Source organism: Gouania willdenowi, chromosome 14 (assembly GCF_900634775.1).
Source record: "Gouania willdenowi chromosome 14, fGouWil2.1, whole genome shotgun sequence".
Taxonomy (NCBI): domain Eukaryota; kingdom Metazoa; phylum Chordata; class Actinopteri; order Blenniiformes; family Gobiesocidae; genus Gouania; species Gouania willdenowi.
This window is the reverse complement of record NC_041057.1, coordinates 25,066,723-25,210,901: the sequence shown is the minus strand read 5'-3', so window position 1 is coordinate 25,210,901 and position 144,179 is coordinate 25,066,723. Positions and strand designations below refer to the sequence as shown.

At 40.3% G+C, this 144,179-nt stretch overlaps 3 protein-coding genes across 5 annotated transcripts; all 3 read right to left on the bottom strand.

The window, feature by feature from the left end:
* Nucleotides 1-6,996: 6,996 nt before the first annotated feature.
* Nucleotides 6,997-27,106, bottom strand: LOC114475314 (myb/SANT-like DNA-binding domain-containing protein 4). 2 transcript variants are annotated; one of them, XM_028466003.1, is made up of 5 exons: nt 27,001-27,106; nt 25,221-25,398; nt 24,710-25,075; nt 10,267-10,320; nt 6,997-8,791 (listed from the first exon to the last, which is right to left on the bottom strand). In XM_028466003.1, the coding sequence occupies exons 2-5, from the start codon at nt 25,345-25,347 to the stop codon at nt 8,379-8,381; spliced, it is 960 nt and encodes a 319-aa protein (XP_028321804.1). In that variant the 5' UTR covers nt 25,348-25,398; nt 27,001-27,106; the 3' UTR covers nt 6,997-8,378. The 2 variants fall into 2 exon arrangements, with proteins under 2 accessions (XP_028321804.1, XP_028321805.1); XM_028466004.1 differs by lacking the exon at nt 10,267-10,320.
* Nucleotides 27,107-27,767: 661 nt separating this feature from the next.
* Nucleotides 27,768-43,647, bottom strand: capns1a (calpain, small subunit 1 a). The gene is made up of 11 exons (XM_028466006.1): nt 43,546-43,647; nt 39,309-39,364; nt 39,194-39,230; nt 39,026-39,118; nt 38,848-38,905; nt 38,660-38,724; nt 31,104-31,172; nt 29,719-29,797; nt 29,343-29,459; nt 29,223-29,281; nt 27,768-29,137 (listed from the first exon to the last, which is right to left on the bottom strand). The coding sequence occupies exons 2-11, from the start codon at nt 39,353-39,355 to the stop codon at nt 29,111-29,113; spliced, it is 651 nt and encodes a 216-aa protein (XP_028321807.1). The 5' UTR covers nt 39,356-39,364; nt 43,546-43,647; the 3' UTR covers nt 27,768-29,110.
* A 43,795-nt stretch (nt 43,648-87,442) lies between these two features.
* nova1 (NOVA alternative splicing regulator 1) lies at nt 87,443-142,319 on the bottom strand. Of its 2 annotated transcripts, none has more exons than XM_028466231.1 (4): nt 142,027-142,319; nt 120,363-120,506; nt 94,893-95,059; nt 87,443-94,648 (listed from the first exon to the last, which is right to left on the bottom strand). In XM_028466231.1, the coding sequence occupies exons 1-4, from the start codon at nt 142,196-142,198 to the stop codon at nt 93,629-93,631; spliced, it is 1,503 nt and encodes a 500-aa protein (XP_028322032.1). In that variant the 5' UTR covers nt 142,199-142,319; the 3' UTR covers nt 87,443-93,628. The 2 variants fall into 2 exon arrangements, with proteins under 2 accessions (XP_028322032.1, XP_028322034.1); XM_028466233.1 differs by lacking the exon at nt 142,027-142,319 and adding an exon at nt 123,253-123,628.
* Nucleotides 142,320-144,179: the final 1,860 nt, after the last annotated feature.

Sequence of the window (144,179 nt, the reverse complement as noted above, 5' to 3'; positions counted from 1 at the left end):
ACTTCAAGAATGACTGATTCTGCAACCTCCGCCAGTATAAAGAAGGATTTGCCGAAAGACTTCGTCTGATTGAGGGGTCAATTCCTTCTCCCTTTGGAGACGACGAAAAGAGCACTTCAGTATGCTGTAAATAACACTAAAGTGTGATGATAAGACGTCCCTGTCATTGTTTTGTTAGCATTAGTAGTTGCACCGTCTTCATATGTTAGCGCTGTGTGCTTGTTTTAGATCCTTGATGATATGGCCTACGTGGTTTAATTTAAGTCTAAAGTTTTCATTAGTTATTTCATTTTGCCGTTTTTGTCTCAAATGCATTTCGTGACGTTAGCTTGGCGCTAGCGTTAGCTCGGTGCTTGTGTTAACTCACTTGTTAACATCCATATGAAGACGTTGTTCTGCAGGTCCATGTTCATTTTCATCTCGCCTCGCCGGGTCCGACTCTGGCTCGAACATGTAAGGCTGGATGGACAAGTCTTCTGTTGTTGACATTTTGTAAATAACGTGTGAATAAACATTTTCTGCGCAGCTACATAATCGTATCTCTTCTATCAAACTACAAAAATGGCCGAATTGGGTGGAGTTGAACCGAGTGTCACCTCTGCAACCTGGAGAAGGGGCGGGGTATGAAGTGTTTCATTTGCATTTAAAGAGACCGCACCAAAACGAGTTGCTCTCAGAAGCACATCAGAAAAGGGGTCTGTGGAGCTATAATAATGAGGAATTCAGAAAGAATGGAAGGATTTAAGTGCATGAAATGTCTCCTTTAAGCAGACCGGAGAATGCGTGCAACAAACTCAATTGTATTAATTGTTGAGGTGGACACACGCAGTAGAGTGTAATTTGGTGATGCAGTGAACATTACAAATGGTAGAAAAGCAGATTGCGTTGCGTTGCCTCGTCAGACTGTGACAGGTGAAAAATAAACGATCACACATAAAAGCGGAGGAGAAAACGTGGATCACTCTCCATAGGAAGAACTTCTGTTCAACAGGTGGAGGAAAGAGCACCGAAGCTCAGCCTAACAAAAAGCTGGAGGATCAGTGGGGATTGGGGATCCCCTCTGTGTAACGGAGGTGGGGGACACACACAGATGCATTATATATGCGCCAAAAACATGGGATTAAACTCAGCAGCAGCTCGTCTTCCTCCAACTCTTCTTCCCTCCCACAGCACCTCGTCCTCAGGGGGGTACTGCCTATAGATCTCGCTGGTCTCTGTAGATCCTCTCCCGTCCCGCCAGTACACCTCGTCCTCCAGCAGTGCCAAATACGCCATTGTGCGTCTTTACGCATTAGAGTGTGTTCCTTTTTATAACAGCTACAGGTGTTGCAGCCAATTGATCGGCAGTTTTGCACAATGATCATGTGTTTTTGATTACAGTTATTACCATTATTAATATAAAAATGCATTTGTAGGCGCGCGCACGTCGCTCACTCCCTGCGGGCGTCAGTATATTTTTTTCCACCTCCGTCTTTGCAAATGCATCCTTTAAATAATGTGTTTTGAAATCTTCAATGTGTTTGATTATTTCACACAATTTCTATTAACTTCACAGAGCTGTCTTTAAATTAATCCTTCTCCTGTTGGTGTCGGAGTTTCCAGTTTCTCATGATTTTGTGGGTATGGCAGGGTTAGTGCCGTAGAGGTGCGCACATTATCTCGCCAGTTTTTTTTAAATTTTTTTTAAATCCCCAGATCAGTGTAACTGCGATGAAGGCGAGCAGCGACTGACTTAAGTAACTGCGGTCAAGCCAGCCATGGTTCGCGTTTGCCTGGTCAGTGTAAAACACAGGGGTATGGCGCTTGGATAGTGCCACTGCTAACCTACCGCAGGAAACTGTCGTGTGAAAGATAAACTAAACTAGATTAGTTTATCTATATAATGGTTTATATTAAACAGTAAAAACGCTAATGTAGTTATTTTTGCTTTTCATGTGCTTTTTATTTTTTTTTAGAAAATAAATTCATTATAAATGAGGGAATAAATTCATTATATACAATAACACTAATGGAATGACCCATTTGCACAAACTTGTTAATGTGTAAATGCTATTACTGATTCAGATTCTAGTGTTGATGTATTCAATTTAATTTGTGTTTGTAAGGAACCTGTTTACACTAAGTTGGGATTAGTTTTATTTATAAGATTGAAGCAACATAGAGCAAATAAATGTACGATTTGTCATCCGATTAGTCGATAAATCATTTCAATAATCAAAAACTAATCGACTATTAAAATAGTCGTTAGTTGCGGCCCTAATAAAGGCATATGAATATGAGGTATTTGATGTTTATTAAGTTAAAGTATTTTATTCTTTAATGATTTAGTTTTTTGTGCATTCCGGTCAGACTGACTTTTTTGTGTTAATCTTTACTGTCCTAGTTATTTATATCTGATTGGTGTCTTAACTTGCGTATATGTCACCCTAATTTAAAACTGGATTTCAAATTGTACCTTTGTTCTTCATGGTATAATGAAAATAAATTATTAGGTAAGTATCAGGTGTTATTTAAATAAGTAACAAAAACACACTAAACAACAAAATGTAATTCTGTTGCCTTTTTTTTTTTTTTATTCAACAATTGTAATCCATTTCCCATTCACATCCCCTTGTCGGTCAGGCTACATGTCTTTGATAATAAAGAATGTAAACGCCTCCAGGAGTACTCTCTCCACATCATTCAGCTCAGAACTTGTAGCCTCCACCAGTTACTGAGTCCTCCATGATTGGACTGATCAATAGAAACACTAAATCCTTATTGCATCTTCATTTAGACACAAATACCCTGAGCATCGACTGCTAACCGCGTCAGCGCAACTAATTTAAAAAAAAACAAAAAAAAAAACAAAAGCTCACCTGAAAATAGGCTCGGTAATATAAACAATAATAAAATGAATACATTTATCCTATTGAAAAAGGCGGCTGCTAAAAAGGTAACGCAATCCCTGCATTTTCATTACTGTTGATTTTATATATCCGAAACAGATGCCCGAGCAACCTCAGCTGGCTCCTTTAGACGTGAAGGAGCAGCAACTCTACTCCGAGCGCCTCCCGAGTGACTGAGCTTCTCACCTTATCTCGAAGGGTGCGCCCAGCCACCCTGCGAAGGAAACTCATTTCGGCCGCCTGTATCCGCGATCTTGTCCTTTCGGTCATTACCCACATCTCATGACCATAGGTAAGGGTAGGAACGTAGATCGATCGGTAAATTGAGAGCTTTGCCCCCCGACTCAGCTCCCTCTTCACCACAACAGTCCGATACAGCGACCGCATCACTGCTGATGATGCACCGATCCGTCTATCGATCTCACGCTCCAATCGACCCTCACTCGTGAACAAGACCCTGAGATACTTGAACTCCTCCACTTGAGGCAAGGACCACCGACCCAGAGAGGGGAAGCCACTTTTTTCCTCTGGAGAACCATGGCCTCAGATTTGGAGGTGCTGATCCTTACCCTGGCTGCTTCACACTCGGCTGCAAACCGCCCCAGTGCATGCTGAAGGTCCTGATTTAATGAAGTCAACAGAACATCATCTGCAAACACCTGAGATGAGATCCTGAGGTTCCCAAATCGGACTTCCTCCGGTCCCTGGCTGCACCTAGAAATTCTGTCCATAAAAGTAATGAACAGAACAGGTGACAATGGGCAGCCCTGGCAGAGACCAACATGCACTGGGAACAGGTCTGATTTACTGCCAGCAATGCAAACCAGACACCTGCTGCGGTCATACAGGGAACGGACCGGGGTTCGGGGCCCTTAGCAAAGGGCCCCGGACCCCATACTCCCGGAGCACGGTCGAACGCCTTTTCCAGATCCACAAAGCACACGTGGACTGGTTGAGCGAACTCCCACAAACCCTTGAGCACCCGATGAAGGTGTCAGAGCAAAATTGTTAGTTATGTTTATTAACATATTTACTCATAGACCTTATTCTTTTTAAGGCTTTAAGTTGAGACTTTTCATTTCTGCTGTCTCATGTTTTCTGCTCTTTTCTTGAGGTCAGCTTCCCAAAACACATCTTATCCCTCAGACACAGAGGCATGACACACTCACATGCCTACACACACTCACATAGTCACACATACACACCCAATACACATCCATTCATACACACAAACACCATACACGCACACACCTCCAACACTCACGACAATCAGGAGATACCAGAGAACTGGTTGTTTTGACCTAAAGAAGAAACTGTCTCTTTTCACCCTCTTCTTTCACCTCCACCCTGTCCTCTTTATCTCCTGTGGGGAGGAGGGAGGGGGACTGAGGGGGAATATACGTGATGAGTTAGAACTGTGCCACTCTGTCATCGGATGTCGGAGGTCACTAATTTTGTCCATCTTTGTACTCCTTTTTATTTAGTTTTATAATAAACCTTTTTTATAAAATCATCAATGCCTCGCCTGGACTCCATCATTCAACCAGAGCAATAAATCATGTCTCCAAATGAGGTCAACCGCAAATTTGCCGTGACAAAGGGTATAGAGCTGGTCCAGTGTGCCGCGACAGGGACAAAAACCGCATTGTTCCTCCTGAATCTGAGGTTCGACAATCGGCCGGATCCACCACCAGCACGAGAGGGACCACCACCCCGGTCTGCCAATCCAGAGGCACTGTTCCCCCACTGCCACGCGATGTTGCAGAGACGTGTCAACCAACACAGTCCTACAACATCCAAAGATTTAAAGTACTCAGGACGAATCTCATCCACACCTGGAGCCTTGCCCCCGAGGAGCTTTCCAACCACCTCGGTAACTTCAGCCCGGGTGATGGGCGAGTCTGCCTCTGGGTCCCCAGCCTCTGCTTCCTCATCGGAAAACAAAGTACTCCTCCCACAGCCTGACAACATCCCCAGTTGAGGTCAGCAGCTCCCCCCTGCACTGTAAACAGTGTTGGTGAAGCACTGCTTCCCCCTCCTGAGGCGCCGGACGGTTTGCCAGAATCTCGCAGAGGCAAAAACTTGGCAGCACACTTGGCCTGCCGGTACCTCTCGGCTGCCTCCGGAGTCCTACCAGCCAACAAGGCCAGGTAGGCCTCCTTCTTCAGCTTGACGGCATCCCTTACTTCCGGGCGCCACCACCGGGTTCGGGGATTGCCGGCGCGACAGGCACCAGAGACTTTACGGCCACAGCTGCGAACGGCCGCATCGACAATGGAGGAGGAAAACATGGTTCACTCAGACTCCATGTCTCCCACCTCCCTCGGGATCTGGGAGAAGCTCATCCGGAGGTGGGAGTTGAAGACCCCACTGACAGAGGGATTCACCAGACGTTCCCAACAGACCCATACAATACGTTTGGGCCTGCCAGGTCTGACCGGCTTCCTCCCCTGCGAGCGGATCCAGCTCAGCACCAGGTGGTGATCGGTTGACAGCTCAGCCCCTCTCTTCACCCGAGTGTCCGAGACACGCGGCCGGAGATCAGATGATACAACTACAAAGTTGATCATCGACCTCCGGCCTAGAGTGTCCTGGTGTCCCAGTCGGGACACCATCTCGTACTCTTCCCAGGGAAGGCAACCCGAAGGCGTATGGACGCGATCTTCTCGTTCGCTGGGGTGAACTCCAACAAGTGGCGGTTGAGCTGGGGGGCAATAAGCAAGCCCACCCCAGCAAGCCCTCTCCCCACGGGCAACGCCCAGCTTCTCTCCAGGAGTTGGGATCCAGAGCCCAAGCTGTGCGTGGAGGTGAGCTCGACTATATCTAGCCGGTACCTCTCAACCTCCCGCACAAGCTCAGGCTCCTTTCCCCCCCAGTGAGGTGACGTTCCAAGTCCCAAAAGCCAGAAGTTGTGGACGCGGACCGGGCCGTCGAGGCACCCCCCCCTCGACCGCCACCCAGTCCTCTCTGCACCAAACCTCTACAGATCCCTCTGCGGGTGGTGGGTCCACAGGAGGGCGGGCCCACGTCGTTCTTTCGGGCTAAGCCCGACCGGGCCCCGTGGGCAAAGGCCCGACCATCAAGCACTCGCATTCGAGCCCCAGCCCCAGGCCTGGCTCCAGGGTGCGGCCCCGGCTGCGCTATACCGGGCGACGTCACGGTCCTTGTTCTTACTCTGTCCATAAAGGGTCTTCTGAACTGCGCTTAGTCTGACCCGTCACCTAGGACTTGTTTGCCATGGGAGACCCTACCAGGGGCATAATGCCCCAGACAACATAGCTCCTTGGATCATTCGGGCACTCAAACAACCCCACCACATTAAGGTGGCAGTTCACGGGGTTTGTAACTACAACAATCATTAAACAATGGAACTATTGAGTGGATAAGATCCGCAATACGTGAACATTGGTAAACTTGGACATGGACTTTTAAATTTTGCAATTTTGAAAGCACGATACGGTTTAGACACTCTGTTGAAGACTGACCGTATAAAGAGGTTTGTGTGAGTAGCTTGTACCAGTGAGGCATTTGATATCAGGAGTGTTGCTGGCTTATTAATCTTTTTACACAGTGCAGGTCCACTGTTTTTCAATCTTTTTACCCAAGGTACATCTTTTCATCGAAAAAAAAAAATCCCAAGGCTCATCACTAATTAGAAATGTAAATAAAAAATAAACAGTCATGTTAGTGCGCTTAACAAAATATAGTTCATAGTAAGAAAAAAAGAACCCAACAGGAAGAAGTTTTAAATTTTTAACAAAGTGTCTTGAATAGGAATCAAATAAACAAAAACAGAACAAATATTTTATGATATTTAATATTTTTTCTTTCAAATAAAGTGTGATTAATTATCTGCAGTCATTCTTATAAATGTTTTAAATAGAAATCAAATAACAATAACAACAAAATCTATTGTGATTTTTCACATTTATTTATTAAATAAAAAAGTGCAATGAACAATATGCAGTAATTATTATCAAAGTGTCTTGAATACAATTCAAACATTCTAACACTCCTGATATCAGAGTTTTCATTATACCATGAAGAACACAGCATAATAAGGACATTAGGATACTGTTAGAATTATTCATGGTTTCTTTTTGTGTGTGATACTATAATTATATATCTTTTCAATATCTATTATTTAACCATCATAAAATATATTCAGGTCAAGCTGCCATATTCAGGATAAAGGAACATCTGATTTCAAATTAATCTTGATCTAACAACACTTGATGTCAAGGATTTGCTTGGAAATTGCCAAATACATTGTTCTCGTATGAGTTATATCTTTATTTTTTAATTCCGCAACTCCTTTGTCCTTGAACTCCTCCAAGACTATTTTTGCAGCACTAATGATAGATATGTCATCTCATAGGGGCAATGTCAAGGATGTGCAATCAACATTTTTTGGTGGCACAATGTCAAGGTTAAGGTTGTGCCAAGTGTCAAAAACGAACATTTTCCATATCTCTACAAATATTTATCACCTACCAGTAATAAGATAGGTCAAGGTTCATGACTTCACGAAAAAAAAGATACAGAAAAAGATTGAGATACAGTGCTCAGACCGCTACATTTCCTTTCAATGAGTGACCCTGACCTTTGCTCAAGGTCATATTTAAGATCAATAAATATGTCTTCTGTGTGACTGGCACCATTTAGCAAGCCATATTAGGAAAAACCGCTATAACTCTCATATACAAAGTACAAACAGCCTCATATTTGAGACACATGATGAATGTCCAGCCCGAAACAAGAATCAATGTGAAATTTACCCATCTTTGCGTTCTCAGATGGCGCCACTTTTAGTGGCAAACAGCTCTAGCGGAACGACAAATCAGCTTCAAATTTCACACAATGACATGTTCATCCATCAATAATCCATCAATCGCACACCTACCTTTGGTACTCTGTTCAAGATCACAAAACCTTCTCAGGGTGGAAAGTGAGGAATTTCAGAAAACTTTCAAACCGTTTATTTTCAAGTGTTTGCAATGTTTAAAAAACACAATCATACAATCACAAATTGCTCATTAACAGGAATAAAATGAAACCAGCACAGCCCTCCGACATAAGAACCATATAATGGTCAAGTTGCAGCCATCATTCACTAATACAGTAAATGTGGCTGTCAGGACAATGATGAAAGGATGAGGGACTAAATGAAGTATGAGATTATGTAGATTTGGAGATTTTATTATTCAAAAGTATTTTTCTGCATGTTAATAATTAACCGCACAGTTTTATAACATGGAGTTAAGAAGTGGTAAGAATCTCTTTCTCAGTCATAAGGAAGTCCAGATAAGATTCATAGCTAGCTTTGGCCATTATTTCACTTAGCATCAATGTAATCACACAAATAGCAACAATATTTCTACAGTTTCAAATACAACCACAAAAACAGTGACAGGGGAAGGAAGTCCAATGTATAGACTAGTTCCTGCCCCTGAAGGCCATGTTGGAAATCAGTGTGAATAAAAACCACTGTTATACCGGTGGCCGGCCGTTGAGTTTGTCATGCATCAGTGCAATGGCTCCTCCTGTGAAGTCCCTGAGAACTTGCACTGTTTCCCGCTGCAGCTGCAGTGACTCACGCACAAACTCCTGCTGGGTCTCTACCAGTTGCTGCACGGACTCAGACAGGAGCTCGAGGGAGCGTGACACCGTCTCCAGCAGCATGTTGGTGGTGTGCTGCTCCTGCACACTCAGTGATGCATTCTGCAGTAGACAGTCTCTTGTATTGCCTTCTGATCCCAGTGGTTTGACAGGTGGCCAAAGTTGTTCTTGTTTCTGGACACCGTTGTTGACTTGGCGATCCTCAGATAGTTTTACTGTCTGTGCCCTGGGAAGCATGTCCTCCCTTTGGTCGTCATCTGATTCTCCAAAGGCAGGTTCAGTGTCTGCAGACAGAAAAAGCTTAGGTGCCATTTACACAAGAATGTTTTCTAGTGAAAACACAAAAGTTTTGTTGCTATCCGTTTACACGGCAACAGTGTTTTGGTGCTCGAAAATGAAACTGTTGAAAAACGAACTCCAGAGTGAAAATTTTTGAAAACGCTTCCGTCTCCGTCTCCATGTAAACAGGGAACCGACACTTTGTCACGGGGATGCGCAATGGTACATTGATAAATTATGCATATGCATAAATGACTTCTTGACTGGAGCTGTATGCCGTCATATGTACTGACTTGTCTGTGTTGTAGCAGTAAACCGCTATGTAGCGACACATGAAGCTGCTTGTCATGTTTATAGTTGTATGCAGAAAAAGGGACTAGTAAATAAAGCTGAGTTATTAAAGAAACTCAGCTCAGATCATTCTATATGTGAAAGCCGTGCACAGATTTGAATAGTGTCTGGCAGCAATTGGTTCAAGCTTAAAGAGTAACTAAACCCCTGCTTTGATTATGGGCGTTACTCCTGAAGCAGTAAGACACGCACACTCACAGTGCACATTGACATCTGTGATCAACCACTACAATCACACATACACAATCCCCACAAGAAGCTGCACCCATGCACAAAACACTACAGACGCTATCACTAATCGCCGCTTACACACACAGAAAGACACACACGCGACAATAACTACACGCATGTTCGTGCACACAGAAATAAACGGGAATACACACGTATTGATAATGTGTCTGTACATACACACATAGGTTGATGAACCCTCTGTAGCACATAATCAGCTCTTTATAAAAGCACAGAGTCAAAAACATCACCGCAGATCAGCATGAAGCTGCTCAGCTGCTCCGCGAGCATTGTCAAACTTTGATTGGAGGAAACCCTCCTCCCAGTTGATGACGTGCGAGAATCCAAAGTATCCGTCTCAGCTAATAGCAAAATTCAATAGTAATTGCTGGTGTTCAACCCTCAGGGGCCAGTAACTCTGACATTTTGCAACTAAATACGCAAATTTAAAATACTTTTACTTACATTTTTAAAATTAGACTGGGATCAATCAACAGCACTAATTAATACCCAAATATGTATTCAACAAAAAAAGTGGGTTTGGGGTTTAGTTACTCTTTAAAGAGGCGATTTGCTTTATTCGGGTTTGGGTCGTATTCTGACTGCCACGGGCCGGGTCGGGTCTAACTTTGAAGGTTTGATTAAAGCTCTGTTCATACTTGTGTTTGGTGGAAGTGTTTTGGTTCATTGCAAAACCACACCACCATCTATTGGCCTGTCGTGTATATTACATCTTTTTTTATGTTTCCCGTGGTCTCATGTAAACAGAGGTCATTATGAAAAAGTTGCCGTGTGAATGCGGAACTTTTTGGAAAGAAAAACGGAAACAAAAGCAAAATTTGGGAAATTGTAAACAGGGCCTCAGTCATAGGAATAAAATGTATGTTAAATTGCAGCTCACCTTCTGTTGGTGGGACTTCATACTGCACATCAAAGCTGGGCTGAGCCGAGTCTCCTGCAACATTTACAGTCAAACACACTCAGTTCACCTCTTCATGTATTACATCAGCCATTAACATCAATGATCAGCCCAATTAGTGAAGAATGTAAAAACCACAGGATTTGTACATTGGTTTTGTTTGATGAGAGCGACTTCAAACGAGAAACCAACCTATTGTTTCAATGTAGCATTAGAATACAAACTCTAAATTAGGGGTTAACGCGGTAATCAGTATAAATGATAAAAAAAAATAGGCCTACGGTATAAATTTGGACTCCACAGACCTATCGCTCCAACTCTTGTTGATAACGTCAATGTATCGACCCAAGTGTGACAATGGCTTCAAGCACAGAGACCACATAGCTCCAGGGGAAGCTGGTAAAATATCACTAAGTTGGACTTGGTTCATATTTTAAAAGTCAGATAGTGAGCAGAAAAATGTCATTTGCAAGATGTGTCGAGTGTTGTTTTGTTCTACCATCTAAAAACAAAACATGTCATATATGTACATATATGACATGAGTCGAGTGCACTCGACTCGTTTGCACTCGACTCCAAACGCAGAGAATTTGTTTAATTTGACTCCCTGTCAGCAGCCCAGTCAGTTATAGGTTTATAAATTATTATTTAATCAATGTATACAGAAGTGGGGTGAAGTTAAATATTGTCTTTCATAATGTGCATTGTTCAAATGTCAGAGCTATGTATATATATATATATATATATATATATATATATATATATTTGGATTGACAATACAAAACCATTTTGATACCCGGGCTGTTTGAGTGGGTGCGTCTATAAACGCGGACTCCACACTACAGTTGATCACAAGCGACTTTCTTTTGCCATTTACATACTCTTGTTATTGCTTTCAGCCAAAAAACTGCACATTACAGTAAAACACATGGCTATTTAAGCAGTTATTGTGATTGTGAGTCAGAAAAACACTGTTTCATGAGGTGTATGCGCCGGGCAGCAACAGAATCTTCAACAGCAAAAGCAGCTGTGTCAGTTGCTTCAAACACTTACTGGAGCTGCTACTTTGCTTTCTTGTCATCATCTCATGTAGAGATTACAGGAATAGTCCATTCAAGGACTTCGCTGTTTTGTCCAACCGATGCGTTGCATTGTGTCACAAACACAGTGTTGCTAAATACGTGGTTCGTGTTTGGGTTGTTTTTGTTGGAATGGGCGAGTTCTAAAATGTGATTAGGCTGTGAATTGTCAATCTGATCAGGCAACACTGATTCCCGACTTTACTTGACGGTGGACACTCAAGTTACCTCTACGCTGCTGTACGTGAGCTGTATCATTCAGTTTCGTTTCACCAAAAGGGGCACTACTTTTTCTTTTACTCAATATGTTCAACGTTAATAAAAGGTATCCAAGCAAAAAGTTCTCCACGCAGTTATCCTGCAGTTAATGAGAAAAGTGTAATTTATTGGCGCACTATATTGACTGTGCATTGAGACAAATACACTGTTGAGCTCGATTTTCAACCTATCAGCATCGAAAATGTTAGTAGGTCACAGCCAAAATCAAGGCAATATCACTACGCACATGTAAACATGGAGGAGAAGCTTCACCTGATAGCGGCGATTAAGCTCGATTAACACTCATTAAGTGCATTCTTCATGTCGGAAAAGATGGTGGGGAAGGTCCGCAGCCCTTCACCGAAGTCCGATGGGAAAAAAATCAAGCAGTGTGCGAAAGAATGGCTCAAAACGTCGGACACTACGGAGCTAGCTATTGCTAATCAACATGTTGGACAAACCGGTCTCTGATGTCCCAACAAATTACGGGTTTCACCCGGCCTGTTATCGGCGTTTTATAAACAAAAACAATTGACTTGTGCACTAAAGTGTCAAGATAAAACAGAAGGGACCGGACTGTTTCCGGTTGAATGAACAAGATGGCTGCTTATTTTCGGTGTTCCTGACGGAATAAGAAAATCGCCCTAAAACATAGAAAATACCTATAACAACAAATTAAAGCAGACATGACACGAAGTAGGGCTAATAAGAAGACAGATGGAGGTGCTCAAAACGCAGGGGGGCATTCATCAACTGAAGAGGAATGCCCCCCCTCTAACACAAGCTAGCGGGGGGCAGAAGCAGGCCCAGGTAGCTTGCCAGTACCTGGGCCTAGCATTGACGATGGGCCTGACGACACCACACTGCAGAGTATTCTGAAGGAAATAAAAAATTTCAGGCAAGATAATAACCAACAACTCGCAGAGATCAAACAGGAACTACAGAGAACAAACGACAGACTGGAGGAGGCTGAAGAAAGGATTGGAGAGGCGGAGACGGCAATGCAGGTCTTGGCTAGGCTAACGAAGAGGCTGATTGATCGTCAGGACGGCCTGGAAGCTAAACTAACCGATCACGAAGGACGAGGCCGCTGGGACAACCTACGGATTCACGGAATACCTGAGAAGGAGACAAATGTTCTTTCCTCGAGAAAATGTTAAAAGAAACACTGGACATTTCGGAGAACATGGTGATAAAGATTGAGCGAGCACAAAGGATCCATGTGGCTAACACGGAGAAGTCGCGAGCAAAACCCCGGAACATTATTGCTAAATTTGAAAGCTATAGGGTAAAGGAAGAAGTCATCCGAAGTGCCTGGCAGAAGAAAGCGGTTTATTACAACAACAACCGCTTCTTTGTTGACCATGATTATCCAGTTGTGATCCTCAAGAAACGCTTTGACTATACCGAGGCAAAGAAGGTATTGAGGGAGCGGAAAATCAAATTCCAAGCGCCTTATCCAGCTAAACTACGAGTTTACTATGAAGACGGCATCCAGCTGTACCACACTGCAACGGAGGGGACGAAAGACATGGTGTCGAGGGGTATCCCAGTAACCATCACCCCAGCCCCAGTCGACAGAGATTACCAAGAACTACAACTCCTCCTGGCGTGGCAGAGGGCTGGATCCCCGAATAGAGCACCAAACGAGGATAGGATTCAACAATGGGATGGGACATCAACACAAAAAAAATTCAAAGAACAACTGCAGGAATTCAGACGACCCACACACACAACCAAGTAAACTCTTGATTTTGTCTTGTATTTAACATGTGTGACTCCAGGTATGTACCCTGAATTTATTCTAGACATTGTGTTTTTTTCCTGGAACCAAAACTCTTTTTTTAAGTTTAGTTATTTTATAACGGGTTAGTTAAGACGGCAAAAGATCTGTCTGTTTTTGAGTTAAAAACAGACAGAATGCATGAAAAAATGCATGAGAAGTCTGGACGCAGAAGCAGGCATGTCACTTCATGATATGCATCCATCTATCAAGACACCTCTCCTGATGAAGAGGGTTTTGCCTCCTGATAAGTGCCTTTACATTACAGGCACTAAGAAGGCTCGATTAGATCGAGCTTCACTGTTGGAAACAAAATACACTGAAGAAAGTGTGAAGTTATTTTCGAGTTCTAAGTTCATGTTATACTTGTTTTTAGTTTTGTTCTTGATGTTCAAACATTTTTCTGGGATGTATAAGGTTTTAAAGAGTCGATCACAAGACAGGGAAAAGGCAGTTTTGGATAATAAATCATTATGACGGACAACCAAAATGTCAAGGTTATATCATATAATATAAATGATGTTAATAACCCAATAAAAAGAAACATAATTCTGAGTAACTTAAAAAAAGAAAAAGTACATATTGCACTGTCACAGGAAACTCACCTTAACATGAAAAATTAGGAAGGATAGGTTTCTCAAAAGTCTATTCCTCAGCATATAAAAAGGGCCGTAGAAGGTGATTAGCTACTCTGATTTCTCAAAGACTTCAGTTTGGGAAAATCAGGGAGGTTAAAGATAAAGAAGGAAGATTTTTTACTAATCTCAGGGAAGATAGAGGGCACTGAAGTATCAATACTTAATGTATATATCCCACCAGGCAGTGATATTACCTTTTACAGGAAAATATTTGACCTGATGTCACAGGCAACCGGCATCTTAATATGTGGGGGAGATTGGAACATAATGATAAATCCAAGGCTCGACTCATCCAAGGGGTTTATACAGACTTCACTTCACAAAAAATTAAAGATTCTCATAACAAAGAGACACGCATCCAACAGAACGGGATTATACACACTATTCACACCCTCACAATGTGTACTCGAGACTAGATTATATTTTATACACAAGATGGATCGTCATAGAGTACTTCATTGTGAACATGGTAATATTGACTTAGATCATGCTCCTGTTCTGCTAACAATTCGAATAAGCAATAATATAGGCAACACTTTATGGAGACTGAACACAAGTATTCCTAATGACATACAGTTTAAAAAATACATTAACAAAGAAATAGGATATTTTGTAAAAGAGAATTACAATGGAGAGGTTGCCTCAGAAATCGTCAGGGACGCTTCAAAGGCGGTCTTGAGAGGAAAAATAATTGCGTACTGTGCAAATAAAAAAAGGGAAAGACAGCAGACACTAAAAAAAACTAATTAAAGAACTGGAGGTGCTTTAAACAAAACACAAAAAAGGCTCAAACCCAGATGTCACTCTTCAATTGAAGGAGATCAGGAAAGAGATCAATATCCTGTATACACAGGAGATCCAAAAAAAACATGATTTATACAAGACAGAGATATTATGAGACTGGCCCAAAATTTGTAAAATTATTAACTAGAAAATTACAAAAAGCTGGTGGCACCATTTATAAAATTCAGGGCCTAACTACAAAAAATATAGTATACAAAAGAGAGGATATACAAACAGCCTTCCAAACATATTACAACTGTCTATATACTCAACCACAACTAGAGGGAGAACAAAATATCATAAATTTTCTTACTTCTCTCAACCTGCCCACCCTGACGGAGGAAGAAAATAAAACACTAACAGAGGACATTACTGGAGAAGAATTAAACAAAGCAATTTCCCAGCTAAAAGCAAATAAATCACCAGGATCAGGCGGATTCTCAGCCGAATGGCATAAAATCTTCCGTACCGAATTAAAATCAATTCTTGTTCTCTTATTTAACAATGCGCTAAAAGAAGGAAGGATACCCCCGACGTGGAAAGAAGCCACAATATCCATTATACCCAAAGAAGGCAAGGATAAATTAGAATGTGGATCCTTCAGGCCAATTTCGGTTCTTAATATTGATTATAAACTGTATCCAGTTTATAATCCATCCTTGAAAAAGAGTAGAAAAAAATTCTCCCTCATCTCATACATATGAACCAGAATGGCTTCATCTCTCAAAGACAAACACATGACAATATCAGACGCACTTTACACATATTAAACCATATCCAAGAAAAACAATTACAAGTTCTTATAGTCAGCCTAGATGCAGAGAAGGCGTTTGATTCGGTAAGCTGGGAATTTCTGTACAGAGTTCTTGAGAAATTCAGATTCCATAACACATTTATTAAGGTAATAGGTTCACTGTATAATAACCCCAATGCCAGGATTAAAATTAATGGACACCTATCAAAAATCATCAAATTAGAACGGGGTACAAGACAAGGTTGTGGACTGTCACCACTCCTTTTTGCGCTTTTTCATTGAGCCTTTGGCCCAGTGGATCAGACAAAAAGACAACATTAAGGAATAGGCATAAACAATGATGACCAGAAGGTGGCGCTGTACGCAGATGACGTTTTAGTTTATTTAACTGAACCCTCTAAATCTCTTCCAGAACTACTTAAAATATTGCAAAAGTTTGGTAACTACTCTGGTTATAAGCTAAATGTTCAAAAGACACAAATTTTACAACTTAACTGTATCCCACCAAAGGAACTTGAAGATGAATATAATTTAAAGAGGGATCAAGAATCAATAAAATATCTAGGGATATTATTGCCAAAGGAATTATCCACAATTCAAAATATTAACTTTGACCAATCTTAAACAATCTAAAAAATGACATATCGAGGTGGAACTGGAATCCTTTTATGAGTTTTACTCAAAGAATAGAATCGATCCAAATTTCAAACACAATCAGTTAAATGCTAGATTTAAAAATTGGGTACATAAAGGGATCACAACATTCTACTCATTAACAACAAAAGGACAATTAAAGGACTTTCAGAGCCTTAAAAAAAGTTTTCCCTTGAACAACAAGATTTTTACAGGTATCTACAGGTACGTAATTACTTTGAAAAATGTAAAACCAAATATCCCCTAGACCTGGAGGATCCAATACTTAAAGAGGTGCTGAGGGCCCATACAGGTGACTTTAATAAAGGTATTGTTTCTCGGCTGTATAAGGGTTTTCAATCAAACAAAACAATCACAACTGAGTACGTAAAGGTTAAATGGGAAAAAGAAGGAGCTGGTGAAATAACAACAGAAGAATGGCATAGTTATTGTGAATCAACGTGGAAAATCACTAACATATGTGGCGGGAGTTTGCATGGAAATGTTTGATGAGATTTTTTATCACACTCAAGTTAAAAACACACCATACAGGGAAAACTGTGAAATGCTGGCGTTGTTCAGGGGATCAAGAAGCAAACCATTGCCACATGTTCTGGGAGTGTTCAGTGTTGAAGACATTTTGGGGTGATCTACATAAGATAATGGAAGAAATATTTAACACAAAGCTGCCCAATCACTTTAAAACTTTTTTCTTGGGAAGAGATGATTGCATCCTGGGAAATCAGAATAAACAATTATTTAGATTAATGGTAACAGCAGCAAAGAAAAATATCATGAGGAGATGGACAAACCCTGAACCCCTCACAATGAGTGAATGGATAGACACAGTGAACGAAATACATCAAATGGAAAAAATTACTTATTCACTTAACTTACAAACGGACAAATTTACAAAGATGTGAACGAAATGGGTCTTCTTTATGGATAAGATGACAAATACTGAGAATAGGACTGACAGACAAAAAACATAGGTTGCCCCTGTCACTGGGATAGGAAACAATGAGCCTGCCTGTAGCATCCAATGTGCAACATCTCAAAAGTATCACAATGTTTCCCTAGAAAGGTGTAGAACTGTGTATATTTGAATTCTAATTTTGTTGCTACTATAGTTTTTTTTCTTTTTATACTTCCCTGTTTTTTTTTTTTTTAAAAAAAAAAAAAAAAAAAGAGTATTGAGATCTTGTATTTAAAATGGATCAATCCTCTTGTGATTGTTTTACAACTAAGATGTACATTAACAAATATACATGTGAAATGTCTGTATATAGTAACGCACTGTGATACTCTGAAAATAAATAAAATTAAAAAAATTAAAAAACAGAAGGGTTGAAAAGACTTGTAACCCCTGTTGAAGGTTCTGAATCGGTTTTGCCAGCACGTTCTGAGTAAAAGCAGGTAGGTTTACTCACTTTTATTTATTTATTCCGAAAATGCAAATAGTACAAGGCTTCCTGATTGCTTTTTAACAAATTATTAGCATAACATAATATAGAAATGAAGATTGTGAGGAAGCAAAATTATAATGAAGCACAGAAAAAAAAGAATTAATGACATTCGAAAAGGACCCTTTGGTCTATATATATATATATATATATATATATATATATACACACACACATTCACATTTTCTACCATGCTACATCAATCAATAAACAATAATCACCAATAATAATTAATGACCATTATCATTTATACCCGCTAAATAACCTGTTTTTGTACATTTTCTTGAACTGGTTGATATTTTTACTTTGATTGACTTCCTCACTTAGATTGTTCCACAGCTTGACACCAGAAATAAATATACAGAAACCTTTCAAGGTTGAATTGAATGTTATGTAAGCTAATAGATTATCAGTTGGGTTTATAATTTATTCTTCATATCTTTAATGTAGGACTTCTTCGTGAGGAAGCTCAAATGAAATCAGATGAGAGAATTCTGACAAGGGCTGAACGAATAATTGCATTTGCAATATTATCGTGATATCATAAAACGCAATTTTCTAATTGCAAAAACTGCAATTTTATTAATTTTTTTCTTGTACTGTCTTGTTAAGTTCAGAGTATTTAAGAAGTGCAGTCTACATGTTTACATGTTTCATGAAATGTAAAGTTAGATATGTTGAAGAGGTAAAGCCACAGATTTGTTTGCTTTATTGTTGTAATCTGTGCTTTAAAATGTATATTTTATATTTATTTAACGTTTACATAAATCTGAAATGGTTTATTATGAAACAGATTGATTTATTGCCTGTGTTCATTGGAAAATACATGACAAGAGGCTCTTGAAAAAATAATTGCATATTAAATCGCAATCACAATATTAGGAAAAAAAAAATCGCAATTAGATTTTTTCCCAAAATCGTTCAGCCTTAATTCTGACACAAATTCGTGGGCCTGCACTGACCTATGTAAATGTGTTCATTGTGACTAGATTTACTAATGACTGAGTTTTTTGTCCCCCACAGTACATTACATGGACATCATGAACAGCTTTATCTGGACATAATGCACCGTGGAGGAAGCTGCACGTCTTACCATATGGGTTATAGCAGAGGCTGCACCCATTTTAGCTTTTTAATTATTATGATAAACCTAAGGTTGTATATTTATTTTTTTGCCCTGGCATGTTCACTGTTAAGTTGAAGTTTTGAAAAAAAATTTTGAATAAAATCTTGAAGAATAACTGACAATTGCTTGCTCATTTTAAGAGGTCTTTCGACACACTATTGATTTACAAACACAAAGTGTAATTTATCCGATTAAATGGAAAAAAAAAAAAGACGAAATACTCGATTACAAAAATAATGGATATCTGCCGCACAAAACTTGAGTGTCTCAAAGTGTTTCTCCAGACTGAACTTCATGCTGATGCGTTGCTTTTTCCCAATTTATTCATTCAAATATATGAAAAAACAATAGTTATCAATCTAAACATTTCACAACAAACCCAAATGTCCCATGATGTCCCACCTTCAAACACAACCTCATTTGTCCATCCATGAACAAACTACTCCCACTTTTCTATAGCTATACATACTTCCTATGGGCACTGTACTAGTTGTGACAATGTTAGATTAATGTGAATCTGATAGTGAGGACAGTGATATATTTAGTGATGTGTATATGATAATAAATGTAATATATGACATATATATTTAATATGAATAATTCAAAATTAAATCTTGTTTTCAATACTCACTCCTGTGAATATGTACATGTAATGCAGTTATTGCTTGTGTATGCAAATTGACAATTCACCATTAAATGTGTTCTTTTGACACATTATATTTTGGCTATATTCTATGTTATTCCGATATTTCCTCAAATATTACCGTTGAATTGGAATAACATGATGAAAAGTAATTGTGATGTTATTGCTACAATAGAAGTTTTCTTGATAATTTTATCATGTTTACTATTGCTAGATAGCAACTTCAGGTATATCTCACATTTCAAACTGGTTTATTTTGTACTTTAAGTGGTTATTCGGCCTTTTTGGGTTTATTTGATGAACAGGTTTGAAAGTGCAAAATTCTTTTTTTTTCAAAATGGGCACCTTTAGTTTTTCTCAGAAACTGCAAGGTTGTGTGCGGAGAACTTTTTCCTGAGGAATCTCTATATTTCTGATTAAAAATATAAAAAAATTAGGTAGTGTCCCCCGGGATGGAAAGAAACCCTATTTCTAGGCCTCTTTTAGGCTACTGACAGCGGCCTATTCATGTGATCAAAAAAATGGCAAAAGTAGATTTTTCACAATATGTCCCCTTTAATACCTCATTGCCACTTTAAGCTGCCATTAGCAGCAACACATACTAAATTATATTTTTCAGTTAAATTTATGGATCACAAACATACATAACACAATTCAGATAAATTTAGGAGGAATGAAACTTGAAAGAAAAACTTAAAGCAAAGTCAGGTTTACCTTTAGTTAGGGGTGTCATAACTTTTTTAACAGAGGACAAAATATGATATAGACAGATGGTAGGAACATATAGATGGTAGTGATTGTAAGATGCTATCAACTAGAGTTGAGCCGGATACTCGGCTGAAACAAGCATCCGGCAAGGATAAAGCACTTTTGCCGAGCCCGAGTACTATACGAGTAATACGAGTCAATATCTGTGCTCGAATTGAATGAAAATCCTCATTGGATAGCTGACTGTGTCTGTGTTCTGTGTCAGTCACAGTGCTCCTCCCCTACACACATACAGATGTGTTGCTGATTGTGTCACGCAGCAGCTCTGCTCTGCGTGCTCACTCATTCCTCTCCCTCAGCAGGGCTCTACACCAACCAGTGGTGGCACTTTCAGTTGGTCGCACCAGCACAGAATATAGTCGCACCCTTTTTTTAAACGGGGGGTTTACAGCATAGCCATGCATGCTGATGAATAGTTGACTTAACTGGCGTACCGTAGTTTTGTATGAAGTAGAGATTGACAATGACTTGAGATATTTACAAAATGTTTTCAGATTTTAGAGACAATATTAAGTTTTTCTGGAACAAGCAGTGGCTAAAATAACAGGTCATTTCTTTTATATAATTTTAAAAGAAGTCGGAACAAAAAAAATTAAATAACAGCAAAGCACATGTATTCTGTTGGTTTTTTTTATTTTGCAGAAAGGCTGTACTTGAATTACCTTAACCATAGCATAACTTAGCACCTGCATTGCTTCACCCCATATAATTCAATTCAGAGGGTCCAGCTGTTATAGTGGGGTCTCCTAACCCTCTTCCCCTGGTCAGGGGCCTGTAACCTTTACTCTACAAGGAACCATTTTGCCTCATCTCACCTGGATTAAAGTCCTCCTGGAGCCAAAAAAAACACCTTCTCAATGAAGACGATACAGTATATTAAATTATATACAGTTAAAATTATAAAGAATAATGTTTGATTTATATTGATCATGTAAATGGAAACTTAAAAACAGTTTAAGATAAAATAAAATAAATTAACATCAAAAAATAAAACAGTATCTCGCTTCTTCAAATTCTTACACATCTCAGTTTACATGAACACAATGTTATATATATATATAAGATTTTTTTTATTTAATGTATTTGAAAAACTACAAAAAGTAACTTGAATTTGATAACACATGATCATGTGGTCAACACATGCTAATTGCTCATTTCTTGCCACACATAAAGCATGCATATTTAACTGGCACATTGACCATTAAATGAATCTGTTCCCACACAATTGAAATCTCTATTTTCTTCCAGAATAGTGTTTTTGTTGGTTTAATTATCTTACCAGGGATTTAAAACTTAAGGTTAGCCACAGGTGCAGGAAAGTTGATGATCTGTAGATGTTGCAGCAGGTGAAGTAGGAAGGTGCTGAGTCATTGGACAACGTGATTTATTTTTAGGTTAACAAATTGTTATATCTTGATTTTATTTGTCATTGATCATTAATAGGTTCTGTAAAAAAAATAACTATTTCAATAGTTTTTTAAAGCTATAGGGACTCGGAGCCATTGCAAAAGAGTCAAAGGGCCACATTAGGCCCCAGAACAGCAGGTTGCAGACCCCTGCTCTGAGAGAACCACAGCTGAACATCTGGCCAGGCATCATAGTCCATCAGTTCTGGTCCCTCCATGCTGATTCTGATGAGCGTGTACGCTCTATCGCACGTTTTTCCTTTTTACAGCTGCCCTCAATGTGTGCTCGCACTGAAGGGCTCGTTATGTCTGGCTACGTTCACGGACCGAAGTGCACTCTGTGGGACGTGACGGAGCACTCAGCCGCTCCGTCCAAAATAAGGTCACCCATACACTCTTGCACGGATGCGCACACACTGAAAATATACTCGCATATGCAACCATTTTGGTCGTAGTCTCGAGCCCTGCTCAGTCACTCAGCTTTGCTGGGTTTTTTTTGTTAATGTTTAGGGTTTCATCAGCTTCAAGTTTGTTTTTTGGGTTATACTTAAACCAGTAGAGTTCTGGTAAACGTGGGTTCGTTCAGACATGGTGCTTGGTAGAGCGCGTTGTGTCTATGCCTGTCCGTGACTTTTTTTATTTCTTTTTTTTAACCGCCAGCTGGCACTAACCATTTTTTTTTACTTCACCGAGGGGCGGATTCACTAAGATCTGAAATAAAGGGTGGTATTTCAGTTGCTTCCCTAAATCCTATAGTGATGCAGTGGGGTAGTGCAAAACAAGATATCAAGTGACAAACACGCTATGCAGGGACAGACTGTGAGCAGTGCAGGGAACATGTTCAAAAGGTAGAAGTCTCACTCCTGCCAACATATTTCTTGTATTATCTGTGGCAAGTGTGCTTAACATACTGTATATTAAGTAAAGAGCCCACCTCCAACGCTGATAATGATCGAGACCATATTTGAGACTTACGTGTCTCAACTATGAACCCAGTGGATCTGGGTTCGATCTATCCCATGATAAACTTGTTTATTAAAAAATAGTTAACATTAATAAAAATGACCCCTTTTGGGCTGTTTCTGTTCCAATTTTACACCTTTCCGACTAAGGGCCATGGGTTCACTATTTTCGATTACTTATGACCAGAACTCCTCAAGTGTGGGGAAAGACCTGTGTTTTGTGACGTGAAACGGAATGTAGCCATTCAAGAAGTGAGCTGACCGAGAAACATGTAATGCTGCGTTCAAGGCAACTTTAAGTTTCTGATCTCTGAGATAAGCGGCAGCACATCAAAATATCTCAGACATGGTTGACTAGTACATTAAAATTAGGGCTACATATATGCCTGGGCCAATAATCGATACATCAATCAACCGGACGGTAAATGAAAATGAACTCGGTAAGTTTGCCGGACTCAATATATTGCCATATGCATGCGTATTTGGCGGCGCGCCTGTCAGCTGCAGAGGCTAGTGTTAGCAACAAATATTAAACAGCAGATAACTCAGTCAATTTTAATTTATCAGCGGTGAGATCGTAAGCAGAAGCGGGGATGCCGAGCGGGGCTAGCAACCAAGCTAAGTTTAAGTATGTTGTTTTCCTCGTATTTTGCCTCCAAATTGGCTGGATGACAAGGGGGTTCACCCTCAGCACCTGAGCATGTTTGTTCCATAGCAGAATTAACAGAGTAAACTAGAAACTATTTCGTTCTGTATGGTTTAAGACGGAACAGAATGAAACGGGGAGGCTGGGCCGCTAGCATTTTTGTTTACAAAAGTTCTAACTGGATTGGCAGTGTAACCTGTTAAAGAATGTACAACTATATACCTCTGTGTCTCAATGTTTAATATTAGTGCTATTTTGTTTTTTTGAGAGAGACTTGACTTGTTTAAAATTTAAAAGTTATTCAAATTCCAATTACAATGGTAAAAAGTACTATTGAGGAATACAAGTTGATTGCATTTGAAAAGGTGTACTTGCATTAATATGATATGTTATCATTTCATTAGTGGTTAATTTGGTCTTAAACAATGTCGACAATAATATTGTTTATTGGCACTAATTTGTGCTACAAAATATCATACAGCAAAATCTGTTATCGGCTAATCGGCTATCGGGAATCAAGGTCCAAGGGTTTGGAGGAAGACGGGTGTGAAACAGAACCCAAGCTGCTTGAGGTCCAGTACGAAATATCCACAGTCGGTTATGATTTGGGGTGCAATGTTCTGTTCTATTTTTACTTTCATCGGAAAAGAGGACCTTGGACCACTGGCTAACAATCCAGTCCTCCTTCTCCTCTTTTTTTCTGCTAAAACTGAAAAGTAAATGGTGATTTCTTCACAGTATTCTAATTTTTTACAATCCTGTTTTTGTGGGTTTTATGAGCTGGAAGCTTAAATTATGTAAAAATAAACAAATAAATACTTGAAATCGTTTAAATTGTGTGCCCTAAATCTATAACCTATGAAGGTTTAACTTTTTGAACGGAATTATGGAAATTTTAAAACAACTTTTTCATGATATTCTAATGTTTTGGAAAGGGTGTGTATATATATTTTACCAGGATCTTGGATCAGCGGTTGTACAGAGCCGTTCTGTGTGTGGTGCGCCGTGTTGAGATTATCTTAGCACACCACACACAGTACAATCAAAACTGAGTTTCTTTATCTTCTGAGTGTGTTATGTAACAGATAAAGCACCGCTTCAGATTTAGAAAATCCTTAAGGTAACTCTACTTTAATCATACACAGGGGAATCTGATTTGAATGATTAATTGAGAAAATCAATGAGCTGAGTGTTTGCTAGGACTATGATTTTTTTAAATAAATCACAGTTAGGATTTTATATATTAAATCACCCTTTCACATTACTCAGTGTTATTACTTTGGTATGTCAGAGATTGGTTGTTTAAAGACAGCAGTGTTTGTTTATGCTCAGTGGGGCTGAGTGATAAAACATTTACTATATAAATTGCTTTTTAAGAAAAATTCTGTTGATAATGTTCTCAGGCTTTCAAACTATTCTGATCAACACTGTAAGTGACCCTCTGACTGTGGTTTTCTTCAGATATTCAAAATTTGTAACGCACCATTAGGAGATCCTTGCATTTCCATCATATCCAGCTCCACTTCTTCCTCCTCTTGCACATCTTCATCATCCCCTACAGGACCAAAGTCTGCTGTGGGCTGGTCCTCCTCTTCCATGTCCAGGATCTGCATCACTATTTTCTCTGTTTGACTAAGACCTCTGGAAAGACGAGCCCTAAGTCTTTTGTTAGCTGGCTTCCCATAACGCAAGGCAGCCACTTTCCTTTTGGTGTCACACTTTAGGTCCGACCATTTCTTGATGACCTCCATGACCTCACGTTGGCACTCACCAATTTCATTCACACGAGCAGTGATCGTTGCCCATGTCTGCTTCTTGATGTCGGTTGCCACACCACGGTTGTATTTCCCTTTAATACAGAAAACCCATTACCTTAAATATCAAAACCCCCTCCGAATGAAAATTATTTGACAAGCATAGCCTAAGGGATTAGTATGCATACATTCCAAGCTCAAGGAAACACTCACTGTAAAACAAAGTATACTGTCACTTACCTACAACCACCTTACGGTGTCTCCTGACTTCGTCCAAGAGGATGTGGACTTCACTGAAAGTAAACCGGGCCTTGCGCTTCCTGAACTGGGTGAAACTGTCGGGGGTGTAGTACACTGGTGACGACATCCTCCACTTTTTTTTAAAGTTCTGTGCTCTTTATTTCAATTTTCCAGCACTCTTTGGGACAAAAACATAAATAAATACATTTTATGATTGTTTTTTTTATCATTTATTCTAGTACCACTAAAAGCTTCAGTCACTAAACAGTCCAGTGTTAATTTTGTTTGACGAAACATTTTCAGCATGGATTTCGTCGACTACATTTTTCTTAAGTCACAAAAACTAGACTATGACTAATTAAGTGAAGGAAAACTATATAAACATATTGATATTTTTTTTATGAACTAATGATACGGAACTATGATTATGTCACATGGGACGAAATACTATAGGACCTCATGTGATCTTACGCATTGATCACATCAACTATCTGTGTATTTGCAAACATTAAATACTATTCCATATTAGGTTGTCAATGATATTTGAATCTTTCTTTAAAAATGCATAAACTTATTTTTTGTGCTGTATATTTTAGTCAACTATAGGCTATCTGTAACTGATTTGGTCAACTAAAACAATAATGTTATTCAGTTAACAAAAACTAGACCCCTAATATATTCCTAATGATTTTTGACTAAAACCAAGTTTCATTTAGTCAAAAGACTCGGACTAAAACAAAATCTGCTGGAAAAAAAAACAATAACACTGCTGTACACCACCACGGAGTTACTTTAGGAATTATAATCTTCACTTTAATCCTAACATTTAGCAAAAAGTAACCCTTGAATCAAACCAAACCCTCCAGCAGACCATATTTGGCCCAAGGACCGCATGTTTGACACTCGGCATGGGTACCATATCAAGACTTAAGATATATAAAAAAATTCTATTTTGGCTATATAGAAAATTACAATATTGTCTACAATGATATAATTTTATTTTATAGCTTATTTCGTATTACAACACAAATTTTAAGAGCTTTCGCAACTTCTTAGAACAGCATGAAAAGCAGAGTTTGATGAATTTCTGAGTGTGTCTTAACCAAGACCTACCCCTAAACAAGCCACACTACAGAACTCACTCACACATGCTGTCCAATAAAGGCGAAAAAGCCCAAAGTGGCACATATTGTGCAGCTGTTTGTTAAATGGGCCTGTGGGGTATTTTTGCATCATCAAATTTAACCCAGAATCGTCTTTTTGGTAAGACTTATTTTTGTTTTTGAATTAATGTCGTATATCGCCATTTTGAGAAATAAATATCGAGATATGAGTTTTTGTCCTCCTCCTTTGTGTACGTGAGTCAAGTGAAGGCATGAGTTGAGCTGCAAATGAGCACCTTAATAGTGACTGATTGCACGTTGGGCTGTAGTCACTATGACTATGTAAGCACACTGCATTTACAAAATAAGACACACTTGCGATGGTCCGATTAGCTAGTTCCATTTAGAGGCCATCACAGTCAAACATCGGGTATCTCGAATTGTAACCCTAATAATTAATCAGTCTCTCTTATTTAATGTTCATGTTAGCTTCTCTTCTCCGAGTAGCATTTCACTACACCCACTCAACTAGCTCTGCAGCAACACATCCTTTAGCTAACGCCGCGCTTTGCTAGCCTACAGCTAATACGGCACTTAGAGCATTACAAATACCTCCAAAAGGTTTATTTTTTTTTTTTTTATATCTGTGAAATAAGATGATGGAATGATGTACGTACCCCCTGGTGAGTAAAGTAAGGTTTTTGCTCACAAAGATGACCATAAAGTTCCCTAACGTCGGGATGCACGTATCAAGTTAGCCACTGTAACACTATTATTATGGATACTACATCCGGTCAAAGATCACGAGAAAATGAATGCTGATGTACTGTATAAGAGCCTGCACAGTAGCACTATCCACATTTTAAGTATTGTATTTCGATAATTTACAACAGTAGATTTGATTAACATGAGCCTAGTTTCCTGCGTCAATGTGCTGATACATTGGTTGGTTGATAAACTGCTTTTACTTGGGAAGGATAAAGCCTATTCTGATGTTTTCCAACTTGACTAAAACTGACAATATGTAGAAAAATAGACATTAAAAACAAGCTGATACACCAGTGTATACACCTGTCTGGATATGTTTTTGTTTAAATGATATCTCCGTTGTCACTTAACATAGTTTAGTATAAACTTTTGTTGGTGTAGCATAATAAAGATACAATAAAGGCAAAAACAGTCTTTTTTGGCCTATACAGATACAATTGTACATATAAATCAACTTTGCATACATGTAAAAGCTCAGTCATAGCAATAAAAAACAGCCAGGTAAACAAAAAGGGAAAAATAAATACAATTGTGAGAAAATATTTAATGAGCAATGCAGGGTTTTAAAACATATCATTGTATTAATTCACTAATATATAAAGAACATACTGTAATTTCATTGTTGTTGGTGTGGGTGGGTGTGGTATGGGTGAAACATATATATATATATTAAAAGTCTGTCATAATTCAATCTATTTATTTCCAAATATGGCACAGCTTTATTTGACCACACATTTCAGTAACAGGTGTGACAGTGATTTTACCTAAAAATAATCTGTAATATTGGCAACATCATTACTGATTACATGCATTACTTGAAACATACAAATCACAGGTTTCGCTAAAAGGCATTTTAAATGTGACAACTTCATTGGTTAGTGCCAAGACATACGATGCTACCTTGAAACCCAATTTCAATAGCACAATTTTAGCCTAAAGTCTTTGTATGCATGTGCATTAAAAATAATCTGTATCTAGAAAACCTAGGTTAAGGAATTGGCAGATGTGAGTAAGCCTTTATTTGTGGCAGTAAAAAGCATCTGAAGCAGTGAAGCATTTACATTATCAATGCAACTGACAAGAAAAACCCAGTATAATCAACATGCTGTGCTCTGTGTTGAGTATCCAAATTACAACACACAAATACATACATTTATTTCCTTTTATGTCAGTACCCAGTAGTCCTAATGTATCACAGTTGTTTTTATTAACATAAAATAATCTCCAGATATTTTGTATGCTTTCTTTTAGGATGACTAATAAAACAGATCATAAACTACTCAAAATATCCCTCAAAACCGTTCTTATTTATTTCTGACTTGGAGAGGGATGATGATAGGTACAACAGGGAACTATGGGTGGTCATCCTACCTCAAACACACCCAGCATGAATTAAGCTTCACTTTGTTGCCCTTTAGTATTAAAAAACAAACAAACAAAAACAAAAAAGCCTGACTAACACAAGATCAAGTGGATCTCTGACTCATATTTAGGCAGAGATACATTTTGAGTGTTGTCCAAACAATGCTGAAATAGTTGCATTTAGAAGCACGGATAGGTTATTTTTAAATCAACTTTATCATGCCAGATTGAAAATTACGTCTGTCAAAAATATTGGTTCCAAACAGAAGCAAGACTTATCTTTACATGTGGCTGAGGTCATTTCTGTAAAAGTATGAGACCAAAACCAAACAAGTACATACTTAACATGCCAACAGTTTTAGATCCTTGAATTTCTGGAATTAGGAATTTGTCCAGATTGAAAGTTGTTTTGCTTTTTATTTTTCAGCTATTGGTACAATTCTGCGGTCAAATATTTTACTCTTTTTTCATATTTTGTCTTGTAACCCTTGAAGAGAAGTAAAGACTCCTACAACACTGAGTTGATTGACTTTAAAATCAGCACACACAAACAATTTTATTTTCACATGACGGACGTTGGGATACTGAGTATATATTTTGTACTATATAAAGGAACAAAGTGGTTCTGTATATGAGCATGTGAAACACCACCTGGACTTAAGAATACATGGTCAACTGGAGCCACTGCAAAAACAGGAAAAAAGAGAAAGTTACTTTTAGATCTTCAAGCCAAATAGACAAACTGTTGTAATAACTATTTCTTCTTTACCTCCTGGACATTGATTTTGATGGTCCCACTGTTATTCTTGTCCAAGGTTTTGAAGGCACCTGAATTATGACACACATTAGTTGTAAATTGAGTAATCCAGACTTGAGTTACGAAACTTACGGCACATGGCATCCAGCCTCACTAGACAGCCAATGTAGTTGTCAAAATCCATGTTTCCATTCTCATCACTGTATCTGCGAATGATCATCTCAAAGAGTTGGTCATTGAGAGGGAAACCTAAAAGGAGAAATGGTTTTAAAATCAAACTTTCTCTGCAATCACACAATAACCAGGTGTGCACTATAGACAGCAGTGGTTAATAAATAGATAAAACTAAAGCCCTGAAAGTCTCCACAGATCATATTACAATAAAAACAATATTGCAAAAAGATTCTATAGTTGAAAGGATCAATGGAGTTTGAGTCGTGACTGTTTTTACAATACCAAATGAAGCCTTTTGCTACATCTTAAATAAGTAGGATTAAAAAATTGTCACCTGCAGCTCTGAATGCATTTGGCAGCTCATCAGCACCAATAACCCCAGACCCATCAGCATCATAGGACTTGTAGACTCCCTAAACAGAAACAGACCCAAGAAATGTAAGCTTTAAACTATGCATCTCAAAACAAAAATAGTTGAAAGTTGGTGGAAGCACAAAACTGAATGTGATCCTTGGATCAGGAATGAAAACATACATTTTATGTTTGTATTTGGTAGATTGTTACTTTGTTGTGGCAATGCATCTTGGCAATAAATCTTATACTGTTGGAGACAATCTTAATGCAGAAATATCAAAATGAGATTCTGCAACAAGTGGCAATCGCATTGTAATGTCATCAAAGTCTGACATCGAGCTCTATCCTCCAAGATGACATGGCTCATGGAAAGTATGGAATGGCCTATCTATAGTCCTGACCTCAACCCCATTGGACAATTATTAAGCGTGTTGTTCATGCCAGAGAGACCAACACAACCATCCCACAGTCGTGTGTGACCAGCATAAGGAGGAGGCTCCAGGCTGTTGTGACTGTGTATGGTTTTTTCACACGCTTTTGAGGCTTCGGTTTGTTTGATTGCAAATTTGTCTCTTTCAATATTGTGTAGTGTAATTGAAATGTCCAAATTAGGACTCAGATTCAGTATTACAGTTTCAAAGATGTTAATAATTGTTATTTGGAAGTAAAAAAAATCGATACATAATTGTCAATTATAAAATTGCGATTAATCGATTATTGATTTTTTTCACCACCCCTAGATTAAAAGGGAAGAAATTACTTTACGATATACAATTTTTTTTCCAAAAAGCATTGTTACAGCAAAGAAATAATCGACTAAACACACATTCCTTTACTTTTTGTGCTTAGTTTATGTAATAACCTAAAATAAACCGAAGGACCTAATACAGGTGTTGAAAATCTTTTTTTCTGAGGAAGAAATTATCTGTTCCATGGAACACCCTATTCAACAATTGGTTGCCTTATGCAAACATCATGCATTGAACAATTTTGTCTACTTCCACAAACAGCAAACTGTATATGTTCAAACTAGCATGGAAAAGCACCAATACTACATGTTTAACAGTCTCCTCAGCCACATTACCCCAATTGTTTTTTCTTGATTCTCGTAAATCTACGTAACAGAAATGAGTACAGTGAATAAAACAGATGGGTCTTTTCAAAACATTTGTATTTTCCAATCCCAAGATGATCTTGAATATTTGTCATATATATAATATATTGTTACACTACAAGGGAAAGCTCCTTAGCTACAGCTAAACAAAAAATGATTTGGCTTCTCCTACTGGTTTAAAAATCAAAGAAATAAATCAACAAAACATACCACATACAGACTCCAGAATGTAAATGAAAAGTTACACTTGCCTGCCACTTCTTAACATTGTTCCACAGATATTTAAATTCATGGAAGCCAAGCTTCCCAGTGCTGTCGCTCTGAAATAGAGTTAAGGACGAGCCCAAGGTGTTTTAATGAGAGAAGTAGCAGTATGAAAGGACACTCCAAATAGTGTAAATCTAGGGTGCAGTGAGGTTACCTTGTTGCTGTTCTTTTATTAAAAACAGCAACTGTATTTTCCAGAATATAGAACGCACCGCTGTAATGGCGACTTTTCAAGAATTTTCTAATTATTCAGAAAAAAATCTACGTAACGGCCGCACTGTATTGGCTGATGAGGGTGCTCTTATCAGAACAAGCAGGTAGGCAAGCTTCAACTCCCGTTCGGATTAACATGTTTTCTGATGAGTTTTACTTGGGTGAGTTTCCACCTACAGATGAAGTCACCTTCTCATTGCTCTACGTCTGCATATCAGTCCATTTACAGCTTCTTATGGTCAGTTTTTATGATAAGATTGCTCCTCCTGAAAAAACCTAATTGTGGTGATTTGGCCATTTTATACCATTTATTATTTCCTAATATTACAAACTGGCTGATTTTTACTGTATCCAAGCTGCTGTTCTGAAGCTCCACTGTCTCTAAATACATTTCTACAGACTGGAAAAGCAGGACAGTGAGAAAACTTTCCACCTTAGAAAAGACATTATCACACTGACACATCAGTAGAGTCTCCGATTTTCCATTACAGAATTTCCCACATTTTTTTACGATACACACGTTACACTTTTCCATTTCATCATCTTTCCCTATTTACAGTGGATGGCTTGACTGGAGGGATGGGCAATATTGACAAAAAATGTTATCCCGATAATTTCTAGTATTTATCACAATAACTATAAAAATCATGATAAATAAAAAAATTAATTCACAACTTAGTGTAAACAGGTTCCTTACAAACACAAATAGATCTGAATACATCAACACTAGACACATTTAAAAAGGCAACAATAATTGCTGACTCAAACAGCTCATGAGCTGATATTTTATGGGATATATTTGTGCATGTGGATTACTATTAGTGTTATTGTATGTAATTCATTTATTTCCTCATTTGAAATAAAATTATTTTTTTTAAAAAAAGCACAAATAAATTTAATAGTGTTTTTACTGCTGATGAAATATAATTAAAAAATATTGCGTTTCACAAATGAATGAATAGTGACATTAGTTATTGACATTTATTTCACACAACGTGTGACATGTTTAGCTTTTATCCTTCCATACAAGTGTTAAATCTGACCATAAACAAATTGGTGGCTCTTTGTGGTTTGATGACAGTAAGACATGTTCTTTTTACTTGGTCTATTATTCCTTATATGGAGTGGTTAGCGTTAGCACTTCGCTCAGTCTGTGTGTCGGTGGGTTAGCTTAGCATGGTTAGCTTTAGTTGAGTTTCCAGTTCATAATCGTCGCTCCAGGTTCATCTCTGTCCCCGTGTTTATGGAACTTTGGGTGGATCTGATGGAGGAACTTGAATCGGTTCCCTTTGTTGGATGGTTAACCAAGTAGAGGTCCGTGTTGTATCGCAGCACAGTAGCTTCAGGTAGCCGTGACGAACACCTCACACACACAGACAGACGGCGGTGTGTGGTGGCGGCGCACACCGTGCAAAGCTTCTGTAAACAACGCTCTGCTCCAGAGAATAATAACAAACGGGCAGTTTTGGCCCGTGGAACAAGGTTTTTTTTGGGCATTCTTGGCCCTCGCTAATTTCAGACATGGGAATTTATCGTTTATATCGAGGGATGACATATTCTTACTGGTGAGAATGTTTTTGACGATAAATCAAACGATAAAATATCGCACATTCCTTCTTGACTGGCTACCAAACATGCTGAATAGGGTAAAGGGTACCTGTAGTGGAAATGTATATAGCAAAAAAATGTGTTTAATGTATTACCGATTAACAAAATATGTGCACCCTCTTATTAAAAAAAAACAAAAAAAAAAAAAACATTAAAATGACTTTTTAGAACAATTTCATACATTAGGGCATAAACTATGAAGAGCTGCCATTCTGGTCAAGATATCTGTTGCTTTAAATAAATGGCACATTGTGGGAAGTAGAGGCATAACATCTACAGCATGTTGGATGTGCAAAAATATGGCTAGCAACTGCAATAAAAGCTGCGCGAAAGAATATCTGTTCGAGTTATTGCTGAAGAGAGGACGGAGACAGGGCTTGATCACATCCACACCTGATCTGCATTGGTATATCCTTCACAAAACCTCATTGGATATGGTTTTCATTGACAAGAAGATGCGCCACTACCGCTAAGGACCAGCACCTGGCGGCGCCATAACAAATGGGCAAGTTCTCCTGACAGAGTTTATCTTTTAGCCACAAGGAAATAAGAACAAACAATATGGAGGGAATGCAGTTAGTGACATGACAGCCGCCCACAGTATCCCCTGTATGCAGAAATGTAGCAGTGCTCTGGACAGTATGTTTACAAGCTGCATTGAAGAACTTTGTTATGAAGGAATTCTGTCGGGACCATGTCTGGTTTTAGACGTAACGTCCATTAGCCTAGCCCTCAGATCCCTCTCATAGCAGCTCGGTTTAAAATTTGTCCGTAAAGAAACGTTTTTAACATGTATCCCGTACCAATATTAATGAAGTCAACTCTGGCTGACTGATTTAGTGTTATTTGGCTTAGGGAGGCAAAATAAATGTTTCTGCTGGGTTTTTCTCTTGTCATATAGCAACAATTGGCTTTACACTCCATTGTTCAGAAATGTTACCCAGCGCTGGGCGATGATTGTGAATGTAGGGACCTATAAAATCAGTTTTATTTGTTTGAAATTCCGTTTTATTTTTCCCAAATTCCGTGTTTTCCACTTTAATTTTTTTAATTCCGTTTTTTTATAAATATATTTATAACTCCTGTGAGGAAACAAAATACATACTAATAAATAAAAATAAAAAACTCAAACAATATATAATAATTAAACAAAAATGTAATTAAAAGGTAGATATAAGTTTTAGTGACATGGACTATTCGGATTGCTCCTTTTTAATTATTTATGTCAAATAAAGATGTGAGAACAGCATTAATGTCACCCAATTTCGTCTAAGGGATCAATGGTTTACTGAATCTGAGAAGGTTTAATAATTAAGTTAATTTAAATTAACCTATCTTGTGTAGCTCTGATGAGATGTTGTTCAAATTTAACAATAACGTTGCTCCAACGGACTTTTATTTTGTAAATCAGAAATTCCCACTGAAACGGTTGTATTTGAGGTAGCTTGCTGACTGTGAATGTGTACCTACGAGGCACGGACAAAAGGCTGAATGAATGAATGGTAAATGGACTTGATTTTATATAGCGCTTTATCACCACACTGAAGCAGTCTCAAAGCTCTTTACATATCAGCTCATTCACCCAATCACTCTCACATTCACACACCAGTGGGACAGGACTGCCATGCAAGGTGCTAGTCGACCACTGGGAGCAACTTAGGGTTCATGTCTTGCCCAAGGACACTTCGACACATAGTCAGGTACTGGGATCGAACCCCCAACCTCTTGATCAGAAGACGACCCACTACCACCTGAGCCACGGTCACCCACGGAATGAAAAGAACTAAACTGAGTTATTCTTAGTGAGCCAGACACAACAGTTTGAACACTGATTAAAGCTGTTACATTTTCAGAGCACCGCTGCACTACAAACAAACAAAGCTTTAAGGTGGGAGGGCAGAACACCTAAACAGCGGTCCCAGGAAACATTTCCCCATAAAAAAAATGTTCCTTGCCCCACGGTGACCGTCTTCATTGGTCGATTCCGTGATTCCTGCCGCAATTCCGTTAACGCGGATTTTATAGGGCCTTATGAGTGCTCTTGTCTGCTAAACTTTACCTGGCTAACCCTAATTTAATGTACACCATCTTTTGATAGAGCTCGTAAATAAAATTCACTACAGATACCCTTGAAAGATACGGGCTTGTAACTGGAGGGTCGCAAGTTCAAATTCAACCATCATTGGTGATGTTGGAATTTGAGGGCCATCACTGTGGAACGTCGAGTAAGTCCCAAAACCCTAACTTCTCCCCAGGCACTACACTGTGGCTGCCCACTGCTTATGAATTTAACATTTTATATGCTTCAGATGACAATCAGGATAAATACGCAAGATTTACCATGCTAGACCCTCAGCCATCTATCTATAAAAGCTAAAAAGGTCTATGTGTGTGTGTGTGCTTGTGTACGTGCGTGTGGAACGAATATCTCCCCGACGCGGTGCCTGTTCCATTTGAAACTTTGTTTTGTCCAAATCCCCCGATCTGTTATTTTGGAGTCATTTGGTCATTTCAAAATGTTTATTTTAATTTTATTTCACTTCTGGACGGCCCAGAAATAAAACCTATTCAGCTTTTGACCTCAGTGTGTGAGGGGGAGCTAGCGGAACATCTGTATATATTTCACTACACAGCTCACTTCCGGTGCGTGCCAGATCTCCTGTGGACTTCTCTTTTGAGGAAACATACTTTTTTACTGTGCCTTATTTGGTGATGACGTTTCAAAACGTTTATTTTCATGTTAGTTTGACCGTTCGCTATTTAGACTGGACAGACCTCACCCGGAAATTATTGACGGGAAATGGCTGCTGTGTTCTCCGCAGTGCGTGTGTGAGAGAACCAACGAAGGAGATTAGAGTCCCAGGTATAGAGACTCACACACACACGTCTATCAGGTGCGCTTCACTATCGATCACCATCTACGTGACATGCGTGCAGGTATGTAAGTGTGAGTGTATAACGAACCACCATTTAATCAGGTTACATTCTGTGTCACCCCACCTGTCCATAGCATGGTAGTGACGGTAGTGTTACGCTCTGAGTCAGATCTAAGTGTTTACATGTTACATAGATGGTGCTACATAGTGAAGGTCACCTGATTACTGCAGCTTCACTCACACCACACCTGCCACTACACCAAACTACTTAAAATAGATAAGTTTAGTGAAAGTTAGGCCGGCAAGTACACGTGTATGGACTAGTGCGCATAAATTCAGAAACACACACACACGACAACAAAAGTATGAAAATGACTCAAAATACACAAAACTAAGTATTTATACAAATAATACACAAACGACAACAGAAATGCAAAAAACTACACTAAAAAAGATACAAAATGACTCCAGAATCACACTACAAATGCAACAAAAAACAATGATACAAAAAATGCACAAATGACGTAAAACATAAAACTAAACATTATTTATACAGGAAGTACACAAAACAACAGAAATGCACAAAATAATACAAAATGACTCCAAAAAACATATTACAGAAAAATACACCAAACGACAACAAAAACATGAAAATTACTCAAAATACACTAAACTAAATACTTAAACAAAAAATACACTAAAATGACAACAGAAGTGCACAAAACTACACTAAAAAAGACACAAAAATACACAAAATGACTCCATAATCACACTACAATGGCAACAAAAAACAATAATTATACAAAAAATGCACATAAAGACCACAGAAAGATACAAAAATACACATAATGACCAAAAAACATACATTACAAAAAAATACACCAAATAAAAAAATAAATAGACTAGAACTGCAAGCAGTTATGAAAGGGGGCCAAGCCTTCCCGCGCGACTCGGCCCCCAGGTTCCGCGGAGCCCGTGGAAGTACGTCACAAAGGATGACGGACTTGTGGCGAGCGTCAGGACATAGGCCAACGTGCCATTTGCTGTGAACAGGTGGATATGAAGTTTTGGAAAATGTGATTTAAAGTGTGAAAGTTACAGGCCAAAATGCATTTGTACCCATTATAGCGCCACCTAGTGGTGCACTTTTTTGGTATGGGTGATCTGTGTGCTCTTCTATAGTTACCCTGTAAATTTCACAGCCCTCAACATAATACTTCAGCTGAAATAAAGGTTTGTTTATTTATATGTTATATAGTAATAAGCCACGTCCACTTTGACCAATCGCGATTAACTTCAAGATATGGTCCCAGGAGCGTCCCAAGGTCATACACACCTGGTTTGGTAAAAATCGGTCTTGCCATTTATGAGATATACATTTCCCATATTTGCAACGCCCCCTGGTGGCGTAAATTATTCAAATTTTGCTTATACCCTTACAGTCACATGCCAGCCAAGGATCTCAGATTTGGTGTTGTTAGCATTTATTTTGACCGAGATATGCAACAGTTATGCATTTTTATAGCTAGCGAGAAAAATGTACTCAGTAATTATTCACACATACTTTGAGTCAACAAAAATATTTTATCAACTTTAGATCAGGTCCAACTGAAGAACCTACGTGCCAAGTTTCATGCTGATTAGACAAAACCCCAAAGACGAATTTGAAAAAGTATCTTTTTGATATGTTGTGACTTACAAAAAGCAATGTGCTGTGGGAGTGGGCGTGGCCTATGTCAGATGACGCAACTCTATGTAAGCCCAGGTGATTCAGTGCTATTCAAGGAATCTGTGGATATGAAGGTTTTAAATTTGCAACAAACGGTGTGGGAGTTATTGGCCAAAACGCGTTGACCTTTGTTATAGCGCCACCTGCTGGCGGACATATGTGAATTTTTGTGTCCAAGGTACGCGGGGTGGTCTGGACCCAACCCCCAAAGGGCACCGCCCTACCTTGCACGGTTTAGCCTGCAGCACCACTTTTACCGGGGAAACATAAATATAATAAAAATCCTTACGATTACAATTGAGTTCCTAGCACCGCTGGTTCTAGGAACGGTTTCCTGGCCCCACGGGCTTGGCCCCCTAAAAAACAATTAAACCAGGGAAATTGCACACGCTATTTTACTTTGCACCTGCAAATGTACCCCTTTATAATGCTGTTAAGTATGTTATTATTATGTCCATAATTGACAACTCTACTTAAGCTCCCACTATATGAATACATACTTCTGACGGGCACTGTACTAGTCTATTTAATGTAAAAAATAACGTGGAAATGCGTGATGTTTACGAAACCTTATTTGTGAAATCTTTAATTACTGGCCAATCACCCTCACATTTGCACCAAACCCCCGGGCAGCCGTGATATTGTAGATGCTTCTGCCATAACATATCACCAGGTAAAATGACCACCAGCAACCATAACTGTCTTTGTACCAGTGCCTTTTCAGATTTAAAGGAGTCATAATAGTCTGAACTGTTTCTTTATCACATCACATTAAAAACCCACTTGTGAGATGAATCACATGATGATGTGATAACTAATCCATCAGTTACAAGTCGTGAGAGATTTTGAATGGGATTGTCAGCTAAATTTGACATACTTGTCTGTTTGTTACACTTTCTAGACATTTAATCACCAGTTTTCTAGGGAATAATAACATGTAAATGCGTGATATTGTCCAAAAAAATACATGTGCGGCATTACCGTGTCAATTTAAAAAGTCAGATAGATTTTTCTGTTTAAAGGCGTGATTTCTGATTTTTTTTTTTTGTCCATGAGCCACAATTATGGAATATTGGAGGCCCTACATAAGTCCTATGAATGATGGAAAGGATACATCCATGACTGCTACCATGCTTCTGCAAGATTCAATGCTGAAACCATCTGTTTTTAGGTCTCCATCTGAAAAACATAAACAGAAAATACCTTTTTAAATTAAAGGATAATATTTAAAAAATACAGAGACATTAGAAAAGTAGGAGTGACTCGTGGGAGATTTAAACATGATGAAGAAATATATCATACGCTTCGAAATGATTCTGTTCAGAATATTCATCAGCTCAGCTGGGCTCACCTCCATGTCCTAAATTGAAAATGTATTTGGAAAAGGAATAAGCTGCACGGAGCTGTGTGATGTAACATTATGTGGAAAAAACATTTATCATCATTAAAATATATTAAAAAATGACAAAAAAGTCCTCACATCTCCAGCAAGCTGCTGGAAAACTCTGCGGAACTGTCGTTCCTCATCGCTCTCATGCTGCTCTGCATAAACAGCTGGCCTGCGTGGTGGAGGCTGTAAACCAGAGACACCAAGGAAGAGTCAAATGATCTTAATTGTTCAAAATAGCACTACAAGACTGGTACTCACCGGTTCAGAAGGGACAAACTGGGCTGGATCAATGTTGCTACAAAAGAGAAAAGGAACATTAATATTAAAGTACTAATCATGTTTCTTCTCACTTACATAAGTGCTTGATTCTTACCTGACAACATCAATGATACCACCAAGTAACTTTTTAGCCAAAAACATTTTTCTTAACTGCGGAAGCAAAAACACACCATGAGTTAAATGAGACACCAGCGTATCAAATATGATTAACAGAGATTCAATTAAGACTGGCATTTGAAAAAATATAATTGATATGTCAATAGCTCATATCTTTCAAAAACAAAAAAAGAACAATTATTAATGAAAACACATGATCTTTTTATACCATCTCACCGTGATCAGGACACACCTTGAGATCAGAGGAATCAGTAGAAATAAAAGAGAGACTTTAGTTACATAAACTCTCCAGTGTTTTCCAAGTGACTGATCTTATAAAAAGCCAGTCTATTCACTTTGCTTATTGACTGAAAGATAGGTTTTTTATAAAAACCCAATGTGGCTGTTTTCCCACAAGGTAAAGTCACTGAATCACAAGTCGTTGTGTATATTGTATAACTCACTGATTGTTCCGTATCTGACTTTTTGTATTGAAGTGTGGGGCACTGCCTGTAAATCATACACAAATCCAATTTTACTTTTAAAGAGAGAAAGTAATTATAACTTTCAAGGAATAGAGATATTTGAAAAATCCAAATTGAAAACAGCACTTGAGAAAAGAAAGGTGCATTTCAGTTCAGGGGGTCAGATTATGCAACATCAAATTATCAAGATCACTTAGGTGCATGACGTGCAATTGCGATGCGCGCCGCATACTGGTAAGGTGGGCTGACTGGGGCCCCCCAGGGGCCTGATCTTCACAATATTTAACGACAATGACACGGTGGAGATTAAACTGGGGCACTCTGGAGGGCTTGGCCAGCGTTCCGGGGTGCCGCTACCGCCAGTGCTGCCTCTGGACTGGTTCCTTCTGGCCTGGGGTCCGGCCTCTGCTGACTCTGGGCCTGGCCCCTGGCGGGCACCCACTCACTGCCTGTCCGGAGCGGTGCTGGTCGCATCCTGAGCGTGGACCTCTGCTCCTTCGCCGGACCCTCCCCTAGGCAGTTGGGTATTGGTGGGGGTGGCAGGGAGTATGATGGCGGGGTGCCTCAGTATGGGGGTTTGGGGGTTTGAGGCGGTAGCAGGGTGCGTTGGGGGGGGGGGGTTCAGGGTTCTTTGGCTCCTGTTGTTGCTGCCGGAGTGGTTACACTTTTGGGGCGGAGTCGGTGCCTGGGTTCACAGAATTGGCTCTTGTCCAAACATCGGTCATGGTTTCACTGGCATGCATTGGGCTATAGCATCAGATCGTATTGGGCTTGACCTTAGATACGTTGATCCCAAATATATCGGTTTTAAGTATAACCACACACTTCTTCCCTCTGTTCACGGCCACATCATTATACTTAAAGAGTAACTAAACCCCAAAACCACTTTTTTCTGCTGAATACATATTTGTTTAGGTATGAAGTTGTGCTGTTGATTGAGCCTATTCAAACTTTTAAAATTTTAGTAAAAGTATTTGAATTTTGTGTTTTTATTTTAATATGTCAGAGTGACTATCCTCTATGGGTTGAATGCCAGCTATTACAATTGAATTTTGCTATTAGCTGAGACAGATTATTGTGACCATCGAGCATCAACAACTTTCCTCTCTTATAAAAGCTGAAAGGAGGGAGGAGGGCTTCCTCCAATCACACAATGTTTTCTGAGCAGCTTGCTCCATGCTCAACTGCGGTGATGTTTGTGACTGCTCATAAAGAGCAGATTCTGTGCTAATCAGATGGTTCATGAATCTATGTGTGTATGTACAGACACCATGTGTGTATTTCCATCTGTATCTGCGTGAATGTACATCGCGTGTGCATATGTGTGTGTGTGTGTGTGTGTGTGTGTAAGCAGTGTTTCAGCAATACATTTATTTATTTAATTGCAATAATAAAACACACAATTACAATTGAATTTTGCTATTAGCTGAGACAGATTATTGTGACCATCGTTAAATACATTGTTGGTTTACAAAAGTTTTGAATGAACAAGCAAATTTGTTTTGCATTTGTAACTGCCAGCAGATCTGCACTTACTGCAGACAATGTGAACAAGTTTTTTTTTTTCTGACCAAAAATATGAAGGTCTAAACCAGTAAACCAAGGGCTACATGCTGGAACTGTGCTGTACTTTTTGTTGGTTAAAAGCTGTTAACAAGCTGTGAGGAGCTTACTTTTATAATATTTAATGTATTTTTTGCTTGAGAATATTATTACCAGGCAGCACTTTACAACAATATTGCATTTCTTTTTAACTTTATCTTCATACTTGGTATAATGTTACATACATTGTTGGTTTACTAAAGTTTCGAATAAACAACAAGCATTTTGTTCCATACTGTACCGAAAATGAATCGAACCATGACCTCAAAACCGAGGTACGTATCGTATATACACACACATACATACATACACTCATACACATACATATTCTCTACCTCTCATCACCATGCCACATCAATTAATAAATAATAATCTTTAATAACCATTATCAATTATACCCGCTAAATAACATGTTTTTGTATATTTTCTTGAACTGATTGATATTTGGACTTTGCTTGAGTTCTTCACTTAGATTGTTCCTAAGCTTGACACCAGAAATAGATATACAGTAACCCTTGAAGGTCGAATTGAATGTTATGCACGCTAATATATTGCCAGCTGGGTTTATATTTTATTCTACATATCTCTAAAGTAGGACTTCTTCGTGAGGCAGCTCAAATTAAATCAGATGAGAGCATTCTGACACACATTTGTGTACATCTGCAATGACCTATGTAAATGTGTTAATTGAAACGAGATTTACTTATGAGTGCAGGTTTTTTTTGTCCCTCACAATACAGCCCTAAAAAATCAGTTTTATTTTTTTCCAAATTCCATTTTTGTTTTTTCCAAGTTCTGTGTTTGACTTAAATTTTTTCACATTCCGTTTTTTTAGAAAAAGTAATTATTATTATTTTTTTTTTTTTCAGAAAACAGTTTTTCCTCACTCCTGTGAGGAAAAAATACTAATACAAAAAAAAAAAAAAAAAAACAATTAAACAAAAATGTATGTCAAAAATAATGTAAGACACAATTAAATGGTAGATTTAAATAGTGACGTGGATTATTCCGACTGCTCCTTTTTAATTATTTATGTCATAAAAACGTATGAGAACAGCATTAATGTCACAGTCACCCAATTTCCCCCCAGGGATCAATGGTTTGCTGAATCTGAGCAGGTAAAATTTTGATAAACCTAATTTAAATTAACCTAATTTAATTGATCTTGATGACATCATTCCAGACCATAATAATTACACAAAAATAGATTTACACAAGGATACATCAGTTGTTTCACCACTAGGGGCCAGAATATTTTACAGTATCATTAAACTACGATGTTCAAGACTCTACAATCCCTGGTATCGACGGTCTCGTCCACAACAACACGCAACTTTTTCTCTTAAATTAAATAAATTAGGTAGTGCCCCCACTAGGTGGAACAAAACCCTATTTCTAGGGCTCTTTTAGGCTACCGACAGCGGCCTAATGTGTTTAAGAATGTGAAATGTATTATGCTGAAGAGATATGAGACAGAAATCGGTACTCACACACACCTTTCTTATAGGTTGTTTACGAGCAAAACATAACATTGATAATGCAAATATTAAGATTATATCAATATCACTATAACCGTAAACTCCCAGTGTTTGTCATGTTTCCGAATTAATAGCAACATCCAATAAAATTGATGCAACATAGTTACTTTAAGCAGTAGCACACCCATCAGGCCATAAAACTATTTCATCAAGCCAGTTGTTGCGATGGACGGAGTTAGATTTGTAACCCTTGGGCGGCAGGGGCCAGTTTGGGATCCTCCAAACTGTGTACTATGCTTCACAAATTGTGCCAATGAGTTAAATAAGTCATGTTAATAGTACTATGTATGAGATGCAGCTGCAGTGAGTTAGCACAGCGAGACACTCCAAGGTTGGGATAGTCAGTCAACCGTAGCAGCTGCAGTGACTCAACACAAATAACAAGCAGCAAACAGGCCGACATCACGGAGCCATAAAAATCATGTTTGTACCGTCGAAGCTGCTAACTAACTTTAGCATTAGCGCCCTCATCGTTCAAGCTAACCGTTTCAATTCAAATACAAAATGCTCTGAAATAAATGTCCACCAACGGCTTTAGTTTATAGACCATTGGTAAAGGTGAATTTATTTGTATTCTTAAAGTCGGTTTTAAAAGGAGTTTACTTCTTACCGTAAAGAGGCGTCTATCCCTAAGTAGAATTTGGGAGGAGGGTATTTGGCCCAGCTGAGTGCACGCCTTGTGTGACGCTGCTGCGCCTCTTCCTGTCAACACGCTCTTTCAGTCACTAGTGACTGGGGCGGACGGATCACTTCTTTCCGGTTCAGATCACTGGTTGAGACCTACCACAAGAGACCGGCTAAATAAATATTAAAAGTCGACAATGGCTTTTTTCTACACACGATGTCTTCAAGAGCTACCAAAAATGACTATGTCCGATGTTCATCGCAGATGCAGCACGACAAAGGATACAGGTTTTAAGCTATATGCATCATCTTACATATGCGAATACGAGGGTAGGATATATGTTTATTTGCTGACATTAGCTCTGCAAATTGTATGTAATAAATACTTAAAAGTAGTGAGAAGTGTTAATTTTGTATGTCTGTATGGAAAGGCGATTGAGCATATATTAGATATCTTTGATATCAAAGCTCAGCTTCCTATACTAGCGAGGTCTTTGACGTTTTTAATTGTTAGTCTATTATGACTAGAAAATCAATATTCAACCATGCTCCTTTTTTACTAGTATTGTTTCTAAAAATGTAATTATAATTGTTATCATAGCAGAATTATAATGGAAATTATTGTTATTGTAAAAACAACTGTATTAATTATCAAAGATGTGTGAAATAAAATATTGAGTTTTCATTGGAATCCAACTGACATTTTCTTACACCCGGACACAGCCTACAGCTGAAGCATTTTCATCTTTTTTTAACAACATCCACAGTGAGACAGACAGATTGTTATGCATAATTTCACATTCAGAAGTACAGTTGCAGGGGTTCTGTGTGCTTTTTATACTTTTTGCACGACGGCAGACATCACGCACTACCATCTGCTAATCAAAGTTACTAGTAGTACTAGTAAGAGCCAAAAATGCCCAGGAGTAGGACAAGTAAGAGCCAAAATCGCCACAAGTAGTACGAGTACTTTAGAAATTAGCAGCATATATGCAAAGCACCATCTAGTGGGCATTTACAAGTAGTACATTTTTTAACCTGAACTTAACATAATAAAATCAGTATTAGGAGTATTAGAACCATCTTAAAGAAAAATAAATCTAAAATTTCGAGACACATAAAAAAAAGAGCGAAACATATAAATCTACGAGAATAAAGTCATACATACTTAAGTATAACAAGATGCTCCACGTTTGTCATTTTGGGCGGCTGCTGCTCTTCTGAAGTAGACTAAAATAACCACATTCATCTCTTAAAGGTATGACTTTATTATCCTAAATTACAAGTTTAAATGAAGAGTTGAATACAATGTTGGTTGGATTTTTTTCTCTTTAACGTGGCTCACTCCTGATTTGTCATACATTTAATTTGGAATGCATTTTTTTCTTAGTTTACCGTATATCGAAAAATTCTGCATCAAGTTCCAGTTATTTTAAAATGCATAGTTTTATTGGTTTAACCATTTTTTCATTTGTAAGAACTGTATGAATGTGAAGTATCGTAACAATGGCACCTTTATCACTCTTCTGACCTAAAGACCTAAAAAACTTTTTTTTTTTAAATGCAGTCATGATGGGATTAAAAAAAGGAAATTATGAGAACAGTCTATGTTATTTTAAGTTTTTTTATAAATTTTATATATGAATTTTTCATGCTTTAGTCTCCGTGGAAAGTAAGGAAGAAGCAGGTGCTTTACAGCACTTGCTCCTTACAAAGGGTACATTTTTTGGGAGGTGGAAGCCTATACAGAGAGCCAACAGGAAGGTTTAGAAAAAGCTCCGACCCCACCCACTCATTAGCATGTACTTTAACAAGTGTTTCGAGTAAAAAATGTTGCTTTCACTAGTAGTACTAGTAAAATTTAAAACTGTACTAGTTAACTAGTAATGCCAACAAGAGCCCTACATGTGCAAATAGTGACATTTTGGGTCTTACTAGATAACTAGTCAACCAATTTGAGCCTCACTAGTTCACTAGTGAGACTAAAATGACATTAACTAGTGTTGGTTGCCTTTTTGCTCTCAATAGTTAACTAGTGAACATTTAAAGCCTCACTTGTAAACAAGTAAAATGTGTAACTGCATCACTAGTGATACTGGTGGACATGTGGGTCTTACTAGTTAACTAGTAAACATTTTGAGACTCACTAGTAAGGTTGAAAATAGTCAAACTAGTTTAATTAGTAGACAACTCGGCTCTAACTAGTAAATACAAAATACATGTTACTAGTTAACTAGTGGATATTTAGCACCTTACTAGTTAACATGTAGGGATTTTTCCTCACTACTAATTTACTAGTACATTTAATGTGTTCTACTAGTAAACTAGTGCAGTCAAAGACCTCACTAGTATAGTAAACTGAGCTTTGATAACAAAGATATCTAATATGTGCTCAATCGGCTTTCCATATGTCTGTAAATAGCTAACTACAAGCAGCTATGGCTGACAGAATTAGATAGAAAACGTGTTTGTGCAAGCTTCGCTAACACTAACTATCTCATTACAGCATATTGAAAACGTCCTCACTCTTTATTTATTTCTTGCTATGACATATACACAATCACACTGTTACTTTTTTTCACCAATATCAAACAAAGACAGACTGACTGGTGTCGTCAGCATCAGGGCAGGCTAATACAGGTCCATGATGAGTGAAAAGTGAAAAGCCTCACAGTCTGAAAGTACTGTTAGGAATGGGTTGGGTGTTCTGCGGAAGTTCTCATCTCATCCAGTTCAGAGACTGAGTTGATAGTGTTTATCAAGCCTCTGAGAGTAAGAAAACAGTGGACCACCACAAATATTATACTTCTGCTACTTTAAATTGACACATTTCCTTCTTGGTTGCTTTGCAAATAACAGGCTGCATCTATTTAGATATATTTCTGCAAGTTAAACAACATACCTTTGGATATGACACTGAGAAAAAACATAGCAATCATATTCTTAGATGCTTGGTATACTATGCATGTACAGTTGTAGGGCTGGGCGATATGGACCAAAACTCATATCTCAATGTATTTTCTCAAAATGGCGATATACGATATTAATCTCGATGTTTTTAACTCCATAAAGTTTGACCAGAAAGACAATTCTGGGTTAATTTTTTTTGGCTTTTTCACCTATAACTGACAGCACGTGTGAGTGAATTCTGTAGTGTGAACAGCTTGTCATGCTTTTCTGAGAAGTAACAAAAGCAGCGACTCCTAAAACTAGTCTTTTAATGCAAAATAAGCTACAAAATATAGATCTCAGAAATGTGGAAAAATTGTAAAGGATTCTGTTTGACTGTACTTTATGAATAATATAAATTACTTGTATGATGTGATTTGTACTGTGGGATTGTATAAATCAAAACAAACTAAAAAATATATAAATATTAGGGCCGGGACAACGTGTCGACGCAATCACTGACGTCGACGTAAAAAATACGTAGATGCAAAATATGCGCGCCAATGCGTTGTCCGACCAAAACAAAGATGGCGGCGCTGGTGAAGGCGCGCACTCGTTCGTCGTAGGTAGCTGTTCCCCTTAACCCTCGTCCTTTATCCCGGGTGTGACCGGATGGCAGCGCGTCAACAGGACAAGGACGAAACATCCGCCGTGACATCAGCGGCAGCAGCAGCAGCAACACACACACACACACACAATTCTTAAGGTGAAAGGAAAGTGTATTTTTTATTGGAAGAGCACTTTCTGTATTAGCATTTGGAATTTTGAGTTTAAGAAAAATGTGAGTGGCAGTGTTTTACTTTAAGATGCTGTTATTTTCATGAGAATGAAGAATTAAAATTTGCATTTTTTTTTCAGTAAGCTAGGCCTATGTTTTCAACATAAATCTTAAAGGAGACATATGCTTTTAAATCCTTCCTTTTTACATATAAATCATACAGTTGTGGTCTATATAAAGCGAAACTGCAATGCTTGGGTCTGAATTTCTCATTATTATAGCCCCTTTTCTACCCCTTTTCTTTTTTTTTCTTTTTTCTTTTTGTCTGCACATGCTGTCAAAGGTAAACACTACAAGAAGTGCAATCTTTTTTAGACAGCAATGCATTTTATTTAATTTTTTTTGTTATTGCAATTAAATAAATTGCATTATTTTATTGCATAAGTGTGACCATCACCAGCCCTCCCTAAGGAAGGATAAGAAACACTTTATTAAAGGGAGAATATAAAAAGAGAGGGCAGTGTTACACCTTGATGAGGGGGTGGGGGGAGGTGGAGGGGGAAGAGAGCAGGGAGGAGCGATTCAAGGTAGAGAAATGGAAGGGTGGGGAGGAGTTGATTACTGTAAAGTGAGAGTGAGATGTGAAGTTGTAGGCGTGAGGCTTAACTATAATGGTGGTGGCTGTTGGCAGAGGGAAGGAGTGAGTGGTAATACCTGAAGGTATTTGGGATCAACGTGTCTAAAGTTAAGCCTACAAGTTTTATCCCACAGTCCAAGGCATGCTAGTGCATCGTAGACCGATGTATGTGCAAGATACTGCCACTGTAAACCCAAGTGCTGCCCCGGACTCGAGGACGCAGCCAGATTAGCAGAAAGAGCGAGGGCCAGGGAGCCGAGGCAACCCCCCCACGGCCGAGCAGCCCCCCAGACGCCCCCAAGACACCAAGCCGAGAGGCAGCCACCGCCCCCCACATACACACCCGAGAAAGCACCTAGAAGCCGAGGAGCCGGCGCACTCCGCCACCGCCGCCGCCCCCAACCCCCAAGGCTAAAGTCCTCTCGCTGCCCCACCCACCCCCAAGGGCCCAGCCTGACCGCCACACCGGCATGCGGCGTGCGCAAACCAGAGGCGGTACTTTGGGTACCAACCAAGCAGGGACCACCCCATGCTGCACCCACTGGTTTGCAGGAGCGCGGCCCGCACCACCCACCCGGAAAGACCCCCGCCAGGACCGGCCAAGCCAGCCGGCCAAGCCCGCCGGTCCCCAAGAGCACCCCCCCGGGACTGGGAACCCCCAAGGGCGAGACCCCGGGCGAAGCCCCCCCCCACAGTCAAGCAGGACCGCACAGCCCCAGACGACGCAAGGACAGTAGCCCAGGCCCCGCCGCCCACCGGACAGCGCAAGCCACATGGCAATGCCATCCACCAGCGCGCGAGCGACCGGCGGCCGCCACCGCAGGAGGGAGGCATTCCAATGGCACCCACCATTGGGTGCCATTGGCAGTCCCCAACTAAGGGCACCCCGGACCCACCCACCGATCCGCAGACAGCAGGACAGACCTACCAGGCAGCCGACGGCAACCGCAACCACCGGAACAGCTAGCGCCGTCCCCCAGCAAACAGCATCATCTCGAAGCGCCAAGCAACCCTGCCCGAACCCCCTGCTACAGACGCCAGCACCCCCCAGCACGCCCACCCCCTACACCGGCGAGGCAGGCCGTCCCGGGCCCGCACACACCGAGGACAGCCCCCAAGGCGACCAGGAGACGAGACAAGGACCAAGCCACACCCATAGGGAAGAGGCACCCCCACTCCCCGCCGGGTTGACACCGCCCGGAGAGACCCCGCAAAGATAGCCCCCAGCAGCACCCCCACACCCCCCGAGACCCACCGCTCCACCATGCCCGACCGCACCATCCTGATGTATTTGCATTCTACACGGTGGCCCAGCCATCAACAGAGGGATCAGGACCCCACCCGACAGGCCCAATAATGTGATACTACCCACCTTCCTGTTATGGAAGACTTCCCTATCCCCTGTGTGAATGTGTGTGTTTAGTGAATGTATGAGGTGCAATATATGTGTATGTGGTGCAAATAGATCCGGAGGGTGGAAGTGGTAGTCGCACCCTCCGGGTGGTGGTGTGTTGAGATGCGATTAAAATTGGAGTGATTGGTAAGGCAATTTGAGGTGGGGATGCCGCCCCCACGCCACTACTCAGTAGCACAGGCGGCGGTACCCTCCACCCTCAACCCCACAAGGGTTGGGTATGGGTGTGTGGTGCACCAATGAGTGAGCCAGACCAGCTGGGAGTGAAGTGAGGTGTTCATTTTAGGAGGCCTGTCTGGTGCAAGCCCGGCCCTTCCACATGGCGGGCCACCGGAGAGGGTAGATGGCGCAGATGGGCACGCGGCACAGCGGACCCCAGGGACGCGCCGAGCAGCACAGCCGGAGACCCACCCCGCGGCACGGCGGCACCACCCCCAAACGCGGCCAGGCACCAACCACACCCCCCCAGCAGTCCATGGGGCGACCCCCGCCGCACGCCAGCCCGAGGCGCCCCCCCCCCCGCCGCAACAGGGAGCAGCCGGGCAGGAGAGAAGCCCGCGCCTACATCAGGGCCAGCACGGGCCCGCATGGCACCACGATGCAACGCCCTCTACAGGGAGGCGGCCCCGGCCCCCCCCGGCAAGAGAGGACGCCATCAGCCGCCCAAGCAGGACCATCCCGCCCCCCAACGCCCAACCCAGCAGGAGAGCAGGCGCCAGAGCAAAGGAAAAGGAGGAGGGGAGAATGGGACAGGGGGACAGAGAGCAAGGGGAAAGAGCCGCAGAAAAACACGCAGGCCCCCAGCCCCACGGGCCTCCCAGACGTGTACGGAGGGGGCAGGAGAGCAAAATCAAACAGCCCAGGGTCCGGAGGACATCCAGAAGGAGGCACCCAGACACCCAGGCAACCCACCCCAGCCACCCAGGCCACCCCTCAAGCCCAGGGAGATCCAGGTCTACAGTTTGATTCGTGTGTTAGTAAAGAGTGGTGGTGCTAGTAGTTCGCTTGCAGGCTAGATCATTAGGCTAAGAAATCGAGATTAAATGCAATTAAAAAAGGAGTCCAGCGCTCCTAAAAGCAGGTCGTTTTATTTTTTCTGAGAGCTGACATCTTTTCCATGGAAATATATTCTATGAGGAGATTTTGCCATTGGTTTATGTTTAAGGATTTTTTATCTTTCCAATTCACTAATATTGTTTTCTTTTGCTATGGTGAGTGTTGCGAGGATGGATTGTGATTGGTTTACTGGAAGATCAAGCTTCGTCAGGTCTCCTATCAGACATAGATCTGGAGAGAGAGGAATCCTGCAGTCCAAAATGGAGGACAGTTTTTTAGTAATTCGAGATCAAAACTGTTGAACTGGGGAACAGAGCCATAATACATGTAAAAAAGGATCAATAGTGCACTGAGAGCATATGTCTGTTGGGGAGAAGCCCATTTTATACATTTTCTGTTGGGTAATGTGAGATCTGTGGAGGACTTTGTATTGAATTAGCTGAAGATTTGTGTTTTTTGTCATCTTAAAAGTATTACAACAAATTTCTGTCCATAAATCGGTGTTCATGGTGATTGAAAGTTCAGCCTCCCATTTAGCGATTGGTAAGTGATTACAGTTAGTGTTTGAGAGTGCTCTGTATATTTTTGAGAGTTTTTTTTTATTTTGTTGCTATTTTCTTCATATATATAGCCAGTTCTGGAAGTTGTAAGGTAATTGGATCTACAGAAGTGTTTTTCTTGATTGTTTCTGTTACTTGTAAGTACTGTAAAAAAAATACTTTAATTCATATTGAATGTTTGGGTTAGATTGTTATATGTCATGAGCTTGTTATTTTCAAAGAGGTCTTGGAGATGAGTGATTCCACTTTCTTCCCATGTCTTCAGATAGAGCAGTGTTTTTTTAATTCTAAAGTCGGGGTTGTGCCAGATTGGAGACAACATGCTAGTTTTTAATTGAATATTCGTAATGTCCAAAGCTTTCCACCACGCAGTCAGGGTGGAGGCAATCAGTGGGTTTTTAAAACAGTTGTGACATTTGAGGGTCGTAGTGATAAAAGGGAGATCAGAGTTTAATATGTTTGCAGTCTCGCTGTTCTATTTCTAGCCAGGTGTTGAAGTATTCTCTTGGTTTTAGCCATTCTGTTAAGTATAATATTTGGTTTGCTAAGTAATAATGCATGAAGTTAGGGGCTTCTAAACCACCCCCGCTTTTATTTTTTTGGAGGGTTGAAAGACTTATTTTAGGTTTTTTATTCCTCGCATAGAATTTTGTAATTGCAGAATCTAATCTTTGGAACCATTGCGTTGGTGGTTTCAGCGGGATCATAGAGAACAGATAGTTTATTTTAGGAAAGATTTTCATTTTAACTGAAGCTATTCTGCCAAGGAGTCAGATGAGGAGATTGTTCCATCTTCGCAGATCAACTGGGACTTTATCCAACAGCGGATCCAGGTTCAGTTTAATTAATTCATTTAAGTTTGGTGATATATTTAAGCCGAGATATTTCATTGTATTAGTGGGGGAGGGGTATTGTGGGTTTTGGCTTACTGGGTTCCATGAATTTTTTGTTAAAGGGAGGATTGATGATTTTGACCAGTTAATGGAATAGTCTGATAGTTTAGAGAAGCTGTTTATTAGTTTAAATACTTCTTCTAATGAGGATTGGGGTTCTTCCAAATAGAGTAATATATCATCCGCATAAAGATTTATTTTGTGTTCTGAGATGGATGAGTGGATTCCTTTAATAACAGAGTTTTGACGTACAGCTGCTGCGAGAGGTTCAACGAATATTGCAAAAAGCAAAGGTGACAGTGGGCAACCTTGTCTGGTTCCCCTCTGCAGTGTGAAGCTTTGGGATGTTATTTTGTTTGTGGTTACTGAGGCCTTAGGTTTAGTGTACAGGGTGGAGATCCATTGTATGAATGATTCTCCAAAGCCAAATTTGCCAAGGACAGCAAGGAGGAATGACCAGTTGACTCTATCGAATGCTTTTTCTGCGTCGAGTGACAAGATTATTGTTTTCTTTTTAGAGTTCTGTGCCATGTTGATCAAATTAAACAGTCTTCTAATATTGTCTGTGGAGTGTCTATTTTTAATCAATCCTGTCTGGTCTTGGTATATAATTGATTGTACTACTTTCTCTAACCTGGAAGTGAGTACTTTGGAAATTACTTTTAGGTCTGTGTTAATAAGTGAAATGGGACGGAAGCTTGAGGGGTTTTTGTCTGGTTTTTTTTATTTTATTCACTTTTTATTTTATTTTAATTATTTTTAAATATTATTTATATTTTTTCTAATTTTATTTTATTTGTATTATATATATATGAATACATATACATACACACACATACACATATTTATTTTGCCTTTAAAATAGTGCTATCTTAACTTCACCACAAGTGGAGAATTATCCTTTCAATATTGATTTACCTGTTTTTTTTTTGATTGTGTGTGTTTTTTTTTTGTTTATTTGGTTTTTTAGTAGAGCCACGGGGTGATGTTTGAATCCCTAAATAGTTGACCATCTATGTAAAGCTTGTCTACGACCAGTTTTGAATTTTTGCTTCTCTGTCGGTTTTCTTTAAAAATAGGATATAGCGTTTTTTGACGTTCATTTATTTCTCGAGGGAATTGATCATTCATGCCAAATTGCGTGCCTTTAAGTTCTCAACCTTTACTTTTAACCTGGATTTTCTGTTGAAAGTGCTCAAATTTGGCAATGATAGGGCGTGGGTGATTACCTCTACGTGGTCCGAGACGATGGACACGGTGAAAGGTGATGGTTTTCACGGTTTCTGCCGGGATTTTTAGCACCGACGAGATGAAGTTTTTCAGCAGAACCTCTGGGTTGTCGTTGGGGGTTTCTGGAATACCTGAGAATATTACGTTGTCTCGCATACTGCGAGATTGGATATCCTGGACTGTCTCTTTAAGAAAGTTTGTTTTCATTTTTCAGCTCTTTTACCTCCGAGGTCACCGCAGATAAAGCCAAATGGATATCTTGATTGACTTTTTGTAAGTCCTGAATTTGTTTGATAGAAGAGATACGATTGTCTAGTGGTGCAGAAACTGTTTATTCACACGTTATTTACAAAATGTTAACAACGGAAGACTTGTCCATCCAGCCTTACATGTTCGAGCCAGAGTCGGACCCGGCGGAGCGAGATGAAAATGAAGATGAACCTGCAGAACCCTAACAAGTGAGCTAACACAAGCACCGAGCTAACGCTAGCGCCAAGCTAACGTCACGAAATGCATTTTAATACAGTCTTTTCGGAGACAAAAACGGCAAAATGAAATGACTAATGAAAACTTTAGACTTTAATTAAATCACGTAGGCCATATCATCAAAGATCTAAAACGAGCACACAGCGCTAACATATGAAGACGGTGCAACTGCTAATGCTAACAAAACAATGACAGGGACATCTTATCATCACACTTTTTAGCGTTATTTACAGCTTACCGAAGTGCTCTGTTCGTCGTCTCCAAAGATAGAAGGAATGGACCCCTCAATCAGACGAAGTCTTTCGGCAAGTCCTTCGGTAAGCTGTAAATAACGCTAGCTCATTTTCATCTCGCTCCGCCGGGTCAGACTCTGGCTCAAACATGTAAGGCTGGATGGACAAGTATTCCGTTGTTGACATTGTGTAAATAACGTGTGAATAAACGTTTTCTGTGCCACTACATAGCCATATCTCTTCTATCAAACTACAAAAATGGCCGAGCAGGGTGGTGTTGAGCCGAGTGTCACCTGAAGAGGGGGCGGGGTATGGAGTGTCTCATTTGCATTTAAAGAGACCGCACCAAAACGAGTTGCTCTCAGAAGCATATCAGAAAAGGGGTAGAAAAGGGGCCTGGGGAGCTATAATAATGAGGAATTCAGACCCAAGCATTGCAGTTCCGCTTTATATAGACCACAACTGTATGATTTATATGTAAAAAGGAAGGATTTAAAACCATGATATGTCCCCTTTAATTAAGAACTTAACACAACGCATTGAGAAGAGTACAGACCGCTACAATGGTGCCGTGACCCGGATCATCCAGCAGGGGGCGCCAGGATGGACGTGGGACAGTCAAAGCTTCATCTGTGTTATCCATTCCCTTGGTTTTGTGAGTCAGAGAGTGTCTTATAGCCTGATTTTTTTTTTCTTCTAGTTGGATTTTCTGTGTGTTTAGTATGATGGCCTGTTTGTGCCACAGATAAAAATAAATAAATAAATTTTTTTTTAAAAATAAATAAGAAAAAAGAATATATATAATATTGTTAAAAAAAAAAAAAAAAAAAAAAAAAGTGACAGACCTTCATATATGATTTAAAGATTTTACTTTAAAAAAAAAAAAAAAGAAAAGAAAATGGATGAACACAATGTTTCAGGTTTTGGAAGAGGATCAAAACTTTGGTTTAGTCAGACCCCCAAGTGGGTGGACTTGGTGAGAACAAACATGTTACATCTACTCCTTATGGTCTCCCTGGGGAAGTTAATGCTTCTGCTGTAGGGATGTAACGATTAATCGTAAGGCAGTTAAAAATCGATTCATAGGTATCACGGTTGATATCGATTTTCTGAAAATTGAATCGCAGTACTTTTTTTTGCTATCCACAAGTGTAGGCGGCGGGCGGAGTCTGCTAATACTGTCTTTCTGGCCACCTTCTACTTCATTACCCCTTTAGCACCAAAAGAATATCTGTAATATTACTTGAATATCTGTAAAAGTCACGTTTTTCTATTAGCTCTGTCTGCTTGCATAGCTTCTCTTCTTCACTGCAAGATATCTGCATGCCAACCGACCACTGTGTTACCAGCGCCCTCTGCTGGTCCAAACAAATGTGACGTAAATCAGTGCAATCACGGTTTTTTTTTTTTAAAGTCCAATTGTTAAGGCACAAAATACATTTTCAGTTGCACTTTTAAAAGAAAAAGAACTATTATGCAGTTTTGCATTGTTTATTATAGAACCAGAATTTAAATTAATAGGCTTTATTATCATTTGTATTATTCCTTTATTTATTTCATTCAAGATTTATTTTTAGTTAAATTGCATTGTTTTGAATAGTTTATCAAGGAATTCTTTTGACAATGAAAAATAAAAGGAAAATAATACAAGTAAAATAATACAGTATTTTCAATAAAAAATTTGTCTACAGTCCCATTTTGTAAAATAAATCGTGAGAGAATCGTATTGTGAACCCCTGTATCGTGAATTGAATCGTATCGGGAGTTGAGTGAATCGTTACATCCCTATTCTGCTGTCACAGATGTTGATGTTGATGGGGAACCTGCAATTGTAGGTCCAGATATTCATGTTCTTAGTGATTTAGTGAAACAGATTGGGACCAGTATAAGCGAAAACATTGTTTCATGTCTTAAATCCATTCCAGTTAGTGATGCTAACATGTCTCAGTCCACTAAAGCTGACTTATCTAAAGTTAACTTGACAGTTACTCATGACAGCTTTGAGCCACATCCTTTCAGAGGAGAAACTACTGATAGGATTTCAGTTGTGGAGTGGGAGGAGTCTATGAGGCTTTATCTGAGTAGACGGGGCATGGAGCTGCGTTACCAGGTGGATGAGGTTTTGAGTAAGTTACGGGGAAGAGCACATGACGTAGTGACCAATGGACTCCGTAGCCAACCTTCTTTAGATTTACAGTCTGGTCCTCAACCTGTGTTTGACATATTGAGTCAACATTTTAGTGACTCTGTGACCTCCTTTATGCCTATGGCTGACTTCTATGACACAAAACCCAAACCCAGTGAGACTGCTTTTGACTATTGGATTCGACTCAATAAAGCCATTGACGTTGCTGTGGATGGATTGAAGAAACAGGGAAAGCCTCTCGACAACCCTTCCCGTGAAGTGACGGTCGTGTTTATAATCCACTGCCCTGACACTGAGCTGTCATTGATCTTTAGCGGCAAGCCGTTGGAGGAGTGGACTGCCACTGATGTCCAAGTGCGGATAGATGAGCACCACAGAAAAAGGCGTCTTCAGCAGCGTCAGTCTTTACACATGGCTGGGAAGCTGCAGGACAACCAAGCTGTTTTGCAGTGCCGTGTCCAAACTGCTGAGGGGGGCCCGGCCCCTCAAGAGGTGAAAACCAGTCAAACCTCGCAGTCTGAAGGACAGTCGCTTGAGCGTGTTATCACTCTTCTTGAGCAGTTGCTGCAGCGAGATGTTTCTCAACGTTCTAGGCTGCCGAGGCCAGGTAGTGCTGTTCGTAACAGGTCTCGGGGTCCCTGTTCTATTTGTGGGGGCGACAACCATGATACCACTTCCCACTGCAGAAGAGAACGTCTTTGTTTCCGCTGCTACAGTGCTGGACATCAGGCTGTATCCTGCCATGTTACTCCTCCTGTGGACTCACCTGCTGCTCAACCTGGCGGCTCCAACCAGCAGGGAAACTGATCGGCCCACATGAGCAGGGGAGTAGTGTAGGGCCATGTGACATTTCCCCACAAGATATTAATGATGTTGATTTTGAGTCAGTGTACTCACAGTTCTGTTCCCAAGCAAGTGATAATTTTACTGTGATTATGCAAAATACACAAAGACTTTCTGCAACTGATAACCTTTTTCACACTGACGTGTTGATCCAAGACATCATGAAACTTCGAGCTATGCTGGATAGTGGCTCAATGGCCTGTTCTTTGAGTTCTCGGTTGCTCCCTGTTTTAAAGCAAAATAACATTGTCTCCCCTGACTCAATTTCCCCCACTTCAGTTGTTCTTATTGGATGTGGAGGTTCAAGAACAAGCCCTGTTGGTGTGTGTGAACTAAAGATGAGCGTGTTTGGGTGTTCCTTCTCAGTGCCAACGCTCATTGTGGAAGGCCAAAGTGATGATCTCATTCTCGGCAGCAACGTGATGAAGCACCTCATTCGGACATTGAAGTACTCTAAAGACTCCAAGGAGACAACGCCACTCTTGGAGCAGGTGCCCATGAATGAACAGAGTAGGCTGCAGCTGTTGAGCGCTGTGGAGACATGGAGAGGAGATGATTGTCCTGAAAAAGTGGGTACTGTTAAACTCACAAAAGCAGTAACCCTAGAACCCATGACAGAACATTTAGTTTGGGGTCGCCTACCAGCTCATGTGTCTCTCTCCATCGGTAGCACAGTGGTAGTGGAGCCAAGTGAGTCACGTACAGTGCCGCGCTCAGTGATGGTGGGTCGAGTTGTAACACCACTGTGGGGCAACGGATGGGTTCCAGTGAGAGTTATTAACCCTTCTCATGAACCACTGACTTTGTGACGTAATTGTAAGATTGCTGACGTTTCCCCCTGTCTGGCACTGGAAGACTTTGTCACTGACTACCTCTATGTACCTGACTCACCTGATGAAGTACAATGTACTGTGACCAAGACGGCTGACAGGTCTGACATGGCTAGTGAGAAGAGCTTGACAGTCGACTCGGACTTTACTGCTCGACCAGCCTTTAGCCCCGCTCTCTCTGACTTGGGACTACATGACATTGACATCGACGCAACTCATCTGTCACCTTTCTGGAAGGCAAAGCTGGTTGATCTGCTGGCTAGGTATGAATTCATCTTCTCTCGCCACAGGCTGGACTGTGGTATAGCCAAAGACGTTGTCCATCGCATCCGACTGAGTGACAGTAAACCCTTCAGACTTCCCTATCGCCGACTGTCGCCATCTAACTACGAGAAGCTGAGGGTGGCCTTGACTGAGATGGAGGAACGTGAGATCATCAGGAAGTCTACGAGTGAATATGCATCACCGCTTGTCCTCGTCTGGAAAAAGAATGGTGACCTGCGGCTCTGCACTGACTTTCGGTGGCTTAATGCACACACAGTTCGGGACGCACACCCCTTGCCTCACCAAGCTGACGCCCTGGCTGCTCTGGGGAGGAATGCGTTCTTCTATACCATGGACCTGACCTCTGGTTATTACAATGTTGAGGTTCACGAGGATGATAAAAAGTTCACTGCTTTCACTTCTCCATTTGGGCTTTATGAATACAATCGATTGCCACAAGGACTTTGCAACAGCCCGGCCACGTTCATGAGAATGATGATGGCTATCTTTGGCGATCAAAACTTCCTGAGTCTTCTGTGTTACCTCGACGACATCCTTGTGTTTGCCCCCGATGAACAGTTAGCACTGCAGAGACTGGAGATGGTGTTTGAGAGGTTAAAAGCACACAATCTGAAGCTGGCACCAAAAAAGTGCCACTTCATGAAGTCTTCAGTGAAGTTTCAGGGGCATATTGTGACAAAGGAAGGCATTTTTACAGATCCGGAGAAGGTCAGAGCTATTGCTGACTTGCAGGAGAAGGATCTAATGATAGATGGTTCTGACATCCCATCCCCCACTAAGATCAGATTCTTCCTTGGAATGGTGGGATTCTATCAGCAATTTTTTGAAGGATATTCTGGTATAAGCAAGCCCTTGTTCGCGCTGACATCTGGGATGAAAAGGCAGCGTCGTGCCAGAAATAAAAAGAACCAGCCTACTTCCAGAGGACTGTCATCTGCGGATTGGTCCCCTGCATGCAGTAATGCTTTCACGCAGCTTAAACTAGCTCTGATAAACACAGTCCCACTTGCTCATCCCAACTTCAGTAAGCCATTCCTCCTTTCAGTTGATGCTTCCTCCAACGGACTCGGTGCAGTGCTGTCTCAGCTGGCTGATGGTGATGAAGCTGCGAGACCCATTGCATTTTCTAGCAAGTCCCTGAATTACGCCCAGTCCCGCTACCCAGCTCATAGGCTTGAATTCCTCGCACTTAAGTGGGCTGTGTGCGACAAGTTCAGCCACTGGTTGAGGGGCCATAAGTTCACAGTATGGACTGACAATAACCAGCTCACTTACATCCTTAGTAAGCCCAAACTGGATGCTTGTGAGCAGAGGTGGGTGTCAAAACTGGCACCATTTGACTTTGACATCAAATATATTCCTGGTCCTAAAAATGTGGTGGCCGACGCCCTTAGCCGTGAGCTGTTTGTGCATCCCAGCGTTCTCCACCGACTCATGACAGTCCCGTATGGTGCACTTTTGGAGGAGGCAAATGCTTTGGAGATCAACTGTGTGCAAGATGCTTTTCGGTTGTCTTGTGATCCTCTCAGCCGCCTACAGCAACAACCATTGACTTTGGCCATCAACAGTGCGGCAGCAGTGTCCCAGCATCCCCCCATGTCTTCTAAAGCTGTATCAGCTGTGTTGGAGTACTCAAGAGAGGAAAGCTGGTTTCCCCCCCATGCATTTTGCTTGCCGCAGCTGACTCAATCACTTCTACCATCTGAGCTGTTGAATTTCCGGCCCTTACCAAAAGACAAACTGGCATCGATGCAGCGTGCTGATCTATATCTGGGCCGGGTGATCAACTTCGTGGAAGTCGGAGACAACCCTCGAGACGTGAGCGTACTCATGAGCTGGCTAAAGCTTTGCAACTTCTCAGACATTGGAAGCAACTTACCATCAAAGCAGGTGTCCTTTACTGTACGTCGAAAGATGTTGTGACAAAGAGAAAGACGTACCGATATGTTGTGCCCAATTGTCTTGTGGATAAGGTGTTGGAAGGTATCCATGATGAGGCAGGTCACCAAGGGCAGAAGAGGACAATCTACTTGGCAAGACAATGGTTCTACTGGATTGGGATGGAGAAAGACATAAAGGATTATGTGCAGCACTGTCATCGTTGCCTGGTCAGTAAGTCTCCTGAACCTGAGGCGAGGCCGCCATTCAAGAGTGTAAAGACTTCTAGACCTCTTGAGCTGGTTTGCATTGATTTTTGGTCAGCTGAAGACTCATCCAACAAGTCTCACAATGTTCTCGTTGTGACTGATCATTTCACTAAGCTCGCTGTGTTTATGGCTTTCCTGAACGAGTGCACTCGGATCAAGGTGCAAACTTTGAAAGCAACTTGATTGCTGAGATGCTCAAGGTCGCTGGTGTAGAGAAATCTCACACTACGCCCTACCATCCAATGGGAAATGGAGCAGTTGAGAGGTTCAATCGTACTCTTGGTAACATGATCAGAGCCCTTCCGCCAAGAGTTAAACAGAAATGGCCCCAGCTCCTGCGTTCACTCGCGTTCTCGTACAATGCAACTGTCCATGAAACTACAGGCTTTGCTCCCTTTCTCCTGATGTTTGGCAGAGTCCCTAGGATGCCTGTTGACCTCATGTTTCAATCGGTTCTGATGGACGAAGAAGTGGTGGATTATGATGTCTATGTGCTAAGTCTCAAGCATGACTTGGCGGAGGCTATCAGGTTTGCTCAGATTTCCACCAAGAAGCAACAAGAGAGGTGGACTGAGCTTTACAACCGGAAGGTGAAGGACGCACCTGTGGAGGTTGGGGACAGAGTCTTATTGGCTAACAAAGGAGAACGAGGTCTGAGGAAACTGGCCGATCGCTGGGAGAGTCATCTGTACAATGTTGTGGGAAAGCAGAAAAACTCTCACACCTTCAAACTCATGAGCAGCGTGACAGGCCAAGAAAAAGTGGTGCACCGGAATCTCATCATGCCTGTGGATTTGTTACCCATTCCAGAGAATGTGGAGGACGATGGATCCCTTCTTAGTGACCTGACAGATGAGGCCGTGGAGGGGTCTCTGTTGACGACTAGACATGATTGTTCAATTGTCCTTTCTGTCTGTGTACCTGAGGACAGAACTGCTTTTTGGGTTTCTCAGCATCCACCCTCATCCGGGGATCAGTCGACTACCATGGACGATGTGAATGGACAAGACTGGGACCGACCGGACACATCTGGGGAGGTTGACTTGGACAATCACGATGAGTGTGGATTTGACTGTCAGGATGGGACTAGACATAGTGATGTCTTTCAGCCTGACACTTGTACTCCTACTGTTGACGCTGACTGTGCGGTTGATTTATCTGACTCTGTACTTGCTGACTTTCCTCTTCCTGTTGACTTGTTGCCTTCTGATGCTGGTTGTGTTGTTGCATCGGAGGCGGGACCCGACTGTTCTTGTGACAATCTTCAGAGGATGAGGACTAGGTATGGGAGGATTGTTAAGCTTGTTGTCAGACTTATTGAGAACATGCATCAAAGAGTTCAGGTACCTGAGAGTTCTTGGAGGTTGCTGTTGTATGTGTTGGCTCTCCATGTGTATATGTTGCCGTTTTCTCATGTGTAGTTTTTGATGTTCTTTGATTTTTGTTGATGATTTGACACTTGTTTTTTTTTTCTCTCTCTCTTTTTTCCCCATCTGTGATAGAAGGTTACTTAAGTGTGAGTTTTGGTGTGAGTCCGTATGGGTGGTGAAAATTGTGTGCTGTTTTGGTGGCATGATTCTGAGTGATTTTACATGTATTTGGGCATGTTTTCTTTCCTATGGATGCGGAAGGCTTTGCAACCCTTCCTCATTCTAATTCCTCTGGAATAGTTTTTTAGCTGGAGTACTTATTATCTGTCATACTAACGGTACTGTACACTAAATTGTTTGTATCTTTCTGCTTTTGATGTGTTGTTGCTGCCTGGTATACATGTGACATGGTTTTGTAGTTATGTCTTTGTTTTTCATTTTGATAGGCAAGTGGAGTTCAGTAGGGGGGAGTGTAACGGAGTTAAAAATTTATAATTCCACTTGCCATCAATATGCACACATTGCATTGAATCAAGTTTATCTCTGCGTCATTGAATGCCTCACCCCTGTGAACGTGGGACGTGCACCCGGAAGGCAGCTGTAGTTCTGACCACGCTGTCTTCTGGTGAGTCGCACAGGCCTTGAGCTCCGGTTTTATTTTTATTAATTACGTTAAACTTATAATTAACGGGTGATTTTTGTTGATTTTTATATTTTCAGTGTAAGGTGTGTGTGTGTGTTTATGCAGAAGCAAGGACTGACTGTTGTGATTTCATGCCAGGTACGGTTTGTTCAATTTATGTACATGCTTATATTAATAGCTGTAGTTCTGACCACGCTGTCTTCTGTGTAAGATGTGTGTGTGTGTTTATGCAGAAGCAAGGACTGACTGTTGTAATTTCATGCCAGGATTTCGCCAATAAAAGCTGTGTTGGCCAAAAGTGACGTGGTCTTAATTAAGAACTTAACACAACGCATTGAGAAGAGTACAGACCGCTACACATGCGCTTTATTTCAATACATGAATAAATGCAATAATAAAAAACCGTATAAAGAAATATGTTTTATAATTTATTCTATGCAGTTTTTTATTATTACATGTATTGTTTGTAAAAATAAAAAAAATCTTATAATTTATTTCATGCAAACACAATACATGAAATATATTTCATGTATTGTGAATAATAAAAAACTGCATAAAATAAATTATAAAACATGTTTTTTTTTTTGTACAAACACAATACATAAAACTGCATAGAATAACTAAAATAACGCCATCCTGTGGCTGACCTGCGAACTACCAATCCTAAGACCCTGTGCCAACGTGCTGTTGTATTGAATTGAATGTTGCTTTGGTAGGTTTTTGTTGAAATGTTTGCTAAGGAGTTTTTTTCATTATCCCAAACTCCACCCCTCTCTACAAGTTTTGCCTTTTTTACCTTTTCTTCTTACCCATTGCGCCATATTTGTCATCTAAGAAACGGAGCGCCACCCTGCAGCTGGCTGCTCCACAGTTCTCCAGTTCCTGTTCCCCCATGTTATATGTGATTGTCTTTTCATGTTTCTTGGTCGGGATGTAACTAAAATGGAACTACCTCTCGGGGATTAATAAAGAATAATTATGAAGGTAGATATGTTGTAAATCCACACACGTGAAATAAATTTTATGTCACAAATGATGGGGAAAAAAATTATAGACTAATATTTATACATAAAATTACAGCTGCAAACTTGTAATCCAACATTTAACAACATGTTTTTTTAATTACTTGCGTGAATGATCGTTTACAACCACAACTCTCCGGTTACAACTTCTTGAATCTGCCACTACATATGCACAAACTACTTTTCTCGTGTGACTTTAAGCTGTTTGAGTTTTGCAACACATTTTGCAAGACGCCTGTAGCAAAACTTATTCGTGCTCGTAGAAATGGCCCCTCCCCTCTCCGCTCCTCCTTCTGTGGTATTGACCAATCAGAAACTAGGGTTTGGAGACAGAGCGCTGTCTTTTTAGCGTAGCAGCCAGTGACCGAATCAAAGTCCTTTTTCTTCACTGTAAAGGCAGCATGCTGAAATTTGCCTCCACAGATTGTTTGAAAAAGGTTGATTGAGTCATTTCTGAACAAAAAAGAGTCATGGAGAGTGATTCTCCTTGTTTAAATTTAGGTAAACGCTAGTGGAGATAAGAATCGAGAGCTTACAGCTGATGCAGTGGCCAAGCGGTGACTGTATTTTACAAAAACTACAATCTGTATATAAAACAATGAACATGTATGTGAACTGTCTCATAAAATGAGCCCAACAGTTCCCGCTTAACGTTAGTGTCTGTGAAGCTACACCCATTTCTGGTGAAGCTACAAACGTGGAGGGAGGGGCTGAGCAGCCTCCGTCAGCTTCACCTGCTCAGAGTGTTTAGTATGAACAACATCTCATCAGTGCTACAGAAGATCTGTGGGAACAAGTTTTGTGTTGTTGTGGATGAGACTGATTCTTCTAATATTCTGGCCCCTTGTGATGAAATAAGTAATGCATTTTGTGTCTATATTTGTCTGATCATCTGGAATAATATCATCAGGATAATTTAAATTAGGTTAGGTTAGATATGTAGGTCTAAGTCTGCAGTGTTATATTTTGCATTAATACAGTAGATGATTTGATTTGGAGGTATTCCAGGTATTGATTGCTCCTGATGCCACACTCCTGGACCAGGTGGGAAAAAGAAACTAGTTCATTATCTAAAAAGATATGTTTCAGATGTGTGATGCCTTTGTTTGACCATGTGCGGAAGTGAAGTGTTTTTTTATTGCTTAGAAAGGGTTGATCCAGATGGGTGTGAGTTTGCATGGTGCTGCAGTGGAGTCAGTGATTTTGTGGAATTCCCACCAGGCTGCCAGATTGGTATTGTTTTAAAACATGGGTGGTGTTTAATTGATTGGCTGATAAATGGTAAATCTGTGATTCAAATATTGCCACATTCTATTTGTTCAATGTCTAACCATAATATATACGTCCTGCCAATTAAAGAGAGTGGTAAATTCATCCAACGGAGAAGAGTGTCTGTTATTGTTTTGAGTAATGGGGAGTAGTTGAGGGTGAACAACTCTGACAGCCTGGGGGAAACATGAACACCTAAATATGTGATATAACCAGTGCATAAAGGAATGGGTGGAGTGTGGGTTGCCACATCCCAGCTTTCTTCGTGGAGTGGGAGGATTGCAGATTTGTGCCAGTTTATGGAGTAGTTAGAAATGTTTTAGTGTGTTCCTATTGTTTTAATTGTTTCTTGTAGTGATAAGTGTGGTTTCCGTAAAAAAAAAAAGTATGTTGTCGGCATATAAACTGATTTTATGATGGTGGTTTGGTGTTTTTATTCCATGGATATTTATGTTTTGTCGGATGGCAAAGGTTCTATGAAAATGGTAAATAGTGAGGGAGAGAGTGGGCATCCTTGCCTAGTCCACCTGTGCAGTGTGAATGATTGTGACGTTCGTCCATTTGTGGTAACAGTGGCTGAAGAATATTAAACCAATTAATAAATGATTCCCTAAAGCCAAACTTCTGCATTGTGGAAATGAGAAAAGACCAGTTAACTTTATCGGCATCCAGGGTGACGATAATAGATGTATTTTGTTGCTGTGATGAATGTTCCATTAGGTTAAAGAGTCTGCGAGTGTTGGTGGATTAGTGTCTGCCTTTTATGAAGCCGGTCTGATCAGGATGGATTATGTGTTGAATTATTTTTTCTATTCTATGTGCTAATGTTTTTGTTATTATTTTTTAGGTCTACATTGGACTGGATGGGAGTGATGGGTCTTTGTTGTTTTGTTTATTTAAATTATTACTCAGCAGGGAAGCCATCGGGTCCTGTTGATTTATGGTTGGGCATGAGATGCAGAGCAGTGGAGAGTTCTTCATGTGTTATTGAGGTTTCTAGTGTGGATATATGGTCTTCATTGAGTTTGGGTAGATTAATGTTATTTAAAAATTAAACGGTGTCTTCTTGTTTTGCATAGAATTCTTTTAAAATCTTATTTATTTCTTCAGGTGAGTTTGTTGGTTTCTCTGCTGAGTTTTGGATAGTGGAAATTGTATTTTTTTCTTTGTTTAGTTTTATTTGGTTTGCCAAGTATTTTCCAGATTTGTTATTATGATGGAAGTTTTCTTGTCTGAGTCTGTGTATCTGGAATTGTTTTTTTTATTTCGTATTTCATTTTGTTTAAATCTGTATTTTCTAAGTTCACTGTGGAATTTTTCTGTTTTGTTGTTTGTAATAATGTCCTCTAAATCTTTGATTTTTTTGTTCCAATTTTGTTTCTTCTTATTGTTCTTTCTTTTTTTTGTGTACAGAAAATGAAATGATTATGCCCCGAAGTACTGCTTTACCGGATTCCCATAGAATGGATGGAGATGACTCTGTGGAATCATTTGTTTCTAGGAAGGATGCCCACTAATGTAATGAGATCATTAAATTCTGTATCAGTTAAAAGGGATGTATTAAAGCACCATCTGGTGTTAGATCTGTGTGGTGTGGTTTTATTTAAAGTGAATTTTACAGGGGCGTGATCACTGATGATGATGGGGTGGATTTTTGTGTCTGAAATATTTGAAATAATTGAATTGCTGGTGAGAAATAAATCAATGCATGAGAATGGCTGGTGAACGGGTGAAAAAATTAATATTGTTTTGTAGATGGATGTTGAAGCCGCCAACTATCACCAAGTCCCAGATCATTCATGAATTGTTCAATTGATTCAGATGACTGCCAGTGCCGTATTTTTGTGTTATTACTTCTGTCCATGGATGGGTCGATGACTGTATTAAAATCTCCTCCTATGATGATTGGACAGTTAGTTATTAGAGATTGATGAGAAGAAGTTATGGAAAAAAAGATGCATCGTCAGTGTTTGGGCCATATATGTTACCAATAGTGATGGGTTTATTGTTGATTGATATATTAATTACTATAAAACGTCCTTCAGGGTCTGTAACTGTAAGATTATGAGTAAATGAAAGATTACTATGATCAGAATAGAGACCCCTCCCTGTCTGCTATTGTAGTTAAATGAGAAAGCGTGTGAATTGTGATGTTTTTAGTTTATTTTGCTCTGAGCTAGTGAGATGAGTTTCTTGTAATAAGCATATATCTGGTTGTAATTTGGATAGGTGATTAATAATTTTTTATTCATTTCGCCTGAGAGCCAATTCCCCTTATGTTCCATGTTAGGAATTTTAACTTTGTTTTAACGAAGGAGGATCAAATATGAAACGTGTTATTCTGTGTTGTGTGTGAGTGTAAGTATGCATGTATGAAATTTGAATGTGTGTGTGTGTGTGTGGCATCTTTTACATATATGAAACAGCTTCTGCTGTAGGTTTAACCTTAAAAAAAACACAAATGCAAAAACATAACACGTATATTGTAACAAAGAACACAAGTTACAGCACAAAAGAGGTGTGGGTAAAAAAAACAAAAAAAAAACATTTAACAAATTTTGTGGGGAGTCTGATTAGGGAGGCAATACTGCAATACTGTTTATTATAATTTATGGATGAATAAGTAACAACAGTCAGTGTTCATTTGATAGTGTGAGGAAGCATGGGGTTTAGAAGAGCCAAGGGGTTTTGTCCTTATCTCTGTATAATTGTCCATTTATGTAGAGTTTATCAATGGAGATGACAGCCTTTTTTTCCTTGTTGAATCATGAGTTTGCGGATGGGGTGACGTTTACGTCAGAGCAAGATGTCTTTGGGAAATTGATTGTTTAGTTTAGTTGTTTCTGTTGAAAATGTTCGAATTTTGCAACAATCGGGCGTGGGTGGTTGTTGGTGGAGTTTTTCTGACCCATACGGTGAACACGGTGGAATGTGATGTTTTTGACGGTGTCTGGAGGGAGTTTGAGTTGGACAGTCATGAAGTCCTTCACAGTTTTTGGGGATGTTCTGGAATGTCGGTGTTACAGTTTAAGTGGCGACCATTTAACTGACGACTGACTTCCGGTAGCGTGGCTTGTTGCCACAGCAATGGCAGATGTGTTCAAAAAGGACCAGGGTGCATAGCTGCCCGCGTTGATGCCGGGTAGCTGTTATTTACGTTGTACAACTGTTGTGTTGTACAAGCGTTGTAAGTGTTAATATGTGATTGTGTTTGCAGCTCTGTGTGCGAACGCGTTACATGTAGAAAACCGGACTTCTCGGTGCAAAGTCGACTCACCACGGCTGTTGTAAACAGGAAGTTACGCGTCTTGCACTTTTTCATCCCTATGTGTTTTTACAAAATCTACAGTCTATAATATGATGAAACAATAAAACAATGAACACGTATATGCTCTGTGTCCTACAAATAAATAAACAGTTGAATTGCTTCCACTGGGGATCGATCCTTCGTCAATGAGAAAAAAATCAAATCTTTATGTTTACTGCATTGACCGCTCAGCCATTGATCAGTTTGCAAGACATAGTTCTAATCTTTACATACCGTTTTTATTGGAGGTCGCAGGGGAATTGCACTATTTCCATGTTAACTTGTGACCGCGTTTACCTGAATTTACACAAAGAGAAGATATCTCCATCATTGTTTTTGTTCACAAATCACTCTAAGAATATTTTTCAAACAATCTGTGGAGCCAAACTTCAGCGCGGGGCCTTCACAGTCCAGAACTATGACTTTGTTTCGGTTCAGATTAACTGGCGACCTACTTCCGAACATAAACATTATATACATATACTGTATAATGTCTATGCTTCCGAAGGTCGCAACATACCACAGGTTACATCTGGGTCACAGGTATTGTATAGAAAATAATAACATAAAAGGCTGTTTACTGTCACTGTGGAGTGAATAACACGTACATCTCACTAAACATGATTATGAGATGTGATAATAAAGTACATAATTACGTGAAATAATGTTTTTAACAAAAATAAGGATTTGATACACACACATTACAGTAGTAAAACATGAAGTAGTATAAATAATAATAATACAGATATTTACTACAATCAAAGATGTCTGGTTACAGTGATGAATTGTAGTGATGAGACCACCACTGAGCACACATTTAAACACGTTAACTTGTGTCATGTCATGGTGAGATACCGACATTAAGGCTTGGCAAGATTTTAATATTGTTTTTGTTATCGTTTTATTTTTACTAGCTGGACTACTCGTTGTTCCATTTGTCTCTAAAAGTAGTATAGGAGGAAGAGCTTTCAGTTATCAGGCCCCACTTCTCTGGAACCATCTACCAACCACGGTTCGGGGAGCAGACACCCTCTCTACCTTTAAGGTTAGGCTCAAAACATTCCTCTTTGGTAAAGCTTTTAGTTAGGAACCAGCTCATAGCTCATAATTAAGATGCAATAGGCATAGACTGCCGGGGGGGTCTGGCATGCTCGGTTGGAGAGAGGTTGGAGAGGGCGTTAAGAGAGAGGTCATTTAGGCTAGAGAGGGACCGGAGAGGGTCCCATTCCTCCCTCTAACACTCCCTCTATGTCTGCTTCTTCCCTTGTGTGTTTGCTCCTGTACTCCTTCTGGCTTTTGTCTTGCAGGTCCGTGGGATCCTCAGTGTGGAGTTACAGAGTCTCAACAACTCTGTCTCCACCCTTTCCTCTGCACACACCCAACACAGCATAACGTGGATGGCTGTTCATCATAGGAATGGGATCCACACAAGGTTCCTGCTGCTTAACAGAAGGTTTTCCTTGCCGCCATGATGAATTCATGTTGGGTGTGGGATACATATGTATGTGTATATACGTATATATGCATATGTGTGTATCCATAAAATGAAGAGTCCGTCCTTAAGACTGCTCTACTGTAAAGTGTCTTGAGATACCATTGGTTATGATTTGGCGCTATACAAATAAAAGATTGATTGATTGATTGATTGATTACTATTATGAAATACTGCAAACCAATACATCAGCTCTGCCATGAATTCTGGGTAGACAAAACATGTTATTTTTTTTATTGTTGACAGCTAATAATCATTAGTGGTGTTTATTATCCACCTTGTGCAATGAATACACACACACACACACATCATTTGTCAAATCAATATATGAGCTACTAAAACTCGGTGTACAAAATGGCAACAGGAGATATATGTATACTGTTATTATAGGAATATTACTAATATAATAAAATAATTTTAATTATTGCATGTTTAGTTTAAACAAGTAATAATTCAAAATATTGTATTACTGTATGTTAGTAATATTTTGTAAATGTGACATTTATTTGCAATAAAAAAAAATAGGTACAAGATTTCCCTTTACAAATTTACATCAAGAAATGTTGCACGTGTAAATCCCTCTAGAGAACTAGACTACTGTGGAGGTATACACAGAGATAACAAATGACCCAAAAAACATAGTGAAATCAATAATAATAAATATGTATTACATGATAAGGATTAACAATAACGAAATAAGAATATAAAGTAGTGGGAATGTTGTGTAAATCACTAAGTATAAGGGAACCAAAAGTGTGGTGCATCAGTCCTGTAAAACCAAACAAAAAGCCAAAACACTGAGGGGACAGAAGCAACCCCATGCACAGACGAGGCAGGCATATACTGTACATACTGTATATAGATAGACCTGGCAGCCTGTGTGTTTGGCAAACAAGAGTCAAAGTCCTCACTTCTGAAGTGCTCACTGCAGAGCATTGCCCTGTCATGAGCAGAGAAACCTTTCTGAAACCCTAGAAACGTGAGCAATGTACCCAGATAAAAAAAAAAAAAATCATTATTGTCAACATCTTCAATCCTCATTTCCTTTTACATTAAGGGTAAGAATACACCTAATACACACCTAAATTATCATATTTTGTGGCTAATTGTGTGAATGTATGTACTTTAAGAATAACTACATTGTTAATGAACTTGCATTTTTTTCCCAAACTGTAATGTTTGTATACATTTAACATGTTGTGCACTGAATATAGGAGAAGCTCCCAAATCTCGTTATACTTTGTATGGCAATAAAGACACTGAATTGAATTTAATTAAAATAGTTATAAAAATGTGTCCAAAAGAAACATTCAGTGATTGCGTAAACAAACATATTCTAAAAAGCCTTGTATAAACAACAATCTTGCAATTCTTTTATGTCAGCCCGCTGTTCCTTTCTAACAGGACCTGTTATTATACATACTTCCACTAAGTAATTAACGATTATCCTAAATATAGTCACAGTATTGTAATATCTTACATGTGAAAGGTGATCCCACGGGCTCTGGTTACAACAGAACGGTGATGAGAGCATCCGTAGGCTGCACAAAAGTCTGGCATCTTCATTGTAATCTTCACTCAGCAATTTGCTATAGGAATCATAACGTACAGTCATGGCCAAAAATATTGGCACCTCTGTCAGATAAAGCACCACTTCTCCCAGAAAAGTTTTGAAATTACAAAGGCATTGGTATTCACATGTTTATTTTTTTGTTTGCATTGGAACAACAGAAAAAAGCAGAGAAAAAAAGCCAAATCTGATACAGTAATTCTACACAGAATTCCAAAAATGGACAATGACCCAAATCACACTTCAAAAAGCACCCAGTAATGGCTTAAGACAACGCGATGGAGAGTTCTGATGTTGTAGTTTAGCTGCTACAACAACAACTAGCTCATTAACTAGCTGCTTACAATACACCACAAACATACCTGCATCATTTTATTGCACTGCGTTACGTTAAGTAAAATTTTTGTGCTAAAAGTTTCTTAGTAATTGACTCAGTTAATTTGATTTAGTTGATGTTCAGATAAGAATGTTTTGGTCTTATTTTGGTGACAATTTATTTTTTGACTGTCATGATGCTGAGAATGTTTTGTTTGTTAAAATCAGCACTTTTATTGATAATTTTTTTGTACAACAGACACCATTTTGTTTTCATTTGATTTTTAGTAATTTATTTTGGTGCTCTTTTATGTTGCTACAAAAGTGCAATATTGTTGTGCAATAAACTTTTCAGATTTTGAATTGTATTTGTTTAATTTCAGATAAATTTTGAACATACATGACTATATCTAATTATAGCCATATCATACCACCATTAAGATAGTTTAACACTACAATTTAATAAATATAGGAAATGGAAATATTTTTTTTAATGTCTCTGGTAGACAATATGCTAAAAAAAAAAACTGGACTGGACTGTATTTTATTTTTTAAATACTGTATAAAAACATTCTGTTCAATATTTGTGAAACTTACAGTTTTTTTTTTTTTTTTCCCGATTGCTAACAAGCATTGGTCACAACTGAAGTCACATGTTCAAAACTCTTAACTTTTAAATGCAAAAGACAGTGGAGATGATAGCAGTCTTCAGGAAGAACCCAACCCCCCTCACCCCCCTCACCCTGGGAGACTCTACAGTGAGCTCTGTGGAGTACTTTTGCTTTCTGGGGACCATCATCACTCAGGACCTCAAGTGGGAGCTGAACATCAGCTCCCTCATCAAAAAAGCTCGGCAGAGGATGTACTTCCTGCGGCAGCTGAAGAAGTTCAGTCTGCCAACAAAGATGAACTTCTACAGCTCCATCATCCAGTCCATCCTCTGCTCCTCCATCACCATTTGGTACGCTGAAGCTATGGCCAAGGACAAGGCCAGACTGCAGCGTATCATCCACTCAGCAGAGAAGATAATCGGCTGCAATCTGCCCTCCCTCCAGGACCTGCACGCCTCCAGGATTCTGAGGCATGCAGGAAAGATTGTGGCCGACCCCTCTCACCCCGGGCATAAACTGTTTCAATCTCTCCCTTCTGGAAGGAGGTTTCAGTCCATCAGGACCAGAACCTCCAGACACAAAAACAGCTTATTTCCCTCTGCCACCATCCACATGAACACACCCCCAGTCACCCACTGAACCCCCACCCGATCACCACCTCCATGAATCCTGCTGCACTGTATATATATATATATATTTATCCTTTATTCTCTATCTATCCTTTATTTATCCCTCATCCTTGATATATATCATTATTATTATTGTTGCTGGGTGTTTCTTTGTTTTGCTGGCTTGTTTCTTTGTTCTTTGTTTTTTGTTTCGCGCACCGACTACCAAGTCAAATTCCTTGTACTGTCCTAAAAAACTGTACTTAAATAAATAAAATATTTCTGATTCTGAAAACAGAAGTCCATGTGGACTAAACTGTGAATCACTTTTCATTGCTTTCACACAAAATACTTTTAGTGACCACAGTCGTCAAAACTGATGAACCATTTTCTCAGTCACTAGTTCACCACCAGCAAAACACTATACATTTTCAAATGCAAACACACTTTGTTCAAAACAGTTCAAAACACAACATGGTGAATGTCTGCAGCAGCCACATTAAATCAATTGCACCAATCTGAGTTTGGCCTCATTAGAAACAAAGGAGTGGCCACAGTGATGGACCATGTGCTAAATGATGGACTCTCTCTCAGAGAGGCTGGGTTACGTTAAGGATGCACACAAACTTGCAGCGTTCAACAGTATTATCAAATATGAGTATTTTCAAGCAAAATATTATTGATTTTACTATTATTTAACTCATTTTACAAGTTATGGTCCTCTCAAACTCAGATCTACTTAGAAACAGTAGGTGGCGGTAATACACTTTTTAGTTTGCCAACTGCCAGAAAACGCCAATACAGAAGATGAATGCAGCTTGCGTTCCCCCAATATATACACTAACTTCATGGCTTGACTTCTTCGTGAAATGCCGGGAGACGAAGTGTAATGTCCCCAGTGAAGTAAGTCATATATGATACTAGCAAAATCCAACAATGTTTGTAATTTGTGTTACTTGTGTGTGCGGCCATTTGGAGATACACAAATGTAAACATTAGATAGCTGGGGATTGAACTGCACGTCAAAGGAATCTTTTTACGAAAAACTTAAAAAATGCACAAAAACTACTACATGAGCTTGTGATTGATTGACGTCCGGGTTGCTGATGTAACGTAAAAACACGCTATGAGTTTGTTTTTGTTATAGTCGCCAAAAAGCTGGGTTTGTCTCAACATCGTTTATCCTCCACAAATATGTTTCACATTTAATTACACATTGTGATTTACGAATGTACTGTGTACTTGTAACTAATTAGTATGTTGTTTTTTGGTATTTGACGGTAGTTCCAGTTTGCCTGCCATCCATTCGCCTTCACCAGCCTGCTCCGACTCCTCTATGAACCAGTCAACCCCACAATCCTGCTTTTCACCAGGTTTTGCTGACATAAATGATACCTCAGAAAGCTTGCAGACTTACCAGTCATTGTAATATTAAACCGTTGATGTATAGTGTTATGTTGTGTTACTTGTGTTGCATGGAAATTTTATTAAAATTTTGTATTGCAAATCTGCTTAATTCAGTGTTTGAATACATGCATGATTAGAGGTAAAAGTAAGTGATTACAAGTACTCACGTTACTGTAACTGAGTTGTTTTTATGGGTACTTGTACTTTCGAGAATATTTCTAAATTGGTAAGTACATTTTAAAAGAAATAAAGTAGTTCATTACATTTCTACACTTAACTGTAAAGTACATTTTTATTTTGAAATGATCATTGGACCATGTGAAACTACAAAAAATGAAATGAACAGACAAGCAAATACATCACATCGTAGCCAACCAATCAGATTAAACGTAATGCATGCGTTAGGTGAAAGTAATTGAGTGCTTCTGTATTTAATTGTGCTGCCTTTTTACTTGTACTTGAATATTTTATATATGACTTACTTGTGCTTGAGTATAATTTCAATCAAGCAACAGTATTTCTACGTGAGTAGCATCTATCAGTACTCTTTCTACCTCTGTGCATGATGCGTTGACTACAGTGTAGGCAGATGGGTAAAACAGGAGAAATGTATACAAACTGAAAATATACTGTCGACAGATCATTTTTATTTAGAATAGAATAGAATAGAATAGAATAGAATAGCCTTTTATTATCATTACATAACATGTAATGAGATAGAGCTCCCCATAAAAATACAAACATAAGAATAATAATAAGAATACAATATAAATAGATTTAAAAAAAAGTTCACACACTCATATCAGTATTAACATAATACTGTGCCAGCATATTGCATAGAAACTATTGCACATTACCCAGTATATTGCACCAGTTAGATAATATTGCATAACAGTGTATGGTATTGTAGATTTAGTGCATATGAGAGTTCAGAATGGTTATGCCTTTCGGAAAGAAACTGTTCTTGAGTCTGTTTGTTCTAGCTTTGATACATCTGTAGCGCCTACCAGAGGGCAACAGGTTGAACATGTGGAAACCAGGGTGTGAACTGTCCTTGATGATGCTATGTGCTCTGTTGAGGCAGCGTGAGGTGTAGATGTCCGTCAGGGAGGGGAGAGGGCAGCCAACAATCCTTTGAGCCGTTTTTATTACCCTCTGAAGCCTCCTCCTATCTGCCTCAGTGCAGCTCCCGTACCATACAGTTATACAGTATGTGAGCAGGCTGTCGATGGTCGAGCGGTAAAAGGTCAGCAGCAGTTTTGAGTCCAGGTTGTGCTTCCTGAGGACTCTCAGGAAATGTAGTCTCTGTTGGGCCTTCTTGGTAACCGCAGAGATGTTGTTTGACCAGGAGAGGTCCGCAGAGATGAGGACACCGAGGAATCTGAAGGTGTGGACCCTTTCCACACACTCACCGTTGATGTAGAGGGGTGCAGGGTCTGCTCTGTGCCTCCGGAAGTCCACGACAATCTCCTTGGTTTTTGTGATGTTAAGCTGCAGGTTGTTAGCAGAGCACCACGCTGTCAGCTTCAGGACCTCCTCTCTGTAGGCTGACTCGTCCCCCCTTGAGATCAGACCAACCACTGTGGTGTCATCAGCAAATTTCACAGTGATGTTTAATTTACTATGTTTCACCACTGCGCTGCTGGACGTTCAATCTGCCTCTTCTAATGGTGGCAGTTTGCCACAGCAGAAGACCTTCAGGGAAAGAAAAGAAGTTCTGCAGATTGTTCCAAACAGCATATGCTGTTCTGCCAGCACTCCTGGTAGCTCCGGATCTTCTGGTCATAGGGACAAAGAGGTGTTTGCTCCAGCTGTGTCTTCATTCACCTGCAGGGATAGGAAACGAGAAGAGAATTTCTATTTAGAATCTTATAATTCTTTAACCAATTATACCGTAGAAGTTAAGCCATATACTATTTTTACTGTGTGTGTGTGCGCTAACCTGGCACAATATCTCCTGATGGCGAAATGGCATCAGCGTAGTTTGGTGTGATGTACTGTCGATGGTGATCGTTGTGGGTTAGGCAGCATCCCCTACAAACACATGTGAACTGGTGGTGTTTGTTCCAGACAGATCCTAAGGTGGTGGTTTGTCCAGTGTGCTATTCATGAGTTTGCGACCAAACTCACTGTCGTGGAAGACACCACCATCACTCTTGTCCATAGGCTCCCACATGAGGACTAGGGAGCGAAACCCTTTATAGTTGAAGTAATCACTCCCAGATCTTGGAGGGCAACGTATTTCCCATCCAAGGAACCTGGTAGATGAGATTAGATAGAATTGTTAGTAAGTGATGGATGAAAAAAAATGCTGGTTAATGATAGATATGTATACATAGTTATAACTAGATAAATAACAAACCTAAAAGGTTAGGATAATCCCAAAGTCGCCAAAAGTCATAAGCAATGACTGTCCACTGATGTCCAGAGGGAAGAGCCACATATTCAGGCGGCATAATCGTCCATACTGCTTGGCACACCTGTGGTAGAAAATTAAGAAAGACTCAATGAAAATAATAATCATGATTTCACTTAAAACACATTTACATCCACATATGTAAATCCTTAAGTAAGACAACATTAACAGCAAACAGAAATATAGAAACTAATATAAACAAATTACAAGCAACGAAAAGTTTCCTTTAAAATGTTCCCAACATTTCATAAAGCAATATTTAATTGGAAATAAAACATATTCAAGAATTACTTAAAAGTTTCTTCTCATGTGCCTCAGATTGTCATATTTCAACATGTTATGAACTATTATCTGCCGTCCGTGGGGAAAGGATTCGGGGAAATGTAGGATTTTAAGGAAATTTCACCGGAAAGCACTCTGTGACGTTGCTCTCCAAGTCCGCTCGAGTATATGAGGTCAGAGGTGCGCCGTACTTCGCTGTGCGTGGAGTACGCCTATGTTTGAGCCTTAAGACCTGCATCTAATTACTGTATACAGATTTGACATAATAAAGAAACTACAACTAGTTTATTGATTCTGTAGCAAAAATCTCTGGGAACTTTACAGTAAAACAAAAAAAAGAATACTCATTGTCTGCAACACAGTCTTTTTTCATATCAAACATCACTGAGACCAAGTCATTAACATAATTGAAACCCTCAAACCATCTAAGGCCAGGGATGTATTTGGAATGGACACGAACATGCTCAAAGATTTGGGATCCGATCTGGCTACTCCCGTTGCTTCTAGCATTAATCTTTCAATTTCCAGTGGTCACTTTCCAAAGGCCTGGAAATCTGCTATTGTTACACCAGTTTTTAAATCTGGTGTTTCAACTTCTCTAAATAACTACCAACCCATAAGCATTCTTCCAGCCATTTCCAAAGTTGCAGAAAAATGGGTGGCTGAGCAGATTGTCCAGTACTTAAACAGTAGCTCCCCCTCTTTCCACGCCATGCAGTTTGGCTTCAGATCAAAACACTCCACTGAAACGGCTACATGCCTTTTTACTGAGAAAATAAAATCTTCTCTTGACAAGGGTGGAGTAGGAGGGGCAGTATTCTTAGATCTCAGGAAAGCTTTCGACACAGTAAACCACTCTGTTCTACCTTCTAAGCTCTCACAATTTAATTTCTCTCGTGACACTGTGAGCTGGTTTGAATCATACCTGAATGATCGTACTCAATCTGTATTAATTAACAACAGCAAGTCTGACTCTCTTAGGCTCACCACCGGGGTTCCTCAGGGCTCAATATTAGGGCCCCTCTTATTTAGCCTTTATATTAATGATTTGCCGACTGTCTGCTCTGAAGTTGAATGTTTGATGTATGCAGATGACACCGTTGTATTTGTTCACAGTCGCTCCAAGGACATTGTTGCAGATAAACTTACCAAAGCAATGACTCTTGTCACATCCTGGCTGCAGGAGAACTGCCTGCAGCTAAATACTTCGAAAACTGTAGGTATGTTTTTCAGTAAAACCAATAGAGCCTCATCTAATCCTGACATACTAGTTGCTGGAGAAAAATTACAAATTGTAAATCAATACAAATACCTTGGGTTAGTAATAGATTCTTACCTCTCCTTTAAAGCCTATATTGACAAATTATGTAAAAATATCAAGTTTAATCTAGCAAATTTCCGCTCAATCCAAAATGAAATGTCAACCGAAGCTGCAATAATTTTTCTACATTCCATGATTTTCAGCCACTTTAACTACTGCCTAACAAGTTGGTCTCAGGCAAGTCAGAGTGCAAAAGGACCTTTGGAAACATTATACAAACAAGGCATTAAAGTCTTGGATAGAAAACCAAGGCACTATCATCACTGTGCAATCCTAAAAAAGTACCACCTTTTAAATTGGGACAGTCTCCATAGATTTGCAGATCTGAGTCTCATATACAAAGTAACACATGATTTGGCCCAGCTCCTCTGGCAGAGTTCGTCAGCCAAAGAAACAGCTCTGAGCGCGTCACTCGAGGCTCTGTAAGAGGCGATTGTGTCATCCCTCTGCGCAGGAGTGCTTTTTGTCGCTCGGCCTGGTCAGTTAGGGGCGCTGCTAAGTGGAACTCAATACCTGAGGAGGTTAAACAGCTAACCACTTACAAGGCCTTTACAAAAAAATGTAAAATTTGTCTTATTAACATGTACGTCTGCCAACATTAAAAGTTGAGCATGTTGCGCCGCATAGTATTGTATTAGATAAGGTAGCCTTTTGAACACGTGCTTTTTGTGTTTTAATATTGTAACAGGTTTTTTGTGTGTTTTAATATTGTAATAGGTACTGTTATTGTTGTTATTGACTTGTACATGTATTGTCATGCTTGTATTTTAATGCCTTTTTACATCTTGGCCAGTGGACTACAGATGAAAAATAGCCTTTTGGCTAATTCTGGCTTTTTTAACCATGCTTGTTCATAGGTTATATGAAATTGCACTGTCCCCTTTCAAATAAACCAATACAATACAATACAATCTATGTTTTTACATCAGCTGAAAGTTTGGTAAATATATTGATTATAGTATTTTGTGTTTTACATAACTGTACTGTATATTTAGGATGCATAGGAATTCTGAGATTATTTTGTTTTCAGTAATCTTTATATTTTTTGTAAGGTCCTGAAGTCCTGAAGTACAAAAACAGAAATGTTCTTGATTACTGTAAATTGCTGAATTCCAGATCCAGCCCTGTTGCTATACTGTATATTACAACATATACAATAATTTAGAACCATCAAAGCGCAAAGATCTTATTTGGTATTAAAATACTGATATAATTGACAAAAATCATTTAAAAATTAACGATAAATTGTTACTAGTACTTTGTAGTTCAGAGTAACGATGTGTGTTTCCACAGTGAGACTATGTGCTAGTGTTGTGGTTGATTGAGCTTCCTTTGAGACGTATATGAAGTGTTTTGTTGGTGAGCAACACTTTTGGGGAAGAGGGCAACTGTTTCAGCTGAGATGCATAGACTACTGGGATTTGAATTCATGTTTAGGATGTGGAGGTTTTAAAGTTAAATGAAAAATTATTTATTCATTATTACAGTCTTATTAGGCAATATAAATAGGCATATTATGTATGGTCTTTTAACAAATTATACTGATTGGTTAACAATGAATAAATAAATGCATGAATATTTTATTTTATATTATATATTAAATATATTAAAAACGTTTGTCGAGATTTCTGTATATTCTAGGGGTTCCAAAACTGGGGGACGTGTACCCCTAGGACAGGGGTCTGCAACCTGTGGCTCTGGAGCCTCATAGTGGCTCTTTGAACTCTTTTGCAATGGCTCCCTATAGCTATAAGAAAATATTAAAATAATGAATTGTTATTTCTTACAGAAGTTATTAAATGACATTGACAGAAAATATAATCATGATATAATAATATGTCAACCTAAAAACAAATCGCATTGTGCAATAACTTTCATCATCACCCTGCCTGCCTGGGCGCCACAGGGCCCATGCAGTGGATGACTGGGTCAGACGGGCCTTCTCGGTCTCACCTCGTGGCAGGGGTCCCTCTCTGCACTACCGTGGGGGGCGGGGAAGCGGGGCAGGTTGTGAGATCCGGCACACACACCACCTTTCACGAATGGACATGCTTTGCTTCACAAATGCACACACTGGTTCAGAAATATATATTTGTTTTGCAGCTGTATTTCAGATTCACAAATGCACACGATCTGTTTCACAAATAAATATTTTATGCAAACTTGTAATATAAATTCTGAAATGCACACACTCTACTTCACAAATATTATTTTGAGGCACACTTGTAATATAAATCCACAGATAATGCAAAATGCCGAATGTGCATTTACAAACTGCTTCTGTGCTGTGAAACCACTGTGCACTTGTGAGAGAAATCTGTGTAGTGAATTTTGACACTGCCCTGATGCTGCAGGTCAACGAACATCACCATTGGCTGATAAAAGTAATTGACAGATTCATCAGCCAATCAGGTGTGTTTGCTTTCAGCCAATCATATGGCTTCTTACATTTTCTCCACACTTTGACTGATATGTGCGCATATGCAGTGTTCAAACAGTGGGCGCCCAGGGAATTCAGGCCAATCCAGGTAAAATTAAGGCTATGACTGTGTTCCCGAAGCTGTGCAGGGTTTATTCTGCACTGGAAAACAAACTGCAGCTTTCTATCCAGGTTCAGTCTTTTAGGTGGTCTCACAACCCGACCCAATGAAGTCATTGTAGGAGTCTCTGGAATGACTTTGATGTTAGATTGGTTTCTCTTGAGAATTCTTGAAGGCAGGTCCACATAGTAAAATCTTGGCGCTTGAGCCAGATCCCTCACTGTACCTGTTTCATTTGTGTTCTTTATCCAGATTCTTTGTCCTGATCACCTTCACTTTGTGCCTTTTATTGAACCAGAAGGCCTGTTTCATTTCAAATATTGACTCTTCTGTTGGAAAACTTGGAGGTTAGGCCAACGTGTCCTCAACTTGTCCTGACTGAGAGGAAGAGGCATCCTGATGTTTCGTCCCATCAGCAGCTGAGCAGGGGATGAGCCATGTGAAAGTGGAGTTGCCCTGTAAGCCATGAGGGCCTTGTGTAGATCATCCCCTTTTCTTAGGTGAGATTTCACTGCTCTGACAGCCCTCTTGGCCTCCCCATTACTTTGAGGATAGCGCAGGCTGCTGATTATGTGAGTGAAGTTGTAATCTGAGCAAAGTCTGTAAACTCTGCAGCCAAGAACTGGTTATTATTAATATTATTAATATTACTTCAACTTTTGCGAGGTGCCACTCCTGTTAACAGGAGAATTATGTCTAAGTTTTTAGACTTAACTCATTAATTTGAAACCAGGGAAAAGTGCATTTGAACAGCAATCTACACCATCATCACAGCTTTAATGAATCAGAGGAATCAAAGATTGCGTTTAACCTTTTATTCAAAATTCAACAATTAACAGTCAAAATATCAATTGAAATGGGATAATTAAATCATGATAAAAATGCATTTCTAGGCTAATAAAAGAGGGGATTATATGTAATAAAGTGAAATTACTGGTCTAGGAGAATGCTAATCTACTAATTATTGAATAAAAATGCAGGATACGTATTCGAATAATAGGATCATAAAATCAAAGAATAAAATCATAAAGAGAGCTCATAAAACAAAGAATAAAATCATAAAGAGAGCTCATAAAACAAAGAGGGGAAGACAGACAGGGGAGAATGAACAAACATGAATGAGATGAACTGTGTGTGGAACATGTTGTGAGTGTATGTAAATGTGCAGTTAGAAAGCGGCTCGTGGCTTACCCCAATAAGTCGCCGGCCGGGCTTTTTTTTTTTTTCGGCTGTTACGCACGTCACTAGATGCTGGATTTGTCCGAACCAAGCAGCTGTTGTTTCCAAAAATCTAACTTTTTCAACTACAAATGAAATGAAATAAATGAAAAAAATGGGAGGGGAAATGCTCAACGCCAACGCCAACGTCCCAAAACTGAAGTTTTGGGCGGTTTTCTTCCTTTTAAAAGATTATCTTTGAGACTCGCCTCCCAATAAGGATGCTTCGTTGATTGGTTTAAAGTTGCCAGCATCTCAGCTGGCTGCCTGTGGGTGTGTCTGGGGTGTGTGCGTATGTGGGACAATGACAAACAGGAGGGATGATTCCTAGATTTATACATAAACCATAATAATGAGTTCAGCATATTCAAATAATCTTTTTGACATCATATCTTGAAATATCATGTATTACGAAAGAGTTTGATATCAAACACGACTGGAAAATAGCTTAGTAGTACTTTAGAAACTGGTTAATGAATTTTACTTGTAATTACTCGTAAACATAAATGTCAAAAATCATGTTATGCCTCTTCTTTACTATATGGTTGCAGTAGATACCTTAAACTAACTTTGGTGATGTTTTCTGTTATTTTAAGCACTTTTTAATGAAACATTTAAAATAGCATTCTGTGGGTATAAAATTATTTGAAAAGAGTGGAATACGACAGACATATTTGCAATTTCAATTTCTGCAGAAACCATTCCAATAATGTTTTCATTTGTAACTTTTCAAACATAATACATTTGTTCTCACTTCTTCACTTGGACACATCGCAGAGAAGGCCTGGGAAGTGTAATTGTGTGGTTTGGTTCCCTACACTGGTGATGCTGCCAGTATGGCTGAAGTTTAAGTAGAAGGGATTTTCTGCTCAACGGCCAGCCTGTTTGCACTATGTTTTTAAGTCTCATGCAGACATCATCTGCATCCTGTGCATCCCTGATCTGTGCGGCGGGGTGCGTGGTGCGTGTTGGAAACACAGAAACACGGAAAAAATGACAACAACTTCGAACAGCCTCAGTGAGGAGCATCCACAAAGTCAATCCTTCCTTTTGTTCCATTCATTGTGAAAAGTATGAAACATTTTCTGATCTTACCTTTGCTGAAGGTCTGGTAACTCAGGTGTTGGTCTCCCATCTTTTAAAAGCTGTCGTTTTTCCTCAAAACAAAGTTTCTCTATCATCTCTAGCGCTGTCATCCACACTGTGGTGTTATCCCACCCATTAGCTAGAGAACATAGCAGCAGCGGTCATGTGATATCAATTCACTAATGTACTGTGAACTTACGTATAGCATTTAGCATAGCGCAGTTACGTTCAAAGGCAGCTCTCTAAACTGCCTTTTCACGTAAATGGTTTTCATCTTGGGGACCTGACTGCGCATGTAACACGTAAAATCACTCAATGAGAGCGGAGGCAGTGGAGCAATGTGCCTTTGGGAGGGGGCGTGGCCTCCCTCTGCCACAGTGGAGCGAAAAAAAAAAAAAAAGACAGCTGTTTCAGGAAATAGCGCTGTTTAGTAATTTGGGCTATGAAACGCACAAAATGCGGACACTTTCAAATTTATCGGTACTGTAGGCTATTGGAAATGGAAAAATAAATAATTTATAATTATATGATAATTAAAAAAAATAAAAAAAATAAATAAAATTATAATTAAATAATCAAAATATCAATTCACCCTTGGGTAGGCACTGCCTACCTTGCCTACCCTGACGGCACGTCAGGGTAGGCAAGGATATATATATACACACACACGAACAAATGATGGAGGGTAAAGCGCCATATTTTGACTTGCACGCACAAACAAAAACACACACACACACACAAACTTACTTTGAGTAGAGACGTCCTCTCTCCAGTTCATCCCGTGTCAGTAAAGCAGAAGTTTCCACTCAAAGGTAAACTATAGTGTGCTCCTTTTCAAAAGCAAACTGAATCAGCTGGGCATTGCATATGGGCAGCATATTTCACTGATGCTCCGATGACAGGTGACTGTCGATGCTCTATAAGGTTTGAGCAAGACAGTAGACTGTTAAAACAGTTAAATGTGCTGAGGACGTTGCCGATTGTCCATTTGCTGTCACTTATCTTCCTCATCAGGAAGCTTTCAATAGATAGATAAGGCGTTGCAGGGCCAGACCATAATGTCAAAGCAAAGGCTACTAGCTGCTTGTCAAACAGTGGCCACGTTTACACGGGAGCTGTAATTCCTCTTTAATTCAGAATAAAAGTTAAATCCTCTTTAAACTGACCATGCTCGTCACTATGGGCAGGCCAGGCCCTAAGCCGCCTATTGGGCTATCACGTCAGTGTTGTGTTATGTTCATAAGTGCAGAAAAATTGCAGTAGGTGGTGCCATAGAGCAGCCAACTCAGATGTTTGACAAGCAGCTAGAAGCCTTTGCTTTGACATTATGGTCTGGCCCTGAAACGCCTTATCTATCTATTGAAAGCTTTGATGTTCAACTCTTTATATATTGATTTTAATTATGCTAATTTAATCAGCCAATAATTGATTACTGGTTTTTCATTCATCATATTTGATTTAATGTTTAGCCATCAAACCTGTGTTCTGTCACATTTACTGTTTAATTTGTTACGGCAAATGTGCGGTTGACCTCATTTGGAGACATGATTTATTGCTCTGGTTGAATGATGGAGTCCAGGCGAGGCATTGATGATTTTATAAAAAAGGTTTATTATAAAACTAAATAAAAAGGAGTACAAAGATGGACAAAATTAGTGACCGCCCCGGGCGGACGTCCGATGACCGAGTGGCACAGTTCTAACTCATCACGTATATTCCCCCTCAGTCCCCCTCCCTCCTCCCCCCAGGAGATAAAGAGGACAGGGTGGAGGTGAAAGAAGAGGGTGAAAAGAGACAGTTTCTTCTTTAGGTCAAAACAACCAGTTCTCTGGTATCTCCTGATTGTCGTGAGTGTTGGAGGTGTGTGCGTGTATGGTGTTTGTGTGTATGAATGGATGTGTATTGGGTGTGTATGTGTGACTATGTGAGTGTGTGTAGGCATGTGAGTGTGTCATGCCTCTGTGTCTAAGGGATAAGATGTGTTTTGGGAAGCTGACCTCGAGAAGAGAGCAGAAAACATGAGACAGCAGAAATGAAAAGTCTCAACTTAAAGCCTTAAAAAGAATAAGGTCTATGAGTAAATATGTTAATAAACATAACTAACAATTTTGCCCTGACAAACCTCTTATGTTCTTACTCCAAGAAAGAAGCTTAGTTTACCCCAGTGACTTATTTATATGCTCTGAGGCCACAACATCTCTTTTTTTACATATAGTTGCATTATCATTTTAACAATGGCCGTGCACTACTTTTTCTGCTGTATCCACATTATCACCTGCTCTCATCAAAAGGAGTATTCTGTAAGATAACCTTTGTATCCCTCTTATTGGCCTTTTTACATTTTCTGTTGTTATTCGGTTAAACAAAATTCAATTTCATTTTTGTACCACTAGATACAGTCAATTGTTATATCAAATTTAAAGACTTAAAATTATTAACTGAATATGTTGTTTTTTTATATTTAACACAGGAGCAGTGATACATATAGTATCCCCTTTGGATCCCAGTCCAGGTAAAATTACTTTACACATGTAATACAGGTATCATTGGTTACATCAGAAGTCACGCTAAAGGATGCCTTCTCTCCTTCAGCCATCTCGACCTTTTCCCTTCATCATTTGAAAAGATTTGCTTCCTCACCTTGAGGTTTCTGACCGCAGTGACTTAATTTTTGCAAATGAGATTTTATCCAAATTAGGTGAAGATAGACCTCCTGTTAAATACATTTAAATTATAAATGCAACGTATCTTGCTTTTGCTACCTGTTTGACTTTGATGAAGTAAAAAGCCATGCTAGTGCATTTCATTGCTACCGCAATTGAAAGGTGAAATATTATATAGGAGCATCCCCCAACACAATATATTTGCAGTCTTCAGAACAACCTGTTACCTTGACAATGCAATTTTATCATTCAGACCCGGCCATTGCTACCTTCTTCCACAACATATATGCCTTACTGCAAGGCTTTACAAAGAAAAGTGGGGTATAGAGATGCGCTGAATAGATTGAGATGTGCAGAAGTTATTCATCTTTAGTGAGAGGTATTGGATTAGTGGATTTTCGGTTATAACAATATAGGGTCCAGACTACTTTTTAAATCTCTGATTTTCAAAGACTTTCAGTTGAAAGACTCCAAAAGGTGATCCCATCTTCGGCTGTGTCTTTGTACCAGCATTCAAGAATAATTCAGGAAGTAGTTTTATTCTTATCCAACTGCGACAAAATTAAATTAGCAAAATACTTTCAAAGGGATTTTAGAGAGCAAAGGATTTGTTTTATTAGAAAAGGCTTCTTAGAGCTTTGCTGGGATTTAGAGGAGCAGTGTGAAGTTAATTAATAATCATTCATCTGTTAATATCTGGAGAAAAACTATGTAACAGAACATGTGATTTCCCCTAAAACAGGCAATGACCCAAAAGATAAATCTTGGTCAAGAGGTCAACCATATTAGATTTATGGTAACACTATGGTACCCTGTCTTTATTATAAGCATGAATAAGGTGTCATGAAGCCTGTCGATCATACTTCTTTTAAAGTCTCCCCATATAACACATTAATAAGTTAACTTTGTGCTCTTTGTAAATTAACCTAATTCTTTGAGGTGATTTCGAACACATATTTGACGAGTCAGAATGAAGGCTCACATATATACTTACCGCTCAGATTGTATGGTAGTCAATGCAGATGAAATTCTGTAAAAACTCCCTCCCATTCAGTCTGAACGAAAAGGACCAATCAGATGCCTTTATGCGTCAGTCTGTGCACACCGTGTTGAAGCTAATAATGTAATAATAGCTGATAACGTAATAATGGCTTATAATGTTATTGGGCTGGTTAAAAAAAAAAAAAGGTAATATAATTTTATGATATTGGTATATTATATGATCTGTCTGAGTGGAAAGGGTTATGGTTAGGGTTAGTGGAAATATATAAAACAAAAAATGTGTTTAATGTATTACCAATTAACAAGATATGTCCACCTTTAAAAAGGTGCACATTAGGTGCGCTTAATTTATTTTTAGGTGCACATAAAAATATTTAAAGGGCTTTTTAGAATGATTGTTTTTAACCTTGCATAAACTATGGAGAGCCGCCATTTTGGTCAGGATTTGACACACTATTGTTGATTCGGCACGGCCTGTCGCTTTAAAGGAATGGTGCATTGTGGGAGGTAGCAGTGTAACAGTTCTGTTTACATTGTGGGAAGTGTAGTTTTTCCGTTATGGTTTGGTGTACGCTCAGTGATTAAAGTGCAGCATCCAGGTTGTATGTTAAGGATTAAATTCACATTTTACAATTTTCCCAACCATGATTAGGAGACTCCCTGGTAAAAGGCAACATGAGACAACAGAGGTCGGTTGGTCTATACAGTGTGTTTTCTCTTGTTATAGCATGCATTGGTTTTATACTCCGCCATTGTTCAAAAACACGACAGAGCGCTGGAAGTATTTTAAAGCTCATATCATCATTCATAGTCTAATCTTGCAACTATTTATAAGAACATAGGCAATCATCAACTGGAAATTATAATTACCTTTGCATTACTTTTGTTGTAAGAGTCAAGTGTTACTCATTGTTCACATTTATGCATTTAGATTTGGCACTTCAAAAATCTTTCTACATGGAATGTTCTGGTTGTAATGATACAAACATTTCAAGATTGAAATACCAAAAGAAGAAATGAAAGCAAGAGAAGACAAGTGCTGTTAAAATGAACATTTATAATGACTCTTTGTTGCCATCGCAAAAATAATCTTTAAAAAACAATTTGATTATTAACACTGAAATGCTGACTTCACTGGTAGTCCACGAGTCATAAAACACAACTCACTGAATTTCTTTTACAAACACAGTACTACAGTTACATTAAATAGTCATTACCGGTAAATCCATTAATGAATAATGTTCAAACAAACTCAGAATAAAAACAATGTCACCTTGAAAAACCTTCCCTTCTCTCACCATAGTATCTGTTGTCTTTTTACCAACAGTATGTTGTTTAGAAAATATACCGCTTCTGAGATGTTCCTCTGACAAAAAAGACTGGCAGCATAATAATGGCGCCACAGGGCTCAGTCGTTGCACAATTAAGGTGATGTTTTTCACTGGGAGTGGAATGGGATGGAATCATTTCAGTGACCCAACACTCACTCAGTTCATGGAGGTTGCAGCCTTTTGGCTCAGTATGGAATTATTTGGCACATTCACTGACAAATACCTGCCATGATGAACTTCACACTTTTTGTTTTTTTTAAAATGGCACAAGAAGGCATTTTTTTTTTTTTTTTTTAAATCAGTCAAAGGACTTTTTCATTCTTATGAGATATATAAATGCTCTCATGGAAAGCCCTTTGGTTAGTTAACAGTGGACTTTCACAGGATTCTTCTAGCTCCACCGAATGAAAGACAGTACTGGTAATGTCAAAGACAATAATCGACCCAATCAAGGAAACATCACTTTTCTTAGGTTTGAATATCGGATTTTATGCTGTCAGTCAATTTTTGGCTGGGATGGAAAGAGCTCAGGGTAAACAACAACACAAGAAAGAAGCTTTATAATGACTTAAAAATGATGACAAGGTATCAGCATGCTTATTTCAGTTTAGACTTGAGCATAGCGTTAAACCCTGCAGAAGTCCAGGAAACTAGAACATAAGTACAGTCTCGGAGAGCAAAATATCCAACACATATGAGTTCAATAAAGTTCCTGGGAGGTTTAAACGGTCACAGATAAATAACAATTAATGGAACTAATGGACTCATGTCTGGTTTGCAGAGAGTCCTGGGCTTAAAAATTGCTTTATTCCATTTCAGAGGATTGGCACAGTAGTGTGTGATAGATGTAGCCAAACATAAATGATGATCAGGGTGGGTGCTTTTTTAGTTGGCATTTCTACTTGTCCTTTAATGGAGCTTTATGTTGGGGGGAACTTATCATAAAACAAGCTCTTCTTTCAATCATCCTACAACTCTGTGATTAGAGGTAAAGCAATGACAAATTCAAGCAGCACATAACAAACATAAAACGACCAAAGTGATTAGACTGCAGAGGCAACAGAAGCTACAGTATGTGTCTCTCTCTTTAGGAGATGTTAGGTTTGAGTCCTCCAGTTTGTTGCTTTGACTCCAATGTGTCATTTGAAAAATGAGAAAGTGAACAGAATTTTCTGGTTGATTTACATCAATGGACAAATCTAATTGACCGGGACCTCTGTTGATGGAAATGTGAAGGAGAAGTCTTGGAAGTTAAGAAAAAAGTGCTACATTTCTTGTGTTGTATAAAACCCAGCTCTTTTAGATCATTCAAGACAGCCGACAGGATTTAGGAATAAATAATTAAGAGGTACATCAGAGCAACAAAAAACAACAGCAATCGAATCAAATTAAGAAGACTGTTGAAAGCCAACATGGTTTGCTTCATTTCACACTCAGTAAAGTGACCAGTAAAGTGCATTTATGCAACACTAAACAAACAAGATAATGTTGACAGCAAATTGGAAGTTGTGTTAAAAAACTTATCGGGTTAATGACTATGGCCGTGTGAGGCCTACCTGACTATAGCTGAAATCTGTTATTGACATAGATATTAACTCTACATGTATTTGACATTCCTGCCCTGAATTTATATCAAAGACAGATAAACATTTAACAGAACTAAAGTGGGAAAAACAAGTATATGTGTACATTCATATATTTGATCTGGGCTTTCAAGTTGTGACAGAAACAGAAGAGAAGCATTATGGGACAGACTCTATAAGAATCAACCTGTTAGGTAAAGAAAAGCATGCATGAAATCCTAAAACTACAAGGAGCCAATGCACTGAAGAACATTTTCATGTTTGCTTGTTTCACATTTGTAATACTCCTCACTGTACCAAAAACAAATCATCCTGATTGTTTCTGGAGAGATGATCGATAAGAACTTTGATCTCACATGTGTGTTCAAATGAGTGTATGTGTCTTTCTTTTCATTTGGCAAACATGACGATAATGAGCTCTCGTCCAACTCACAATGTAAAAACATAAACAAATAAAGTCTTTTTTTTTTTTTTTTCTTAAACATGATGCGAGTGAACTGAAGCGTTTCACACTGACTGCATGCAGCGTTATGTCTTTGAATGTTGCAAGTAACCTCGCAACAAATGTTTGTTGGTTTTTTGTCCTCCATTTTTTTAAACATTTTATACCATGCAATAGAAGACGTGCAAAAAGATAACACCTAACTCCACAAACACATTTTTGATTGTTAATGGCTATGTTATGAATGCTTATAACATGTTATGCTTAGTCCATGCTGGCCTATAGAGACATTTGTGAGAAAACAGCAGTACTTAAGCCACAGGTCAAACAAACACACAAGGGATGCATGGAGAGTAAAACAACATGGATCCATAAAAGTCACAATCTTTAACTCTTACTCTATGTACCTATGGGTAAAACAATGCACAAAAAAGTTATTTATCCTTTATTTTCTTATGTATTTGATAATCTTTTTTAAAAACTCAAAAGACAGTGGTTGGCACTTGATCAGCACTTCTAAATAAGTTATGGATATCTAAACATTTCATCGCACATCTACAATTTCAGAAGCTGCAGAGGTCTAGTTTGGTAAAGGTTGTACTATGGAGTCTATTATTACTGTTACTATCTTTCCAATACTATATATAGTATTCTTATTCTATACACCTCGTTTTATGCTCCAGCCTCTCGGCTTTTCTCTAATCAACAGATCCGACATCTTTTCAACTAAAATATTTTGTATAGTTTACTTATCAAATAGCAGCATTTTCATAACTTACAAAAAGTACATGTAAACCTATTCATTAAAAATATTAATAGTTTCAAAGGTTCATACAACAGACATTAAACACAAAACAGGACAACATGCTACTATATTGCTTCCAATAATCTTTACATTTTCTTACTGTCAAACTAAATCATCAATGACAGAAATATGGACACCACTGCTTGATGAGTCATCGTAATGCACAAACAAATTGCGAAGCTAATCTTAATCAGGCTTTAGTTGGCACTCTCATCATCCACACAAATATAACATAGTTTCACATTGCATTGACAACGATGGACTGCATTTGGACTACAAACTAGAATAGCTACAATAAAGTACATATAGATCATATGACATGACATATTGTATTCCACAGAGATGAATCCAAGTAATTTTCAGATAGAAGGATATGCATAAAAGATGTCATTGTTTGAGGTCACAAACACGTTCTCATCGTCAGAACTTGTTTTATACACCCTTTCCTCACTAAGCTTTTTTGGATTAGAGCTCACCCCACATGTGGATATTTACTAAACTGTGACATCTAACCCTCTCTCTCCTTCTTTTTAGGGAATTGGATTCAATGAGCTCACATTGCTGGTTGGTCTTGATGGGTGTCACAGTTTTTTCGGAGGCCTGTGTCGTCAGCACATTTTAATCATCGGAACTCTACGACCTGGGAAAAATTTTTTTAACCTCCTTGCGCCCTACAAGTGCATAGCTCCTCACCATCAGCAGTCCCAACACACTGCCCATGAGAAGACAAAGACAAGGAGGAAAGGAGAAAGAGGGGGAGAGCACAGTGTCAGGAGGAGAGCACAGACCTGGTGATGGTGGTGTTGGGGAGGGATTGGGGACACAGGAGCACTCTTAGGACACTGAGAAACAAGCCACGTGCAGGGGGTGGGGAGAAAAAAAATGCAAAGAAAAAAGGACAGAGAATGAGAGGGGTGGCAGGAAAAAAAAACGCTTTTGGCACAATGTATTGATCGTAGAGCTTCGAAGGAGCGCTCCCTGCAATAAAGCAATCCAGTTGCATTGATAAACATCTCTTTGTTTGTGCTTGTTTGTTAATATATCCCAAAATCGAGGGCAGTAAAAGGTTTTTTTTTTTTTTTGACACTTACTTCACTGGTGGTCAGATTTTAGTTCAGGATGACTAGTTTTTTTTAAATATCTTTCCTATCAAACATGAATTGAATTAGAAATGAAAATGGTACAATTCTGAATTTTATTTTATGCTTTACAGCACCAACTCTCACAGCTGTGTATCCAGTGTCCCATCAGTAGAGCTTGGGATGATGTGACAATGTAAAATATGTATTTGAAGATGATGTGTGTCTGTGTGTGTGCTTGTATGTGTGTATATGTGTTAGGGAGGAGGTGTGTTTGTCTAAGACTGGAGGATATAGAGCAGGAATAATGTTGTGAGAATAGTAATTGTACAACAATATAAATGATCATGTATTGTCCCCTTATTGAATTGCAGTACATTAGTAAAATTATCCCACTCGGGGACAAATGTCCCATTTGTCAGTGTTGGTAGGTCTTGTGTTATGTGACAGTGATGTGCAAATTAAAATATACACACATCGTCAACAGAGGGACAGACTTATTACATTGTGTTCCTTAATGTCTCACAGTGCAGTCTCCAGAGACTCAGTGTACTCAGGATGAATTGAATACTATGGATAGCAGCACAGTAAGAAGTTAAGGTAATCATCCAGTGTTTGGAACATGCTTGACAATTAGCCTGCCTGCATTAGACAACCAATCATCCATAAATGACAGAGTTGCCTAAATACTTTATCACCAGCTCTGCCTGAGACAATTGCGCTTTAGGAACTATTTTTTTCCCTGTAAAAATATGTGTGTGGTGATGCAAATCAGAAAGGACAGCTCTCAAAAAAGAGACAGAACCTTCTTTTCAAGTGTCATCATCCTCCTTTCCATTATTACTGTGTTTTGGTTATTTGGTAACCTTAATGTAAAGGCAATAGCTTCTTCTCACAGATTGTGGTTTATAAAAATGTTTTTCTCTTGCTGAAATGGTTTTCTAAGCATTTATTCCCAGTCAAAAGGTTAGACTGCTTGAGGGTAGCATTAACTTATTCAGAAGATCAACAAATGTGCTACTAAGGCAAATATTGAGTCAGATTATATCTGTTCTAAAATGGGCTGAACAAAAAGGCCAGTATTGGATTAATTCATCATTAATCACATTTAATCACAAATTGCTAAAATCTATCAAATATTAGGTAAGAACTAATGTTGGATTCAATGGGTTAAAAATGTCTGTTTTAAATTATTGGTAACAAGTGGAGAGATTTTGCGGCCAGGAGTTTTTGGATAAATCCTATAGCACCAAGAAAGGGTTGAACTATAACATATATGTGTTTGCAACTGTGACTGGATACGCAAATGTGTTTCTGTGATTGTGCGTTTGCGGGAGCAACTGTGTGTAGTCATGATGATATAGTTATACATTCCTGTGTGTCTCCTCTGTCCTATCACTTTGATTATTTAACCCCTGAACTTGGCTTGCTACACAGCAACAGTAACGTTCAGACCGGGTTTAAGTACATTTTTGTCACTGCAACAAAATGTTTGATTTCTGTAAATAAATCATAAAAACAAGCTAATATTCTTTTTACATTCAGATCAACCTGCTTTCACAGGTTTAAATGATTTATCTGTGTTTGAATGAGACCAAGTACTAAAACAAATTTTAAAATATAAAATTCCCTTATTTAGAAATGTAATTTAAGATGTAAGCCAGAATTTAACAAATATCAACATATATTTCCCTTTATAGAAATTGTAATGCTCAGATTGCTTCCACATAGACTGAGGTGACCTCAGGTGCTGGTTGTAAAACCTCTTCACTGCTAACAATGCTATTCTACATTGCAAACAAAGAGTAAGACAGCTCTAATTAAGCCTTCTGGAACGTCACTCGATTCACTCAACTGACCAGGAGCTGAGCTTTTTGCTGAACTGAAATAAAACCCAACACGACCCAACACAAAAAGGAAGAGACTATAAAATAGCCATGAGGTGTTGGAGTGTGAGAAGCTGCATCCTCACCCTTCAATCTGCAGCTTGGCAGTGGACCAGTTAAACCTACTCTGATCACCATTGTTAAAAGGACATGACACAAACTTTTAAAAAACATCAGGACTTCTGTCCTAAAAACACATTCACATATTACACACACCTAGCGTGGTTGTCTCCCCCACCTCCTCCTTTGTGATTCTCCCATTGAAAACTGAAATATTAATCAGGTATTTGGACATTTCTTTAATTTCTATTCATTGTGACTCTCGATTCTTTTTCTTCGCTGTCTTCATCTTTTTTCATTCTTTCTTTTTTGTTTTAGCCCACCTTCTGTGGGTTGGTTGCACGCACGCCCTGCTCATAAGTGATCCGTTGGCTAATTAGATACTGTGCTGCTTGCGTAGCGGCCGGTGACCCTGTTATGGTAACTTTACGGTTCCGAGTACCAGGAATAAACTCTCCCTTTTTGGATATTTGGATCCGGGCTCCTGTCAGCTCCTGATACTCTACCAGCGTTTTCCCTCCTTTCCCCAAAATGGCACCCACTAGATTCTCTGGAACAGCAATCTCAACCACGTCTTTGGCTCCATCTGACAGCTTCTCTGTCGCCAAAAGGGAGGAAGCCATAAGTGGGGATGAAGCATTAAGGTAACCATTGGAAGCCCCTGTAGCGGCTGCTAGAGACCCCAGAGAGAAGCCGCCAAGGCCTGCAGCAGGATGGCCTGCACTACTAGAGGCGTCGTTTGCATAGGACGCCAGCAGGTTAGCTGCAGCGGCTGCAGCAGGATTGGCACTCGCTGCTACTGCAGCAAGAACCCCCGAGGCGGCTGCAGGGTTGAGGCCTAGGCCAAGGGTGTTAGTGTTGTAACCATAGCTGGCTAGTGTATTGAGAGCTGAGGTGATAGCCAGCAAGTCGTTGCCGGAAAAACTAGACATGGCAGCTGGGAACGCCCCCATTCCTGTCAACCCAGCCTGACCCAGAAGGCTTGAGGCAGTGGCAGCAGCAGCAGCTGCGTTGGGAAGCACCTCGGCCGTGTTGGCATATGGAGAGCCGGTCGGATTGGAGTTGGCCACTGGGCCGGATACGTTGGAGTAGCTGATGTTGAGACAGCTGCTGCTCTGAGGATCCTCCTGGATCTTCTGTACTATAATCTCCACAGCTTTGCGGTTCTGCTCAGGCTCACCGCTGATGGTCACCACTCGCTCCTGAAGGTTGATGCCTTCTGGTTTCTGGGAAAGCTGCACCCAGGCCCCTGACTGCTCCATCACTGCTTTCACTGTGGCACCGCCCTTGCCAATGATTAGCCCTGCTGTGCTATTTGGCACAATCAGTTTGGCCTGCAGAGAAATAGAAAGACTGAGGTAGCAATATCAGCAGCATAAATGGTGGAGGGCTATCTCTCACTGAGTTTTGTTAATCCCTGGGGTTTAGCCTGCAGCTGCCACACAGCTATGTTTCACTGTGATAGTCTGAGGGTAAAAATGACCACATACCCTAAACATTTCCTGACTTCACCAGACTGGATCACAGAGAACAAGTCAGAATTATTAACAAAAGAGCCATGGAAGCTAATTGTCTCACCTGTTTGACGCGGTCTGGGTTAACTGTAGTCTGTGGCTGCAATATGCTGACTGGTTCAGGCTTCTGTGCGCTCTGGGGCATTTCACGAACTTTCTCTGCAATAAAGTTGTGAACGCTGTTGAGGGCCTCAACTGTACCCTGTATAAGACACACTCGCTCTGTTGTTCCTGTGATGGAAGGACAGAAAAAAGAGAAAAGGTTACTAAGGAGTGCTTTATTTGGTGGGATTTACAGGAAGTCAGGACACAAACTTCAGACATTTATGACATTAGGACATCTTGTCTACGAAGAAAGTTTCCTGACATATAAAATAGACCCAATTACTAAGCTATTCCCTACATCCTCCAATGATACAATTAACAGAGGTACAGCTGAAAGCCTGAACCATGTTTGCTTAGTGAGCCAAACAGGAGGAGGAGGTGGATGTCTCTTCAGTGATGTAACACTTTAGGTGCTCTAATACTGAGCCTGTCCTTGCCTTGCAGCTCTAATAGACCAAACATGCATTTGTTCTTCCTTTAGGTGAATTTGTACACCCACATTGACAGCCTAACCTGCATATTGTTTCCATGGCAAAAAGGCTAAACCGTGGAAACAAGTGATGCAACAGGGATTGCAAGTACAATTTTTTTTAACACATTTTCTTTTGTAATACCTGCCTGACTCTTGCAACACTTTTTGGAACAGTTGCACTAATGTGTACTTGAAAAGAATCAGCGTAAGCACATCTTTAATACTGCATTAATAGACTTGATCTATAGATCCAAAGCACAATGGTGAATTTGTTGTTTTGAAAAAAACAGGAAAAAATATTCAGTCACAATTGAGTAAAGCCATTTAGGACATAAGGAAAGTATAATATGATGCTACTATTGTGCAGTGTAGTGTCATCTGCTGGGCCAGTGTAGCGACATAAGTGGGGAGAATAAAGAGGGTAAAACATCACACTGCCAATATAATGTATAAAGCGGCTAGCAGTGAACAGAGCGAGTGAGTGAGTGCCCACATGTGCTACAAAGCTACCAGTTGGAATCCAACATATCTTAAGTTGTGCCCCAGCAATAGCTTTCCGGAGGTCCAGGTAGGCCTGTTGTTCCACACCTGAGGCCTCATTTATAAAACATTGAGTAGAATCTACAGTAAAAGTGAGCATCAAAAATCTGAAAATGTGCTACGCCAAAAAAAAACCATGCGGAGCTCACCTGCACACACTAGGAGAATTTACTTCTTATGCCGCCCTCTATACACCCACATTTTACCATAAATGGTCAATGTATAGGGGTTTATGAATGTTTTTTGGATCTAAACAAGAACTAAACAAGAGGATTCCTAAGTTGACATCACAGTTAGACTGCTAGATTTCAGCAGCAGCGCTCAGCGGAAGTGAAAAATACGATGTTAAATTAAAGATTACGACAAAATGAGTCTTGCACTTTAATTACCAGCATCAAATTTTTTTTTCATATATTCCTATTTTCCTCTCAACTGTTCTTTTCAGAGAAAAAAAAAGAAACAATCAAAACAATAATAACAATAAAGATGTTTAAAGATTAGCTCAGATAGTTGTAAAGGGTTAGAGGGTGATTTCATTTGCAGCCACTAAAATATGAAGATGGGTGTAATAAGTCAGTGTAAACGGGTATCATATGCTTAGAACACGGTAAAATTAGGCCAAAGTGCAGGGGATCCAGTAGTTCAGCCATGCAACAGTTTGAATAGATTCAGCCCACAAATTCTTAGGGTGTGTGGACCCAAATGTAGAGACAGGTGGAGGCAGCAGGCAGGGATAAGGGTGGTAATTCCAGTCCATTTTAATTCTTAGATAACAAAAAAAAAAAAAATCGTGCAAAACAAGTTTTTTCTAGGGATATAATGTCATTTTGTGGCTTACACCGAGGAAATGAGTGAGGGGAAAGTGCGCGAGGAAAAAGGAACATTTTGATGCGAGTGAGAACAACTCCAATGCAGCTTGGATAGGAGGCTCATGTCAACAGAAAGATTAAAATGGGGCTTTTTCTGGTCCTGCCCTCTCTCCCGCAGCTCAAACAATAATATATCATCCACAATCCTCACTATCTCTGACCATCCATCTCAGTCCATTCTTGCAGTGGGACATACATGCACAGTTCTCCCACTACAGTGAATTCTTGGTGGCAATGGACAGTATGGATAGAGGAAGAACATGGCTGCATGGAGTATTGATCACAGTTGAATGTACCACTTAGCAAAGGATAAGTTATAAGAGATGAGATATCTGTTGTGGCCAGACATTTCTTAATTGTGTTCAGCCTTGTTCAGTCCTAATTGTGTTGATTACTTGTCTTCCGCTGGCCCAACAAGCACACTTCCTTACAGATCCTCATTTATTTATTTTAATTTTATTTTACTTTTACAATTCAATTTAACTTTATTTGTATAGCACAAATTACAACAAAGTCATCTCAATGCGCTTATCAAATAAAAAATTCATAATAAGAAACATTTTGCAACATACATTCAAAACAATGACAAAGACAACAGTGTAAGATGCCGAGTGTGCAGACACGCTCTAGGTTGCACACACAAACCATGCACACTTCTAACCAACCACTCATACATACATACACACAATACCTTCACACAACACCACTACCCCTCTGATCACGGACCGCAAGCACCGCCCAACCGTGTGGTCCCGAAAACAAACTCAAGCACACTCAGTCGCACAAACACACTCACACAGCATCCACACAAACGCCTATACTTGGACGTGCACAGTACACAGAGCCACACACACAGGGGATAGACAAGAGACATAACTGCACACATTGGAGACACACAGCGATGGACAGGCCGATTCACATAGACCAAAAACAGACCAGAGACAGAATACACACATAGAAGACAGACAGACCAGGGGACTTAGACACACAGGAAGCTCCACGTACAGAGACACTGACAGACGAGAGAAAGAAACGCACAACTGGAGACACACAGTGACAGGGACAGGGAAGGAGACATACCTGGACAAACAGAGGGAAAATACACAGTATTACAACCCCCACACACAAAGACTTTCCAGTTACATATATTTTTTTCTAAACTTCATTAAGTTGCCCACACTTTAACAAAGACAGCAGGTTTTAAGCTTGCACAGACTTCTCAGAGTGTCTGCTATTGTGCAGTACAGTAGCATTGGTTTTCCTTTACGTGTGTGGGCCTGAGCATCATCCAATCACATCCATGCCAACGACCCTCTCCATGAACTCGCCTTCTCACTCATCACAATAATGAGCAGGGGGATGGGCAGAGCAGGTGGTAGCGCATGAACACCTTCAATATCTTAACAACAAACAAGAACATGTATCACTCTAGCTTATTTGTTACACAGCCAACCAAGTAGCCATAATTTATTCCCCTAAAGTGCAGACAGACCTGCGGTGTGGAGATTTTTCATTGGTGCTCGATAACACGCATCCTTTTTAAACAGCGCATGGAAACATGGTGGGGGAGAAAATACAGGGACTATTTGTTTTTAGAAAATGTCTTGTTTTTCCCTGTTTCATTCTTCACATACAGCTGAGGTATTCTTTGTCATAGTCATTTCAGTGCACCACAGATACCTTACAGAAACACTGATCAAAACCAAACTAGTGTAGTTTTTCTTTCTGAGGGAGAAATACTTTGTCTTTTTATAGGTGAGTAATTCCCAGGACCTGTGAACTGTTTCTCATCTCGAACAGGTCAATTAATGTAAAAATGTATACAACAAAAAACATATCAGAATCAGAATCAGAATCAGAATCAGAATCAGAATCAGAATCAGCTTTATTGACCAGGTACAGTTTAGAACAATACGAGGAATTTGACTTGGTAGTTGCAGTGAAAGAAGACACATCAACACACCGGAGCAGCCTTTTGCGGCGCCCACATATTTAGGTGAAGAAGGGATCAACAACAGGAGGAGAGGAGGGGTGAGGGGAAAAAAACTGCCAGTTTGAAACTGATTTCCTTAAACAGAGAAAGCAGTGTGAAACCAGGAAAAAAACCGCCTCTGCAAACATAAATGTAAGCATGACACAGTCAAACAACTCGAGACAAGGCATGTGGGAAGGGTTGGGTGGGAGGTTGGCTGGGGGAGGGGGTCAGGTGGGAAGAACAGCAGGATTCCAGCTGTTTGGGGACATGGGCGTGCTGCCAATGGGCGCTGCAACCACGCCTCCATGCAGCTGCGGATGGGAGGTGGGGAAAGATGGCCAATGAGGCATTTGAATTTGAAGACCTGTTACTGACAACCAGATGACGTGTGGAAAAGTTCAGCATCAACAGTTCCAGGTGGGAATGTAGGGAAGGAGCGGGGGGAGGGAGTGGGGGTAAGAGCCGCCGTCTGCAGAAACTTCCTGGTGATAAGAGATGAGACAACCTTGGCTTTAGCCTTGGCTGGCTGGGGAGCCGAAAGGGAGATAAGCAATGTGATTTGATACAGGCTATGTCAATTTCAATAGCCTTCTGTCCTGGGTCTCTCTGCTGTAATCCAATGAGTGGCCTAGTTTCCACTTCCAAGCCGGGTCTCCAACTTCTCCCAGTTGTTATCCATAACGCGTAGACGATCCAAAAGCAGCTCTTGCTTGCTTTTGATATCGATCAACACATGAGTCTGAGTGTTCAGAGCCCTGCTACATCCTTCAGAAATCACTGGCAGCTTTTCCAAAACAGTCGCCAGCGTAGTACGGACTTTTCGATAGATGAGGAAGCCACCAGCTCCGATCAGCAGCATGCCTACTATCATTATTCCAATCATGTAGATGTCCTCCACGTCTTCCACGGAAAGGATGGACAGACACACAACTCGCCACTTGTTCCAAGGGTCGAGGGTGTATCCAGCCGCAAACGTCCCGCTTGGACATGCGGGTTCACCACCCCCGGTTCTTTTTGTCGAAAAAATCTGATCGATAGCACTGAGAGACCAACTAATTAATTCCATTATTCCGGTTTTGGATGAGTTACAGAGAGAGGCTCTTGTTAGGCTCACAAGACCAGACAAAGCAGCAGCTGGGAGAGAGATAAGAAGGAAGGAGGGAGAAACAGAGAGTGCGACTGTCCTCGTTGAGAGAAGCAAGAAGAAGATATTTCCTTTATCTTATGGAATAACCACTGAGCCAGAGAGCAACTACTTTTTTCCTTCAGGGTGAAGTTACCTGTGAGGCATGAAGGACAAACACCAAACTCCTCTGCACACCGACCAGTTCACATTTGGAGGAGAAAGTTGGTGGCCCTTATCTATAAAATAAGGGTCACTGAGCTACACGAACATGCTCTCCTGGGTTACAGGGCTGGACTGATACTAAACAACAGTAACTAATGGTCTGAGTCAACATGACAATGTTTTTTGCACAATAAAAATCACACAATTTTAGAGGCCGGAGGCATATCAAAACCAACTTTACGTAATACATTGGCAGTGTAATCTTACACTGGTAGGATACACTGCATGAGTTGTCACTCGATTACCACCTGAGTCATAGTACATTGCTGTAACATTGTTATAGTTCAACATTGAATAGCGATTTTCATCCATCCATCCATCCATCCATCCATACATTTTCAAACCCACTTGCTCCTGTTTTACAGGGTCGCGGGGGTCTGCCGGTGCCAATCTAGTGATTTTCATATTAAATGTAATTATTAGAATCCTTCCATGTGAAAATGCATGTTAAATACTATTAATATACAAAGTCAAACACATTTTGAAATCTTTGTAATCAGTTTTGTCAGCTTATCCTGATCACAGATTAGATGCCTGAAGATGGCGGAATGCGCTGGGTGCTCGGCTCCTTGGGGCTTTCTCGGATGTGTGTGTGGGGGGCGGTGGCTGCTTCTCGGCCTGGGATCTCAGGGTCTGGGGGGCTGCTCTGCCGTGGGGGGTGGCCTGGGGCTCCTTGGCCCCCACTCTTTCTGCTGGCCTGGCTGCATCTGCATCTGTTTTCCATCTTAAGCATGTATAAATGAAAAATCGTGGTTTCTTAACAATCAAGTTTAATCCATTCTAGTTATCTTCTAACTGCATGATATTGTAAAATAACTTCAAATCAAATACTTAAAAACCACTGCTTTCTGCTGAGCTGCCACTAGGAGGGAAATTTAAAAAATACCTTGAATATGGGTGTTACTGCTGTAGCCGTAAGACACGCCCAATCTGGCTGCCCAGCACTGTGCGCAGAGAAAGACGGTAATACACACAATTATGTGTCTGTACACACACACAGTGAAAGTTCATAAGCTGAAATTTGTCACTACAACCACAAGCACACACAATCACGACGTGAAGCTCTCGCACAGCCTTACAGACACCACTCAGGGGCAAACAGCCATGTTCTCCCACCACCTCGAAGTACCCCTGACTTGCAGTCCGCTGTTCAGGGCGGAGCTCAACGCTGCTCAACGTCGGCATGCTATTGGCTTTCAGTCCGTAGTTTGGGGCGGAGCTCAAGGCGGCATGCTATTGTGCTGTGTGATTCTTATACAGTTAAAAAATATCAACCTCACAATAAATAAGGGTTAGGGTAAAGGTTAGGGTTAGAGTAAGTCTCAATGCGATTGGTTTCTTGAACGTTGAGCGTCGCTCCGAAAGTTGAGCGCCACCCCAGACTGCAGGCTGCAGTCAGGGGCTTCTCCACCACCTCACACACATAACAATATGACGGACACTCACGTCCGCACTCACGCAGACACAGATGCGAATACACACATAGTATAGATGTGTCTGTAAACACCCACATAGCTTGATGAACCCTGATTAGCGCAGAATCTGCTGTTTATAGAAACGAGTCAAAAACCTAACCACCTTTAGTTCTCTTTCACAGCATTTGTTTCAATGTCTCACTTATGGGCTATATGCCTTCACATCTATCTCTATCTATACATTTCATATACGCCAATCCTGATTGGCTGATGAAATGTATTCCTCCGCCGCAGGTAGTCCCACCCACTATGCGTGGGGTGGGCGGAGAATATATTGGCATTCCAACACCTCTTCTCACTCAGGAAACTTCTCACCACAGCAGTTTAACAGTCCACAGGTGGACCATTGGATTCCTTCGCTGGACGCTGCTGCAGTATCCTTTCTGTCGGAAGACTTAAGCAAAACAGTATTTTTCCTTGCCCCCACGCTCGAAAATTACGCTGGTTTGAAGACCCCCACGGCCCGCTCACCACCACTCGTCGCCCCCCACAGCTGCTGAAGGACACACTGGACACAACACGACAGTTGTTGGCTCGGTGTTGACATCGCCCTTTCCGCCCCACACATTCGCCAGGCTGGTTGTTGGACTCCACTAGCCTAGCCGCTAAAAGCCACGTGCTAACGCTAGCTAGCTTCTCCAGCTTGCTGCTCCCCAGAACAGAGGGAGAAGATGGGGGATAGAGCCCTACCTAACAGAGGGGCTGGAGCCTTGGAGGCTCGCCAGTGTACATGCGGGAAGAAAATTTCCGGACAAAACACACACCAAGTCTGCTCTAGGTGCCTCGGGCTAGAACACGCCCAACAGGCCCTGGACACACCCGGGACCTGCCAACACTGTGCCATCTTCACCACAAAGAGCCTCGGCAGACGGCTGGTGCTAGCGCGAGTGTACAGAACCCGGAAGTGAGTAGCATAGCAACAGAGACGCTACAAACACAGCACGAAGGACAGCACAGCTGCGGGTGGAGGAGGTGAATTCTCCGCAAACGACTATATGGTGGAAGGAGCTTCACTTGGTGCTAGCATAAACACAATAAACAGGACCTGGAGGAGTTTATCGCGGAATTGACAGGCAAGCAAACAAACGATTCCTAGGAATTGAATTACTGGGAGCCGGTTCTCAGAAAGAACTGGTTTTCAATTCCCATCCCTACTTCTTGCATAGACTTTTCTTCTGAAAACAACAAACTTCAGCAAGAACACACACCTCGTTTCCAGCATATGTCCTCATAACAAGTAATCAGACACGGGAGGCGGACTGGTACTGATTGTTGCCTTTAGTTTTCTCTTTCACACTGGTTCACACACACACACACGCACGCACGCACGCACACACACACACACACACACACACACACACACAGCTGATGACGTCACATGTAGCAACAAGGACGGCATCTCTGAAGGTCCATTTATAGAAATGTAAACAAAGGCTAAAGTAAAGCTTTACCGTTTAAATACACAACAATAAGTGCAGTTGTACTTTTGGCTATGTTCTTTTTTACGGAATAATTATTTGTTTTATTTCTGAATTAGTTTTGGATCAAGTTGTTCAAGTTCAAAAGGAGCAGTGTAAATATTCTCAAATGTTTGTAGCCAAAATGTGTCATATGTTGTAATAATAATAATAATAATAATAATTCATCAATTTTATATAGTGCTTTTGTATGTATTAATATCAAGTGAAAACAATCTATACCTGGTGGATTAAAAGCGAGCGGAAATCCCTGTAGGAAATTAAAGAGACAAAGGTAATATAATAAAGAGTTCAAGCAAACAAATTCATTTGTATTATTTAATTCCCTCACCCAATGAGAATCAATAAGAGGTAAGGAAGCGAATCAATAAGCAGTATCGATAATGAAATCGGAATCGCTAAATTCTTATCAATTCCCATCCCTATTATTATCCGCGTACCCTTCAATCTTTGGTTATTCTGTTTTAAAACAAAATCAAAACAAATCATAAACCATGTCGTTATTTTTGTTTTACACAAATTCATCATATGCCCCTTAAAATATGTTTTTATACTTAGTTATATAACAGTGTGGTATCATTAAGATGTCAATGTTAAAATAATAATAACATTATTAATGCCAGTGACACTTTTTACCCCATCTGGTTACAGTTTGTTACAGTGAAATCAACAGTTTTTAAAGCCATATTTTTGTATTATTAAAAACTTATTGCACCGTAATAAATAAAACTACTAGATACTTTTATATCACTTCCACAATTCAAAGTCTAACACTTTGTTAAATGGTGTTTATACTGTTTATTTAATGCCTGATACCTAAATGACATTAGAAATAAAATGGTCAAATCATATTTCAGTTGTTTTTTGGGAGTTGATATACATGTAAATGATTGTGTGAGATGGGCATGTGATATCACATCAGGCTTGTGAATCGAATAAAATCGAAATTGTATCGTGACAGACTTAGTGACATCGGCAAACATATCGACATTGGATCGTATCATGATGAAGCTGGTGATTTACACCCCTATTAACTAGCTATTATTACTCAAAATACTCAACAAAATATGCCAAATGCTTTGCCAAAAATGTTGAGAATTGGACCAAGATTTTTGGTTTAGTTACTTTTTAACATGTAAGGTTAGAATTACATGATTTTTACAAAAAGTTGTTGTCTAAAGTGGGCCGATCTGAGGCATAAGTCTCCTTGGCTGAAAATGACTCCTACTCTGGCTCTGGGCAGAGGTCAAGACCCCCACAGTAAAAGTATTTACACTAAATGATGATAAACTACTTCATTAAAAGATAACTTACAATAAAAATGTAAAATTTTAAAATATAGCTTATTAAAATTAAAAGTGTTTTGAACAAAGCAAAAACTCAGCCCAGGTTTACATGTATGACCAGATAAAATATATACTTGTTTTAATTTTATTTTTCCAATTATGAAGGGTTCAATGAATGCACTGATGAGGCTAACAAACTTCAGCGTGAATCAAACATTCAAAAACAAGCTTCAGTTGTGGACAGTGTGGATGCGCTGAGGTACGCACACTGCAGGTTTTCAAACATGAGACGGTAAGACGTGCTTGCAGATGTCTGAGCTGACAGGCAGATAGCAGTAGCAGGCTTGTTGCAGTAAATATCACCATAAAAAGCTACAGATTGACTGATATGCAAATGTGGGGCAGTGAGGAGATAGTTCATGTGTAGATAGAAACAACAGTTGAAACTCAGTCAAAATACAGTGAATTTACCTAATTTCAAACCCTACTTAATGTATGTTTTGATTAGGGGAGTCATTTGATTGACATGCTCATCAGCAAATAGAGTGCCACCTAATGACAAAGCCACTCTATATATTGGTTTAAGAAGGTGCTATTTTATGGTAGATACTCACATGAGGTGCTTTAAGTTGATTTATGTCTTAAAGAAACAGACAAAAATAAGAAGCTAATAGCATTAGCATCCCTATGGGTTTTTCAATGTAAATTTGTGCCATGCTAATCAAAAGCCATTTGTGTGTTTTTCAGTTGTAGCTTGGTTAAAATCAATGATTTGCAAGTGTTTGTGATATGTTTGCATTTGTGTATGTGTTACAATTTTACAACATCAACTGACTTCAGTAAACATCAAAACAGCAAGAAGCTTCCAGGTGTTTATAGTTCAACACACTAGTGAAGACAGAATAGTAAAATAGAGTCTCCAGGGCTGAAAATGAGTCCTACTCTGGCTCTGGGCAGAGGTCAAGACCCCCACAAAAGTATTTACACTAAATAATGTCTTTCAAAGGATCTGAAAGAGCGCAGGATACCTTACAGTCTTCATCAACCCATGGCAAAATCAGCAACATAGAGGATTTAGACGTGTTTCAAGTGAGACCCCACTGTGCTCTACAAGCTCACGTGCCAGTCAGCGCTCTACTGCCAGTGTCCTCGCGGCAAGAGCATTTGCTAGAGCAGAGGCTGCATGCACACAAGCAACATTTACTGAAAAGGAAGCTGAAATGATGAAAGCACAGGCCTTAATTGATGCTGAAGCTACTAAGAGGTGAGGAGAGCTTGATGCCAACCTCCATGCACTATGTCTATAGAGTGTGGTGCAGCAGCGATTGCAGAAGCTGCAGTACTGGAGGAAGCTGCAGAGAAAGAGTTTGGAGAAGTCTGCTACACAAGCAACAGTGAAGAAGACGTACAACTCAACTGCCACTGTCTCACCAGCTAACCCATACAATGTTGCACAACCCAGCACTGTAGACCTACTAGCATGCTAAACAAAAATGACTGTGGTGGGTTGATTAAAAAATGACTCATGTAATGCACGGTTTAGTGAGATCAGTGAACGTGACTTTCACAATGAGTTACATTACCAGTACTCTAGAAAATTAATATGCCCAAAACTCATTCAGGAATGCCACATTCACATGTCACCCACATTATTCTTGCCATGCTACTCCTGACCAAAGAGTTCTGCCACCTTATATCAGACAGTCATCCACCACCTTCCAGCCTAGAGCACCACAGCCCAGGCCAGCAATCCCCATTAATGAGTCTACTCCCTCTGCAACAACAAACCTAGCCAAATACTTGATACACAGAGAGTGAGTTAGCTCAGGGATCCTGAAGTTTGATGATTAGCCAGAAAATTTCTGAACCTTGAAAGCCTTCTTCTTAAACTCTATTGAAGAGCTCAGTCTAACACCAAGAAAAGAGTTAGACCTCCTATGTAAATGGATAGGCCCCAAATTAGCAGAACAGGCCCAATGAATTTGCTCTGTGCACATGTATGATGCCACTGCAGCAGTAAAAATGGTGTGGCAGAGATTGGAGGGTCGCTATGGACCCCCAGAGTTGATAGAAAATGTGCTACTGAAAAAACTGGAAGATTTTCCTAAAATAGCAAAGACAGAAAATCACAGGTTGGAAGAGCGAGGAGATATCCTGAAAGAGTTAGATGCGGCTTGTGTAAGTGGTTTCTTACTTGTTCTAAGTTACCTAAACACATCCCGTGGCATCAATCCAATCATTCAGAAACTCCCTTATCATCTCCAAGAAGAGTGGATTACTTTAGCATCCCACCACAAAGAGAAATATTTTAGCACTTTTCCAGTTCTTGTAAAGTTTGTGTGCAAAGCCCACACCCTCAATGGTCCAAGGTTTGCTGGATTGTCAGCAAGACTGAAATAATGCATTTCAGACTGTAGTCATGACTCCCCTGATAAAAAGCAGATTGAACCTGATCAACAATGTCCACTTCACAAGAAACCACATCCTCTGCGTAACTGTCATGTTTAAGAAGCAACACTTTGGTTGAGAGGAAAGCTATTCTGAAAGAAAAGAACATTTGTTACAAATGCTGTTCCTTTGTAAATCACATGGCAAAAGACTGCTTTGCAAACCTAGAATGCACTGAGTACAAAAACAATCGCCACATCTCAGTACTGCATCCTAGACCAGCACCCTGGAGAGCCCCAGACACAGCAGCACCAGAAACGCATGCACTGAAATCTGTGGACGAGGTAATGCTTCAACGTCTTGTTCTAAAATCTGCCTGGTGAAATTTTACCCTGCACGACACAAAAAGAAAGCAGTTAAGGCCTATGCAGTGTTGGACGAGCAAAGTAATAGGTCCTTAGCAAAAAGTGAGTTCCTTGAAATCTTTGACATTTATGGAGACACAAATCTACACTCTAAAAACATGCTTAGGTGTAGGAGTGACAAGGGCATGGCTATCTGATGATTTCATTGTGGAGTCATTAGATGGCAAAATAAGTGTTGAGCTCCCTACTTTAATTAAGTGTGATATGATCCCAGATGACAGGTCTGAAATTTTAGAGATAGCAAACCATCACATTCACTTCAAACACTTAGCCGACAAGATCACATCTTACTGCCACTATACCTGTCCTCCTCGGCCGTGACATACCCAGACAGCAAAAAGTTAGGGAACACTTCAATGGCCCTCACAACGCTCCATACGCCCAGCACCTTAACCTTGGCTGGTTCGTAATAGGTGAGGTCTGCCTAGGAGGTGCCCATGTGCCAAGCAATGTCAATGTTTACCACACCTCAGTATTACCCAAAGGCCCTACCTCTCTCTTTGACTCCTGTACAACTACATTTCATATCAAGGAGAAAGTGCTCACAAATGAAAGCTTAATTGGCTTTCATGAAAACAATGCTCTCACTAAACAACTGATTCTCAGAAGTTCAAATGATGATACACCTGCCATGTCAGTGGATAACTGTTTTTAAGATTAAGATTATGGACGAACAGGTGCTCATGGACAATTAACATCTGGGTGGCGCCACTGCCTTTTAAATTGACAAGGGGCAAACTATGCAACAACCGAGACCAATCAGTAAAACATCTTACTCTGTCGCATGCTAGACAAGAAGCCACATGAGAAATTACTTTTTTTTTACTTCATGAGAAAAATATTTGAGTCAGGACATGCTAAACCTGCACCACAACTCATCAACAGCCAATAGTGTTTGGTACCTCGTTAAACAATGTGTTGCTAAGTGGCCCTGACCTACAATATACTGTATGTTCTCTGGAAGGCTGCTCTTGATACACAAGATAAATATTGCAAAGAGGTGAAACAGCTTGACCTAAGAAACTTTTATCTTGATGACGGATTGATTTCTTTTCCCTCTGACACGATACAATCCAAAATCTGAAACAGACAAAACAAATGTGAGCAGATTCCAACATACATCTGCACAAAACAGCCTCCAACAGTCCAGCTGTAATGGAAGCACTTCCGCCAGACAAATATACAAAAAAGAGGGAGAGAGAGCGAGAGAGAGAGAGAGAGAGAGAGAGCCTTTGCTCCTACAACGTAGTTAGGGCTCGACTGGGATTTACAAAATGACTGCTTTACCTTCCTCATGTACCAAGAAGACAAGCCATTCATGAAAAGGGGCATTCTTTCAACTATGAAGAGCTTATTAGATCCCCTTGGATTTACCACACCCATCATTATGCAAGGCAAGGCCATTCAGTGAGCTGTGCTCAGAAAACTGTGAATGGGTTACACCAATACCCTGGAAAAAAGAGGCAAAATTAGGATCATGGAAAAGCTCACTACTAGACCTTGAGACTCCAAATACCGAGACAGTACCTGAACACTTCATTGCAGTTAGCCTGCCAAAAACAACTGTTTTTGCAAAGTTTACACACTTGCAATATCAACTGTAGCCTATCTCAAAGCTGTTGACAACAAAGGTCATGTCTGTTTGGATTTTGCATGGGAAAGTCCAAGTTAGCTCCCCAGCAAGTGCACACTTTCCCTCGTTTTGAGCTATGCACTGTTGTTTTGGCAGTAGAGTTAACTGACATGCTGGTAAAGGAACTTTTTGAGAAAAAAAATAAGGAGACCACCTTTCTCAGCCAGAAAATTTGAACTTGTAGACCACTTTTCTCAACCTTCTCCAGTTGGAAACGGCTCATACATGAAGTGGCCAGACTCATTCAAAAGACTAGGTCTATGTCCCAAGCCCCTAAAATGGATGACAAAAAAAAGAAAAAAAAAAGAGAGATCAAAAGTTTGACCAATGGAGAAAACATTTCAAAACACTATCTTCTGAAAAACTTCAATATGATCTTGGACAATGAGGGTTTACTAAGGAGAAGAGGATGTGTGTCTTCTGCAGAAACTTCCCTCACACACCAATTGGACAGAGCTGCCATGCAAGGTGCTAGTCAACCACTGGGAGCAACTTGGGGTTCAGTGTCCTCCCCAAGGACACTTCGACACATAGACCGGTATAGACCGGGATCGAACCGCCAACCTCTCGATCAGAGGACTACCCCTCTACCACCGTCCATTAGTATCTGTGTCATCAGACCTGAATCAACTTGACCTGCAACCGCCAAGTGCATTTCTCACACAAACTCTCAATCTTGTCCCTGTACCTGGAGACTTTGATTCTAAAGACTTGTATGGAAAACAGTGAAAGCAGGTGCAAGATCTTGCTGATTCATTTTGGAAATGATGGCGAGCAGAATATCTTTTTTTTTTTGGTAGAATATCTTCCAACCCTCCAACAGAGAAGAAAATGGCAAGTAGACCAACCTAACTTGGCCCCTGGTCACATTGTCCCCTTTTAAATGTAAAATAGCTCCATGCTAACCAACAACTGTTTGTGTGTGCTTTTAGTTGTAGCTTGGTTAAAATCAATGATTTGCCCAAACTTCCTTGGTTCCCGGTCAATATAACAATCTAGCAACTGTACTTCTGTGCTGGCTGGGTTTAATTGTGAAAACGTGTTCAAGCATGCAAAAGGAAAAAAACTCAAATTTAGGTATGAAAAGTATATTACATTAAATGAATATCATATGAAGCAATCAATACACGTCATATGTGTTTGTGATATGTAAGCATTTTGTCAGTCTTTCCTATACATTAATTTATTTGCCACAAATAGATTTTGGTGCTGTTCGTCCGCGCTCTATTAATGTAGTATGTCATTAGACCTCCTGTACATTTGGTGGTTGGATGCATCGCCTCTGCCACTAAAACCAAAGAAGAAGACAGAAGAAGAAGAAAAACAATTAAAGTTGCACTCTCAAGTGCCATTTACAGTGAAGCAAAAAAATTTGGCAGCCACCAATTGTGCAAATTGTTCCACTTAAAAAGATGACAGAGGTCTGTAAATTTCATCATAGGTACACTTAAACTGTGAGGGACAAAATACAAAAAAAACAATCCAGGAAATCACATTGTATGATTTTTTAAAGAATTTATTTGTAAATTCTTGTGCAAAATAAGTATTTGGCACCTAAAAATTGTGGAGACTCACAGACCTGTTACTTGTTATCTGTATAAAAGACCTGTCCACACTCGGGCTGGGTATTTCCAAGTACCTCACAATACAATATATCACAATATTTTTGGCCATAATAACGATATTATCGCAATATGATGATGATTGATATATCACGGGGAAAATTCAACCACGATACATTACGATATCTGTCACTGAAGAAATTCAGAATTTATTGACTGCACTGAATCCATTTCACAGGAATTACAAAACACTGTCAATCAGTTGCACAGTGGCTATTCTTAACACACACTGACCACAACTAGTCCATTGTCCTTGTGTTATGTTTAAGTCTTTAAGGGAAGACTGATACAAAATAATGCTTCACCAAAATATTGTTAATGATGTTTGTGCAAATTAACTTGAAATCGTTAAAAACAAAGGGGTCTATTCTCTATTACATGCTTCTATCCTACGCGTATTCTCCGGTGCAGACTGCTGACACGCCCACCGCGCGCAAGGAGCCAAAAAGCGCGTATGTATGAATGAAGGCGGGCTGAAGGAAAGGAGGCGGTGATGTCACTTTTTTTGGGCTGTCTAGAAATCACGGAACCTGGAGTTTTCCCAAAGCTTGTAAATGTCATTGAAATCCATGAAAATGATAAAGTTCACTTTTAATTTGAAACTCCTTTATTGATGAATAATATAACAGGTTGATTTGATTAGATTATTGCAGTGTGACTGAGGATTGGCCGTATTCATAGTTAAAATCTCTCTCCTTGATCATCATCATCATCATCGCTGTAAAGCGTGACCGAGTTTTTTTTTAACCAGGTTTTGATTGACCACCCTAATGACCAAAACACCTTTGATTTATCCAACTAACCTTGTAAATTATGTTTTATTAATTACTTGATGGATGGATGGATGGGTGGATGTTGTCTTATTTTGAAAAAAATGTATTTACATGTTTGAACTCTTCTTCATTACTTTAATTCTGACAGAAAAGCATTCGGCTTCTGTAACATTCACAGTAGCGATGTAACGATTCACTCAACCTCCGATACGATTCGATTCACAATACTGGGTTCACGATACGATTCTCTCACGATTTAGTTTACAAAATGGGACTGTAGACAAATGATTTCCTTTTATTTTCCATTGTAAAAATAATCCCTTGATAAACTATTCAAAACAATGCAGTTTAACTGAAAATAAATCTTGAATGAAATAAATAAAGGAATAATACAAATGAAGAAGAAGCCTATTAATTTAAATTCTGGTTCTATAGTAAACAATGCAAAACTACATAATAGTTAACAATTGGACTTTAAAAAAAATACAGTCATTGCACTGTATTTACATCAGTTATTTATTTGGACCAACAGATGGCGCTGGTAACCCAGTGGTCGGTTGGCATCCAAATATCCTTGCAGTGAAGAAGAGATGCTATGTGCTAGCAGACAGAGCTAATAGAAAAACGTGACTTTTACAGATATTCATGTAATATTTTAGATATTCTTTTGGTGCTAAAGGGGTAAGGAATAATTTCTGAACATGTTTAAGAGTAGAAGGCGGCCAGAAAGAAAGTATTAGCAGATTCTGCCCGCCACTAACACTTCTGGACAAGAGAAGGATAAATATATATAGCGCTCTCTGCTGTTTAAAAAAAGCACTACGATTAAATTTTCAGAATCAGAATCAGACATCAGAATTATTTTAATGGCCAAGTACAGTTTTTAGCACAGTACAAGGAATTTGTCTTGGTAGTCGGTGCACGAAACAAAAAACAAAGAAAACAAAGAACAAAGAAACAACCAAGCAACAATAATAATAATAATGATAAATATAAAGGATGAGGGATAAATAAAGGATAGATAGAGAATAAAGGATAAATAGGATAATTATAAATATATAAATATATATATAGTGCAGCAGATAATGTCATCATGGAGGTGGTGATCGGGTGGTGGGGGGTTCAGTGGGTGACTGGGGGTGTGTTCATGTGGATGGTGGCAGAGGGAAATAAGCTGTTTTTGTGTCTGGAGGTTCTGGTCCTGATGGACCGAAACCTCCTTCCAGAAGGGAGAGATTGAAACAGTTTATGACCGGGGTGGGAGGGGTCGGCCACAATCAGTATCGATGTGAACCGTGATACCTATGAATCGATTTTTAACTGCCTTACGATTAATATTTACATCCCTAATTCACAGCATTGAGATTAATTTAAAAATGTACCTTAACTTAACCGTTTGTCTTAATGGAGGTGACAAAAGAACACCACAGTGAAGCCAATGTCAGGTCCTGTGCCAGGTTACCATTGAGTCAAATACTGTGGATATTTGCCAAATTTTGCCTCTGCAACAACAGTTACGGTAATAGCCCTGGCGTAAGTTAAGTAATTTATTAATGTAAAGTAAAAACTCATTCCACCTGTACTGAGTTGACTTTTAGTTTCTTGGAACCTTTAAACTTCACCCCCTTAGTCAATTTTGCATGCAAGCTAAGTCAAGAAATTTGGTACTTGAATGCCGCACCTACAAAGACAATTAGTTCCACAGCTAGAGAAAGAGTTAGTAGTGCCAGTGGGAGAAACAAGCCAATAGTACAGCTCAAACTGTTTAAACTGTGTAGGAGCTAAACTGATTGTCACAAATAAATTAATATTTATCATACTTGGTGTCAAATGGGATTTCATGTCAGTGAAACCAAACCAACAACTAGCTCAAACATTGATCATATTCCCAGGTCAAATTCATGACAAAATTATTTGATATAACTTGGATTCTACCTTAGCAGGTTTGATTGGACCTTACAGTTTACAGCTTAATACTAGTGTAGGTCAAGAAGGTTCACAGTTGGACAAATGTTTAATTATTTAGGTCAATGATAAGCCAGCTACTGCCCACAGGTCAATATTTTGCCAGGCAAGATATTCATTGTTTCAGATTAAGTTCCATTTTTACTTTGAGTATTACACAGCTCAGGCCATTAGGTGGCATTAGATTGATCATGGATGGAGGTTTGTGAAGTAATCCTAGAAAAAGTCTACACATCCAATCCAAGTTTCTGTAACTAACCACTGTATACACAATGTTTTAGAATACTTAAAAAATGTATGTTAACTAGTAGTAACTAGTCTGATCCCGCAATAATGCAGAAGCCATGATTTCAACTAATCAAATAAAGGACTGATGATTGAATTGACAATAATGTGCAGTTATATCGGCTGTGCATCAACAATCAAGTAAATGAGTGTTGTGTGTGTGTGTGTGTGTGTGTGTGTGTGTGTGTGTGTGTGTGTGTGTGTGTGTGTGTGTGTGTGTGTAAGATTGTCAGAGGAGTGCTCTTAAACATGAACAAAGTGTATGAGCATGGATGCACCCCTAAACACAAACACAACAAAGATGTGAAGCGTCAAAGGTCCCGCATTCCTAGACAGGGCGGATCTAGAAAAAATTCAATGGGGTGGCAGGAGGGGGGCAGGAATTTTTTTAGAGGTGGCAACATATAGCAGACATACATAAAGTATACTGAAATACAGGGCTGGGTATCGCCAGGTACCTCGTGATGCGATATATTGCGTTTTTTTTTTTTTTTTTTGCCTGCGATAACGATATTATTGTGATAATTAATATATTGCAGGAAAATTAATCCATGATACATCACGATAACTGCCACTGAAGAAATTCAGAATTTATCTACTGCACTCAATCCCTTTGACAGAAATTATAAAATATTGTCGATCAATTTCACTTGAATGACAGCCAAGTGTATACAGCACAGTATAAGAAGTCTGAATGCAGTTTTATCGGATGGTTAAAATGAGCCTGTGCAATATTAGCAGTTAAGAACAGCCACTGTGACAGTGGCTGTTCTTAACACACACTGACCACAACTAGTCACGTCACTGTGTTATGTTTAAGTCTTTAAGGAAAGCCTGATACAAAATATTGCTTCATCAAAATATTGTTAATGTTTGTGGAAATTAACTTTAAATCATTAAAAAAAAAATGAATGCAGAAAATAGTCAATTCAGTGCTAGATTATCAATTTCTCTGTAAACATGGACACACATCAGTGCTGCTTAACACAAAGTATCTTCACCACGTTTTCTTTGACAGACATTGATTTATAGAATGGACATGAACCTCCTAACCCAGCAGTCTGTAACCTTTACTCTTATAGGAGCCATTTTGTCTAATCTCACCTGGATTAAAGTCCTTCCGGAGCCAAAAACAAAAAACCTTCTCAATTAAAACAATAGTGTGTGTAAAATACTATACAGTTACGATTATATAGAATAATGTTACATGAACAACATTTTTTTGAGTTAATGTATTTAAAGGGCTACAAAAAATAACTTGAATTAGATAACACATGATCATGTGGTCAACACATGCAAATTGCTAATGTATTGAAACATATCAAGCATGCATATAAAGCCGACATGTTGGCAGTTACTGTAAATAAAATTTTTCACACACAAAATCTCTATTTTCTTCCAGAATAGCATTTTGTTAGTTTAGTTATATTTACAAGTGATTTAAAACTTAAGGTTAAATACAGGTGCATGGAAAGTTGTAGATGTTGCAGGAGGTGAAGTAGGAAGGTGGCAGAGTCATTGCACAATATGATTTATTTCAAGGTTAACAAATGGTTTTATCATAAATATATTTGATGTTAATGTCATTAATCATCAATACCCACTGTAAGAAATAACAATTTCTTATTTTAATATATTTTTGAAAACTATAGGGAGCCATCACAAAAAGAGTCAAAGAGCCACATGAGGCTCCAGAGCCGCAGGTTGCAGACCCCTGGACTAGCCATTAGCTCAACACTGTTAATATTTACTGGAATGGAGACGAACATCCACACAGAAAAACAGCCTCTGTCCATGAAAATAAACAGGCCAATTGTCACATCCATCACATTGAAGAACCATTCTGTAACATTTAACAAAGTGTAAGACTTGGAATTGTGTGAGTGATGAAGTAGTTTTATTTAAATTACTAATGTGCAATATGTTTTTAATTTTACAAAAATATCACTGTAACAAATTGTAAGCAGATGGGGAAAAAGTGTCACTGGCATACTATTATTATTATTATTATTATTATTTTGCATGTTTGATGCCACACTGTTATACAACTAAATATAAAAACTTATTTTAAGAGGCATATGATGAATTTGTGTAAAACAAAAATAACCACATGGTTTATCTTTGATTTGGTTTTAAAATGGAATAATCAAAGAATGAAGGGTACACGGATTATGATGCTACATATACACATGCTCCCCAAACGTGTGCACATTCAGCACACACCGGACACACCCACGTCAGTGCACATTGCCTCACACACATTCAAACCTACACAATTCATGAACACACAAGCTGCAGCACACAAAACACACTCAAACAGCAAAACCCGTGCACGCACATTCACCGATGTCTGAAGGCAGTGGAACGTCAGTCACGGAGGGAGGGAGGGGAGAGAGAGTCCAGGGTCGTTACTCCGTTTTGGAACGACTGTTTTTCTGATACAAATGTGTGCTCACTGCTCACGACAAATGCGTCAGAGTTGGCAGCTGTGTTTTTACCTCTTTCCTCTCGTGCGCCAATGTAAACAATGCACTTAAAAAAAAAAAAAGAAAAAAAAAACATCAATACACTTCCGCGATACTCCCGCGTCTTCTTTGTTAGTGTTTTAGAACGTTGACTCCGCAGTCAGGAAGCGGCAGCGGGCATTACCGGCGGACCGCGGCCACATAGTTCCGTGCTCGTGTGTACACATTAGGGTGGCAGCAGGGGTGGCAAAGCTTTGTTGTGGGGTGGCATCTGCCACCCTATGCCACCCTGGTAGATCCGCCCCTGCATACAGAACGTTTTGCCCTTCTGGTTTCTGTTCTCCCTGCCCTCAACTTAGGACCCCTGCGTTACCATTAATTTTATTTTTTCTTTGTCTGCACATGCTGTCGAAGGTCAACACTACAAGAAGTGCAATCTTTAAAAGACAGCAATGCATGTTTTGGTCAGTAATGTTGATAGGTTTTCAATGTAGTGAGTCCCCGGGACCCACAGGTGGTGATTTGAGTGGGAAATTCAATGTGTCCTTTTTCTTATATTCTTCTATTTCTTAAATTGTAGTGTCAAACTCTCTTAATGGTGGTATGATATGGCTATAATTAGCAGGTATATTCATGTATGTTCAAAATGTATCTGAAATTAAACAAATACAATTCAAATGAAAACAAAATGGTGTCTGTTGTACAAAAATGAATCATCACTAAAAGTGCTTATTTTAACACAAACAAAACATTCTCATCACCATGACAATCAAAAATAAATTGTCACCAAAATAAGACCAAAATGTTCTTGTCTGAAGATCAACTAAATCAAATAAACTGAGTCAATCACTATGAAACTTATAGCACAAAAGTTTAACTTAACTAACAGTGCAAAGTCTGTTGGGAAAATTAAAATGATGCAGATATGTTTGTAGTGTATTGTAAGCAGCTAGTTAACTGGCTGATTGTTGTTGTAGTGGCTAAACTAGCATGTACACGAGGGGATCATGTCTGCGCTGAGTTAATGTGTAAAGGGGTCCGCTGACGGCTACGTTTCTTTTGCTAGTTACTGTGATTTTAAACATAAGTAGATGCTCACAATGTATCGTACCTAGCAACATCACTGCTTACAACTAAGTAGTTTGTATCTTCGACTTAAATCCGTTTTATTTTTTTACAAATTCCCCGTTTTCTTTTTCCCCAAATTCCGTGTTTTTTTTTTTTAGGAATATTTTTCATTTTATTTAAAGAAAATTTTAGTTTTCAACTCCTGTGAGGAAACAAAATAAATATTAATAAATAAAAAACTCATAATTAAACAAAAATGTATGTAAAAAATAAAGTAAGATACAATTAAAAGGTAGATATAAGTTGTAGTGACATGGATTATTCTGACTGCTCCTTTTGAATTATTTATATGTCATATAAAGATGTATGAGAACAGCATTAATGTCACCCAATTTCCTCTCAGGGATCAATGGTTTACTGAAACTCAGATCAGGTTTAATGATTAGGTTTTGATCAACTTAGTTTAAATTAACCTAATAACGTTGCTCCAACAGACTTTTATTTTGTAAACCGGAAGTTCCCACTGAAATGTTTGTACTTGAGGTAGCTTGCTGACTGTGAATGTTTACCTATAGACACGGACAAAAGGCTGGAATAAAAAGAACTAAAGGACAGCACGGACTGAGTTATTCTTAGTGAGCCAGACACAACAGTTTGAACACTGAGCAGGGGAAGATGATTAAAGCTGATCACGTTTTCACGAGCACTGCTGCGCTACACGAAAAATGGACCGAGCTTTCAGGGGGGAGGGCGGTGCACTTAATAAGCGGTCCCAGGAAACATTTTTAAATGAAATCTGCGTTAACTGGCTAGTTGGATAAACTAGCATGTAATGGGATCATGTCTGCGCTGAGTTGCGCTGAAGAGTTGACTGTTGTAAAGTGATAGTGGGATGTGATGTTATAGTTGTGCATATTGTGTTTTGTAATCCGCATGTGTGGAGCTTAAGTATAATTGTGGTGATCGTGAACAGAGAGAAGGAGTGAGTGGTTATACCTAAAACTGGTATTTGGGATCAACGTGTCTAAGGTTTAGCCCAGCACAAGTTTATCCTACAGCCCAAGACATGCCAGTGCATTCCTGAGCAAAGAACTGCTTCTGCGAACTCAAGCACCGCCCCAGGCCCGAAGATGCAGCCAGGCTAGCAGAAAGAGCGGGGGCCAAGGAGCCCCCGGCTACCCCGCAACAACTGATCAGCCCCACAGACCCCCAGAGATCCCAAGCCGAAAGGCAGCCACTGCCCCCCACATACACACCCGAGAAAGCCCCAAGGAGCTGAGGACGCAGCGCACCCCGCCACTGACCCCAACGCTCAACCCCAAGGCTTGCCATCAATGCTACCAGCGTGGTGAGCCTTAGTTATTGTCAAAGTCAGGACCTCCCCCGCCCAAGGGGGAGCCAGACTGACTGACATACCGGTATGTGGCGCGCACAGCCCCGAGACCCTGGCCCCACAGGGCACCACCCAAGCAGGGGCCACCCCGTGCCACCAGCCCCGGAAGAATCCCGCCAAGACTGGCCCAGCCAGCAGGCCAAGCCCGCCAAAAGCCCCTCACTGGCGTGCGAACGACGGACGGCCGCCTTCGCAAGAAGGAGGTACACCAACGGTGTGTTATAGCAGCCCCCAGCCAAAGGTGCCCGGATCCACCCTCCGGCCTGCAGATAACAGGACAGACGATTGACAGCAACTACAACCACCGGAACAGCGAGCGCCATCCCCAGCAAACATGAACATATATTGGCACATATTAATGTAATCCTTTGCATTTAATGAAATCTTTCAAGGTCAAACAGAATTTCTTCAATTAAATCACAAAGTGCAGAAAAGCACATGAGCTAAATAAAAGTATCAAATTAAGACCAGTACAGCCTTTTTATGCTAGAAGAAATTACTTAAAACAAGGAGGAATTAATTTCACATATGTTTGTGCAGCAGAGTTGTAGTAGTTATCACTAGGTTTGATTTTCTGGTGGGAAACCTGGAACCTGCTCTTTGTGGAGACTGCATGTTACTCCGGCAATTGCGGGAGTTTTCTCCGGCTTCCTCCCATAATCCAAATACATGCATGTGTAGGAAATCAACCTGATAACGCCTCCTGCTACATATGTTTGGTTAATAGCCTATAAGAGTGATTGAAGTGTGAATGTCTGCTTTCTTGTGTGTAATCAATGAGGATACTGGACAGTTGAAGAACAAAGCAGTAGTAATTGGTTCACAATCTTCCTGGATTGATGTTAGACAAAATCAAAGAAGAATGTTTTTGTTCTTAGTTCCAATTTTTTTTTGTGTGCGTCTTTTCATCAATACCAGTTAAGGAGATGGAGTAATAGTATTGCCTCCCTCATGACTCAAACAAACTCGAGCGGACTGTGGACTTGTCCGCACTCCTCAGAGATTACATACTCGGGCAAACCGCTGAGTAGTAGTTGCCATTAAAATCCTGCTTTTCCCACAATCCGCAGTAATTGTAGTCCTTGTACTTCTGGGACGTGTTTTAAAGGTGTCTGTAATTTCGTAGCACGTATGCCAGTCTCTCCTCTGAGCTTGAGTTCATCTCTTCTGCTCTGTTTCACCAGGTGGGTGAAATGCAGGTCGGTGTTAGATTTAATGCAGCTCGATACAATGCCGAGCAGTGTTTTGTGTGACACCAAGTATGCGGATAGCTCTGCGTGGTCGTAAAATCTGAGCTTTGCACTTAATTGGCCTAGCGAACTCCAGTCTGCGGATGTACGCTCGAGTATGTTTGAGCCTTAAGCTGGCACTGCTCTCTCTGTACAGTTTAATATGAAGATTTATTGAGTTTATGAAATTAGCAATTGAGTAAATATTTTTAGATGGTTGAGGGAAATGCAATTACTAATTTAATCAAATTTTTTTAAATATTTTTCTTTTTTTAGAAGTCTATGACTTCTCATTTAGTAACATCCTTTTTTATTGGAATTAAAACCTCTCGTGAATGCATCTGAATGTGTTTAATTCAGTAAATGCAGTTGGCCGTGGGGGCGTAACAGAAGCAGGAATGCAATCGTAGAGTCACCTATTCAAATTCAACCTGGGCCATCACTGTGGGTTGTTGACCAAGTCTCTTAATGTAACTCTAACTGCTAGTGTTGTACGTGGCTTTGGAGTAAAACTTCTGGTAAAGGAAATTGTAGAATTGTAATAACATACACCCGCATTTAGTGGTGGCTAGCTTTCCCCTTGATAAAATAAATTTACAGTGATGCCATTGCCAATACCTTTTTTGATGATTCATGGTTCCTAAATCCTAGTAATTTACAATAGAAGTTATTGTTTCTATTGTTGCCACTGATATCTGAAGGATCCTCATAATATCAGATTATTCAGTGAACATTTTTACCTGGGTAGAAGTCTTTGGATTTGGAGAGCTTGATAGTGGCACCCGTTTCCTTCTGTAGTTGTACGATGGTCTGGCCGCCCTTACCAATTATAGAGCCAGCTGCATAGCTGGGAATCAGCACCTTCAGGAAGTACTCGCCCTCCTCTGGGTGGCAAACACAGAAAGTGGGAAAGTGTCACATCTTGTCAAACAAGTCCACACACTATTATAAACAACATTGTGAGACCCGACAACAAGGCAAAATGTATGTAATTTTAATGTTTAGGATGTAATACTTTATTGATCACTTCACAGTGAAATATTTTCCTCCGCATTTCACCCATTTCCCCTTCAAGGGTGGCAGTGGGCTGCCACAATATTGCAGGTGCTGCGGGGAGCAATTTTGGGTTACGGGTCCATGCCCAGAGACCCATGTTTGTTCTCTGTGGAATTGAACACAGACCCTGCGGTCCATTCGTCACCTTCACTAACCACTATAGGTCACCACTTCCCTATATACAAAGAATATTATGCAAGGAGGGACTTTCTTTTTAGATAAATGGATTTCATTTATTTCACAGCGTTCTCTCTTTTCCTCCATTTGGAGCTATTTGGTGTTCAGTGTCTTGACCAAGGACACTTCAATACACAGACAGGTCTTGGGATCAAGCTAGAGATACAGGAGTCTGTGGTTTTCAGTGCATTTACATTATATCAGAGATTGGTGACATGTTCCGTGTCCTGTCCCAGATTTCTTGTAAAGAAAATGATGACCTCCTTTCCAGTTTGCAGAGGTCTAATTTGAGCTGTTTTCAATGACTTTTAGCAGCATCTGCCAAATGAAGGCCAAAGCTAATTTCAGGGTTAATAAACTAGTATAACAGGTGTCAAAAAGGTAAATTAGAAAGCAGGTTAAAACTAAATGTAGACAGGGACACTACAGCCCATGCATCATTTAATGAGCTCATTGTGCACAATGTTTGTGAATGTGAATACAGAGAGATCCTTTGTAATTACAGACTTGTAGAGAACATATGGGAACCAATCCCTGAGATTTGCAGAGTATACAGCCAAGATGGTCTCAGTCTCCTCCATCTTGGAGGGAGCTTCTGCTGCTTACAGTTGCATGGAGTTCCCAGTGATTGATAGTTTATCTGTTTAAAAAAATCTGTTTAAGGCCCATTTATGCCCTTCAGTTTTTGGGTTTGTTTTGGGGTTTAACATCCTGCAATCTTTATTGGACACTAATCACAACTAAAGGGGACAAAGTGAAGTGTTCACACAGCCCTCTGATTATGTTGTAATTAAGAAAGAACTAATCAATGTCTTTATAAGTCTGGTCTAAAAATGATTTTAAAAGATTTCTGGACATTCTATAAATATTGTCATGATAGACAATCGAATGCCAGTGCAAATTTGAAGCAGTACAATAAATGATCTTCTTTTTATATACTGATCGGATGCAATGATGTCATATTGGATCCTTTTCAGCTACCGTTACGTCACTGTATCAAAGAGGGATGGTAAAAAGGCAATCTCCAATTGATGCATGAAAATCCTCCTGCTACATTTTTGAGAACATACTGTTTCAGGCCTTTGCTATACTAAAAAAGTACTGTTAGCCTCGGTCCAGTATCAAGGATGTAGGGAATCAAATTGTGGCTAGGCACTGCAGACATGGAGGAAATGATAGATAGAATGATACATTGATGGATAAATAGATGGAAGCAGTCTGATATGCACTGAAACCTACCTGTTGCCTGTATGATGCATTAATTATTTGGATACACGAACAAACAATGCACTATGACATTGAAAAATTTCACAGTTGTCGTTTTGGTTTCTTTTTGGGATTGTATTATTATGCCTCTCGTGTTCTCTCTAGACACAGGCTTGTTTTAGTGACTAGCCCAGCCCACGTGAATGCACAATGTTTGTTAATTCATTTTCACCTTTGGCTTATTTTCCATGGTCATGAAGTAGAGTCATGCATATGGGCAGTTTCAAAAAAATTAATCAAAGAACAAATTAAAAAAGGAGATTTGCTGTTGCCTTGCTTTGATCATCTTTATCGTTTTCCCCGTGCTCAGATTTTGGCTTCACAATGCAGTCAGTTCTCCCTTATCTACACCTCAAACAACAAAAAATGACCTTGGTGACAAGAAAATAAGGATTGTTCTCTACAAACAGTCATTTTTAGGCTCCATTGATTGGCAATCTAAACATTTTACCCACTGTCATGAGTTTTAATTGAAAACTTTCAAAGAGTTAAAAAAAACCTGTTGTTGACAAGACAAGCCCAAACCCACTGCGTAACTTTCTGTTCATCTCCAGCCAGAGTGAAAAACCCAGCAGGAGGGGAGGAGAGTGATGTGAGGAGGCCACTGAGCTCCAATGCCGCTGCAGCCACGTTTGCTGTCATTACTCAATAATTAATTCAATCTCAGTATCTGAAATCACAGTAACAGGTTATAATGGTGTCATGTGGTAGAGTAAACATGGCAATCTGTTGCTGCAATCCACAAGGGAAACTGGAGCAGTGGGGCACACAGGGAACCCTTGCCAGTGGGGTGTTAGTTCAACATCCCCTGTCTTTTGAGAGTAGAAGGGTTGCTTTGGGGAGAAGACGCAGACCCTCAGCAAAAATGTGTTTGGTTAGATCATTTGAAGGGGGTGGGCCAGTTGAAAATGTCTTGTGACCGTTCTCCCCACCTTTTCATTACCCCTCTATGCACCCATTCTGCATGTCAATGGACCAACCTGCTCCTGACAGGCGGCAAGGACGATGGAGCAAAAAAAATAATGACCAATAAAAGAGTAAATGGGCTGTTGGAGTGTGAAATGACATGTTAGTCAAGCATGATGGATCAATTCAACAAGTCAGACAAAAAGAAGAGTTTGAAGGGCTCACCCATTCTGAGATCTGCAGCTTTTGGAGTCCTCCGTCAGATTTCCATCAATGCCAGGGCACAATCTCTAAAAGGGTTCTTAACATTAGCCTAGGCATAGATGCAATGGGTAGTGTTGAGGAATGCGACCAAGCCAACCTTTTTTCACTAAGATATAATTTTTCAGTGGCTGCAAGGAGAAAAAAGGAGAATTTCACCGCAGCATCCGAGCCATTCCTGCAGCTGGCCAGAGCCTCAATTGTCTGAGAAAATGCTAATGCAGAGCTCTCAGTGTTTTCAGTGAAAGACGGCACGCATTGTTCAAGCCTGCATCGGTTTAGGGGGGGGGGTCTTCCCTGCCGCATCACCCTTTTCACCATTCTCATCCATATTCATCGAGTGGCCTGTCCGTCTGCAGGAGCATGCAGGACTGACAACTTGTCTGGCCAATGACCGGCCCGCTCCTTGGGCTGCGTCACGTCCCCGCCCCCTACAATGCCGGTCCTAAAAAAATTGCATTTTATTTCTTTTACTCCGCCTCTTTTGACGCAGCACTATAAAGTACAGCCGTCCATTCACTCACTTTTTCTTGTCTTTTATTTCTTTGACAGACAGTGACAGAAGGTGAGGGATTCAAGGTGGATGTGGGCACAAGGGCTTTTTGACAAAAGAAAGGATGTGGAGTGACCTTCATTGGTAGAGGGAGAGGTGTAGAGGTAACATCAGCAGACAACAAAGGGGAGTAGAAAGAGGAGTGATCAGAGGCAGCGTGCCTTACACCATCCAACCTCCGTTCCTCCTTTTCCCCCACCCCCAACCCCTTAGACAGCCATGTTTTTGAGGGCGGAGGGGCTCATCAACCACTGCAAATGGCAGTGCCGCAGAATGGTGGAGGGGGGTGATGAAGCCAATCACTACGCCTATAAATCTTACACAGAGGTATCTTAAGTGAGTAAATGAATGTAAAAAGACTGCAGTATGCCAGTGGACACAAGAGAAGAGTGGTTCAGGGTCCAGTGTGATAAAATAATGCTGTCTCAAGCACCTATCACTCTATCCAGGCATCTGATTGGTTTCATCCACAAATCTTATATCGCCAAGGTGAGAGTAAAAGGAATTACAGGAAAAGGAAGCAGAGCCACAATTACTGAGCATGCTCTACAGCTTCCATGTTCATTTCACTCCACTATCCCACTCTATCTCTCCTTTTCTCCTGCTTTTGCTCTGCTGTTATTTCTTCCTCACGTTTTGTCTTATGCTGCCACCTGGCAAATTCACAGTCTACTCACGTCACATCCCTCTGCAAGGGCACACACGTCCTTCCCACAAAAAATATATTAAAACACACAAATAAAGGACACATTCTACTGCCAAACTTTCCATTAGCACCATTACGAGATCATACCTAATCCCTTACCCACCCAACCTTTTGGAAGCATCATGCTTGCCTGCAACAATAGCTCAGAGTATGGGTAATTAGGGAGCGGGATAAATGAAAGATGATGATTTTGAGGAGAGAAGGGCAGAGCAGATAAAAAAGGAGTAATTTCCCTTATTCAGTGTCCACAGCTCCTAATGCACCAGGCCAAGAGGCCCTCTTCTTTTGAAAAAGCACAGGCTTTCTTCTCTTTTTTGTAACTGCCAGTCATGTTAATGATCAGTTGTGTAAGAATATCATGATCAATATCAGATGTAGTCAAGGGGTTGGTGATTAGGCTGTCAACAACCAACTGCCAAGCAAACTGAAGCTTTTGTATTGTTACATGTATGCGCACATACAAAAGACACAAAATGTGTAGAAAAATTAAACACTCAAACACAAATGAGACTTGAATAATTTATAACATTTCTTTGTGTTTACAAGTAGGCTAGGTTTCAGGTGAGAGTACACCAATACCAACATGATTGTAGCTTCATAGACCTGGACAGAGGAACGGGTACCTTTCACTGTTTATCCAATAAATTACTGTTTGTCTGCCCTCGCGTGAAAAGGTACAAGTGTATTTTATTGGAGGTGTTTTTAAATCTAATGTGATGGTATACTTTGTGCTATTGATTCCATGGCTGTTCCATTTGTCTGATGAAGTAGTCAAAGCTTTTGTAGTCATTTTACTGTTCAATTAAAATGTGATGCCTGAAAATGTTATCATTGAGAGCTGAACTGTAATTCTGATAACTGATTTATGAAATGATTGTTCTTTTGTATTGTTGCTATTTTAATGTGATTGTTGACCACATTGATTATTGATCAATAAAATTGCTTCGGCCTGTAGTGTCCAAATATTTGCAAGCTATAAACTAAAGAAATATTTGGAAATGTCACACATTGATTCCAGAGCTCATTGGTTTGTTTTCAGTTTGATTTGCTTCTTTTGATTAATCCTGAGGAGATACTTTAATGTTCAGCAGAGTTCAGCTGCTCACCTGTCTCTCAGTGTGCAAATCTCACTAGTATCGAAACTAATAACCACGTGGAGGATGTTTTCAGATACATTTTAAATACACACAATATTTTTAAAGACAAATGTTTTGACTTTGTGGATTAATTTTGTGCTGAAATTGAACTGTTCTAGGAAAACCTTGTGTAATAAACTAATCAACTAGTCATTAAAGAAACATCAGAGTAGCCAACAAGGAAAATAGTCTGTTTGCAACATCTCTAATTTCAATCTATTTTTTAATGTGCAGTGAGAGCACATACCACAGCACGTACAGGACACAACAGATGAGGCCGTTGCTCACACTTTGAGGCATAGAAGGCCATAACAATAAGAGAACATGAACCCAATACCTTTGGCACAAATGCCGGGTTGGGCTTCAGCACCATTCTAGCGTCGCCCGGGAAGAAATGAGTGCACGACAAGTGCACTGACAGTGCATAGATGTCACTGACACGGTTGGCCGATGCCAAAGCCAGCAGCAACACCGCCTTTAGGGACACAAACGCATCCCAACGGCTCAAAAGGTGGATGTTTAAGTCCTTCCAGGACCACAAATCCACCTCGGCTCGTGCGTAATAGACCTATATCTGTTCCATAACCTCCGGGTGAAGCCTCCTCTCCCCGTAACACGGGGCACCCTTGGACAACAGGTCCGCGCCCAAATTCTAGACTCCCGAGATGTGCGCCGCTCTGAGTAAGAGGAGACAATCGCAACTCCACAGGATCAACCAGCGCGCCAGCAGGTGCAGCCAACGGGAGCATAAGCCGCCCTGACGGTTGATATACGCCACCGTGGTTGTATTGTCGGTCCTCACCAGGATGTGGTGGCCCGTGAGGAATGAAAGAAAATGCAGAAGGGCGAGGAACATCACTGAAAGCTTCAAGTAATTAATGTTTTTTTTTTTTTCCCACAAATTTTGCAGTTTCAATTTTCAATTGCCAAATAGGTATTTGCCTTGCGAGTACATGTCTTGCCTAGTTGTATTTGGCAATTGTAAATTGCCAAATATATTGTAATCCTAGGAGTTCTTATTATTGTATTTGGCAATTGAAAATTATTTTTCTTCCGCAACTTTCTGGGCCTTCCCCTTGGGGGTTTGGGTGTGGGGGTTGGGGGTTGGTGGCGGGATGCGCTGGGTGCTTGGCTCCTTGGGGCTTTCTCGGATGTGTGTGTGGGGGGCGGTGGCTGCTTCTCAGCCTGGGATCTCTGAAGCATCTGGGGGGCTGCTCGGCCGTGGGGGGATAGCCTGGGGCTCCTTGGCCCCGACTCTTTCTGCTGGCCTGGCTGCATCTGCGGGCCCGGGACGGCTCCTGGGTTTTCAGTAGCGGTTTTTGCACATACACTGGTCTACGATGCACTGGCATGCCTTGGGATGTGGGATAAAACTCGTACTGGGCTTAACTTTAGACACGTTGATCCCAAATACCTGCTTTAGGTATTACTACTCACTCCTTCCCTCTGTCCACAGCCACCACCATTATAGTTAAGCTTCACACTTGATTACACAACACAATAAGCACAATATGTTCAACTACAACTTCACATCTCACTCTCACTGTCAAATAATCTATTCTTCGCCACCCTTTCTATTTCCTGCCTTGAGTCTCTCCTCCCTGCTCCCTTCCACCTCCCCCTCCCCCTCCACCTAGGTGTAACACTGCTCTCTCTTTTTATATCCTCCCTCTAATAAAATGTTTCTTACCCTTCCTTATGGAGGGCTGGTGATGGTCACAATTAAGCAATAAAATAAATTTATTTATTTAATTGCAAAAACAAAACATGCATTGCTGTCTCATAATGATTGCACTTCTTGTAGTGTTGACCTTTGACAGCATGTGCAGACAAGTGAAAAAAAAAAAAAAAAAAGATGAGCAGTCAACCTTTTTTGGCTCCAAAATGTCAAGATCAAGGTCAAGTTTGCGTCAAGTGTCTCTACGAATATTTATCGTACAAGGTTGATGCTTACATTTTTGAAAAGCTAATCTTAAGTGGATTATTTTATTTCATTGGATCGAAGCTGTACCACCTACCAGTAGAAAGATAGGTAGGGGTCAACGTTTATGCTGTCACAACAAAAAAAAACTTGGCCACAAATTGAAATACAGTGCTACATTGACTAACATTTCCTTTCAATGTGTGACCTTGACCTTTGCTCAAGGTCATATTTAAGGTCAAGGTCAGTCTTCTGTGTGGCTGGCACCATTTAGCATGTCATATTAGAAAAACCGCTTTAACTCTCATATACAAAGTTTGATATACATGATGACTGCCCAGCCCTAAACAAGAATCAATGTGTATTCGCCTTGCGAATACAGGTCTTGCCAAGTTATTATTATTTTTCTTCCGCAACTCCTTTGTCGTGGAACTCCTCTGAGGCTATAACACAGCACCTGGTCTTTTGTTTTGCAGTAAAAATTGACCAACGAAAGAATTGAAGATTTACAAATAAGCGAACACTGCATTTAATCTGTTACTCACACTGGCAAAGATTCCTTTCAATGGCCATGGTTACATGATGTTTATAAATTCAGAATTAGCTATTCTGATTTAAATCACTCAGAATTAAAGTGTTGTGCTTCGTGTTTACATGGAAATAGTAATTCCTGAACTGAGGTTTACATGGAAAACCGGTTTATTCGGCTTTAGTTAATTCCGCTTTAGGTCTGTGGGCTGGGAAGGCTCTAATTGGACCGGGGGCGAACATGAAGTAACACGTCGATCACGTCTATCGAGAAAAACACTCAACAAACCTTTTATTGTCAGCTGTAACACAGAAGACCACACATGAGAACTATTTTCACCTTTATTTTGATTGTTGTTTTCAAGCAACAGCTCGACAATAACACACTTTGGTCTACGAAGCAGAAGAGAGAATGGACTTAAGCACCAGTAAATAAAGACCAGAAAAAATCTGGAAAACAACAACCAGGAATAAATAGTTGCTTCCTGGTCAAGATAGTATCTCTAACAACCGTTACAATAATAAACTTGGTGATATTACAGCCTGTGCAGCAGTATAGAGACGCATTTACTCCGTCTCCGGGTCTTAGTAGCATCCGTCCAATGAAGCCGTTTCGTTTGCTGATCTCCATGTGTGTGATAAGTCCGTGTGTCCGTGTTAAAGTTCACATGTTTATGCCTCCGTCCATCCCCTTTTTTCATTATATCCATGTCTTTTAAGGCTCTTATTAAATAGTGTCAGCTCTATTCAAGTTGCACATGCGCAGAACAGCCAGAATTAACTTAAAGTGGATTTAAGTGTTGTTAACTGTTCACAAGAAAGAGGATATATTTAATTTGGAATTAAAAATGAAATAAACCAGCCACCTAATTCAGAATTAAGTTTAATTCAGAATTAAATTAGCATTAGGAATTAAATGTTTACAAGGTCAGTTTAAAGAGCGGGATGTCGCGCCAAAAATTATGTCGCCACGCACCCCATGCTCGGAGCACTCAGGCAGATCGCCGCAACAGTATGGTTGTCACAAAATCCCACAGCACACCTGGACTTGGCTCATGGTATTTAATATACTTGCAGCTCATATACAAGTCAACGCATTGCATATTTACTGTTAATGTCATGTTGCTTGTCTTCAAGTTAGACATATAGCCATAAACACTTCAGTCATTACTGAATAAATTACAATTTAAATGTAGGCTAATTCATAATCAATGTCATGAAATCAGTCAGGAATAAATTTATCCCCAAAATACACAACCTATCATTAATGAAATGTCTACTGCAAACATACGACCACTTTGATTTTGGGCTCCATATAGTTCCATCTACGTTTGTTCGCCTCAGTGCTTGGATCCATAATTTCCGTTTCTTTTTTTTTTTTTAAAGGATTTTTTTGGCTCTAGTGGCCTTTATATGACAGTTGCTTGACAGGAAAGGGGTCAGAGAGAGCAGGGAATGACACGCAGGAAAGGGTCCCAGGCCGGGAATCGAACCTGGACCCGCTGCAGGTGAGGAACTACAGCCTCCGTACATGGGGCGGGCGCTCAACCCACTGAGCTACACACCGCCAGTTGTTCTTTGTTATCTCTCATTGTTGGCAGTTGTATTTATTTTGCACAATACTAGTTTTATTAACTTTTAAAAAGGGGACTACCTTATCATTTTAAAACCTGTATTACATCTTGAAATCACGTGATTGATGATGTCACATCATGGCCCCATTTGCCTGTAGACATCCCGTTGAGTGAAGCATTCAGCCTGATTTTAGGTCATTTAACGGCTTTTTCAAATGCCAATTTGTGCTTTTGGTTGCTTTAAATCAAGAAAAAGTAAAGATGTTGATGTAAACCTCTGTTAAAAATATAGTTGTGATGCAAAAAATAATGGAGACAACAGGAGTTGACAGTTCCAACTCTGAGGTTTGGTAGGAGTGAAACAGAGAAGAAGAGCTCAGTGCACGGCTGACTCGCTCTGGTGGCTCAAGTTAGCGTGGTCTCGATTATTTTTTTGGGTCACAACTGTTTTTATCATTTTTTGGTAAAGCAGAGGTTTACAACGACATCTTTATCTTTTCTTGATTTAGAGCAACCAAAAGTAGCACAAATTGGCATTTTGACCAAAAAACCTGCTAAATGATCTAAAAAGCAGGTTGAATGCTTCACTCCTACAGAAAGTAATGGGATGTAACAGGCACCTGAAAGTGCAATCTCGACTGATTCACATACTACTCTTGTTTTCTGCTTCCATGATGCAAGTGATCCCTGATGGACTGCTCTCCTGTCTTATGCCCCGACCCAGGCATGTCTCACCTCTGGGGGATGTGGGAGATGGGACACCAGCAATTTCATAAAAACAAAAATTCATCCCCCTTACTTTTTAAGAGGGATTCATTGTTGAAAATGTATTGGTCCAGTTAGATTTAGCTTAAATGTAAGACGGATTTTAACTTAATGAGTGATGGTTATTTATCTATCTTTTGTAACTTTTTCCTGTTTGATGTGTCGGCCTACATTTTAAAATTCAACATTTATTGAAAAACGATGTGTATGCTAGTTAGTAAGCTTCCCTGATCTTTCAAGCACTATTATGGTGGTAAGCTTACTCTATGTAAACAGATGTAACATATCCCTAATACAAATGTTTTAAATCCTCTCTTCATCTCTTCCGGTAAAGTTTTTAATGAGTACATTAGTAACATTTAGCAGTCCAATATTGGCTAATATCTATATTAGTTTGACTTTCTTGAACATCCTTGTTTATTCTTATGCTAAACAGAAGGATGAACAGAGACAAGAAGGCAAAGCAAAGGAAGAAAGACTCCTCTTTTAGGGTCAGTTGTCATTTAAATTGATAGAAGGGCTTGGAAGCTATTTTCTTTGGTAGAAAAAAAAACAGAGCTAAATTGTAATCTATGATTTTTTTCATGACATTTTCTGGCAGTAAATACATTTTATTATTTGTTCAATTTGAGCAGTCTGTGTCCATTTATGTAACTCAAACCTGTTTCTTTGTGTTTAAATATGTATTCTGAAAAATCATGTCAGTGTTTTAACTGCTGTGTTCTGCTTCTTTAGGAGGACACAGCATCACACCAGAGGTCGAGGTCTGCCTCACTGAGAGAGGAAGAAAGTCCAGGGTCAAATTTAGTTAGTTTAAAAGATTATTATCTATCACAATTATTGGTCTAATAATGTATGTTCTCATATGTAAACCATCAAAAATCTTCCGGCTGTCTCTAACACATCCTCTGTCAGTGATCTTGTCTCTCACTATAACAACAATCTGAGAGTCATTCTGGAGGACTTTGCCCCTCTCAAGAGTAGAGCAGTCACTTTCAACTGCTCCTCTCCATGGTTCACTCCTGAGTTGCATACACTGAAAATGGCTGGGTGGGCACTCGAATGTCGTTATGTAAAAAAAGACTTACTGTTCACAAACAGGCTTACAGGGACCATCAAAGCAATATGCAAAATCATTAAGTGCAGCCAGATCACTGCACTATTCCGATGCCAAAAAAACATTGTTCTGGAAACTCTAAACAGCTGTTTTCTACTGTCCATTAACTTCTAAAATCCCAAACCTCCACATCTATTGAAAATACAGAGGACCAATGCAATGCCTTTTTGGACTTTTTTTGTGGTTAAAGTCTGTACCATCCGTTCATCCCTTGGACCTCCCTCACTGGACCATTGACCGTTGTAGACAATGGCCTTGAACACTCTATGTCCACCTTCATGTTCTCCTCTCCAAAAGAGGTGGAGTGCATCATTAGGACAATTAAGTCTTTCACGTGTGCCCTGGACCCTTTCCCTACCATGCTGCTTAAACCCAACGTTGCTGCCATAAGCACACTTATTACACAAATAATAAACAGTTCTCTGCATAGTGAGTTTTAAAGACTGCCCTCATTAGGATTGTCCTAAAAAAGCCAACCTTAGACCCAGAGACTCTTAACAGCTGCAGACCGGTATCAAATCTTCCTTTTCTCTCTAAAGTCCTGGAGAAGGTAGTGGCTGCTCAGCTCCTGGACGACATTCACTGCCACAATCTCGCAGAAAAGTTTCAGTCTGGTTTCCGCACAGCTCATAGCACGGAAACTGCACTGGTCAGGGTCACAAATATCCTTCTGATGGCTGCTGATCAGAGCACTCCGTCGCTTCTGGTTTTGTTAGACCTTTCAGAGGCGTTTGATACCACTGACCATCACATTCTGTTGCGCCAACTTGAGTACATCATTGGACTCTCTGGAGATATACTTCGCTAGTTCCGTCAGACATTTCTGATCGGACTGAGTGTGTGGTCCTTGTTGATGCAAAATCCCAGTTGGCATCAGATCACAAGTGGAACATATAAATGCTCCTAACAGGCAACATCATCTCCAAATATGGACTTTCATTTCACAACTATGCAGACGATAGTCAGCTTTATATTCGGATTGACCCTTCCTGCCCCTAAGCCACACCACCTGCCCTCCTACTGTGCCTGGAGGAGATAGAGGAGTGGATGACAGAAAACTTTCAAAACTCATTTCTCTACCAGAACACCACAGTTTCCCCCATAGTCACCAACCTGGGTGTCAAGATGGATCATCAGCTATCATTTGTCCCGGACATTCAACACCTCAGTAAAATTTCATTTTTTCTATCTCAGAAACATTGCTAAACTACGCCCTTCCCCAAAATCTGACCTCCTCACTCACCAATGCATTCATGTATCTGCACCTCAGTACCTCAAAGATCTCATGACCGTCCACACACCATCACGATGCCTCCGAAACACTTACAGCTTTCACCTCCAATCCCCCAGGACTTTGCTGAAAACCATGGGAGACAGGACTTTTCAGTCATCGGCGCCCAGGCTCTGGAACACCCTGCCTGATCACCTCAGGGCTCAACAGTCTGTAGATTGTTTTAAGAAACATTTGAAAAGTAATTTATTTAAGCAATGTTTTTAGACTTTTTATTCTATTGTTCTTTGCTTGATCTTATATTACTGTTCTCACTCCCTGTAGCCCTCTGATTTGTGTACAAATATAAAGTGTGTTATAAATAAAATGCATTATTATTATTATTACAATACTATAACAATCTAGAATGCTTCTTTTCTAGAAAAAAGTAGGAATTGCCACTAGAGTTATTGGACTGTTTAGTCAGTTATTTTGTATTTGACATTTATTTGTTGATTCAATTTACCATTGTGTCACTCAGATGTATCAGCATGATTCATGAAGCAATAAAACACTGTGTTGTAATTAGGGCTGTCACTTTAAAGCGCGGAACCTTTCTTATTTTAAGAGTTCCCAGTATACCCATAATACTGATGCACGTCTGCAGTACAAGACATAGACCTGAATACATTGACTCCTCATTCAGTGGGTTGGTCTGTTACTGCAAAACGTCAGAGCGGCCGCCGGTGAGAGGAAATGAAAGAAATTTGCAAATCGGATATTGGGATGCTGTACTCTCCATTTTGAGCAGAAACATGATGTAGCCCATGACAAGAAATATGCAAGAGCGTTTATTAACATACAATCTGACATTTATGTACAATGAATATGTACATTAGGACACAAGTTCTAAATTTTTTTGTGGAACAAATGTAGATATTTACATATATTTACACACAATAACCTATTATATATTAATTTGTTTCATATTTACCCATTATACTACATATATTTCCATTATATTTACATATTTGTTTTACATATATTTATATATTTATAGATGGATGACAGCAACTGCTCAAAATGATTTTGAGGTTGCATTATTTCACAAATTTAGAAACCTTGGAACAGGACTGTCTTACACAGGCTCTACTGGAGTTTTAGTTTTCTCATTTTTGCTAAGTGATGGAATCTTAATTTGTGGAAAACTGTAACTACCACTGACATGACATGCCCAAAGTGATGGTTTTCTTTTTTTTTTTTTTTACCTTGTCTGCACATGCTGTTGAAGGTTAACACTACAAGAAGTGCAATCTTTTAACAGCAATGCATATTTTATTATTGCAATTAAATAAATGAATTTATTTCATTGCATAATTGTGACCATCACCAGCCCTCCCTAGGGAAGGGTAAATACTTTATTAAAGGGAGGATGTAAAAAAGAGAGGGCAGTGTTACACCGGGGTGGGGTGGGGGAGTTAACAGGGAGGAGGGATACAAGATAGGAAAACGAATGGGTGGGGAATAGTCAATAAGTTTCAAGTGATGCGATGTGAAATTGTGGTTGTGTATATTGTGCTTATTGTTGTGTTATCAAGCCAGTCTGGTGACCAGTGTGCGGCTTAGGAATAATGGTGGTGGCTGTGAGCAGAGGAGGAAGTGAGTGGAAATTCCATAAAACAGGTATTTGGGAACAACGTGTCTATGGTTGAGCCCAGTATGAGTGTTATCCCACAGCCCGAGGCCAGTGCGTCCATGACAAATCAATCAATCAATCAATCAATCTTTATTTGTATAGCGCCAAATCATAACCAATGGTATCTCAAGGCACTTTACAGTAGAGCAGTCTTAAGGACGGACTCTTCATTTTATGGATACACACATATGCATATATACGTATATACACATACATATGTATCCCACACCCAACATGAATTCATCATGGCGGCAAGGAAAACCTTCTGTTAAGCAGCAGGAACCTTGTGTGGATCCCATTCCTATGATGAACAGCCATCCACGTTATGCTGTGTTGGGTGTGTGCAGAGGAGAGGGTGGAGACAGAGCCGCTGAGACTCTGTAACTCCACACTAAGGATCCCACGGACCTGCAAGACAAAAGCCAGAAGGAGTACAGGAGCAAACACACAAGGGAAGAAGCAGACATAGAGGGAGTGTTTGAGAGAGGAATGGGACCCTCTCCGGTCCCTCTCTAGCCTAAATGACCTCTCTCTTAACGCCCTCTCCAACCTCTCTCCAACCGAGCATGCCAGACCCCCCCCCCCCCGGCAGTCTATGCCTATTGCATCTTAATTATGAGCTATGAGCTGATTCCTAACTAAAAGCTTTACCAAAGAGGAATGTTTTGAGCCTAACCTTAAAGGTAGAGAGGGTGTCTGCCCCCCGAACCGTGGTTGGTAGATGGTTCCAGAGAAGTGGGGCCTGATAACTGAAAGCTCTTCCTCCTATACTACTTCTAGAGACAAATGGAACAACGAGTAGTCCAGCATTTTGAGAGCGTAGTGTTCTGGGGGGATTGTATGGCACTACAAGCTCCTTGAGATAGGCTGGTGCCTGTCCATTTAGGGCTTTATAAGTGAGAAGAAGAATCTTGAATTCTATTCTATATTTTATGGGAAGCCAATGCAGAGAGGCTAATACAGGAGTAATGTGATCTCTTCTCCTAGTTTTAGTCAGTACACGTGCTGCAGCATTTTGAACCAGCTGAAGTGTCTTAAGCGACTTGCTCGGGCAGCCTGCTAAAAGAGAATTACAATAATCCAGTCTAGAGGTAACAAAAGCATGGACTAGTTTTTCGGCGTCGCCCTGAGACAGGATAGATCTGATTTTAGCAATGTTACGGAGATGAAAGAAGGCAGTTCTTGAAGTTTGTTTTATGTGAGAGTTGAAGGATAAATCCTGATCAAATAGAACCCCAAGGTTTCTAACAGTTGTGCTTTGTGCCAGAGTAATGCCATCTAGGGCAGTTAGGCTAGCATAGGTTTCTCTAAGGTGTCGTGGGCCCATTACAATGACCTCAGTCTTGTCTGAGTTGAGAAGAAGAAAATTTTGGTCCATCCAGGCCCTAATGTCCTTTAGACAGGCCTCAAGTTTAGATAGCTGATTTGTCTCACCTGGCTTCATTGATACATACAGTTGGGTATCATCAGCATAGCAGTGAAAGTTAACAGAGTATTTTCTCATAACATTACCAAGGGGGAGCATATAGATACAGAAGAGGATTGGACCTAGCACAGAGCCCTGAGGAACCCCGTAGCTTACTTTAGTGTACACAGAATACCTATTATTCACGTGTACAAACTGGTACCTATCAGATAGGTAGGACTTAAACCAGTTTAGGGCAGTCCCTGTGATTCCAAGTAATTTCTCTAATCTCTCTAGTAGAATATAGTGATCTATAGTGTCAAAAGCTGCACTAAGATCTAATAAAACCAGCACTGAGAGTCGTCCTTCATCTGAAGCCCAGAGTAGATCATTATTTACTTTAACTAAAGCAGTCTCTGTGCTGTGTTGAGCTCTAAAACCTGACTGGAAGTCCTCGAACAGGCTGTTGTTTTGAAGAAATTCACAGAGCTGAGCCGCCACAACTTTCTCAAGAATCTTTGAAATAAAAGGAAGATTAGATATAGGCCTGTAGTTTGCTAAAGTGCTGGAATCAAGAGTAGGTTTTTTGAGAAGGGGTTTGATTACAGCTACTTTAAAGGACTGTGGTACGTAGCCTATTGATAGGGATATATTTATTGTCTCCAACAAAGATGGGCAGACCAGGGGAACAACTTCTTTAAACAGCTTAGTTAAGATCGGATCTGAAAGGCAGGTCGATGGTTTGGAGGATGAAATAATAGAGTTAAGTTCCTGAAGTCCTATATGTGTGAAACAGTTTAGGTTAGGCCTATTTACATTTAATGGAACAGCAGGCCCAGGTGAAGGCAGGGAGTGGCTAATTTTATCTCTAATCTTATGAATTTTATCGTTAAAAAATGTCATAAAGTCCTCACAGCTGAGGGCTAGAGGAATCATGGGCTCAATAGAGCTCTGACTTTGTGTTAGCCTGGCTACAGTGCTGAAAAGGTACCTCAGATTATTTTTATTTTCTTCAATTAGTGAGGAATAGTATGTAGATCGACTATGTCGTAAGGCTGTCATGTATTTACTATGGCTTTCTTGCCAGAGTATTCGTGACTCCTCTGTTTTATTGGAGCGCCACATTCTCTCTAATTTACGGGTTGTTTGTTTGAGTGTGTGAGTTTCAGAGCTAAACCACGGAGCTTTCCTCTGACGTTTAATAGTTTTTTCCCTCAATGGGGCAATTGAGTCCAAGGTGGATTTTAGCAGACTAGCAGAGCTATCGACAAGCAGATCCAGTTGAGAGGGGTTATAATTAATATCATAGTTATTTATTGGATGGTGCACTGAGTTTAAGGCAGCAGGAATGGCCTCTTTAAATTTAGCCACAGCACTACTGGACAGATTTCTACTCGTAACTATTTTATTGCACAGTGCGAGATCCTCTAGGATAATGTTAAAAGATATTAAAAAGTGATCTGATATCAGAGGATTTTCAGGGTAGACTTTTAGTTCATTAATATCAAGGCCATATGTTAGAACAAGATCAAGAGTATGATTTAAACGATGAGTAGCTTCATTAATAGTTTGAAAAAAGCCAACTGAGTCTATTAGGGACATAAAGGCTGAGCTCAGGCTATCACTATCTTTGTCCACATGGATATTAAAATCTCCTACTATCAGTATTTTATCAGAACTGAGGACTAAGTTTGATATAAACTCAGAGAATTCTGATAGAAATTCAGAATAAGGGCCTGGAGGACGGTAAATTATCGCAAATAAGACTGGCTGGCAGGTTTTTGATTTGGTATGAGATAAATTTAGAACCAGGCTTTCAAAGGAAGTGTAGTTGGCCTTTGGTTTAGGATAGATTAGGAGAGAGGAATGATAAATAGCTGCTACACCACCTCCACGGCCTATGTCTCGTGGCATATGAGTATTTAAATGACTGGGAGGAGTGGCTTCATTTAAACTAACATATTCATCTTGATACAGCCATGTTTCAGTTAAACAGAATAAATCAAAGTTATTTTCTGAGATAAGGTCATTTACTAGTAGAGATTTGGATCTCAGTGATCTAATATTTAATAGAGCACATCTAATGGTTTTATGTTTTGGTGTTTCTAGATTTGAGATTTTAATTTTTTTCAGATTTTTATAATTGATAGCTCTTTTATTTGATTTTATGTTAAAATCATTGTGAAATATGGGTCGAGTGACAGACACCGTCTCCATGAAATAATATTCACCACCATCACAACAGTTGCCATGGCGATGAACACAGCTATCATAGTAGCAATGGGAGGGAAACTGTCCTAAGGCAAGCGCAGAGGGGCGTGGTCTCATTCATGAGAATGTCATAACAGTGACTGTGCCATGTTTTCTGATAGTAGAGATGCTCCCTCCAAAGTAGGATGGATTCCATCTCTTCCTATCAGGTTCGGTTTTCCCCAGAAGGATCTCCAATTATCAATGAAGCCCACCTCGTTTTCTGGACACCACCTCGATAGCCAGCGGTTAAATGATGACATGGCTATACATGTCATCACTGGTCAGATTTGGTAAGGGACCAGAGAAAATTACGGAGTCCGACATTGTTTTAGCATAAGCACAAACTGATCCAATGTTCACTTTGGTTGCTTCCGACTGACGACGTCGGGAGTCATTAGTGCCGACATGGAGGACTAGCCTATCAAACTTACGATTACTCTTTGCCAGCAACTTTAGATTTGATTCTATGTCGCCCGCTCTGGCCCCTGGGATGCACCTCACAATGCCCGCTGACTTCGCTAGCTTCACGTTTCTCACTATGGAGTCGCCAATTATCAGAGTTTGTTCCCCGGTGAGTGTGTTGTCCTCACGGAGGGGGGAGAACCTGTTTGAGACGTGAACATGGTGGTGTCCCGAGCGGCTTTTTGACCTTCGACTATGCTTACCACGGACAGTAACCCACTCATTGCTGGCCGGGGGGGAGGCTAAGCTAGAGCTAGCACGGTCCGCACCGGCTAGGTCCTGCTTGCTAGCTTTGGTTTTGGTATCAGAGGTGCGGAACCCCTTCTCCAGATTGTTGATCCTCGCCTCCATATCTAACAGTACGCTACACTTTATGCAACTACCATTGTCCCTAAAGGAGGACGAGGAGTAACTAAACATCTGACACACCGGGCAGGAGAGCGGAGGGGAGGAGAGAGAAGCCATAGGTGCTAAATTTAAGCTAAGCTAAGCTAAGGACAAAAGGAAGTTTAAAGGAGATTACACTGCCTGTAAGAGGCGATATTGCTTTTTACTTAACCTTCGTACGTTTAACTCTATGGTAAAAAATTAAAACAAGTGTTTTCAAGGCTAAAATATCAATGACAACAAGTTTGATTAGAGTTAGCAGAACACAGTAGTAGAGCGCTGCAAGCAGCGGTAGAGTGTAAACAGGAAATGATCGATACGTCACCACGTCAGCACGTCACCAGCACAAATGTGATTCCAAGAACCGCTACTGCAAAACCCATGAGCCGCCCCCGGGCCCGAAGAAGCAGTCGGGCCAGCAGAAAGAGCGGGAAATCTAGGGGCCCCCGGCGACCACCCCACGGCCAAGCAGCCCCCCGAACGCCCCCAAGATCCCAAGCCGAGAGGCAGCCATTGCCCCCCCATACACACCCGAGAAGGCCCCAAGGAGCCAAGGACCCAGCGCACCACGCCACCGATCCCAACCCCTAATCCCCAGGCCCCCCAGCCCCCCACCCCCCCACCACCACCCACACTCCCGCGCCCAGCCTCCCGAGGGGAGGGCCCAGAGAACTCCCCGCCCGAGACCCCAGCGGAGGAGCCGAAGCCCACGCCCAGCAGACGACCAGAGCCACGCCGAATGGGCAGCCGGCGGGCACCCGCCGGCGAGCCCAGAGCCAGCAGGGACCCGACCCCAGGCCAGGAGGACCCGGAATGGATGCAGCACCAGGAGCAGCCCGCCCAGGGCGGACGACCACACCCCAAGCCGCATAAGGCACCAGGGGGCCGCTGGGAGTCCCCCCGCCGGTCCCCAGGCACCCCAACCTAGCCCCCCCGGGCGCCCCAGATCGCCCTTTGTTGATGCCGCCTGCGCCACGAGCTTAAGTTCTTTACAGCCAGGGCCCCCTCCAGAGGCCAAGCCAGGACCAGGACCGGCCCGGCCAGCCAGCCAAGCACCCCGGGCCCCAGGAGCACCCCCCGGGCCAAGCCCCCCGGGACACGCCCCCCACCCCAGCCCAGGACCCGGCCACAGCCCAGCAGGACCGCACAGCCCCAGACGGCACAAGGCCAGCAGCCCAGGGCCCGCCGCCCCCCGGACAGCGCAAGCCACGGGGCAGCGCCCCCCGCCGGCCCGCAAGCAACCGGCGACCCCCACCGCGGGGACGGAGGCACCCCAACGGCACACATCCAGCGCGGGACAGCAGCCCCCAGCCAAAGATGCCCCGGACCCACCCACCAGTCCGCAGATGGCAGGACATACCCACCAGGCGACCTCAACCACCGGAAAAGCTAGCGCCGCCCCCCCAGTAAACAGCATCATCCCGAGGCGCCAAACAACCCTGCCCCAACCCCGGTGAGGACACCAGCACCCCCCCAGCACACTCACCCCCCAAACCGGCGAGGCAGGCCGCCCCGGGCCCGCACACCGCGGGGCCCGCCCCCAAGGCCACCAGGAGACGAAACAAGCACCAAGCCACACCCAAGGGGGAGAGGCACCCCCGCGCCCTACCAGGCCGACACCGCCCGGAAAGACCCAGCAAGGAGAGACCCCGGCAAAGCCCCCCCGAGACCCACCGCCACGCCCGACTGCACCATCCTGATGTACTTTTATTCTATGCAGTGGCCCAGCCACCAACAGAGGGGCCAGGCCCCCACCGGAGAGGCCCAAATATGTGTACCAACCCACCACCCTGTTATGGTGCCTCTCCATTCCCCAATGGAGAGGCACTTCCCGATCCCCTGTGTGAATGTGTGTGTTTGGTGAATGTATGGGGTGTACTTAAAAGAAGGAGGATGGAGGGGAGCGGTGCTCCCCTCCATCTGGACAAATATTATTATCTGAAGGAGAGAGAAAGCAACAAATTTGTTGTCAGAAAAGTGTTCTTACTGTTTATGATGTGCTACTTTTTAGCACTACATATGATGTTAATTTCACTTGTATTTTCTATTATTTGGAGATTGAGTTAAGTACATAGCAATATGACAAGTAGCCCTTGGGACTAATCTCAAATACAGAGGATCGGCATCTGTTGTAGTCTGTTAAAAACAAACAATAAATGACTTTATAAAGCCACTTCGTTATATATAAATGTTATGATCTGACAGAATAATATAATTTAAATGAAAGTACCTCAAGTTGAGGGAGTTTCTCAGCAATTTTTGTGCGCGATTAAAAAAAGAGATTAATTAATTACAGCGCACGATTAATATCTTTTTAGTGGTTATTCACAGCACACATGGTTTAAGGTCCAATAATTATGTATTGTTTGTTCAGGAATTGATAAAAAAAATCTCATTGTTTTCTTGTTCTGAGACTGGTTTTGAGTTGATTGAATAAAATAGATTTGAGATATAATGTGAAAGCTGCTGTATTCATGTTCATGGATGTTCCCTGGAAGTGTGTGGTACCTGTACATCTTGAAACTTGATGTTAATCTATTTGCATATTATTGTAATAAAAAGCAAAAATGCATTTATTTTCAATTTCAGTATCAGGAATCATGGTAGCCCTACACTTAGAATACCCTCACTTGTAAAAATCGCTGCTCCATCCCTGCTCTGACCTATCCGTGTTTGCTGGGATAGTTAAAACCTGTGCAGCAGGATATAGCATATTTCATTGTTGTGCTTGGATTCTGTAACTACAGAATGGGGGGATTCCTGTTTGACACTAACAAGACAGCCCGATAAACAGTCAAATCCATCATTACTCTCCTCTGAGAGGAAGACTTCTGGGAGGGATAGGGAGCCATGCATTAGACCTGCAATGTGTGAAGTTTTACACACCTACACGCACAGTCCAATTCCCCAATATGCCAAGTGTATATAACAAATCTCTGCAGCAGCTGTGTGTGTTTGTGTTGCCCGAAGAGCAGCAGGTAGATATTGAGGATGTGGAGGTAGTATTGTTTGCTGTTGTCCTTACCTTCTATGTTGGTGCGTTTGGTACAGCCGACCTCTTCACCTGCGTTGTCCAGTGGGCGTTTGCGGGAGTCAGGGCTGTCCACCTCCATAAGCGGCTGCTGCAAGTTGTGGAGGTTCGAGACGGAGTAAATCCCGTTCATATCCACTGCAGCTCCTCCACCGTCCATCATCATTTAGCTGGAGCTGTGGATAAACGTGTGCCTCACTCGGCGCAGCACATAAAGAGGCAGCGCGACCGAGATATAAACAGTAAGTTTTTGGAGGGATGTGACAGCAGAGGGAACTGGCTCTGTCCCTCCTGGTCATTCGTCACTGAACTAAATATAAAAGCCCATTGAGGGAAAGCGCTGTGGTGACGACGCGCCCTGAAGCGGGGAATCTCCGCGCACGGACCGCCGATCGTCCGCTATATGAGGAGCAGGGTTCTCTGAACTTACATCCTCGCCATATTTCACTATGAAGCCTGCTGTGTATGCAATTGTTGTTATTGTAGCCTATGTGCGACAGGATGAAGAGGTTTCACAGAGGACCACAGTGCAGCTGACCAGTGGTTCCTCGTTCTTTTCTCTGACACTGCATTGTCTAACTTCTAAATACTTGAGCTTGACTCTTTAAACCTCATCAAATTGTTCTTAAAAGAGCGGTTTATCCAAGCCGTCCGTGACGACGTCATTGGCCTTTTCCATTTAATCAAACTCTTATTATTATTATTATTATTATTATTATTATTATTATTATTATTATTATAATAATAATAATAATAATAATAATAATAATAATAATAACTTTAATTTGTAAAGCACTTTACATTCTGAAATTGCTACAGAGATATGGGCAGAGAAAATAAAAATATTTCAACAGATAAAAGCAACAATGAAACCAACAGCGAATATAATCAATAAAACATATATTAGGAGAAAGCTTTTGTCAAAAATAGGTTTTTAGGCCTTGTTTAAAAACATTAATAGTCTGGGTCCTTGGGATGCAACTTGTTTCTGGGGGTTTTAATGGTTTTGAAGGGTGTTGTGGTTGCACAACGGAGGGTACGTGAAAAGAAATGAGGTAGGAAGGGGCGTGTCCATGGATGCACTAATAGCTTCCATCAGCAATAGTACATGTTTGCACAGCCGGAAACACTCCTCTCCACCAGAGAGTGTTGTGTACAGGACCACACTATCGGAGACCAAGATTTCCGGGAGCGGAGACCGAGTCAAGACCGAGTTAAGACCAAGACCGAACACAAGACAAGACCATTCATTTTTTATATTTAAAAAAATATAGAAATAAATAAAATGATGACAAGGTTCGACAGTTAAATAACATTCTCTCTTTAGTTTTAGTTTCTTTTAAATACATTTGACGGACAAAAAAGGTGCCTGCAAAAAATTAACTAAAATATTAAAATTACTACTGCTACTGATACATGTAATTATTCTACATAATTGAAAACAAGATTTTTATGTCAGCTGAATATACAGCAAGTGTTTAAAAGTATTTCTGCCAAGAAATAACATGGCTGGTCACCTACACACCGCAGAGTGTTTCCTCTTTGCTGTGCTTTTACAAATGTATTCTTTGTGGTTCGTGAAACCAAATTTCACAACCAACAAGTTAGTGAACATGTTTAGCTCCCGCCTCTCTCTCTCCTGCTTGTGTGTGTGTGTCACACACGTCACTCAGTTACATTAAGGAAGGTTGCAGTCATTTTACGGGGTGGATTAAAGAATGAATAAAGGATTGTTTCATCCCGTTCTTCTCCTTATTATCACATTATAACAGTTCAAAAATAGCAGGAATTAGTGCTGGTCTCGAACGGTCTTGAGGGAAAATCCAGAGTCCGGGCGGCCCGAGTCCGAGACAAGACCGAGTCAAAATGCTTCCGATTCCGAGACGAGACCTTTAAAATTTGGTCTCAAGACCGGTCTCGAGACCAAGACAGATCTCGACCACTACAACACTACCACAAGAGCCATAGAAAGAGTTGCGTCAAGTGCGTTCACTCCAATGGTTCAGTTTTTTTCACAGCAATGGCGGCTCATGCAGACTTGCATTCGTACCCTGAAAGTAAGTAGTTCACTGATTAAGCCTATAAGCCTTTTCACACTCTGGAAGTGCGCATGCGCGACCGGTGGGGGTCATAGGTCAAAAGGGATA

Excerpts from the sequence above, each read along its gene's own strand:
- LOC114475314 (XM_028466003.1), bottom strand. The coding sequence starts at position 25,347 with ATGTCGTCACCAGTGTACTACACCCCCGACAGTTTCACCCAGTTCAGG. Across the intron at positions 25,076-25,220 it reads ACACCGTAAGGTGGTTGTAG|GGAAATACAACCGTGGTGTG; the intron begins GTAAGTGACAGT and ends TCTGTATTAAAG. Across the intron at positions 8,792-10,266 it reads TGAAGTCCCACCAACAGAAG|ACACTGAACCTGCCTTTGGA; the intron begins GTGAGCTGCAAT and ends TTCTGTCTGCAG.
- capns1a (XM_028466006.1), bottom strand. The coding sequence starts at position 39,355 with ATGTTTTTGGCTAAAAAGTTACTTGGTGGTATCATTGATGTTGTCAG. Across the intron at positions 39,231-39,308 it reads GGTATCATTGATGTTGTCAG|CAACATTGATCCAGCCCAGT; the intron begins GTAAGAATCAAG and ends TCTCTTTTGTAG. Across the intron at positions 38,725-38,847 it reads GAACAGAATCATTTCGAAGC|ATGGAGACCTAAAAACAGAT; the intron begins GTATGATATATT and ends TATGTTTTTCAG.
- nova1 (XM_028466231.1), bottom strand. The coding sequence starts at position 142,198 with ATGATGATGGACGGTGGAGGAGCTGCAGTGGATATGAACGGGATTTAC. Across the intron at positions 120,507-142,026 it reads CAAACGCACCAACATAGAAG|AGGAGGGCGAGTACTTCCTG; the intron begins GTAAGGACAACA and ends TTTGCCACCCAG. Across the intron at positions 95,060-120,362 it reads ATCCAAAGACTTCTACCCAG|GAACAACAGAGCGAGTGTGT; the intron begins GTAAAAATGTTC and ends CTTCCATCACAG.